This window comes from Adelges cooleyi, unplaced genomic scaffold, assembly GCF_023614345.1.
Source record: "Adelges cooleyi isolate 19-005CV unplaced genomic scaffold, UGA_ACOO_1.1 ACOO_flye_CR_arks_rails_tigmint_CR_PRNA_30, whole genome shotgun sequence".
Lineage (NCBI taxonomy): Eukaryota > Metazoa > Arthropoda > Insecta > Hemiptera > Adelgidae > Adelges > Adelges cooleyi.
In genome coordinates, this window is record NW_026095971.1 from 9,554,957 (window position 1) to 9,676,272 (window position 121,316).

At 32.3% G+C, this 121,316-nt stretch overlaps 2 protein-coding genes, 1 long non-coding RNA gene and 1 pseudogene across 6 annotated transcripts; 2 read left to right on the plus strand and 2 right to left on the minus strand.

Annotated features, from left to right (window-relative positions):
* The first annotated feature begins 49,061 nt into the window (after positions 1-49,061).
* LOC126837940 (NAD kinase-like) lies at positions 49,062-57,922 on the plus strand. Of its 4 annotated transcripts, none has more exons than XM_050571954.1 (10): positions 49,062-49,211; positions 50,428-50,483; positions 53,815-53,931; positions 54,380-54,403; positions 55,446-55,564; positions 55,627-55,809; positions 55,886-56,171; positions 56,412-56,569; positions 56,833-56,921; positions 57,651-57,922. In XM_050571954.1, the coding sequence occupies exons 3-10, from the start codon at positions 53,868-53,870 to the stop codon at positions 57,784-57,786; spliced, it is 1,059 nt and encodes a 352-aa protein (XP_050427911.1). In that variant the 5' UTR covers positions 49,062-49,211; positions 50,428-50,483; positions 53,815-53,867; the 3' UTR covers positions 57,787-57,922. The 4 variants fall into 4 exon arrangements, with proteins under 4 accessions (XP_050427911.1, XP_050427908.1, XP_050427910.1 ...); XM_050571951.1 differs by lacking the exon at positions 50,428-50,483 and adding an exon at positions 51,436-51,457; XM_050571953.1 differs by lacking the exon at positions 50,428-50,483.
* A 12,716-nt stretch (positions 57,923-70,638) lies between these two features.
* On the plus strand, positions 70,639-77,234 carry LOC126838671 (uncharacterized). Its single transcript, XM_050573284.1, has 6 exons — positions 70,639-70,934; positions 72,489-72,621; positions 74,722-74,861; positions 74,946-75,080; positions 76,461-76,526; positions 76,838-77,234. Exons 3-6 carry the CDS (start codon positions 74,745-74,747, stop codon positions 77,024-77,026), a joined length of 507 nt encoding a protein of 168 aa, XP_050429241.1. The 5' UTR covers positions 70,639-70,934; positions 72,489-72,621; positions 74,722-74,744; the 3' UTR covers positions 77,027-77,234.
* On the minus strand, positions 72,698-73,201 carry LOC126839353 (uncharacterized; annotated as a pseudogene).
* A 13,432-nt stretch (positions 77,235-90,666) lies between the features above and the next one.
* On the minus strand, positions 90,667-91,137 carry LOC126839261 (uncharacterized). Its single transcript, XR_007685811.1, has 3 exons — positions 91,105-91,137; positions 90,963-91,017; positions 90,667-90,698 (listed from the first exon to the last, which is right to left on the minus strand). It is a non-coding gene; the product is annotated as an uncharacterized LOC126839261 (long non-coding RNA).
* Positions 91,138-121,316: the final 30,179 nt, after the last annotated feature.

Genomic DNA, 121,316 nt, shown 5'->3' on the forward strand with positions numbered 1-121,316 from the left:
TCTCACTGAGTTCAATTAATAAATGAATTATTTTTTTTCCATATGGTTTTAATATAATATGATCTCAGTTTTCCACAAATGATTATGTTTCTACCCCCCTCCCGAACTATATTTTTTGATAGCTACTTTTGAAACTTAAATGGTAATGTGTATATTTTTTAATCGTTTTAAATTAAGAATATTCTACTAAATTTTTGACTGATCGATAACCAGTTTCGGATAACTATTTTTGAAATTATTGAAGGTTTAAGTTTAGGGCAGGAGGAAATGTGGAGTGTAGTTTTATTTTTATCTGCGTGCATTTCCCAACCGCACTTCCCCTCCAATCCTAACTTTAAACTCTTATGACTCTAAAAATAGTTGTCCAAAACAGGTTATCAACCAATCAACATTTTTAGTGAGTTATTCTCAATTTAAAAAGTTTAAAAAATATATACGTTACCATTTAAGTTCCAAAAGTTGCTATCAAAAAAACTAGTTTGGGAGGGGTAGAAACATAATAATTTGTGGAAAATTTAGATCACATTATATAAAAAAACTATGAAAAAAAAAATTAAATTACTTATAAAGCCAAGTGAGATATTGAGTGGCCCATGATAAAAAAAATCACTCTGTATACACCCTGTTCCTGTTTACATACAATTCACATTTTTCAACGTTTTGTTGTTCAAGTATTTTACTACCAATGCGCAGTAAGATGGCGCTCACTGACAATATACAAGCCGCAGTCCACCTACGCCTATCTATATAATATTTAATAAAATCCTCCAAGTTTTCAGTGTAATAATTATTGAATAGAAATGCCTTGGCGTTGGATTTAAAATAAAATATTACTAATGGAAAATATTTGTTGCGAGAGGTACTAAGTGTATTTTGACTTTAGTAGAATAAAATATACACGGTACATTAAAAAAATGGCTAAGCTGAGGTAATATGTACACGATTAAAATGTTAGCATAAGACAAGTTAGAATAGAGCTCATATGTCTCCCATTATACTATTACTTATCAATAATCCTTGTAGAGATTAATGAATTATTATCAAAACAATCGTTAAATATATATATATATATATTCGTATAAAAAACATTGGGGAATTTTTGTTTCTATATTTTGGGGAGCGTTGTTACTTGTTGTTAATAAAACGTTGGTTGGGAAAGTATCAATGCTCTTGGGTCGTGTAGGTATGATGTAGGTAAAATATAAAAATACTACAATACTACAGGTTACCCCGAAACGCATAAATGGTCAATAGAGAGATCCACAAATAAAACATCACGACGTTTCTGAGAATCGCCACCGATAAAACATTCATATTCGTATATATTCACATACTTAACGAAGCGACACCGGAAACATTCTAAGTACGGATACTAGCCAATAGAAAGTATTTCTCATAATATACATTTAATACGACCAAAAACAGGTGAACTGTTGACTATTTTTGATGGAATTCGTTTTTTCTGAACATTTGACATTATTACTCCATCTACGATACCACACACTACAAATAAACACATTTATATATATAATCTATAATTCCATTGTACAACAAAGAATATTTTAATAAGCAATTAATTTTTATTCGTAATAACATTAACACTAAACCGTTCAATAATTCGATTTACTAATTATGGAACATCTAACTAACGGAAGGGCTGTTCTTAATTTAAGGCTATAACCCGTGGCCATTTCCTTTAAATAAGGGCTATTTTACTAATTTAAAATGATTTATTCACAATTCAATTTTGTGTCTTCTGAATACCGATTTTAAGTAATTGGGCCAAATGTAAAATGTTTTTATAATATAACCAATAATTATATATATATATATTGTTTTGCAAAAGCTTTAAAAATTTCAGAAATAATTTTTTTAATAATAAGTTGCATAAATTGGAAAAATATTTGTGTAGGGTTTATTATTTAAACTTTTCAAAAATGCTGGTTTTACAGCATAGCACAGCAACATACTCCAAAGATGGAAAATGTAATGTTTCCGAAACGTTGGCAAAACCAATATATAAGTATAACTGAAAAAAAATAGCATTTACATTTGTTTAGAATTACGAATACCCCAGTTTCTATTTAGAAGGTCAGTGAAGTTACACTAAACACATACACCTTAAAACCTCAAATGTATTAATAAAAAATGTCTACGTAAAATGGCAGAATTATTATAATAATTGTTCTATGTGAAAATATGTTTTGGTTTAAAATGTATTTTTAAAAATTAACAATATAACAATAGATTCCAAGTGGCGTACCTACTTAATTTTGCGCATTGAGTGTGAAATAATAATTATTTGTAAATGACTCGAGGGCAAACTGCAAAGACGGTCGTTCATTGCGATTTGGACGTTTTTTCCCGGTTAACGTATGACTATAGAGCAAAAATAATAACGTGACATTAGAAAGAAATCCCACACTGTATAATAGTAGACGTTTTACGTTTAACACTTCTTTATCGTTTCCTTTGAGTAGTGAATAAAATAATAATAATAAATATGAAAATATGTATATTATTACTAATGCAGAACTGCAGCTATAAATTCCGTATACTAGCACATTAATTGTATAAACTAATTTTTAAAATGCACAGCAGTATTGATAATTATATTTTCTCCCACACAATTATAATAAATGCAAATACGAGGCTCTGTGTGTCCCGGTTTTGTGCTTGGCGATTTTGGTTTGATATTAGAAGCTAAAAACGTTGTTTATCTTAACTCTTAGAAGTCTAAGTTATAATAGTGATGAACACACATAAACGCATACACGGTTCTCAATGTGCATGAAATTAAACCAATAAAAAAATAGTTATTAGTATCATTATTGTGCTGCAATATTATGAAATATTAATTTTGCTAAATACAGGGTGATTTTTTTATCATATAATATCTCATAGGGTTTAATAAGATATGAAAATGTTTATTTTCATTTTTGTTTATATAATGTGATCTACATTTTTCACAATTTTTTTTTGTTTTTACCCTCCCCCCTCCCAACAAAGTTTTTTTAAAACGTAACGTATATATATATTATCAACTTTTTCAATAGAGAATAATGTACTAAAAAATTTGGACTGGTTGGTAACCAGTATCGGATAACTATTTTTGAAGTTATTGAAGTTTAGGGCAGGAGAAAAGTTGGAGTGTAGTATTATTTTTATCTGCGCGCATTTCCTAACCGCACTTCCTTCCCATCGAACGTTTCAACTCTTATAACTTTAAAAATAGAGGGAGAGGATAAAACAAAAAAAAGTCCACTTCTACTAGCTATTCTCTTCATTCCCCCCTGATTCGCTTACTGCGCACTGCAAATAGTAATCCTGATTTCTTACTCTCTTTGTAAATTATGTAAATACTCTTGTCATTTGAACATTTTTTTTCTATTCCATTGTTAATTATGTGTAGTTATTTTTATAATCATTATTTTGTGAAATATTTAATACATGCTATATATTTATATATAAATATTAATAATCTTTGAGTTTGTAATTAAACTGTTCAAGTATTGTGTTTTGGGCTAACGCCCGTTAGTAAAATAAAAATAATAACAATATTAAAAAATCATTTCAATTTCTTATAAAACCATATGAGATATTGGGTGGCCTATGATAAAAAAAAATCACCATGTATTTAGCATAATTAATATTTTATATATTTTGTATATTTTATATGTATCGACCACATTTCTTATCCGATCGTAGCAACATACTTAAGTAAAGAACGATCAATGTTAACACAATTAAATTTAAATAATTCCTATCAGTCTCCTGAATTAAATAACGTTTATAACGTTGTTGACACTAAAAAACCCTGTATCCCGATTATACGATTTTGTACTTAAATGTATATATAATTAATATACTGTTTACCCCATTTTTTTTAAAAAAGAGATTATAATATAAGGTAGTCTTGCAAATTTAGAACTCCGTAATTTTTTCTATTTGTTTCATAATAATTTGTTTTTGTACTACTTGAAAAATATATGGTTTTTGCGTATGAAATATTTTAAAACGAAATCTAATATTTTTTAAACATGAATATTGGCTTAAATATTCGAATAATTAAAAAATATCAATAGGCCACATGTTCTTTTCCGTTTTTTTGAAAATCCTAATGCCCATCTTTTAAATTTAGAATATAGTTTTGGACTAACTTATTTTAAACGTACAAAATATATAAAATAAAATGTTGAAAATTTTGCTTTATAAACAATTTTTTATAATATTTTTTAACATCCACGCAGTGCTGAGAAGGTATTTTTTTTATATTTTATCTTTTTTTGTGTCTGGACTGCTTCTAAACCGCTGAACTGATTCCTGCAAGTAGTAAGTATGTAGATAAGATAATGTACCTAAAAGTGCAAAAAATTAAAAATCACTCTTTCCACTTGAAAATAGAAAAAAACAAAAAGTGTACATGTACGATATTCTTAAAAATCTGTGGGCGAGACTTTTTTTTATTAAGTAAACCCTTCAAAAAAATAGAAAATTACCTAAATTTGACATTAATAAATTTATAATTTGCCTTGTATGAGTGAATCAACAGTTAACAGCTATATGACAAATATATTCAATATGATATCGATTTGCCTATCTGTAACAACTGAAATAAATGAATAGGAATAACAGAATGTCAACACTAATCGTACCCATCCTTAAACACATTTTTGCCTTTATATTTGTTCTTGTAGATATTTAATACTAAAACTATCTACAGATTTACACCGAAGTGTTTATTTTAGAGTGATTTTATCATTTTCAGTTATTATTAAATATTATTACCGAAATAATAATAAATAAATAATTCCTGAAAAACTGTGATTCTCCGATCCCAATAATCTCCATCTCCACTATGCCTAGACCCCACTATGCTGTCTTTTTTAACTTAGTCAGGTGTTTCAGCCAAAATTTAAATTTTTTTCTTTAGCCAGAAACATATTATTTATACCGTTAAAACATTATGTTCGACTGCGATTTTTTTGGTTCCGATGTTGGAATTTTAAGTTTACATAATTAAAGTGTAATAAATGTCCATAACTAGACATTATACAACCAAGTTAGTGGTGCATACTATCTCAGTGCTGTATTATATTAGATTACAAATTGTTTAAAAATGTAAAACATTTAAGTATCCTAAAAGTAATTTACTTTATTAAAGGAAACAAAATCAACTTAACAATTACATGCGTTCACAATAATCTAGTGTAGAATAGTAATAATTTGCACTTTGCATTATAATTCCTATGCACAAATATCAAAATCGTGACACAACGCGAATATTCAGTGGAGATTACGTTTCACTGAACCCGACCCTCCAAACTAATCTAGTAATGACTAACAACAGTGAGTTTTCAAGAAATTATGGGTTTTATTATTAGGAATTGAGTTGTTATCGTTTTAACAGTATTATTGTAATTTTTACACTTTATAAACACGATAAGAAATCATAATGTTGTAGGTAACTATTTAATTTTACTCGGGAAAGTGTGGTTGGAGTGTATTTATATTACAGACAATTTTCAATCTAAATCGAATAAAACAGTAAGAATAAACAATTTATTGTTTTTCAAACTTATTATTGACAACAAATATAGCGAGCTCATTGTCTATTGAAAATTTAGATATTCAGTTGATTAGGATGATTAAATTCTTCATTCACTTTCTTAGTCGCGGGTTTTATTTTTATTCAATTTTTTAGTTTGTGACAAAACCCTTTATTTTCCCAGAATAGAAAATTACTTAATTGTTTATAAGTTATAACATACAACACTACACTGATCAAGACTATCGATGGAACATTTCTCAAAATCGTCATAACCTAACCTTTCAGAGATTAGTCTGTTTACCACCCCGTACAAAGAAAACATTACATGGATTCGACAACACTAGTTTGAAAACTGCTTACTCTTAGTGATTTAAAAAGAAAAAAACTATAGTAATACAATTTAACCGTTAATATACGTTTGATACAATAGTAAGACCAGATTAAAATATCAAATTAGGTATTTTCGTTATGTTTTAAAATAAATTATAGAATTACAAATGAAAAACCTAAACGTTACCACTTAGTGGCTGTGAGTTACACTGAACATAAACTCGAACGAAATGAAAATAAAAAAAATAAAATGACCAAATCTTTGGCAGCAGTTAGTGATAATTTAATATACGGTAAGCCTACTACGCTCGTGCATGGGAAGTTGCCTTCGCCGGCGATCTTCGGCTGAAATAATTATAATTATTATTATTACTGCGTAAACGTCCCAACCAAACGCTAGCTAACGACCTGTCAGGCAAGTACAGAGTATGTCCTTTTTAGCTTAATACGATTTTCCGGTTTAATTTATTTTCCGGAGACGTCAATTGCACTGCACCGTTTTTCCTTCGTCAACTCGCTCTCAGGTGTGTGTAGAGTTGCCTAACCGTGGCTCCTGTATGCCGCAACATCGCGCGTTGGTCATAATTCGTGTTATTATTGTTATTACTCACATTTCAATTATCAGAACCTCTAGCGTAAGAGTTTAGGATTATTGGAACAAAGCAGAAGAATAAGGTTATCCATGATAATTTACCGAAAAAGATAATTAAAAAAATAACATTTACAGCCGACAAAGATTGATTATTAACAAAAAAAAAAAACCAAAATAATTTAATAGGTTGGTATATAATAACTACGATTGCCGTAAGCAACGTTTGTTTTGTTAATTAATTACGATGAAAAGAGCTCTGTATGAAAACTAGTTATGGTAATAAAATTAGATCTTCAACCTATATTTTTGGATTTACAAGAAGAATCTCCCCCTCTCCTACAAGGGCGTTCACGTTATAACATTACATTATATTATACTATTATTATGTGCTGTTAGAATAGATTCATACAAAATGTTTATGCCTATATATATATATATATAATATCGAGTAGCTGCGACCGTCGACTACAGTCTTAATACGCTTACGTTATGTGCAGACAGAATGTATAATAACATACATAAGTAGTATAGCGGGTACAAATAACTAAAGGAGTGTCTGTAAGGTATTGTGATAGGTGCTGCGAAACCTTGATCGGAAACTATGACGTGTATATAGTAAAAATCGTACAAGTTATAATGTATAATGTCCCTAATTTAAAAACGTTAAGGTTTGTTTGTGTGTTCATGTGTTTTGAAAAACACTATCACGGACAACAGGAGTCGGATAAGCATGTATTAATCGTTTATTTATAAAATTTGAATGCGTTAAAATTTGTTCTATCAAAGTGAATGATGTTTATTGATGGAATTGTTTTTGAAAGAAGTCATGGGACGAACTAATACCTTGAAGTAGAAACCCATTTAAGTTAAAACTGATAATACTGCTTTGTTTAGTAGTTTTACTTTGTAATTACTGGTACAGTGTGGCGCAGTGGACACCGCAGCTGCCGCAAGGCGCCTGAGTTAAGCTGCGTCTGGTACCGCTTGATCCCGGATGGGTGACCACCCGGGTTTTTAGCGGCAAACTACACCACGCGGCGACCGGAGGGACAAGTTAGCTATAGTGCCTCTGTCCCCCGGTCAATAATGCCATACTAGTAATAATAATGGTAATAATAATTTGTAATTTTCATTTTCAACTTCAAAGAATTACCTCTTTCTGTATATTATTGATGAAAGAACTCACTCAAACTGTTAAACTGTAAACTGATTTTACAAAATACTCCGTTGAGGTTATTAAATTCGGCATTGTACAATTTAAGCATATTAATACATTATAGAAACTTTCTACTTTTTTTTTTTGTCGTATATTTGTTGGCTGCAACAATATTTTGTAAAATCGAGTATACTACATTTTCAGATTAAAATAAAACTCTGATGTTAAAAAAAAATTGGAAACTATAAATGTCAATTTAAATACTCAATTAGACTGAATCACGGATGTTGATCCCATTAGAACCTTTAAAGCTGCATAACTATGTTTTTTGTAGATGGACTTACACTTGTTGGGACTGAATTATTCAATGATGGGTTAAATAATTGCGTTTCGGGGAATTTATTCGTGTCTCCCTACCATTTAAAAAAGGGGTTACCTCCCGATTAAAAAACGACCTCTGTTGTGTAAACCAATAATAAATGAGGTCCTTGACATGAATGTAGGTACACTCGTTTAGTCCGTACAGGACGATATTTTTTATGGGAGCTCCACAGTGTAATAAAAGTCAGATTTAAAATTTAATTTGCCCTAGTACTAAAAGGGTTACTGTTCCACATATCTAATTATAATCGTTGTACTTACATTATTTAATTTTTAACTGTCCACTATCAGCATTAACAATTAATTTTTTAGTCATGACTATTTTATGTGTTATAACGAATCAGATTGATGCCGTTGAAACAACAAGCAATTTCAGCACCAATTAAAATACTTAATGTTTTTCTAAAAATCGTATAAGTATTATATGAAAATAAATACAACACTATAACAAAACCAATTGTAATTAATTAAAAATTAGTGATTCTGATATCAAATGGATAATATATCTACACGGGTAACGTTCCAGAATGTTAAATGCTTAAGGTTTTTTAGCTTGAAAGAGGTGATAACTCTTTTTGGTTTTTTCTGGCGCAAATACCTCCCAAAGCGATTGAAGCAACCCTATCGCGAACATGGTCGTTATATCCAGCCAATGTTTCCACATTCCACACATAAAAAACTGTACTTATATACAACGTACATATTCATTTTCTCTATCCCAGGGGATCGGTCTTAGAGCTACTGTTTATGTATGTATATATATACTATGACCTTTGTGACATGTCAATGCGGCAGTTTTTCATCAGCTGAACACATAAATTACCTTAAAACGCTCCCAGGAACACACTGTGAGTTATAAGGGACACGGACATTATTCGGGTTATCGTAAATCTTTTACCGATTTCCCAAAAAAAATCTTTAAATAAAATTAACTATACACTTTACGTAAGAAATGTTCTGTATGCTAGTTAAATTAAGAATATATTTATTAAATAAATATCATAGGCTAAGTTTTAGTACGTTGTTAAACCTTAGGTTGATTTTTTTAAATGATATAAATTGACTCTGAGAACGGCTCAGCTTACATTTGACAAACGAATTTTGGTTAAACACAATTTTTACTATTTGAAAAGGAAGCCGATGCACAAAAAATGTTTGTGATTCTATTATGTTTTTTTATTTTATTAAAAGGTATATAAAAAAAATGAGATTTTCCGAGTTACAAATATCTTATTCATGTCTATATAAATGGAAGCTATAATAGAACGATGATTTCAAACCGGCAGATGCGGTAAATACCAGTTGTATAGTTGTATGATGGGTCATTTTTAACCGGTTTTATTTGTTATTCTCCAGAGATACTTATGAATTTTTTACTTTAAAAAAAAAAACATTTGTGGTGTGCAAAACCTATACTATCTAAAAAAAAAATTAAACATAAACAATAGAATCGTAGCAAAACAACAACAACCAATTTGTTAATAATCATAAAAAAATCTATGACGTTTACTGAGGTATTTCTTAAGTTTATTATTGGACTGTACAGTTTTATATTTCTAAGTAAAACCATTCACGGCGGTCGATGGGTCGATATGACCTCTAAGGTAGAACATATTTAAGGATGCACAAAAATAACGGGTGTACCTTACTTTTTGGGCTTTAATCTACCATGTCATAATTTCATGTACTTTTGTAGTTAATAATGATTTTGTTACGAACAGTGGCACTGGCTTGACGTAGGTTTTTAGGGGAGTATGAGGGGAGTTATGGTAATAGTCTTGTATAATCATTAGCTCTAACTTACTATTTATAAAAAAAAAAAATCACCGAGTAGCAAGCATTTTAGAGGTATGGTTTAACCCATCCCCTCCTCCAACGGCCAACCCCTTCCCACCCGTTTGTACGCTACTGTGCATGAGCAATCTAATATAATTATAAGAACGTTTTAAAACCCCAGTTCCAATGCTGCTCTATACCAAAAATAATTCCTATAATATTTTCCTATTATAGTTACGTTGCAATGTTTACGGTAGTGTGTATGCTACCAGAAATTCAGTATCTAATAAAAATATTAACTAGACGATAATCTTGGCAGATGCATCTTTGAACATCCGAACTTGTCAGACTCAACTGTTGGACGACTTTCTCCGATTCATAAACAAAGACTCGTGTGTTATTACGGCACATTTTAATTTTTTACCTTCTGTTTTGTTTTGTTATTCGATCGTAATCGGTATGAATAAAACGTTTTCTTTTTTCCTTGTTTTTGTGATGTATTAGCCAATTGGGGTCTTTACGGCTACGTCCAGATTTCTTTATTACCGCCACTGTGCCCGTAATAACTCACAGACCCCCGTTACGTTCTTATTATTATGATACAGATAGGCACCGTGTGTGTGTGTAGTTTTCCATAAAGAAAATGTCTTAAACAAAGCCGTTTGGTACGTTTGGTTCATACAACTGGCGAGGCGAGGCCGAAAACGAGTTAGGCCGACAAAAAGAACTACTGCCGATCACCTTGCTTTATACACGTGGACATCGAAAGACGCGTCCGCGTTCTCCTGCTATGCACACTCCAGCAACAATGGTCATAATAATAATAATCGTATTCGTAAAGACTACAGTAAAACGGCGGAATCTCTGGATACTAGCAGCTTGGCAATGGGTTTACTCTAGGATAATAATAATTGTAGTCGTCCAAGACTGGTTCTCTGTCCGCGGAAAGACAAAAACCCGACGGGCGGTCGTGCATAAAAAACTACGTGTAATTCAATCCTTCAGCAACAGCATTCGGGAAGCTCGTACGGGAAACCGCGACGAACTTTGATAATATTACTATATATATATATATATATATATATATGTATGGGTTTCTGCGAGTAAAGGTTTGTTCTTTGATCTCCGTCTCCGGATGTGTAATTCGTTTGCAATAACCGAGTGTCGGGGAGGGCGGGAGAGAGCGTTTCGGTTCTCAAAAGTACAATAAGGATATTTTAAAATCCGCGTACAATACACTTTGGCTTTGTGTGCGTTAGCGTGAGCAAGGTATAGTAGGAGGGTTTTTTTTCTCTTTATTTTTATCGGGCTTTCTTTGTCCCCGTGTCGCATTTATAATAATAAAAAATATATGCAACGTCTGTGTGCCGCTGTACAACATTGAACACGGGGTATTATCATATCCGGTTCGCGGGGTGCGATCAGAAACCCCTCGACCAATATTATATAGGCTATAACATGATTTAAATGTATTGAAAACACAAACGCAGTGAAACGCGTTTAAAAGCAAATACAAAGGTTAATATAATATTGTACGTTACGACTAACGCAGCAATGAGGATATGGTGATGAGTGACGACAGACGTTCATGCGTATCGTCAGTCTACAAGTAAAACGCAGTCGTTATTAGAGTTTTACTTAAATTCAGCACTCAAAATTAAAATATTCAAACTCAACATTCCAATTGTGTATTTACTATTACTGGCTGTGTGATTCAACTTTTAATTTGAACGTGATAAGTAAAACTCCTAAAAAACCATTTTTTGTGTAATAGTTTATTGAATTTATGGAATCGTAACATCAAATTTCAAAAAACGGCTAAATTGTATAAATGGTTGATCTGCATATTAGTAAAGAACCAATAGTAAATACTAGATACCAATGATCCATGTGGGAATGCAACTGAGGCGAGTGTTGGAAAGAAATACAAATGAAAAAAGTAATATTATATATCTATATTATGGGTGCATATTGTTGTTTAATATTATATTTATAATATTATGATATAAGTGTGACAAATGCGTAGCTATTAGCTAATGTAATTAAAATCAAACACATATACAATGATAATGTATGGTCTTATTTTCCTTTGAAAATTTACATTATCTCATCTGTCGAGTTATACCATTTTTCGAATTGAGATAAATGTTTCAAATTTGTATGAATAAGTAATAATTGGCCCACTGAAAAAAATTCCCGTTCCGTTTCTTAAACAAAATAAAATATTTTATGTGATTTTTCTATAAACAGACAATGGTATGTTCGAGTGTACAACCGCAATCGTTTTAATATCTACATTGTTTTATGAATATTATTGTCGTTGAGATTGCTCACTGCATTCGACCTCTGACCCTGTAACTTTTTCCCCGTTTTTGTTTCTACGGGTTTCTCTTACCGACCGTCGTCGGCGACGGCATCGTGAAGGCGACTTTTATACGACCCATATACATAAAGTATACGATTATTTTATTCCTCTCCAAAAAACAAAAAAAATAGTCATCAGGATCCCCCGATGACGTCCATTTCTTTTACGTTCTACATTATGCTTGTACGGCAGAGCTAAACGCGACCGACCGTGTTGTGGTGTTGGTTCGGCCGTCTAATGCCGAGATAGAGGGTGGGGGAGAAGTATTCCGTCCGTCTGTACACAGCCCAAAAAAGTACCCCCCCCCCCGGTAATTCGCCCAACTGCAAGTACAAGTATGGGCTCCTCGTGTAACGGATTTTTATTGCATGCAGATAATATAAAAAACGTCCGTGTATTTTTAGGAGTTCTTTTTGGTTTTTACTGTTTTTGTTTTTTATTTTCACACACAGTTCACAGGCGACGGGTGCCGTTTAGTCGGTTGTGAAAAATTCATATCTCCACCGCTGTCCGTGTACCGCGCACGCTCCCCCACAGGCGATAAAGGTCTTTTACGATCCGAACGGCTTTTTATGAGTCTATACCATCGCCTTCGGTTCCAGATATAATATTCAAAATGCCATTCCGGTCACACGGGCGTACCCCCTTTCCACTATAGGAAAAAAACAACATCAAGGGGACTTGACTCGGCCGCGTGTGCGTGTGAATTTTTTAAAAATCACCGAATACGTGCCCAAGAAAGCCTGGACTGTGTGCTGTTATCGCGGCAATTTTTAAGGAGTAGGTTTGGCTGGGGGTGTACCTAATGCTCTCTTTTACGGTATAACCGGTATCTATTCTGCGGTATAACTACTTGCTAGGAAAAACATAATATTGTGAAACACTCAACTAACCGGAATATTTATGTTCACCAATATTGTGTTTATCGTTTTTGGTAATTCCACAAGTTTTTTTAATCTAATGAATATTTTTAAAAATATAGATGCACGGAAAAAAATACATCTGTGGCTTGGAGCAAGAAGGGCAAATGTCAATTTTGTGCATAAACCGCTAATTGCAAAAATTGAATCATTCTTTATATACTGTGAAAAAAACACACTCTGAGGACAAAAAATGAATTACTCATGAAGAGTTTGATAAAAAAATTAACATAGAGCCTAATGGAAAATAAAAACTTCAAAGCTCATTTTCCGAAAGTGGCAAAAAGTGACATTGGCCTTTCTTGCTCCAAGCCACAGACATAGTTGGACCAACTATGTATTTTTTCCGTGTGGATACAAAACTTTTTTTAACCAATATCGTCTAAAAAATATTTGGAAAAAAAAATTGATTTTGAGTACTATGGCGGTTAGCTTGTACAAAAAAAGTCATTAATTTTACAATTAAGTTATGTTTTTTCTTATTTTTATATTCAAAAACAAAACTGTAATCGGATAATTGGACTAGAATTATTAATTAGAAATCATGAGTTAAGTATTAATAAATATACTGTAAACCTAACACGGTTATATTCCTATTAATAAAAGTTTGTCTAAAAAATATAACGTGATAACAAGAGTACCACATAGTAGTGTGCATCGTAGGAGGTTCTTATTTATTTTTGTTTTACACTATACATAGCTCTGTCTCTAAACAATATATAAAGTTTAAAACTAACAAAGAAGGAGATGGCCGTAAGCTGGTATATGGCAATTGGCCCTACTGGTGGTATCTTACAAGATGACTTAGACAGCATTGCGAGTGGAAAATTCCGTCGAACAAAAAAATTCTTTGGAATCCATCTAAGGAAGGACAACTCACACGTATTCAATACGGACATTTTAAATTTCAACACATTCTGGGTAATACACTCTTACCATTGTCTATGTACCACTGTACACTATACACAGAAAACTTAGTTAGTTGACTCGTAAAACCAATACTTAAAAAAAACAAGATCAATGCACATTCTCCTTGACAGAATCTTCCCTTCGCTTAAACCTATAGCTTACTCAAACTATTATATTTAAATGTCTATATTTTGTCATTTCTCAAATTCGGAACTGCAAAAACTGGAAATTCGGAATTCTGTTTACTATATTCTTTATACAATATTGTTGTAACCTCAAATAGCTAAAACTATTGTGTAATATAAATATTGTTTTATCAAAATTATACACATTCATGCATAGTAGGCCTACGCTGTGATATTTGTCGCAACCCACTATAACTAACTATAGTTATATAGTTATATTTTGTTACATCATACATTAAGCTTCATACATCAAATGGTAATGGTAGGTAACTAGAACAGTTATTGTCAAAATATCATGTGGCCAGCTAACCATGAAAAACCAATAAAATACCATAACATTGCTGTAAAATGTCCTCGCCAGACGCCAAATAAATAATTGATGTACACGGATATTTTGGATTAATTGAAACATTGAAATATAATTTTCAGTCTAACTAATATTTTGACACATTTTTTTCTACAATATTTTTAAATAATTTTATGGGGATTTCAATATTTTAGTTTCTCTCAATACAAAACTTTGTGAGTACACATACTGAAATTTTATATTTTATAGATACACATTAATCATGAATATTAATCAAATTTTCTGTATTACAAAATTGTTTGTATAATATTTATTTTATTCATCAAAACAGCGATGTCGACGATTTTTTTTTGCTTTTAAAATATAAAGTTTTATTTATTTTACGTTACACAATGGTTCTAAAAAGTAAAGGAATAAAAAAAAAGAAACGTATTATATTGCTCGATGAACGTCAGAGCTATTGGACCCCTCAAACGAGTTTTATTGTTATTTTTTACGTTATCTACACGTCGTTCGTACACGTCCTAGGAAAGACAATAGTATTTATTATACTTAAGTATTTAAATAAAACATTTCATATTTTATTACATAATAATAACAGTTATCTATTTTCACAAATTTGATTCTTATTTTAAAATGTTTTTTGTATTTTTCTATGTTAAATAATTTTAGAAATTTAGAAATTTCTTTGAAAATAAGTTATGAATAATTTTATAAAAACTAAATTAATTTATGCAAACTGATCACCGTGTCGGTAGTTAGCTCTAATACTTTTATTACATAATAACATTGTTTATAAATATTTATAATCAATGATAATAAGTATAACTATTAGGTATTCAATGTATATTATAAAAAAATATAGAATCATAATGTTAATTATCACCATCTGTATCATTCTATAAAAAAAGTTAATACATTTTAGTTAAAACACTCAAAAAGTATAAAAAAAAATTAAAAAGAAATCGATGAATCGATATTAAATGTGTTTGATTTAAATTGTAGGATCATTATAATATAGGATAACATTCAATGCAAAAACTTCATTAGTAATTCTTTCTATAATACAAACAACAAAGGAAAAGTAAACTAGTACTACGGAGACTAAACAATTCAAATATAATGTTAAACAACATTTGTTGATGACATGCAGTACTACCAGCGGTAAGAGAATGGACATTGCAGTAAAAAGGTTGTGATACAAATCAAATTTCTTTCAAGTACATATTTTGGCATCTGAGAATTATCGTGAAGATACATTTTACCTTACCTAAATAAACTTTATGGTTTTATGCGATTTATTAGACAGCTACCAAAAAGTATTAACCAATATACAACAATGAACTCGGTATACGCTGTAAGCCATGTTAGAGTCTGACGGGGAGTAGCCAAAAAAAAACTGGTTTTTAAAAATTGAACGACGCCGAGACCACGGTGTTTATGACTGACATTTTTACGTTGGTAAATGGGACTGTATTAAAAAACTGCAGCATCGGTGATTGTATTACTGCATGTGCGTGCAAATGCAGACATGTTGGCATTAAACAACACAATGGGGGTAAGTGCACTGCAAATGTGTTTTGTGACCGAAAACAATGCGATTCTTTATATGTAAAACGGTTGTTATTTTTTTCACGACAAAAGGTCACCACAAAGAAAACGAACAAAAAAAAGTACCTCTCAAGTCTTCAACTATCAGTATTTTGTTTTCTGACTTAATCGAATTCCCATCACGTTTCATTATGTGTTTCATCTTCTGTTAATGAGTCACTGATGATATTTTAGTCATTTGGTAGTATCTGTCATCCATTCAAACATACCAGGAAATTTTAAACGTGGTTAATAATATGTATTTATAAATTATAAAAAAATTAAGTGTATGCATTCTTAAAGGTATTGATATTTTTAAATGTTTTAATAAATATTATTATACATTTTTCATATTATCAAAAATAATATTTATGAAGTTAATATTTATTTCATAAAAAAAATGGTTACAGATGATGGGATTAAAATAATAATAAAAAAAAAAAATGAAAAATTTCCTTTTACAATGAAAATACTTTATGATTTTTTTTTGTTCTTCAACTTTATAGTATTATATAAATATAATAATAAATAACAATTATATAAAATTGTGTACGAAGGAGACTTATATAGATTTCATAATCAATGTTTATGAGCAATTCGTTTGGTAAAAAAACGGTCAACTATGTTATGGTAGACGCATACAAGATGTATAATATTGCGATGGGAAAACAATTGTGTACCTGTGACTATACAAATAGAAATCGTATACGCCAAGTGATGATTTTCCCGTCTAGTGAGTTTCCGCTAAGTACTGCTTTAAAAAACCTAACCCATCACTTTGCCCACAGTATTTCACCTATATATTTTGTACAGGTTTTTTTGTGTACTAAGATATATTATATCCGTATAATTTTCGGCTGAATCTTCCCACACACACACTACTTCGTTCTACTCTTCTGTCCATTTCAGTTGTCAACGGACCGTGTAACACTTTAAAAGTATTAATATGGCTGCCGATAGGTATCTACAAAATATATTTAAAAAATAAGCATATTACCAGATAACCCTATTTAAATATATGTACCGGGTGATTGGTTAACTATGACTCATACAATCTTAGAAGGCATTACACTTTTTAAGTTTTTTTTTTACTTTCATTGTAGTGAGTTTTATTATAATTCATAATAAGTATACAAGGTAGAGTCGACGGTAGACTGCATAGCGTGTGTGGGGTTTAACTATTGTCGTTTTTGTTGCTGTTGCGCCGCCGCGCTGCACCGTCGGGGTCGCCCAGAGAACCTCTCGAGGAGCCCCGAAAATATATTATACACTACCGTATAGTGCCCGCCCCCGCCCAAATTGTCCCTTGGTCATACCTGAATGTGAAACAACAATATGGTCGACTAAATAAGAATAATAACGAGGCGTGTACTTCATTTTTCGGGTGTACACGAAACAAACGAGAAGTTATTTTTTTTCAAAAACGAAATGGCGTTTGGCCCAATAAATCTTATTAATTTAACTTTAGACCGGTGGATACATTTGCGCCTTTTATACTATGTTTAACATATTATAAATTTTAATGTAATATAGCGAACACAGATGACCCACTGCATTTATGCATTCTTCTCGCAAGCTTAGAGGAATTTTGTTTTAAACTCCTTTAAATACGACGCGACGTTATATAATTTGTTTTAAATACTATTGGTCGTAGCTATTGTTCATGTTCGCTAAGTAATATACTAGTTATAGCTTATAAATAATAATAAGACTAAAGAATTAAGAAAACATGTAATTTGAATACATCCTAATGCTACTCGCCGTAGCGAAAAATAACGTTTTTATTGTTGTTTCTCAAAATTGTATACGATTTTCATTCGAATCATACGTTCGATAGCTTTATTTGTTATTTCAATATAATATTTTATAATAGCAATCATTTATATTGGCGTTAATACAATTTTTAGCACCACTGTGAAGCTGAGGAAGTGTTTAAAATCACCTCGTAGGGTTGCAATACATTGTTTTTGTCTATCTTAGTTTTTAATTGTGTGGGCCACATAGAATGTTATATTAAAATATTCAATATTATTATAATGGTTTATATAACTGCAAACACGTTAGATATAGTTATTGCCTCGTCAAATTTAGAAGATTACGGTTGAAACCCAACGATGCAATAATATTTGTTTGGCCTTGTCAATGTTATTTTAACGTTTGTAAACATAAACATACGTTTGAAAGCCTTTTGCTTCTTATAGGATCGTAGAAGTCGGCAGTGAGCTTCGAAAGGAGGGTAACGGATTGAGCGCAAAGGGGACGGCGCTGAAGACAAGACATTATGTGCTCACAGCAGTTGAAGTGTTTGTACGTTCGTGGACTTAAGGGGCGGCTTCTCGATTCGGATTAATTATTATTATTATTATTATTATTATCATAGAATCAGTCACCTGCGAAAGGATTTTGACGATATTATTATATTATACAGAAGGGATCGAGCGCAACAACAATATTATATATTTTCTACCGTATAGAGGGTGCGCTTCGCTTTATACGTGTAGTATTTACCTTTATTATTGCACGCTTCTGCCTTATTTTATTACAACCGGCTTCTACAAACTGTTCATCACCCTATGTCGTAAGACATTTTTCAATGAAACCCCGTAAAACGTGACACGTGCCTGAACCAATGTACTTTAGCACTTATTAAGTATTTTTGTAAATCTAAAAGCAAAAAAAACTGATCTATAAATAGATATTATACAAAAAATACATGTGTATATGTAAATTTATGACTTCGGTAATAAATAAAAGATTGATTGCGTGTTAAGTTTAGTTTTTTTTTAACAGGTTCCGTTAAATTATTTTATTGTACCAATTAATATTGTAGCGGAAATTGTATTATACGAAAATTCGCGTGACGGATATAAATAAAATGTTGTTTCATTTATTTTGGGGCAAGACATAACTGACTCGTAGAATACATGAAAAAGTGAATTTTGTTTTTTTCATATAGTGGGATTCAAAAAATAAATTGACGGGCGGTGCTCGTGCAAATTTACTTAATTGCCGCTATAATAACAGTAATTACTCAATGGTTTTATGGGCAAACTACGTTTTAGCCATCTGCAAAAGCGTTTAGATTTTTTTTAAATTATTTTTTTAATATTTAATTATTTTAAATATTGTATCTTTTTTTCCATTGTTTTGCATACATATGTAAACTACACTTTGTGTTCATTCAGCGTTATAATGTAATATCATATTTTGCTCCCTTTGCACGTAGGATTTCTCCTTATAATATTAAAGCCTATACAAATAATACTCAATTACCAGTTATACATTTTAATAAGTGCATTTTAGGGTAATGAAAATTATATATTTTCTGGGTACATTGTTAACGTAATTGTTTTTTTTAGGTACTTATTTACCTACTCCTTTTATAAATCGTTTACTATAAATTATAAATTACATGAGACGTACAAAGGAATTGTATCCGCATTAATTCGTTTATTCACTCTTTTTTAATTGCTATTTAAAAATGAATTAAACCTAAACCAAACATAATATTATGTACATAAGTAACATATCCATACGATCGTTTGGTTCTTTTATACTGTTTTCCGGTTTAAAATAATTGCGTTGATTAAATTAAACATATTTCTTTTTTTTATACCTTATTTTTTTTTTTTAATATAGAAATATACTCATGCGACCGCTTTAATTATTTATTAAAACGCATTTAAATTTGAGTTTTTTTATAATATAATCGATGAATTTTTTAAATAATTATGAAACTTTTTTTCCCTTTGTATAATTTTGGGGTTTGCCGGGTAAAATAAAGTAGTGTGCGTAATTAATTACAAGGTTTACTGGTTTATGTAATCATCCGTATAAATCGTGTAGTACTATACGTTTTTAAATTAATAATCTACATAGCTGTGCTAATACAAGATACATATATTATGTAGTTACCCGATCTAGGGAAAAAAACTAAGTAAAAATGCAAAAAAAATATGTATTCATATTAACTAGAAACGTAGAAGTAAGCGTATATTCAGTCAGTAGCTGTATTGTTTCTTTTTTAAAATATACTGCATATACCCAAAAATATAGTTCATATTAGTGTTTGATATATTGCTGGATTTTTGGTATCCCCGTGAAATTATGACGCCTATTCATATTATTGTTGTTGTACAGAAATATTTAATTTTGCAGTACGTTGACACTAATTGAACATGTTAATTTAATAAAGATATGGAAGTTTCCAACAACCGTCGCTACTTAAAAGCAGATGTGAGTAACGCAAACAACACAATAATTTTGTAAGTTTATCGAGTTCGAAACAATACCGATCCGAATACGTAGTAAGCGAGACGCGAATGAATCGGATTAGTTCATTTACATGTTGCGCAATATTATTGGACTACATAAATAATTACCGTAGACGGTTTAATAAGAAAAGGGTGGGGAAGCCGAACAGCGTAAAATATTATAAGCTAACGTTATCGCGTTGGCCAGCAGGTCGAACCCCGGGCTTAAATAAAGTAATTTTTGAATCGTTAAACAAATCCCGTTATCGAAAATTTCCCTTTGCGAACACAATGCCGCCGAAAATTGTATACTTCCTGCATTTGTGTAACAATAAATTATCATTGCGCCCGGTATTAATTTGAATAAACGTCTGTGTGACTCCAACCGTGCATATAGTAGCGGCTGTCATCACTAGAATACCACTATTATCTTCTATCCTTATCTCGTCGAATAGTTTAGCCGGACAAATACATACTTGGGATTTAATAATGCAAACTACATTCCGGTTTACATAATTTAATTTAATTTTGAGTTAATTCGTTTGATTTTGTAAGCTACCGATGCGTTTAAAAATAAAAAATACAAAAGATATAACGTAAAAAGTGTTTTTAAAACATTCGATTATTATTTAAATCAGTTACTTAATGCAGTTTAGTAGTAGAGTAATAGTATCTGCAATAGTCTTATCGAATGTCGTACTTACTTTTCATACAGTAGAATAGAGTTTTACAGGGCTTTTTTTGCTTTTAAAGCTCATTTTCCCCCACTTACTCGTCGTAAAACAATCGTTTGTCGCTCACATTTTATTTAGGACACCGTGGAATACTCAAAATTAGGCGACGGATCCGCCATAAAGTATCGAATCGGTAAAAAGTAATTGATCATTAAACTCGGTGCTTGTGGTAATAAAACATTTTTTAAGCGTAACAATATTAAATTTATTTTTATTTTACACGTTTGAATGAAATCCGTTATATATTAAGGCATATATCCCAACAAAGCCATTTTATAACAGTTTTTAGGAGTTAAAAAAAAACCAACGCTATCTTATTGCTACCACTGCACCGGCAGTAACAATACATGTTGCGCGGTTAAAGAACAAAGGAATGGGCTTACTCATACGCACAAACATCCTTAAGTTTAGATATAAAAACTAGCCAACTCTTCAACCGCCCAATTTTGTATACAGTAATCGTATTCGATCAGTTTTCGTAATTAATTGTAGAAATACAGTGTATGTCGTCGAGCTTAGGGATAGGTAAATATATCTTATTTTATATATTTTTAATTACACATTTTTTTTTGTTTTTAGTAACTTCAATAAAAATATTTTTATACTGTAAAAAAAAATCACCCGATGTCGTATAATACTTACTACTAGTTTTACTAAAATGTCTAAACTTATATATTATATTGAATCCTCCACATAAAATAGAATAGATATGACCATTGATAAAAAATTTAATTTTTGAATGTTTTTATAAATAGACACCGTGATAGTGCGATGAAGAAATAAACTACCAATGAAGACTCGTCATTACTGAACTTATTAAAGTACACGATTATTATTATTGTTTTACATTTTAAACTAAGTTTGAGCGAATAATTGCCCATGCCGGAACTCTAAATTAATAACAATCTTGGCGTCCTTTAACCGTCGCGTCGAGTTACTGTAATTTGTAACGTTCGCTGCTATAACGTTCAATTGTTGTAAGCACACAGGTCGTTTGCCAAACAAGTAAACGTTTACATAGGGCGTGTGTAGGTATCGCATTTGCCTGCAAATACAATATATTGTAATTTGTAATTGTGTATTTACTATTTCCTCAAGACGTTAACGGTGTTGACGGTTTTGGAAGTCAAATCTGTTCAGAATTTTTATAGGTCGAGTCGTATGGCAATATATTGTATACATGTGTATATTTCTGAGTACCAAGGACAAAATAAAACAATATAACGAAACCGGGCTACGCAAGGACACGCCGGGCAGTAGTAGCGGATTGTGATGATGATAATTATTATTTTGCTGCGACACTATATGTTATATTGGTAAATAAGAATAGAACGGGAAACATAAATTATTACAGTACAGGAGGCAGTGTGTGTGGAAATCGTTAAAAGTCGAAGGGGTCCTCCAGAGCATTTCGGATACATTATCGTTATTATTATATGTATAATATAGTGATGTGCACGCGCATGTTGTTTGCCATATAATATTATATATATATTCAGAGTGAGAAAGCGCGCGTAAATCACGTGACGGACGCTAGAATATCACAATAATAATAATAATAAATAATGTGGTGTGTAGTAATGGCCGAGGCAATTATTGGCATCGGTTCAACGTTAGTATCTCATTTGGAAAACGGGTTAGACAATCGGAAGCATCTTAATTAGATGAATAAGCGGTGATTTTTTCTTCATTTTTTTTCGGTCTTTTGATGTCCTCGTAAACACAAAAGGATGCCGCTCGGCAATAGTAAAATTAGTCTTGATACCATTATTTAAAACAAAAAAAGTATTAGTCATAGTAAAATGCTATCAGATTCGTTAATGTTTATTACAACCGTCAATAACTGTTATTATATTATAATAATCTTCTGTAGTGTAACACGTTTTTGTCGTTAGATTATTAGTTTTGTACATAAGCCATACTCAAAACAAAATGCTGATTTTAAAATACCAATAATAATATAAATAATATATATTAAACCATATTTATATATTATACCGAATGTACGTACGCAGTAGGACAAGCTATACTATAATATATTGTATGATTTAGATGTGATTTTGGGGCTATGTAGAAGCAGTTTACATCAAGCAAAGAGAATATTTCGCGTACCGCACCGTTTTTAAATAGCATAAACGATTTTCAACTTTACAATTATTATTACTTAAGCTCCAAGATTTATGACCGTATTATCGGTATAGTCACATAAACCGTGTATTTATGTAAATGCGGTATCAAAATGTTCACTAAAAACACATACACCAGAGAAGTATCTACATAACGATCGCGAATTAATGTAAAGTCGTGCTTTTAATTTTGTCAGATCTTAGCATGCAAACTCGTATATTATTAAAATTATTATCATGCTCAAGGTTATCTGCTATTCGAGGAGCCATTAAGAATTACAATGGATTCAACCGAAGTATAATATTACACTATCAGAGTAAGCTTATTATTTAAAAACTAAAATTGAAATATTCCTTAAGTAGTTCTACGATTTTTATTAATTTTGAATAAGTATTAACTGTCAATACTTGATAGAAACACGTATTAAGGTGTATATGGTGTATTATAGTATATATTAATATATTTTGTAAAAACTAATATAAATAAACATTACAACCTAAATATTTACCGTTGTCGACGACGTCAAGGTTCAAAGGTCACGATCATTATTTATATTATTACATGAAGTATTTGGGGTTTTTCGTACGATAGATACGATGGCATTTCTATAAACGTTTTTATTATTAAGCTGGTGTCTTTGAGTTTATTACACTAGCGCCCATAGCATGGGGTGTCTGGGAATGCTAAACGCTTTTGGGGACTTCACGCGCATTAAAGGTCGACCCTCGGTGAACGGTTTGCGCGTACAATCGGCAATTCATCTTAGGCTGGCCTACAACGGATATTACTTAACCTTATATTTCAGCGGTCCTTTGGTTTAAGTAGCAATTTAATTATGTCGAATGTACTTCCCCTTCGAACACTTCGAAGTCTTTACTTGATCGATGTCGTTTTGGATTTTGTATAAAAATTTGTCTCTATTGCCCGAAATCAGCCCCCTCTCTCTATAACTTCTGTACAAAAGAGGCCACGCGTAGCACTTTGAATTTACATAAAATATAACCTTACACGTTCCAATTGCATCAAGAAGACTTTCCATACTCTTAACAACTATTTCTACCGTAATCATTCAGCGACCTATTTCTACCTCGAAGGAATACTTTCTACAATCATCACATTAACAGTTTTTCCAAAGTTACTTCAAAGCCTTTTCGTCAGGGTTGTCTTATATATTATTGAAAATGATTTGTAAACTACCAGCTGTGTATACTATTCCCCTATAAATTCGTTAGATATTTTGGTACCTAGGGTCAGATTTAATTAAGGTTCTTAATAATTTTGGTGGTGAAACCAGCAGTTTGCCCTTACTCCGATGATCGGATTAGAACCCATAGTGCGTTCCTAATTGTAGAGAATAATGTATTTTGTAGCATCTATTCAATAATATCTATTAAGTACCTATATATAATATAGCTGTTACCGGATACTGACTACACAAAATTAGTCGTGTGCTCTTATAACCACACCGTATTAATCTGTAGATTATAATAAAAAACCTTCGCGTGTGGCGGCGGCGGCGTTTTCTTTGGTACATTCTATACCACAAAGTAATTTTTGGACGAGTAATTTTTTTTACAATTTTTTTTTGTGGTTTAGGTTTTGAATATAATAGGGCGTTTGAGTGCAACGACCCGAATGACGTATATAACATGAAGAAGAAGCCAACGTAAAGTTTTGCACACCCAACACTTGCCGTTGGGATGATATTTCACGTGAAAACTGTTCGTGTTTTGAACATACGGCAAAGGGGAGTGAGATCTGAACGCGTGTCTATTTTGTTTTAGGTCCTACGTACCACGTGGTGCGATCACTGCTGCATATTTTAGTGTTGTCGTTTTGGCAAAATTAATTTGAAAAAAAAAAAACATTTTCTTTTGTGTTGCTATAACTAGTTTGCCCAAACACTTCTTTAACACAAGCGTTCCGTCTGCAGTATACCAGTGGACACGGTTTAGCGATTCGATACGAAAACAACACGGAAACCTGGACTACTCACGCAAACATGTTACATGTATATATAATATAAGTGGACCCTCCCTCCGGCCTCCCCTGATTGTGCTAAATATAATAATGCATACTGCAAGGCAACGGGCGCGTTACAACACTGCAAACAAGCTGCCATCAGTCGAGCACACGTGCACACATACAAAAAAAAAAATACAAAAATAATAGGCCTATTGAATTTCGACCATAGCAACAGCTATGCCGGCATAGTATAATATTATTTTCGGGGGTGTGGACTCCAACTTCCGGATGGTTTCGTCCTATCGCGTTCGCTTTCCGGTGTTGTTTTTTTCCGCATTATGCGTCGCAGGTATTGTGTCGGCAGTTTTCCGATGTAATATTTTACATAGGTTATTGCATTATATTATTACACAGACATTATTTGAAGCGATTACCACTCAACATTTAACCTTAACTTCGGTATTTAAATAACTATTTTAATAACACACGCTATGAGTAAGTAGAGAAGTCAAACTGTTTAAGCTTATAACATTAACTATCAGGTCCAGTGTCCACTATCAAATTAACGAAAAAGGCCAAATAAGTAAAAAAAAAGACCAAAATAATAAAGTTACTCGCCAAACCAAATTCATTAATCATCTCATCTAGGGGGGCAAAGGTCGATTTTTAATTTTGGTTTTATAGTTATTCTAATGCATTTAATTAATCTTCGAATAATTAAATCAAAATTAGGTTTTTAGCGCCCGTAGAGAATATTATAAGCTTTCCATAAAAAAAAATTTGAAATCCCATCAATATACCAGAAAAGAAAATCTACAACAATATTTTTTTTATCTTTTTCACCACATATGTAAATCTTATGAAAGAAAAATGTTAAAATGTGTGATGCATAAAACTTAAAAATCATTACACTTTTATTAGTTTTCACTCTATTTGTAAATGTTTGTCTATCATTTACCCCTTAATACATAGATCTGAAACACATTTCATAATCATAGTAATAATAACTATAAATAGTGAGTCCTTACTAACGTCGCTTAAAATAGTTATGAAGACCGAAGTTTATAGTCTGCTTTAACAAACACTAAGATATCAATTAAATTATTATGCAAACATGAAACATACGAGTACATTATGGGCTACGGCGATTGGACATAAATCAAGTCGTCAAAGATATGTTTTGGATTCCCGAGTACGTTGTGTTGCGTATATTTAGTACATAATCGATATTATCCATCGTTTATAATTATAATTAAGTATTACAATAAAACAAAGAAGGACTTTTCTGGGAACACAAAGGATTTCTACCCGATTGTCAACGACGAACCGTTCAAATATTTGGTTTGTTTCGGCCTTGTCGATATTCCATTAGAATAATTTGAGTTCCTAACGAAAATTCAAATAATAATGTAAACTACGTCCATAAATATTTTGACGTCAGTCTAAATATTTGTACAGTCATAAGATGGGTAATTCATGGAAAATCATAATTTATGTACTTCAATCGTTAACCGTATGCTTGCGGTTTAGCTTCTCAGAATTTTATTAATATAATTTATTAAAATACATAACATTATTATTTTTTAATAAATTTAGACGGTTTTTATTTGTTATGTTGTTAAAAATTAAAAAAATGTTCTGCGTGTGTCAATAAAATAGGGATTTGAATATTTTTAAGAATACGACATGCTACACATTATAATAGTACAATATCACCGTTCAATTATAAATTAATTTAGACTTGAATCGAATAATTATGTAAATGTATAAATAAACAAGATGATATATAGGTGATACGATAATTAATTGTATAACTGTAGTTAGAATTATTATAAGTATGCTTGAAACGTCGCGTTAAAAAAAACACTGTACCTACTATTGGTTAAGCGCTCCTCTGGGGATTTGGTTAAAATTAGAAAGCCATATATTTCTCGTTATGTCAATTAGGTTAAAAAGGACGATTACAGCGTAATATTTTAAATCTGGGAAATATCAACAGATGACATTATGTTTTCATTTCTTTTATTAGTCCAATTAAAAAAATGAACTAAAATCAATGTGCATTGAGGTTTACAGTTAAGTGGAAAAAGAACAAGCAAAATAACATTGTGCCGTCGACTAATGTAATTATATTACATGTTTAGTAGACTATTTATATGATATTTGACTACGGTCTGGTATACTTCAGAATAATTACAATGAAATTGCTGTGATGTTGTCTCACACCACTTCATTATAATGTATTTCAAGCGAGTAACAGACAAAGCATACAAATATTTCTAACGCGAAAACTAGCCAATGTCAACATTTATTTCGCAATAATCAAGACTAATGTCAAGACAAAAAGTGATATTATTTACTGTTTGTAAAATTGATGAATAAATTCCGCCAAAGAATGACCTAAAAATAACGTTTTTTAATGTCTTTCAGCCGAATAACAATTCAATAGATTAAAAATGTGTAAAATGCGTAATAAAACATTCTAAATTATCGTGTCAAGCAAATCTGTTTTACAATCTACTATCTAACTAAAGTGTTATTAAACTACCTCAGTGTATATGGTAGACTGAATTGATTAGCGAATAAAATGATCTTGGTAAGAATGTGATTGATGGAAAAGGTATAGATAACGTATTTTAATGCGGAAACCCATTATAAATAGTTATGGTGTTTGTGTGGATAAAGGTTTGAATTCTTTTGTCACACTAGTTTTTAGCGTAAGGGTGTTTCCTCCCTTCAGTCCTAGTGTGAGTAGATTTTTCACATTTCAACCGTATCCGTCATCACATTGATGACCAATGGAAGGAAAATACGCAAAGAATGTACCAGACGGTAAAGAAAAAAGATCAAAATGCTTTATCGAAATGAGATGCGCGTCGTATTCTTATCGAGGGTACGCGGCAGAGGGTAAATAATATCGAGGGAAAAGATTGTGTCTCGCAAATCCATTATCATTAGGACTTTTCAACGGTCAGTCAGTTTTTGATTAAAAACTCAAACCGTATTACATACGTCTACCAAAAGAAGCTTTTGAGCAAGTCCATCTTTTGTATTTATATTAACATGCAAACTTGCTTACCCATACGTCGTTTTTTTCTCTTTTAAGTAAGAACAGAGATAAGCTTTTTGGGACATCGTCAATCATCGTTTATTGTGTATACATACATATATTTATAAAATGTATATATGTCCCTCCATGATCCATCGCATACATACACGCGCCATGCATACTATTCCCTTCCGTTCGTTGAAAAAACATTACTAAAAAGGGTATTACTGTTATCTTTTTAAAAGCCGTTTTTTTACTGTATATAGTACATATATTCTTAAGAGTTATTAGGTATTCTCCGGCCGTCTAAGTTTTTGCTGTCCGCCGTGGACTTAAACGCTATTTAATGCACATAAGTCGACTTATGCATAAAGCTTTTTCCCGAGACGTTAATACGCGCGGACGGCGTACAATAAGCCAAAGGAGTAAACTCTGTCTCGAACTTCCGCTTTTATTATTTTTATTATTTTTGTTGATATAATGTAATATAATATTATTCACTCGAAACTAAAACTAACTTGCTAACTCTTTGGCTTGCAATTTCAACTGACGTGCAGTTTTTAATCAGAATACAGCTGATGAATAATAAACGTGTAAGTTAAAAAAAAAATTTTTTAAGTCATCAAACCATGAACATTTTAACCATTTAATATCGACTCACTTTCGTTTTTAGTACTGTGTAGAATATATGAGTGCTTCTAGTTACAACAAGATAAATTGAATTTTACTAAATTTCTAATATTTTGTAGAAAACATTGTGCTTGATATTTACAATGTCATCAATGTACAAAAAGCACTAAATCATATATGATATTATAGCGAATACCGAGGGTCCGATCGCAGCAGCGTTATAATTTATCCAATCAATGGAATTCAACGTTCGGCCGGGATTAGCGGAAATTGCCAATTGCAGCACATCATAACATATCTAATCCCTTGGATTCACAACAAATGATGATCGTACATGTGATGCGCGGCGTAAACCGAGGAAAACTTATTCGCGTACGATATTACATATTATTATTATTATTATTATATAATCCTACAGGCCACGAGAGAACAGTCTGCAACTGTGGCGGCAGCCCGTCCGATGCCGTTGAAAGATAATCCTTTTTGTCGAGAGAGAAGAACCGTCGTTGGTCGGGCTTCAGCAGTGCTTTTTGTTCTTCATCCCTTCGCCCGTCACGCTTCGCAAAAGGGCTTGGATCCACGGCATAAGGCGAACTTATACTACGAGTGCGGATATCGGATTTGCCGCATAGGCGATTTATCAAGTAGTCAGCTCCAATACATATCTATACTCCGCAACGGATGTACGGTATAATTTGTTATTCGCTCTATGACGCTTTTGAACGGAAGCCAAGTCATGTGATCGATAATAATAATAAAAAAAGGAATAGAAAACTCTCCGGAGGAAAATCGTATAGGGTTATCCAGCATATATTTTTTTAAAACTATTTTTCAAAATACTGTATGTGAAAAGGACAACATTTGGAGACTACGACATGTCCTCTTATGAAATAAATCCTAGAAAAGATGTTAACACTATTTGAAGAGGTCGTTATACTTCTTATTTATTAAGGAGTTACATAGGTATAGACAATGTTTTGCGAAATTTTAATTTAAAGGTTAAACTGCGATGTGTAATTATGAGTTCGGTAATTAAAACTTTTTTTGATAGTTAACTTATTTTTCGGACTATCATAACATCCTTGCATGCGCTTTGACGTCGTGAAACATGCTTACTTGGATTGAAAATAAATCACTATAAAGTGATTTTAAGACAAAAAAAATACGTACCTATTATAAAATTGAAGTGAATAATATATTTTTCGATGGCATAAAAGGGATTCTTTCCATTATTCCAAACACAACGGACAATGCATTATTTACAAGTTAATAATATTTTTATGAATTTAATTTTTCGAAAAAATACCCGGCTGAGCTCTCGAAAGTAGAAGCTCTTGTTGCTTGATATTCTCTTTAATTTTTATAATAGATACTTTTGTTTTAAAACTAATTCGGAGCGACTTATTTGCAATCAAAGTGAGCACATTTTATCTATACTGATAAATAAATACAATTATTGCTTTAGCCTTTTACTAATTTCTTTTTATTTAAAAACAAATCTAATAAAAAATACTTCTTAAAAATAGAGTACATAGCGTCCTCATAATATGTAGAGAATCCTGGTGTAAATATGTTTCAGGGGTAATTGGTTCAAATCCTCATTTGATACTATTGCTTCAGTTTGTCTTTTTTCTTTATCTGGTCAATGCCGCTCAATACAATGTACCAGATTAAAACTTGAAGTCAAATGATAGGACTTACCTGCGTGACTGTTCAAGCAAAACGGAAGGGAAGCCATATATTTTTGATTAGTACTCTTCGTTAAGTTCAGGAAATCTCTTCAGGAAAGGCTCTTTTAACCATGGAAAAAAATGATAGTTGATAATTCAGAAGCTATTAAAAAAAAAACAATAAACAAAAAAATTAAAGTTAAAACGTTGATAATGTAACTTTATTTTATTATAATACGTAAATAATCAGGCTTGTATTTTACAAAGTATTGACTAATGAACATTAATAATTATAACCGAACGATATTTACATTTAATTCTATTGTTAATCATAATTTATTTAATCTCAACTATATTATATGGTATATTCTTATTTCGAAAAACGTGTACATAAAGCTATTCGCCGCTGAGTTGAACCGAATGCGTTGACACCGTCACCGAGTTATGAAGGGTCGTCGAAAGCGGGTGGGTTTCCGACAAGTGGATATGTGTGTGAATGGCTTTAATCCTTTTCGCTATTAGGAAACGATGGCAGAGGTGAGTTTTGCGTAACATTTTTTTTTTTTTAACTCTCCCACCCTTTGCTACCATTATTTTGTACATTATAATACGCCGGTCACAATGTACTACGCGCACACTACACGGTGTGTTGTAACACTTCTTCTTTCTGTCAAATCCCGCTGCGACCCTTCCCCTAGGTGTGCGTTCACAGAGATTTTACGGCCTTGGTAAAAAAAAAGATCCGATGCTTTTATGATGAATTTTTTCCACGCGTCGAGGGGCTCCTGGCTCTCTCATATTGCTCAACCAACGGCTACAGCGGCAGCGTACACGCACACAACAAAACGTAAAAACCGGTCTTGTACACTTGAAATGAAAAAAAAAAAGGAGAAGAAGAAAAGAAGTAATAATAATATGTAGAAAAAAAAGAAACCAAATAATAATAATCATAATAAAAGAACGGCAATGAAGAAACCATTGAAAGCGGTTAGTCCCGTTTTGGCGGCGGCGAGGTCCACAAAATACAATTTTGGGTTGTCGTTTTTGTAGTTTTTCGACTGTTTTCCTTCTGTTGGAGGTATTTAGAAAATGTGAGCGCAAATATTTTCCAACGGCCACGTGTTGGTCTAATATATTATTATGCGTCGCTGGAATTATATATATAGGATAGAATCGAATGCACTATTGCTTTTTTTTTCCGTCCACTGTCGCACGCACGCACACGTGGAATCTCCCCCAACCGATTGTATAATTCGAGAGAATACTCTATACATTATAAAATCTCTATATATACATATAAATAGATATATAGATAGAAAAAAGTTTGTACGCCCGAGAGAGAAAACAGCATGTGCCTTTGAACTTTTCTTAAACAATTCGGTTTCGTATTTTTCTGCGACAGATTTCTTTTTTTATTATTTCCGGGTCCATCCTTTTACCCGGCAGCGCCAATTGTAGTAATACGATGTATTTATGAGCATTTCTCCTTTTCTCCTCTTCTTCCAGTCCCGGCTTACTATGTTCTCATACAAGGCAAAACGATTTTTCTCCCTCGTTTATTTTAACCCGCAAAGGAGGAGTTATATTATGAGATATTTATTGCCACTTTTTTTCCCTTGTCCCACATACGCAGGCCGTTTTGTTTGTTTAAGTTAATACTATTTGTAAACAAACTGCAACAGCCGTGGCCGACAATGCAACCGTGTCCGGCACACGGCAAACAAACCGGCATGGTTGCAGTCGCGATAAATAATAATTCTTACTATTTCTAATGTGATAGCACACTTAGTTAGCACTGGTTATATATTTCACTAATTCCGTTTGGTTGGATTTTTTTATAACATTTAAAACAATTTCATACTAAATATTGTGATGAGCAGAAGTGCAAATTGTGTATTATTATTTTTACCCTTTTAAAACAGTTATAAATTCAACTTCCTCTTTAAGTTTTTTTATGAAAATAAATAATACAGTTCATAGAAGTATTAGAAAATATGAAAAAAAAACACTCGGTATTCAACTACTGATATGACACTTGTCTCCATGAAATAATAATAATTTGACTAAACCTTGAAAGACGATAAGATTAACTATGTTTCGTTGAAAAACAATTGTAGAATATATAACTAACAAAACGATTAATGAAAATTAAAAAAGAGCCCATTCCTAAATATTCATTAATGTAACCTACCATTTTTTTTTCAACAACACATATTATTAATTTATTGTGTAAAATTTGTAGTTTAGTATTGTTTAGAGCCGAAATTAACCATTTGTAGCCCGTAGGCACTTGAGAATTACGAGCCTCATTTTCCATAACATTTCTAATGTCTATAAAATATAAAGAATAGTCTAAAATGCGTTTAGTATCCAACACAGTTTTTTTTATTTCACCTTTGTTATATATTGCACTGTAATACATTAATTTAATAAAACATGACAGAATATGTATATTATTTTTTCTTTGGTCTAAGCCGTTGTCCATGTGCTAAGTTACATTCCGGAGCCATAGGCCCTGATTTTCTCTTCCTCCCAGAGTGCTGCGACTTTAATGGTGAATACAGTACTAGAGTTGTTAATAAATAAGTATACCTCACGGCTCTTACATTTTTTAGGCCACAGTCTGCACATTATGGGCTGATATTTAGAGATGTGATCACGTGCTTAGTTTTTGTATAAAACTATTTACAGAGTCCACTCTCTGGAAATACTTTGTCGTACTCTCACTGCTTTAAAGTTAAACTAAAGCTCAGCGAGAGCAAAACTCTTTAGCGAGGCAGTGCTTTATGGTTCTGAAGATGAACTTTACAAATAGTTCGAAACGTTCCGAAAAACTTATAGCTGGTGAATACATATATTCTATAAATACTGTAAGAAATTAAAATATCTAATAGTATGTTATAAGTTTTGGCATAGTGTATTGTGAACAATCTAGTTTCTTATCTACTATGTACCATTTTATATACATTTTAAAAATAAGTAAACGCAGCCAAAATACTTTTAACGTGTATGCATTTATTTAAACAATTATTTTACTAAGACTGAGTAGTACTGTATTATAATAATTAATGTAACGACTTTCTATGTGACCGTTACTATGGGGATATATATATGTAAGAAGTGTGCAGTAATCAGATACACGTCACCCCCCCACCCCCAAACACTGTACTTTGTACGATAAACGCGAATCGCATGTGCAATTATGGTGTGAACTATTCGCATAAAACAAAACCAGAAATGTTGGTACGCTTATTATGTTTTAACGTATTGGTGTTGTACGGTAATATTTTCGGCCGTGTCCGCTTTTGTGGAGGAGAGGAGACCGATGGGGGGGGGGAGGTTGCTGCCCTCTCCGTCTTGACGGTTTTTTTTTTATAGTCGCCGAATAATCTTTTTCTCGCTTTTACGACTTCCCCGCATGTATTAACTGACGTCTGGCGCGCACACACGCATACATACATACATACATACCGTTCATAATACAATAATATTAATATATATATATACATATATACTGTTGTATCCCGTAACCATAGAGGTATTATAATGATTACGGGCCCGAAATGCGTTTTTGGCAGTAAGGATAACGCTACAAAAAAGAAAACCAATCACAGTGAAGGAATAGCAGTAAAAATCCCCACTCCTTCTCCTCTCTTTCCATGTGTGTCGAAAATTCGACAGTTCTTCGCTGGTCGGCCGTGCAGGACGTGAGTCGTAAAAGTGACGACCGCAAAGCCCGAGTAAATGGTCCGTGGCTGAGAGCGTGTCCTTCTCGTCTTGCTGCCCCTACTCCGGCTGCTGTTGCACCGACGGTTGCCCGCCAAAATCCGCCTAAATTTTTATGACTCTGCCGAAAGTTTCCTATTGTTTTCATGCGATTTTTACGACTTGCCTGACCCGCGCTTGTGTCCAGGGGTCTAAACCGAATGCGTACCGTATTTATTAACGCACGAAAACGTGTGTTGCAACCAATAGAAATAAAATTTATGCGACTAAGCGGCGACAGGAAGAAAACAAATAATCATACTTTCAAGAGAACGCGCATACTATTATAATATTATTATAAGAGTCCGACTTTTGTGCCGATTTAATGAGTCGGAAATTGAGAAACATAAACGACTCACTCCAGCCGAACATATAATAAATGCTATAATAGGTATACAAATTCGTGTGATTTTTCCGCCGAATTATTCATGGGAATGTCACAATAAAATTACGTAAAATCAAATAATAATAATACAATTGGTTTTGATATCGCCGCCCCGGTAGAACAATGACCAACTGCAAAAATTGAAATTTTACAGGAGAACGAAAAATCCAAATTATTTTTACTAAAATGTTATGGGATGTAATTTTAATGGAATGGGAATGCTTGGGAAATTATTACAACTACAGTTATACATCGTTTTGCTACTTTATGCGTTCGATATATTTTAACACATTGAAGCATTTAGCCCGTTTTACTAAATTTTGCAGTTAGGTCATTGTTCTACCGGGGCGGCGATATTATATTATACATATACAGTTGACAGAACACAAATTAAACACGTTATACAATATAAAAAGATAGGCAGACTTAGGGATAAGATTATATTTATTTTGAATCTTATAGTATTGTTATATTAGCCAAAAATAATAATTACTCAAGTCTTATTCCCACTTCCACGAGTTGCATCTTGGTAACAGATCTTAATCGGGTTGGCCAACGGGGAAGACAACTAGAACCGGCCATTACAATGGATAGTTGGTATGTCCACCTGCTACTCGCTAGCCTTACTTCAACGGATCAGGGGAAGGAGGCTCCTCAGGGCTAAACAACCAGCCGAACAACACCATCTCAAGCTATTACAGTTAAAAGCGCTTCTCTGAACAACCCGAGGTAGACAATTTTCGAAACATAAATTTTGATTGACAAAATCGGTCCGTTATAATAAACTGATAAAAGTCTAACCTTTTTGAACTTAGCTGTGTAGAAATTTTGCAGATTTATTTTAGTTTTATAATATCAGTATTTTAGACGATCGATTTTGTTTTTTGTTATTTGTTATTTTTGTAAAAGTTATAAATCTAAATTAGTTTTTAATTGTGATTAGTAGATAGTTGGCAATGTTCCTAGTTTCTCGAATATATATTATAACTATTAGATTATTCTTCCTGTCACACGTGTCCTGTGCAATGGCCGGTTCGAAAAATAAAGATTTGGTCGATACACTTTGATGTGAATACTGTCAAGTTCATGTTAGGTTCGGAAATATACGACCAGTCAGAATTGAAATATTATAACTAATAGTGTTATACACGTTTGCATGTAAAACGGGATATTATTATCTTGAAATTGGCCCCTCTTCAATATCTCTCTCGTTTTTCTCTTCGGTCCATATCTACTGCACTATAAACACTTTAATTTAAAGTTCCCACGCCTTTTATTGCTATTATTTATCGATATCACTATACTCCTATGCATATTACATACGAAAACAATGGGTCGTACTGGCGCGCGTCCAGAACACCATCACTGAACCGTCCATTTCTCGGTCGGCATATTTTTATTACTCACCAAAAGACAACACTAAATCCCAAAGAAGTCTCTTCTCGGAAGTACTAAAATAATTATAATCATTAAACATTGGTGGACTCCTAGCAGTCCAAGGCAGTTATCTTCTATGCGATTGCCAAATGATAAAATAATTGCGTCCAATAATATACGCAAATCTTCCAAATAATTTTACAAAATAACTATAACGGTGCTATATAAAACTTCTATGATTACACTTAAATCGTTGAAAAAGCCATTCATACAAAAAATATCGAGAAATGGATAACGATTTTATTTAATTTTATTGCATGGTGGCTAGATACACTTGTTTCAACATCCTAGACGTCAGACTGACAGACACAAGCTATTCTGAACCATAGGAGAAATTATATTAAAATGTGTCTTTCCATAAATTGCATTAATTAAATTGATAAGTAAATATTAAATAAAAACAAAAATTAATTTATGTACTTGGTTTATCGTTAGCCCACGTAGGCTTAAGTGCAAACTTTTTAGAGTTACTAGCTATAATTGACGAACAAAATTAAAAATAAATTCTATAAAAAAAGTTAATTTTTAAAAGAAAAGTAATACTACATTTTGACTAAAAAAGAAAAAGAAAAGGAGCCCGAGTTCTTTGTGTGTAGAATTGACCATCTGTGGACATAACCGGTCGTAAATTTGAAATCCGCCCAACTGCTGTACGCGGAAGAAATAATATCGAGTGTATAATATAATGCGAATCTGTATGTCTGCATTGCAAGTTTGACGCCGCGAGGGAGAGTTGGAACGAAACTTCTATATTATGTGTGTGCGCGCTCGCTGTGTACTATTCTGTATAGGCCTTATTACAATATATTTGCAATATAAGGTTGGACCGGAAACCGTATAATGTTGTAATAACTTTGGCCCATTTTTCCTTCTTTACCCTTCGTTTGTGTACATATATGTATACGTACGAACGAGGGATCCGACACGTCCCCCGTTGCCACCACCCTTCAAAAACTCGGCCGATATAACGACCGCAAAAACTTTTGGCACGACGAATTACCGGATCGCGGCTAAACTTCTAATGGTCACATATAAATAGGAGAATAGTACAAATAGCCTTGTGTCCTTTTTGAACTGTGATTCCTTGTGGTTACTGCGGTCCCAGCGAGACATACGGTCGGTTTCAAAGAGACCGATACTGAAGACCCCAAATAATATAAGTATGCCAGAAAACATATCCCGTATCCGTCGTATTGTGTGGTAAAGGGGAAAGTTTTATGTACAATTAAAAATAAAATCGCCTAGAAACTCTGACTAATGACTGTATGTACATTTTCTAAATGTGTTCGGCCACGCGAATTCCCGTAAGAACCGCAAGTACACCATGTGCGCTGGACCGCGGATAAAGTATATTCAACAAGTTATTTATACGTTCAAATTAATCTAGCACTTATAATGGTAGAACATAAATTCAGTATAATAAAGATAGATAACTTGAAAGTTTATCAGTTGACAAACACTATATTGGTAGAATGTCCGTATTTTTTTTGGAGAATTGTGTTACTTATATAATTTCAGTCGAACTCAAAGTATAATTAATATAAAATAGACAGCAATAAGTTTTTAAGATAACCTCGAGTGTATTGAGCTTATGAAAATTCAGTAATTCGATAGTGACCTAATTATCGTTAGTAACTGGTTATTATCGACGACAAGATAACTATCGTCAATCCGGCAACTAACGCAAATACTGAAAAAATGACAGGGATTTTCAATTACTGTCAATTTGAATTTTATTTTTTGAAGATTCAAGATACTTATATTTTTGCGTTACCAGAGGGAAATCGAGAAAATGTCTCTACTCTATTGCGATGTCGTCGGCCTACGTTTATTGTAATCGGTTGTTTTCGACAAAAACATGTTTACTCAGCTGCAAAATACGTTAAAACTGTGAAAATCGTTACCACAAAAAAAATAAAAATGTGTTTGAACGAATTTGAGAAACGCAGGCATCAAAAGTAAAACCGGGGATTATTTCATTAAAGTGGAATGCCTACTAATTAAAATCTGTAATCCGCGTGGGTTATCAGAAATAATTTTGCGCTGCTCTCTATTTGGCGTTTGAAAAGCTGCAGACGATGAGCAATTATAAAACACATACAAAATGAAAGAAATACCTGCGTAACGAGACGTACGTGATTAATTCATTTTGTTCTCCAAAGCTGATTCGGCATTCCGTTTAATAATATGCAATGGGATTTAAGTACTCGCCGTAGCCAATCTCCCCGTCTCGTTCTTTATTCCGAGCGGCAGCACCCTTTTTGCAATCCTCTACCGCGCTGTCCTCTAGACGCCTAACGACCGCACACGGGTTTCTCGATTTCGGTTTAATTTGTTCGGATTTTCCGAAAGTCGTCCAACGCAGCAAATTTGCGACCCTTACAACAATACCAACAATCAGCTATGTTAATCGCAAAGGCGTCCAGCGTCATGAATACGTAGTTCTGTGGTCGGTTTTCACTGAAGTATAACCGACACTTATGGTTATGGCCTTATGTGTTTTGGGTTAATACTGATAATAATCGCCGCATTGTAGCACAATGTGTAGTGCTAATTATTTAATTTCGTATTCTATCTGCGGTGTTGAATAAATCGAATAAACTTTAACTTTTGACTGTTTGCTCAACATGGTAAATTATGTACATTTAGAAAATATGTAGGTCAGGTGGCTATAAGAGGGTTCGTTGGTTCCGTGGAGGGTAAAATCGCTTCCGTAGAAAGTTATGAAAAAATACAGAACTCTTCTTCACATTTAGCATCTGTGTTTCCCCCACCGGACGGCAAAGAGGGCTCAGCCGCGATTTTTTGTCGGGATGGCATTACTTTGAACTGTCAGCCAAACTAGTGCTGACCAAACAAGCTTGAGGCAAGAATGGGTGGCTATATTTTTATTCTCTAGACGGTCGAGACAAATAAAACGCCACTGACTGATGGTCTAAGGCTCTAAACGGTGCTTTACAAAATCATAAGTAAATTATAAAAATATATTCATTTCGTCGTTTGTCAGAGGTCGAAAAAAACGACCGTCTTAAATAAATGTAAACTGTAAAATATTATCAGTGGGTATAACTATCACTGATGTTCATTCACTGTCAAGTCAATTTGAATTTTTGTAAAAAGATAACTAAAACTGAGTCAGGATACTTTTACCAATTAAAGCGAATGAATTGACATAATATATTACATTAAAAACTGGCACAACACGCTTTTGGTGATTATTTTTTTAACAAATAGGTAGCTAAATTTCAAATAGGTCTTTTGTACGGTACCCGCAGCAGCATAAGCAAAGTACAATATTGGATTAGTAAATAATATACCGTTTGACCTCGCGAGCCCTTCGCTAGACGGTATATCGCACCCTATTTGCGATATACGGCTATTACCTAACGGACAAGCGAGGACTAAGGGTTTCCGAGTCGACGATGGGGTTAAGTGCGTTTTGGACCCTATCGCGGGATGTGGTCGGTTTTTGATTTTACGTGACACTCCCATTAGTCCAAATTATTATTCTGCCAAGTACCGACTCGCCTAACACACGGCTACCAAAGTCATATTATTATTGTGTATCTGTTGGTCCTCGAAGGTCCCGGGTAGGATTTTATAGGGACACGTTATTATAGTAATTGAATATAATTTTGAGTGCGTTTCAAAACTTTTTGCGCCGCACGGCGGTTTAAGCTTTTAGGCCGTATATAATGTATTATGTACGACCCGGGCATTACTCATCGACAAAGAGAGCGTATATTCTATGAACATGTGTGTGAGCATCAAAAACCGCCATGACAGCGTATGATTCTTATCGATTATTTTTCCCCATAACTTTTTTTTTGTATTAAGCCACACGCAAAAACCGCTTAAATATTTGTTCGCAACATTAATAGCGTGTATACGGTACACAGGACGACTGAATAACAAAATAAAAAAACCAGAATATATTACGGCGCCGGATTTATATGGCTTTAAAAACCCCGAAATGTGCACTATATAAAATATGCATTTATATGCGAAACCGTCGTTGTTATACGTGCACTTAAAATATGTTCTTTTAAATTTAAAATATTCATGGGATCAAGTGCGGTAGTGAAAAAAAATGATTACTTTTAAACGCGGGTGGGTGGTCGGGATAAGATGCGATGATGGGTATAAGTTGAATCGACGGTAAATAAATAAGTTGAGTAAAAAAAAAACTGAACGCAAAAACGGAAAGAGCAGAGCTTGCGGCCTAAAAAATAAATGTTTTTCGGTTGTTGTTTTTTTTTCCACAATATCTATAGAATGTAACAAATAATGTGCGTGACTATACAATACAAATGGTATAATTAATAATTTTATAAAAGGTAATAGGTATGTATATGTATATATGTCAGCTGATCGAAGCGCAAACACAGATCTATAAGCGGGGCTTTCGTGTTTTTTTGTTCATCTGCTTCTAAATAACCTGAATTAACTATTCATCACGAAAAAACAAATGCGTTGCAGCTGTCTCGAGATCTCACTATTATCACAGAAATCAGACTGAAAAAAAAAATAAAGTCGTGACTGCAGTAAAAAAAAACCCCCCTTAGAAATGTCAACCTTGTCAGTTTAATATTATCTTCTTAAACGTTAACGCGTTCCAGATTTGTTTTTATATTTAACTGCCCAATAAGGCAGTAAAAAACAAAGTATATAATATGTCAAATATATTTTTTATGCCGTATCAAAGTAATACTATAGGTTTCATTGTATATAAATTTATGTAGCCGAGTCACCCAAATTCGGCGCAACTACGTGTCCCCTTTCTCTGTTGTAATACATTTAGCACTTCCTAAATTTATGTCAACTGTGCTACCCCGTTCGTCTCATGTCTTTGAACGGTCCTGAGTATTAAGCCTACTCAATACTATACTACTAATTAGAATTTGTTTACAAATCTAAAAAAAAAAATGTACTGTTATTCAATTATTGTTGTGTGTAATAAGTTGACATCATTTTTAAAAACTATTTAAGTTAAGTTGATTTGTAACATTGTAAACTTCAATGCGGAAGGCAACGGGAACCACTGCATCATACCCACTTCCCCAGGATGGCACTCTTGTCTCTTGTAGAATAAGAGTTGTCCAAACCGAACTAGACAAGTCGTAGACTAAAAAAAATGGAATACTTCTAATTTACTGGATTGTTCAAAGGATCGGACTGTTCTACCCTGTGCGCTATATCATAGTGGTCCGTGCCCGGGAAATAGGCCACTTCTTCTCAATTCGTCAATGGTGAATTCTCAAGAAATGTTGGCAATTTTGGGACACATGGTTACCTAGAATTGTGGGATGGAACCCTCAACCCTCTCAGTCTGAATCTGTTTGTAAATATTATTGAATATTGTGTTGTTAGTTTGTACACACGTCGTATATACCTGTCATCCGAAGTGGGTAGGTAGAATCACTTGTACGTGTCCATTTCCTTTGTAATCGTTAGTCTCTGATTGATAGCACCCCGCAGAAGAGATTACTTGACTACGCCCACGAATGTCTCGTCTTTGTTATCACTGTCATAATGGCAGCTCTTAATACTATTACAAGAGTGTATACCAGATTTGTTTTCTTTTTTGATCGAATCGTTGTTATTGCTACAATATGTGCAAATTACAAAAGGAGAACACTCTATTTAACACGCAACTGCATTGTAAATTGTAATTTATGATTTTAAAATATAAACTACGTGTGTAAGTTGTAACTGTTAAAATGACTTAAAATTAGTAATAAAAATGTGTCGGCCAAATAATTATTTCATAGCTCTGGTCTTTGTGTCTTACACTATATTAGTATAACAGCCAAACATAAATTAGAAACAGCAATTATAGTCGCTGTTATATTTTTTAACTTCGGTATAAAAATCAATTTTCTTAGAATACGGAGTATTTGGTATTTACTAAGAAAGATAACATTAAATAAGAAGCTTTTTTTTTTTTACTTATGGAGTTGTGATTAATTGTTACTGCAAGTTTAAGTAACTAACTTATGATTAGTGTTTTGAATACAAAAGGACACCAAACGTTAATATATTATAATAGTTACCTGTTGCAACTAGAATTATATTATTCCAACTGTTGTTGGGAACTATTTGGTTGTTTGAATTCGGATATTCTGGATTCAAATGAGATAAGTAGGTAGGTACATTCGAAAATCGGGATCCGAATATTTAAAATTTAAAATTTCAAGTATGTATTTCATTATTTCGAATAATTTTTAATATAAGATTTTAAAATACTCGAATTTTCGATAATTGAATAACAATCATCATTAAAGTTATTTTAGTAAGGGACTATAGTTTTTACTATAACCATAGTATGTGCTTACTTAGTAAATTAATCATGTTATTTTATTACTGCTTTACTGATAACATCATAATATGGCAGGGATATAATATTTTAGTACACACATATTGTGCATGATGGTAATATAGTCAAACTTTTAAATTAAAATTCCATTTTCTTTTGAAAACTAGAGGAAGTTTTGTTAATACTATTGATTATAAATAACATATTAATATAGATAGCCCACTGACATGTATTTCTTGCTGTGCGTAAATTGTTGCCATTGTAGAGCGCTTTATACTGTTATTAGTTATGGCGGTAGATACCGTGAGCGCTGACGATCGACGCGCAGGCGCAATTCAGCCAGGAACGACGTAGTGCGCTTGCGCGACGATCGACAGCGCTCACAGTACCTACCGCCATAACTAAACCCAGTATAATACCGAATACGCTCTACAACGGCAACAATTCTCGCGTAGCAAAAATTACATGCCATGGGCTATCTATATTATTTATAATCAATGGTAATACATTATACTACTTACTTAAGAAAGTTTCCCCCCAATTTTTTTCTTAATAAGTATTTTGTTATGATTTCGTGATTTTGTATTATATTTGTTGTACTTTTCTCTTTCTCTAATATTAAATTTTGAAACGTGGGTTGAGGAACCGCGGCAATTTGCGTAAACGACTGCTGCAGTCAACAAATTTTACCGTATTTTATTCCCCGGTGTACTTGAGCGCTAAAAGTAATATAACAAGGACCCGGATCGTAAAAATCCGTAAGAATTCGGAGACAGGGTCTATGTGGGCAGAAAGACGTTAACGAGTGCGCTCAAACTCTAGAACCCGTCTACAGTGTAAGTAATATATATATGTAAGAGGGGTGGTAATAATTCGACATATAAAACCTGTCGGCTTGTACGAATGCGCATTCCCAAATTAATTCTAATAATAAAAGAGTGGTGTATAGTAAGTAGAATTCGTACAGGACAGAGGGCAAGTACGGTGGGATTATATACAAAGAAAGAGAGAGGAATGTTTTAAAAGTTTTGACGCCACTGCCTGCGGTGCCATTTACGACTCGGCAAAGCGGTTTTTATGTGGGCTCGGGCAAAGGCAAAAAAGCTTTCTTCCTCCTCCGCCGACACAATCAAATATCTGTGCCTGTTTTTATTATACCAACTTCCGGTGCGCGTACATTTCCGACTGTTGATAATAATTCCTGTAGTGTTCGTTAACACACCACGCGGCCACTGTCGAACGCTTAGCCTCGGCCGGCAGATCCCCGGGGAGAATCCGTCGCCAAAATTGGACCTAAAGATGGAAATATATTCAAAAGATAAATGTTCGTGCTAACTAACCGCAAAACACCTCTCTGTACAGCTAAAACGCGTTTGCATGCTAACATAATTTTTGGGTGTGCCAGTGCTTTACACTTCAAGCGCGATTTCGGTCGGGTGAGTTTCAAAATTTTAACTCTCCGATGTATTATTTTATAGTTTTAAACTGAAAGCGGCGAGTGGTGAACTACACCGTGATGGAACACAAAATAATGTGTACATAATATAATTCAGTTTTGATCAATGCGCAAAAAGCGTTTAATGACTCTTATGGGTGATCCTTGGTCGGTTTAATGTGAGTTTTGTTTGATTGCGGTAATGAACGTTTTGACTAAAAGATATTATAATTTATTCGTTAACAGTGTTTTGGATCGAAATTAACATATGACTCATATGACCCTCAGCCGTATATACAGAGCAAACCCCTAAGAGGTATACACATGGGTTGCATAAAGAGATTATCCACTGAACGAAAAACTAGAGGGTGGAATCGATGGAGCTGTATTGTCAACCGAACACCGCATGGTACTCAATATAGCTACCAATTTGTGATGTCCTCCAGAGAATAATTGTTTACGAGTCGCCAACACTTTTTAAAGTAATGAACACTTGGAAATGTACTCCGTACATTTAGTAATTGACTCCGGGTTTTTTCATAAGATAAAATATATTTCTTCTTGCTACTTACTACTAGGATGTTACTTAGGTGTTACATCATTATAATTAACAATGTTACTAAGAAAAATAAACGAAGAGTCGTCCGAAAAAATGTAATAGTATTTTCTTTAGAATCTATTTTAGGCCTTTGTAAAGATGAAATGTTATATTCGTGTAATATTTTGTATAACCTAGCTAAGATTTTTTTCTCTGGGGTTAAAATAAACAATACACCATTTGAGTACATTCTCCTGCCACTCAGAATTCTTTAAAGTTACATATATATGGTACTCCAAGATATAATAATTATTTGATCTGTGCCAATTACTGTAGTACCCTAGGGTATTACCAAACGAAATAATAGGTTTATAATTCGTATTACTGTCTACAAAAGAGTCCGTTAATCGGCTTCCCTGTGTAATTACTTATGGACGGGTTTACTGAAACCATACAATCATTGGTTTTGCAAGTAGCTGAAAGAACTTTTAGGTTGGTTTTATATGCTTGCCGAGGTCATAAAATATATTAATATGTTTCTAGCTACAAATGGACATTTTTGCTTTCCTTATGAATTAATTGTTTTGCTGTGAATCATCATTATACTCGTAATATTAATATGAAACAATAAAGACGACTAATCACTGATTATGAATGCTCTCCTAGACTCAAGTTGAAATATTTTTTTTGAGAATCTGTTAGGTTTATTGAATGGGCTTTATTGGGAAAATATGGGCAGTATAGTTAGCCAATATAGTTGATTTTATAATTTTTATTATTTTTCTTTTATTAAGAAATACCTGAAAAAACATAGAATGTAGGTACAGCAACATTACACAGAATATATTTTTACTAATTACTTGTACGGTGTACGTGTACAGCGCGTACCTTACGAAAAATAAGATGGAAGTTATTAGAAATTATGAATTAAACTGTTGTTTTATTAATACCTCATTTATTTAAATAATATCCGACTTTACTTTTCTCAAAACCGAATTGACTAACTTTAACTATTTTGGTGAATTTAGTTATTTTAGTGAATTGAATAATTTTTTACACAATAACATTGATATGCTACTGCCTAAATGGTCTATAAAATTTCTAAAAAAATTTTAGGGAATCAAAGCTTCCTCTATGAAAAATCAAAATGTATTATAATTTTCAATACGATAAACAACCCATGGAGAGGACAATCTAATATCCACATAAATCAGATAGTGCTACAGTTCACCATATTAATTATATTTAATAATATTATTAATTATATTTTAAACCGGCCAAATTTTAGAGAAATTGTGTACTTTTATTTTTATACTGCTAGAAAACTTTATTAGATAATTAATTGACCCGGAAGATAGAAAATATAATTTATGTCTAAGTTAATTGTGACCAAAAAAAAACTTAACTTTTTAATTTACAACCAACATACATATTCTCAGCCAATTTTTTTCAAGTTGTGCGTTACTTTTCTAATTATGTCTGAACTTATGAGATGGACTGGAATATTTACCATATTTTTTCGACTTTAATATTCGTTTTGAGGATTGTGTGGAAATTACTCCAATTGGTGTAGTTAATAGTTTAATATTTACAAGGTTAAGTTTTGAGGAGTTGGGATTGTAAAAGAACAAAGCATTTTCTTAAAAAATAAATGCTTTTTATTATCTATCTGTCTGTGAGATGGGAATGTGACGGTGGCAAACAATTACTATACGATTTGACGGTGGCTGCCGTTGACATTTCCGCAGTTAGATTTGGTTACTAAAAAGGAGAAGGCATAGAGGGGATATAGATTAACACGAAGAGTCGAAAGAAGTTTAGGAAGGATGTGTCTGGTTAAGATCACTAACGAATTTCTTGATTACTGACGACTTCAAATCAAATCATTTGCTTGACGGCGACGGTGGTTCGTTAATTTCGGATGTCGTCACCGCGGGCGATTGACGAATACGGCGAGGGAAAACTTACGACATAAAATATATAAGTGAAAAGTAATTACAGCCAAATCACTTAATGTGTATAATAATTATCGGATGTGTAGCGTCTTTTGAGTTTTGGATGTTAGTTAGTTGAATGTTTTAAGATAAATATGTACGTTTGACCTTCAGTTTTAAGTGTCAATTACACGAATGCCAAGTTCTTTATTAAAATATACGTGTTTTGAATGAATTGGTATGAATAGCTATGAATTATTAAAAAAAAAAAGGTTAACAACTAACACTGTAATTAGATAGAGAATGATAAATTATAACCCAACTGTATATAATGTGTAGTACTATTATTTTTAAGGTTCGAGTTTGTAGGTAATTCGACTATTTTTCGAAAGTTGAATGTACATTTGTCTTCTCAATTTTAAAGGTTTTTGGTTTAAAAAGTTATCCTAAGCTTAGACACAAAATTAAAATAATAAAAGCACATAACTACACGACATAGGTACTAGCCACTAGGTACGTATCAAAACACAAAGAAGAATTCTCTGTCGTTTTAATTTAAAAAGTTGAGCTTACTGAAATTACTATTACACTTTGTAAAGCTTATTTTTAAATAACGTAATTTCATATAATTTGAAATATGACTTATGTTTAAACAAAAAAAAACAAATTTGCGAAAAAACTAACTGATGCATTGAACCAAAAACCACAATATATTCAGTACATTTTTGTTTTGTTTAATAAAATGATCATCGAATTTATAATATAATTTTTAGTTTCGATGTGAAACTGATAACGTATTGTTTTTTTTTTATTTCCGGGATTAATACGTACGTGGAATTAAAGCCTTTTTTTTTAACGAACTATTGGATTATTAGATTAAATAATATAGACTGGTGTAGCACGTCTAGTTATTATTATTATTTTTGTTTTAAACTTGTATATAACGCTGACTAGTTTTTATTCAGCTTAAAACGTGTTGGATGTACTCATAGCCATAACGCGTTGTTAAGTTATATTAGTACATGTGCAGGCCGTAAAAATGCATATAATAGTTACACACTGTGTGGGAATAAAAATGATAAATATCCGTGTATTCCGACCTACAGCCGTGTTAACAAAATGGTTTGATTACACAAACAATGACTGTTTCTGTTTGTTTTTAAACGACAGTTTATTATTTAGTGCGATTTCACTAAAAAAATATGTTGTTGTGTCATATGATCAAACGAGTCTTACTATGAAATAATTTAAATATCTAATATTTATCTTAGATGTTTAATATATTTTTATGATAGTTTTTTCTAGCTTGATATAATTCGTTTTATTCGTTATTAAAAATTAATTTAAGTTCCAAAATCAAGTTACCCGGATAGTTGAAACGGATAAACCGGATTGTATTGTATTTGTTAAACTATCCGGATATATTCCATAATGTCTGTATCCATTTTCCCGGGTTTTTTAATATCCGATTATTCATATGGCCCTCTTAAAAACAAAAGTTTTTCCACAGTTTTTTACAAGGGTTTACAGAGTACATTCGTGTTAATGAGATTCACACTGTATACATAACAAGACGGTTTATGCGTTTGTTGCGTACAGGTATTCAATTTTGGGTTTTGATGGACGTACCCGGTTCCTATAGAGGTACTATCGTATGCACCGTACTTTCCACTATTGTTCTTTTCTTCCTGTGCAGTGCGTTACTATCATTATGTTAATACAACGGTACTGCAGAAGCGGTGGCGGTCGCATGCAACAGAGACAGCGCGGCATTAGGTCTTGGTGATCGTCGGCCCTTTTAACACAATACAAGGTTTACCACTCCTCTCTCTCCTACTTTTTTATGCTCCCTTTCTCTCGGTGGCAAACAATAAAAAGGATTTCGGACAAAACTTATTGCACGTCCTTCTATACAAACCCTCACCCCCCCCCCCCCGCTTTACCGTGTATCGTCGCTTCCGCGCTTGCCGGACTCTCAAAATTATATTATTGCTATTATAATCGTACCGTAGTAATCCATTATCGTTTGGTAGTTCGTTTTCCTACACTCAGCGTCGGTGCATGTACGTCGAGTGATAATAATTAAGTCTTTTATAATATTTTACAATAAAATAATAATATACGACGAGGTAGGTACGTCCGAGCGACCCTTCAACGGGCGGGCAGGCGTGTGTGTGTATATTAAATTCCGTTTTTGTTTTAATGGCTTTTGTAAGCGCTCCGGTTTCACATAATAACACGAGATTGTCCAAAGCACGGCGCACTCGAAAAGGACGACGGATTAATCGTCCGAAAATTAAATCCTTTCCAGTTTCCTTATAATAATACATACGCGCTATATGACTTTCTATTGTTGTCTAAACGCTGCACATAACGATATTATTATCGGCAACGATCAGACTTAATCGTAAATATTCGCTGCAGCGTTTTATGCAGGCAAAATAAAACGTTTAACTCTAGAGTATTTCATATTTAATAAATTAAATATTTAAAATGAATTTATTTCTAAAACAAAATGTCAATTTTTATTATTATTATTATTATTATTATTATTATTATTATTATTATTATTTACCATTTGGTTTTATTTATACAATATCGATTTGACGATGTCGAATCGTGTATTCGAAAAAAGTTTTCAACCGTAAGTGCACAGTAAACAAGTACACGTATAGTGCAAAAAAGTTTCACACGACGCGACGCTTAATGTATAAGGCTACGCAAGATGTAGGGGGGGGGCGCTCCTTTAAGTTTAAACTTCAAACCTCACTACAATATTTAAGTTTTTAGAACAGTGCGACTTTACACATAACAATAGTACGTAAAATAGTTATTTACATGTATGTCACGCTTGGTATACTGAATGCGTGTCCAGTGACATTACTGAATTGCTACTTCATTTAAAAGACAGGTAATCCAAAATGTATTTAAAAATCTAAGAATTGTTAAATTTTATTCATAGCACACTATATTAGCAAGCAAAATAACATTTATTAGGTATATATTTCGAGCGTCACTATATATTTTTGATTGAATGTAGTTGATAAAAATCGATAATCTATATAAAAGCAAAACTTTCCAAAATGAACGAGTGACCTTATTTATTTAACTTATTTTATGACAGAAAAATCTAATAAGCAACATAAAATTATATTTTATTCTTCATAAATAAAAAATATTACGTATATAATACTGGCAGCTTTGTCGTCGTCAGTGAAAAGATTTGGGAGGTAGTAAAATATCGACCCACGGGGTCGTAGGAGTAATAAAATATCAATTGTTACCGACAGTCGTGTAATGTCATTTAACGGGTTTCTGATTTTTTATTGGATGGAAAACTATTAATATTTTAACATGTTAAATTATTTTGTTACATAATACTCATTTTGTATAATCAAAATATTATTCATTTTTAGACATTAGATACGAATGTGTGTATAATAATTATTCTAATTGAGTTTCATTCCAAGAGTTTAATCCTAATACAGCTGAAGAAATCGAATTGAGCGATTTTGTGCTAAACAACGTGTTAAGGGCTATTATATTGCTCCTAAATTGTGTGGGCCGAGAAAAACTATTTCACGTGACGGACTATGTATTATAGGACAAAACATAATAATATAATATTATTTTATACCTCTAGCTATACTTAAAAACAAATTGTTATTAAATACTGCTATTTTTATTACATCATTCATTTTATTAGTTATGTGCGATTTATAAATTGAAAGTTTTTATAACAGTATACTGTTAACTGTAAGACTATACTTTAGTATACTATAAGAGTAGGGTTGATTTTTACAGTTTTGCAATATACTACAAAATCATATCTTATGGTTAAGTTGTATCAGTTCGCACTGCCTAAGAAGTGCTGAGCTACATTTATTACTATTTTGTTCTATTTTGATAAAAGTGTAAAAAAAATAAGTATATAGTAAAGAACAAAAATAATTAAGCATTTAAAAATACTCAAAACCATAAAAAATAATACACTTCCGTATATACGTATTTCGGCAGCAAGTTAATATCATTACAGCTCACAACAGGCTGAATCAGTATATTCAGTCCTAAGTATACATTTTGTTGTTGTTAAGGTTTTTTATTTAAATAGTTCATTATTTCTTTAGGATAAAATTTCGTTTCAATACTATAACCTACAAAATGTGTTAAATGTTTTTTTAAGGTAAGCAATGTGTACTATTGTTACACCTATATACACTCGACCAGTTTATATTTATTTAGTATACAAAAAATTCCGCTTACAACATTTTTACAGGTAATACAGGCACACGCAATGTAGTAGATATGTCTTAAAAAATTGTTATTGTTATACATCGATTCTTCTCTGGCGTCAGTTACATAGAAAAACAATGAACAAGGCAGGTGTTAAAAACACTTTGTTTTCAATCTAACATTGCCCGGGTTAAAATTAGGATAGTGAATGGGGGTGGAGGTCATAGAACAATTATTACAAATAATATAAAATTGAAACATACAGTAATATAAATGCCCAGGGGGGTCTATTCTTGAAAATGTTCTACTACCATTTCGTATACGAAATGTGACTTTCTACTGGTTTTTTAAAACTGTATTCTTGAAATTGCGTTTTCTATTACTCTTTCTATTCTACTAGGCATTCGTATACGAATTACGTTATATTACCTGAATTATTATATTATCTAGTCTAAAATCTTGTCAAATATTTAAATATACAATTGGTTTACTATTTAATAATTCTAAATATTTATGATTACTCTAAATAGTAAAATTAAATTTAGTTAAATGTATACTTTATAAAATATAGTCTATATATTTAGTAGGTGGTATTTAGTACAAAATGCACTTTATCAACATTCTATAGTACACTAATGTAATGTTTAAATTTTAATAAATCATTTATTTGGTTGGTTGGTTCTGATTTATGTTCATTATATTGTATTGAAAATATTTTTTAGTTGATAATTAATTACAATATATAATAATAATACAAAATTATAATTATCTAAGACTTTATTACTATTATGAAAATTATTGGTAGGAAGAACTAACTTAGAAAGTTGTACTTACTAAATATTAGTATTTATAGATTAGAAATTTTCGAATTAATTTGTATTTTTTTATTCTTCTCCAAACAGTCTTGCATGCTAATAATTATGGGTATGTAGTAATGACAGCAAATTGTTAAAATATATAATATAATATATTATATAGACATATTTTATTTTAGTAATATAATAACTATTTTAATAGTAACATAAAATATTAAATCTGTGTACTTACATTCAAAAGGATCAATAGGCTCATAAGTTCGCCTAGTTACTTCTCCGTCAAGTTCTCTTTGTTCCAACTCTTCGATAGCAAATAAATGCATTATTAAATCATTATCATCATCCATTTAAAAAAAAAAGTTATGCAGTAATGACAATACTTAGCTTTTTTAAAACCTATAGTTAGACAAGGCAGACCTTACTTATCTCGTGGGTTCTCGGTCTTTAGTAATAATCTTGCCGAAATGTTCAGACACCGGCAGTAATTACTAAACGATAAATGGATATCGACAAACGTAGTCAACAATAGAGGTGACACATTATTTAAAATAATTTACGGAAAATTCAGTAAAACACATTACACAGTCGACACTGTTGACTATACAATACAAATTGACAACTATTGGTAATTTCGACTTATAAGATTAAGTTAAAGTTTTTGATTATAGTACATTCTCATAAATTATGACACCGTAGTTATCAAATACAAACACTGCAAATAGTATTATATGTACAATAATATATCTTATGGATTAACTAGAGAGACTAGATAACTAATTTTTATGAAATCTTTCTATTGTAAACAATATCGCATAAAATACGAAAATTATGTGATCATTACGGCGGACAATATATGTGTCACATCGGTATAATAGAAAGTTATACAATACACATAGGTACAATAAAATCCAATGTAATACCATTAACCCCAACCATGCATTTGTTGCATTCAATTATTATTTTTTGGCGTACTACATATGCCCGCGGACTATATATTCTATTAAATATGTTTTGATACCATATTTAATAACTAATAAATATGTAACAAATATAAATATAATATTAGATATGTAAGTAATATAACGATGAATTGAGTTTTTATTGTCATAACGTGAAACTATTGTTTGATTTTTATAATTATTATCATTTTAAAGATAATAATTTGTCATTATCAAATATAAATATTTCACGTCATATTGATACTAAACGTTTATGTTAATCTATAATAATAATATAGCATAGTAAATTTCATTTATACTCTAAATATATATTTTATGTAGTACACATATTATTTACTATAAATAATGTAGATTAAATTATTATTATTGTTATTATGAATTAAAGTACTCGTATAAGTATAAGTATGAGTATAAGTAATCGTTATTCGTACGCGAATCATAGATTCTACTGCCTATACCCCAGTAGTTGCAACGTATACGAATTGGACCCGTAATAGAATGTTATTCGAGTGCTTTGAGTGACCGCAGTAGAAAATTATTCGTGTACGAATAGTCATATAACACTGCTTTAAATGGTATTCTTGACATTCGCATACGAACATTTCGTATACGACCGATTCGTATAATTACGAATAATTTTCGAATGGTTTCAAGAATAGACCCCCAGTACTCAAATATCAGTTTATTTTTTTAACCTTCATACATTTTCATTATTTCCAAACTTTTGTTTATAGGGTTTTCCAATGGCCAAGTGGGGTAATTGTAAACAAATGGGAAAAATGTATATGCATATCATTTTATAGAAAAAACTAATAATGTTTGTGTTTTGTTTGTTAATTGTGTATTTTATTAAAATTGTATACTAAAAACATTCGTTACATTGTCCATTTCAATATATTGCATTTATATTTGCCTCAAATGTTTACAAAATGTGTTTATTTAGCTATTCACACATGTTATAATTTATTTTTCATACTCATATTTTGTCTTTTGTTTTTGTGAATAAATGTACCTTGACGTTTTCAATCTGAATTCATCAAATATTAAAAATTGTTTAAAACATTATTAAAAGTTTAATTCATTTATGCCTAAAAAGTGAAAAATATTAACTTTTAAGAAAACAAATTAATTCGGATACTGAATAGTTATTACAAATAAGTATTGTTAAATACATTTTCAAAACGCTTTGAAACCAAAAAGGATTGTCATGTTGTTTTCTCAAGTTGAATAAAAACGTAATTGCATACTTAGCAATTGTTTAATATTTAAACCAAGTTATATTATTGAACATTTGATATTATACATAAAACCAACATTTAATTAAAAACGAATTATTTTTCTTCTACCTATAAGAGTGTAAAATCTCGTTTTATTTACCACATACTATCATAGTATTTAACTTGTTATTAACAATAGTCGAATTTCGAGTTTGTGAGTTTATTATAATAATAATATAGTTTTATGTGATTGTTTTGAATTTAATCAAACTTTATTTGTATTGTTTTAGTACAGTACACGTGTCATATTATACATAAGAGCACTAAAAAAAAAAAAAACAAGATGAAGAACAGTTTTACCTATTTTTTAATGGTGGCTACCATTCTCCTGGGTACTTTAATAATTGGTAAGATGAATTATAAGTATAAATATTTTAAACAATTTATTCACTTTTCTTTTAATTTATACTATAAGAAATAATTACCAGGAACAAATCTTTCGATGGCATCAAGCTTATTCACAGTGGTTGTGATAAGAGCGTAGCGTTCTTTAGATTTTTAAACTTTAAATGAGAACTCTCGTGTATAGGTTTTAAATTGTATTCTCATTTCCTTAGTCAGCAAATATAGAGGAAATCGCCATTTTCTTTATTAACAGTGATGTTTGCCACTCGTTATCGTCAATAGACTTCTACGGAATTATAACTAACAATTGATAAAATAACTTAATAAAATGAAAATTATGAAATATAGTTAAATAACATGTAAAGTATTTATTTATTATTCGATTAATTATGTTTGATAATTTGTAATAATTTTGTATTTTGCCAAATTAACATGCTTATATTTTTACAGGGAGCAACGAAACATCAACTAGATGTAAGTACTATTTTTTTATATTATTCAAATGGTTTATTCCTACTAGAAAATGAATTAGTATTTATTTGTAAAATACAAAACAAATTATCTTATGTAGAAACCAATTACTTTCTTCTAAACATTTGCCTAGAATTTAGTTATTCTCTATAAAGTATAACTAATTTTCTTGGAATAGTCTTAGAGTGTTGTCAGTTATAAATAACACTTCAGTTAGAGATGTATGAGGTCCTTTGTCACAAACATAATACAACACAATGATAACTATAATTATAGCAGTCTTAAATCTTAATATAACAATAAGTAACTAAGATATTTATATTATTTAAAGAAATCATTTTGATACTATTTTCTATTTAGTTATCAGCTAAGTGATCAGCAGTATTTACATAGTATAAATGACTATTATGTAATTTGGCAGTTATATAAAAATGTTTTGGAAGCTGAAACATCTGAGATTTTAGTTAAAAAACTGAAACTAAATGATAATATTGATTTAGTTTCAAGCACCCTTAGTAAGTTATATTAACATTCAAATTCGTCATGAATAATATAGTTCATGAGTCAAGTAATGTTTTTTTTCTAAACTAGTTTTTTTACACTAAACACCTTTTGGTGATCTATTCAGATTTTCCTGATCGCACTTTTGTGTTTGCAGTTCACATAAAACCTTGTATCATAATCGTTTTTAAAGATTGTTAAAATAATTTATTTGTTGCCTGGAACGTCCTAAAGCAGTCTATAGGAATCCGAATAGCCGATTTCGGGTCATATATCACATTCCTCACGTATTTTCATAAACACTTTTAGCTGTTGAAAAGTTCGTTTTAACAAATTTTGTATTTTAACTTAAAGTTTGATAAAAACAGAGCTATAATAGGTTTTCTATATCAATTTAATTCAAACTAATAATTGTTGCTGTATTAAAAAGACTGTCTTTTAATACAAAAAATACACCCGTTTTTGTGAGCAATTATTTTGTAATGTTATATATATATATATATATATATATATATATATTTATTTATTTATTTATTTGTTTTAGCTAAGAATGATAATCCATTAAAATGGCACAAAAAACAATTATCCGTCTTGGTGATAAAAATAATAAATGATACGACAGTCTTGCCTTCATTTATAGAAATAGTTAAATGGCTGATTCAAGTAAAAATGAATACTTTTATTCAAGTTCGGCACCCAATTACATTAAGTCGAATGAATTGCAGGAGAAGAGTACGAACGTATTTGTTGAAAAAACTGTGAAAGAAGAGTTTAACTCGCAATTCATAGATGTCCATAATGTTTTGAAGTCATTCCAGAAGGACAATAGCGATCATATAGATGAAATTGATTTTATTATTTGTTTAGGTGGACATGGTACATTATTCTACGCTACTAGTCTGTTCTCAGTATGTACTCATAATTTCCTTTTTTTATTTTATAATGATACACTAATTATTTTTATCTTTTAAAATTTGTTTTTAGAAAACAGTACCGCCTGTTATGTCGTTTCCCATGAGCCCCCCTGGTTTTTTAACACCATTTCAAATACAAGAATTTAAAGAAGAAATAACTAACGTTATTGAAGGACATGCAACGTATTTTATTCGAAGTAGACTGGAATGTAATCTTATTAAGGAAACTAATACTAACCAGTTTACCGAAAACATTTCGGTGCTCAATGACGTGATTATTGAGCACGGATCAAATCACCTTTTCAGCTTATCTTTGTACATTGATGGAACTCACATAACAAATGTGAAAGGAGATGGTAAACATTCATGGAATTAATTTTCAAAGACATTATAAATTGTAATAATTCTAAATTATTATAAACAATATTGATTGAATCATACTGTTATATTAAGTACTGATATTTTAACCAATTTGAAAAAACAATTCAATGATAAGCGGTATACTAAATTATGCTATGTATAAAAACCAATAAACTGAATTAAAAATTGAACATGTGTCTTCTATTCATATTTAAAATAAGTGTTTAAAATTCCAGGTCTAGTTATATCAACGCCGACTGGAAGTTCTGCATTTGCTGCATCGACGGGATCGTCTTTAATTCACCCAAGGATTTCAGCTATTTTGATTTCTGCTATATGCCCATTTGCATTATCATTCAGATCGGTTGTAGTGTCAGCTGATGTTGAAATAAAAGTAGGGTTTACACATTATTAAATATTAAATAATACTTAATGTCTTAGTTTGTAATAATTATTTTTGTTTGTTGAGTTGTAAACAATTTTTTAAACGATGTATAAAAAATGTCTACTTGTTTACAATATTTCAGTACGAATACTATCGTCTTAATCTCTGCCAATTTAAATATATGTCAAGACAAATGTATTTAATAATTGTAATTTAAATGTAATTTTTTAACGAAGGAAACAGTAAGAAGTAAGTCCAATTACTTGTTACAGATTATGTTGGCTCCTACTAACCCTCTTACAACCTTTGCTTTTGTTACGTTCGACGGTGCCAATAAACAACAGTTAAATGTTGGTGATAGGTAAGTCATCAAAACGTTTAAATAATATTTAATTATTCGGTAACAGTTATCAATGCTAGATTCAACCAAGGTACTTCATTTAATTTTCGCTTAAATTAACTGTAGGTATACTTCCTAAATGCTAAATAAATTAGGTATTAGGCTTTTTATATATATATATATATATATATATATATATATATATATATATATATAAATGGATTATCCCTGTGGACAGGGGAGAAAGAATTCTTCCAAGGGCCTTACACCTGTCGTAAAAGGCGACTAAAGTGACGTTGAGCCGAACGTTAAGAGGCCTTCTATGGGACCACTTCTCTTGAGACATACCTTCCCCGGCCTGCAGATAACGCCTAGCGCTACTAGTCGGTTCGTGGTCGTAGGGGCCCCCTTTGGGGAGAACCACAAAAGCCAAGGTACGCCCATATAAATGGATACTGGATTGGCATGTTATTTTAGCTTCGACGCGGAGCTAACTAGAAGATTTCTAGTAATAAAAATAATTTGTTTTTTCGATTAAGTAAATGAACTAACGATAATATTTTAACTAATTCCTTCATACAGCCTATAGATTAGATATCGTACACCTAAGTTACATAATAAGGCCAAAGTTAAAGAAGGTCGACTCTTTCCTATCCAAACGTGCTAGTGCTTTTTTTCAATAATTACCTTTTTTCTGAAAATACACCTAACTTGATTTCTATGTTAACCTAATATGATTTATATTTTCAGCATTCAAATAAAGTCGTCACTATATCCTGTACAAACAATAAATCCCCAAGATAAAACTATGGATTGGTTTAGTTTGCTTTCCAAAATTATGAGTTGGAATGTGCGCATAAATCAAAAAGCCATCGAAAATAATTGAATGCTTAGACTCTAATCTGAAAGATTATTATTATTTATGCTAATATAATACTATTATATAATATACCTAATAATAAAATACTACTATATAGTATTATTGTATATTACATTATCATCTTACATACGCAAATGTTTTTGTTATATTGATATAATATCTAAAATAAATCTTATATGTATAAACTTTAATACATTTGACTTTCTTTCTTTTATCAACATTGGTATTAGGTGGCCAATATGTTTTTCGTTGAAACATACGAGTAATATTAATCATCATTCATCAATGTCAATGATCTGAAATAGACGATTGCAATCGTCACGGCGTGTATTATATATTAACAATTTCTATCCCCGTCGACAGGTCACAAAGTTTTAGCCAAAGTACTATAGATTATGTTGTTGTAATATCTCGTTCGTACTCCGAGGAGGGGTACTTAAATATATTGTCAAAATGTCAGTAAAAAAAAAAATTAATTTACTTCCAAAAAAATAAACTGGCGTGGACGGCAAAAATAATTAAATAATTCATGAGGACATTTTTTATTTTGTCGGCGCCAGTGTCCGCCCTTATCCGATCCCCAAGTATACAACAGTGTATATGTGCCAGTGTAGTCTACACAAATGCATTTCTCCGTCACAATTTCAGTTTGACTATAGCAGCGTGCGCCCCTCTACGTTTTGAACAATTATGCGAACAAATATTTTGTTTTAATTAGACGTTATATTGTTTTTTTTTCCATAATAATAATTATTATTGGGCACAATAACTGTACGGAGACGATGGTGGCGAGTAGGGGCTACATTATCTTTGTATAAAAAACAAATCATATTATCCTATTCTATAAACATACATAAACACTGGTCGCGCATTGTATAATATTAAATATTGTAATATAATATTTAAAAAAAAATTGTTATTTTTACAATATTGGAAACTGGAGTTCTTTAAAAAAAAAGCTGTGATGTTTATCGCTTTGATTATATGCGACTTGGCGTCAATGTGGACACCTTAAAACGCGATAGCCGTCGAGTGGATATTATTATTATGAAGGGGAAGATTTTCTATTGTTCCGTTTCCGTTTTTATAGAATATTTTCGGCGTGAAATACTGCAGGAGAGATAAACAACACGAGCGTTTACGACGTCGTTAAACCTTATTATTTACCCTAAAGTAAACTATTGTCGTGTTCATATTTTCAGTGTAAATTCGTTAACCGACCCGATTTCGTAACGGGAAATCGACCATAGCAGTAATATAATATGCTGTGTAATAGGTGTTAATTTTGGTTTGTCTACTCGCAAAATTTAAATAAATGTAGTTCTTATTTATTCATGCAATAAATATAAATTATCAACTATTACGAAAATGAAAAAAATCCGGTTTTATTTCAGTTAGGCAAATGGAAAGTAAGAATTATATTATTATTATTATTTTCTTTTTTTTATTAACAAAAACAATCTATATACAATTAAATTTACAATGAGTTTTTTTCCTAAAATTATGAACATATCTTAAATATTGGTAACACCTTAAGAATTATATTATACAATTATAATATTGTATAAACTTTAAAAAATACCCTTCAGTCAAAAAAAGAATACACTTTTCAGTAGTGGCGTTAGCGTACAAACTAAAATCTGTTTTCACTTTTCAGTGATGGTAATGATAGAACCGAAGTAGTAAATACGCGTACACGCTTCTACTGAGAAGTGTATTCTTTTGTTCCGGTTTTTTTTCTAGGGAAATAAGAATTTTTGGTGAATTTCGATACAACGTTAACATATATATGGAAACAAAAGACAAATGTTTAAAATTTTAACCGATTTTAAAAACTGAACAGCTGTTTTATTTTTCTAAAAATATTTAATATTTTAATTTTTGTATATTAATATTATGGCTTGAGAGTGGAGTGAGTATCCCTTGTGTTTTCCCTTTGAAAATATACCCTTGGACCACGGGTCGAGTTTGGAACAGAAATGCGTTATGATTGTTTGCGTAGAAAAGGGTCAATCCTTATTGTTTGTGACGACGGTGGTAGAAGGGTTACACGACAGACTGTCAAAATTTCAATCACAATTTCCACTCCAACACGCTGCGAAATCCCATAGACAATACCAGTTTAATTGCGATTGAGAGCATACACATATATAGTAAGATTATTAGGTGTTATCGTTGACTCTCCGAGTATATTTTCATTTCTCCTTAATTGAGTCCTGTCCCATGCATAACTCTCTCTTCAACCCCTTCTCGGCATACAATAACTTCATCCGACACACCAACCCACATTTCCCCTTACGGTATATATATATATATATATATATATATATATATATATACCGTATATAAACTCCTTACGCTTTATTCCACACGTCCACTTTATTTTAGTAAGTTCTCCAGACTTCATTAGGTACTAAAATATTAGCTTATAATTAAAACGCATCGGCTTTATAGAATTTAGATTTTACCCATTTTCCTTTATTAATTGGGATAAAGTGTGTAAAGAGGTATGCTGGACATTTCTGGTAGATAATAATGGTAGGTTATTTTTGCCTACTGCAAGGAACTCGATCAGTCAAAGAACTATTTCAATCGCATAGGTTTAAGACCTACAATTATTTTATATAAATATGGGTACATTATAATTGTTATATATTATTATAAAATATTTAATACTATTTCTGTGAATAGCTTTCCGTAAAGCACAAGTAATAATAATAATATATTTGGCAGGTCCGCCCTTCTTTTAACGCTCTTGAAAGGTACCGAAAATGTTAAATTACTAACCTCCTACTTTGCTATCTGTGTTGGTTTGAAATTTCTTCTATAAATTGATGGATAAACATCTTAATACTTATAATATATAATATGTAGTATATATATATATATATGTATAATGTAGTGCCCGAGTAGGTAAGGCCATCCCCTTCTCCGCCGACGGACTGGCGACCCCTGATGGCAGCATTAGTACTTCAAGGCCTGTTAAGCTACACGTTGATAATGATATACATAGTTATAGGTGGACATGTACATATGAATGAGAGGAGGGTGCAATTATGTAAATTGTTACTCGTAACGCCGGCGGTAATCTAAACTGCTTTACGAGATTTTACCCTTATCAGTGTGTCAGTTAACGTCAATTTAACCTGTACCATAATATATATATATATATAAATGAGTAGAAGGCATGTATATAAATATATATATGTACATAAATGTATCATGTGCGGTGTGCGAGGGGAGCGTGACCGACGATCGTGTGCTTAACTACTTACTTATCTGGGAATACTAATATTGTGATCTAACACAAAACCGTAAAGCGTCTCAATTTTGTCCGCTAACGAATATAATCTGAATGTCATATCCATAATATTATATTAACATAAAATCCACTGACCAAGTACTGACCGTCCGTCAAGCTATCCGATTTTAATTGGTCTAACAAAAACGTGATGTTATCATAAGTCACTCGACCTTCTAGTAAGAAGTTACCAATTTAACCGTTACACCTTAATTATACTCTTTTGTTTATTGATTCATGTACATTGTACGTTAATATATATATATATATATATTCAATGCTAAAGCATATACCGTTTGACTTTTAAATTTTGGATTTTACCGTCAGTTTTTAGTTTTTACTCTTACTCCCTGTAAAAAGTATTCTTTAACTATTTAATTTTTTATCTCAAACCATTTAAAATGTACGAATTAAAAAAAAACATGGATAATTTTGATTGTGTACAGTGATTATAACCGTTACCAAGCCAAAATTTACATTATTTGCTATAACTACAACAATTATTAATAGTGTAATATTCTGATAACTTAATTGATTTTGAATATTGTAAATAAATAAATTTAAAGTTAATCATTAAATTAAATTTTAATTTATTCTTTTAAAAGCGCTATAAACGTTTCGTTTCAAAGCGCATAACATATTCGTCGTATTTATACCAAATACCTATTGTAAAGTTTTGCTTGGTAACTTTGACTATCGCTGCACTTATACATACATAATACATATATTTGCTTTAGTTTACAGTGTTATTATTTTTCGAATGAATGTTATATTTAGCCATGCAGCTCTTACTTATATTTTGACCCTTCCTAAGTCTTTTTCCCAAATCTGCAGCGTAATTTGGAACGTGAAGGGAATAGATTTGAAATATGCACGAGTAATTAGATAATGTTTTTTCGTCGGCGGCTAATGTGATAAAAAATACTACTTGCAAAAAGTTGGTTGCTTTATTGCACTTAATGTCTGTGGTGAAAGTGTTAAGCCGTCCGGTAGATTTATATGTATGTATATGCTCTACGCGTGTTATACACGCGAGGGTGTTTCTGAAAAACTCCTAAATAATGAATTTAAGTACTCTTTAAAAGTTTTAATACCCGTGTACAAAATACACTGTACTTTATAGCAAGACAGATATATATTTTAATGGAGCTCATAAAAATAAACTAAAGAGCTTAATGAAGGAATTGTATGGAATAAATCTTAAAGTTTCGTCCGCGACGAAAAATGAAAATGGTAAAACATGTACGTGCTTATATGTTGTGTACTTAATTTATTCTCGTTTAAATAAATGATGATCATTATTTCATGTAAAATGTTTATGTAGTTATGTATTTTGTACAAAACATAATAGCTGGTATATTATAGATTTAAGTTAATGATGTATGTTATCATCTATAAAACGAAAAATATTTTTGTAGGCTAACCGGTGAAATTAATTATTATTACACTTATGTAAAATGTATGTACTCACATAGTACATATAGAAGAACATATTTTATTTTTAAGTTCTAAACAATTTTTAATGTCTAGTTTAGTTAATTGAACTAGAAGAAGTCGAGTTTGGGCTAATGTATACTTTCGGTTGTGTCGGAGTTTCTGCGTTTTTAATTATTTTTGGAACAGAGTATAGTTGTATTGTTTTAGGGGAAGGAAAAGCGCCAAATTGTATACGAATTAAGAATAAAATGCGATGTCACTTTCTCAAGTGTCTACCGAACCGTTTTCAATTTTTTGTTAAAAAGTTTATTATCTTTTTGGCTAAATGTCCGATACTTTATTATTGTTTTTAAAACTGTATTATAGGGTTTTATATATTTTACTTTTTTATAGTTTTTTTAAAATAAATTCAACTAATTTTATAATAGCTAAATCAAAAATCGGACTTTTCGCCTTGACCCTTTCGTATCTGGGATTTTTTTTTCGAATTCAACAATTTTTACGTAAAAAATATATTTACGAAGTTTCAGAAATAAATTTAATATTCTAGCTTAGTTATACACTACACAATTTAAAACCCTTATACAAGTATGTCGGGAAGTAACGAAGTCAATATAAATATATCATAGAAATGATTACTTTCATTTCACCTGAAATTACATAAATTACAAAAAAAGTCTTTTACTGGTTATAAAAAAATATAAGACTAAATTAAAAAAATTTCGAAAACAAAGACGTTGTAAATTAGTGAAAATAAGGAAAACCTATGATTCTAAACAAACCATAATATCGGACTGATATTGATTATTATTATGGCTGTGTCGATTTTTTTATCATCAATCTATACAAGAACTTGTGTTTAAAAACAATTTTGATAATGATAGTAAGTTGTTAATATTTTATTCGATTTTTTAAAGTTAAATCCTCGTATGAGGATGTCAGGAACGAAAGGGTTAAAGAGTAAAAAGGTAAGCTTAACATAAAAAAATATAATAAAATCCGTCAACTTTCGCCATAACTAAAGAAAAATAACTTCAAACGTTTTATAACTAGAAAATCTTCATATTTTTTCTCTTTAAAAGGAATCGGCATACTTAAAATGCCTACAAGATTAATGTCAATTATTGCCTATCCTTTGCTCCTTAATAAATAGCCCTCTCCGTTCTTGTTTAAAAATTACTCTCATTTAGTAGCGTTCCTAGGATTTTTCCACGGGAGGGGGGGTATACAGATTTTAATAACAATACCTATTAAGTATAAGCATATATTCATATTATTATACACATGTTGCATGTAAACAAAAATTTGGATTCTTAACTATAAAACAAAGTCTAATTGAGTACTTCATCAGGTGTGACTGTTATATTTTTGTGTGCTGTTAGGGCCCCTGGGTGGGATATAACCCTTAACCCCCCCTCCCCCGTAAATACGCCACTGCTCTCATTTTAAGAGTTTATGCCTGTTTTTTATTAACGATATTAATTTTATAACTGTACAATATATAACATTATATTGGATGCAACATTTTGTACCTGAAGTTTATTAAGCACATATCCCTCGTACATAACATAATGTTAAATGTATGATTTTGTTTTATACATGTAACATTTTTCAGTAGCAATTGTTTCGGACGAAAGAAGCATATATTATAAGTATAAAAAAAACCTTTTCAATGGAATTCGGTCGTAAACGTGCTTATATACAATAATAATATACGACCATGCAAAAAAAACTATTTTATTACGAAAAGTATTATGTTCCTATGTTATATATAGTTACTGTTATCATTGCGATTGGGTTGTAACTTGTACAGTATATAGTATAATAAACATACACACACAGCTGTACTGCAGTTCGCATCGGAGGCCAAGGCAATGTGTAAGGACTAAGGAGTATAACTTGAAGGTAAAACAAAAACCCGAATTATTATATTTTTGGCGAAGTAAACGCTGTTGGTAAATTTTCACCAACAGCCCAGGGCACGCGACCCGTTGGCGCTGTGTAATTTTTTTTGTATTTTTTATAGTCATCAAGCTATACGGGAAGCCGCGGTGGCAGAGTAGAGGCGACGGCGTCATAAAAGACTACTGCAGTGTGGGGCTTAACAAAAGATTGCCGAAAAACCGTAAGTAATTTTTTTTTGCCTTCTTTAGCGACAGCATATCCACACGGCACACACACACACACGCAGTACGCTGATCGTAAAAACACAGTAGTCAGCTGCAGCACATGCCGTCGTTGTCATGTTATTGTTTTACCATGTGCCGCGGGCCTAAAGCACCTGCTTGTCCAAATTGTCGCTAAAAATTCTTGAAAAAAAAAACAACTACCGCCCGTACACACACCTACAATATTTGTTAATAACAAAAAAACGACTACTTCTCTTCCGTTGCTCACGCTTTATCTTATTCCTTATCTATATTTGTACTAGTTAATTACAAAACGTCGGAGCTGACTCTTAAAACAAATCGACAATTGTACAACTCTTTATACTTTAGCAAGTATCAATCATTATTAATATTATTATTGACTGTCACGCGTCAAATGGTGTTTTATATTGTGAGATGGGGGCGTTTATTTTTTTGTCGACCGCGGACCATTAGTGAGCGTTTATAACGTCGCGATTGTTTTTCGCAGCTCGACAGAAATCTCGTTAAGACCGAGAAAAGAAATCTGTTATTTTCAATTTTTTTTATCCATTTACCTCTGGTCGGTATACGCCTCTATACGTATATACAGTGATCTGAAGATAGGTTCGGCGCGCAGTTGGTGTCCTATAGATAAAGGGAATCGACGGGGCGGCGCGGCATCGCAGAGGAATTAGTCGTTTGGGAAATTCTTACCATTATTTTTAATAGAGCTTTAACAAGGTCGACGAGAGAAAGGTTGATTATGTGTTCTCTTTTCTTTCGCGTGTATATGTATTATTCTTTTTGCGCTTCTCCCCCGCATCCGAGACCTGCTCCGGAAATATTTCCCTGGAGGACTGCCATCGTTTCTATACCAAGAGAAAAAAAAAAAGGGAATCGGCCGATAATTAAACCAGCAGCCGTACGGATCCGATTAACTAGCGCTGAAGTTTTTACGGGGCCCGCGTGGATTACATCCTATATATAATGACACAAAAATATAATAATAATAAATATATATAAGTAAATAAATAATAAGACTTCCCGATCGTCATCATTGGCAGTCTCGTGATGTATATTACGCTTCATCATTTTCGAATTTTCAAAAGATTTTTGCGACATCATCAAATGATTATAAAGTAATCCACTTTTCGTCATGTAATAAAGGTTATATTCCATCTTCAAATATTTTCGATTAACCAAAAAGTGATTACGTTTTCTTCGCCAGATTATTCTTGAAAATCGTTCGCCGCGACTTTTAAATCTATTAAATCTCCACAGTATTTCCTGATATTTATAACGACTATACATTTTATGAAAGACGTTTAGTTTTGAGTTAAATAAAAAAAAATTGTAATTAAGTCCTAATGTACCGGAGTGTAATATATTTTATAGCGAATAAAATAATAAATGTTTTTCTTTTATTAGTAGTTTTAAAGTATTCTTTTAGACTAAGTTGAGTATTTGTTCAGTTGTATAACATATATCGCCGCCCCGGTAGAACAATGAACTATGAAAACATAAATTTAGGGATTTACCTAAGGGCTAAGTAGTATCTACATAGGTAAAATACCTTTTAACAATACATTTCAGATGACAGTTGGCACCGCTACATTTATACATGTATTTTAAAACATAATTTTAGTATTAATTGTACATTATTACACAGCCGAGTGTATTATGTTTGTATAGAGTTGGCCGTCATGGTAAATACGAATTATTCCACGCCGATGCCCTTAGTCCTTATCGTCGGACTAAACCCGTCGCATTAAGCACCAACAATACAATTATATCGCATTCAACGGAACGTTGGTGTTGATTGGTAGGTAGTACGCCACGGTTATCTTCGCAATACAAGGTGTTTAGTATTGAATTTCGAGGATTATTTCTATTTATTTAATATTTTAGTTGATCGTAGCATTGTTTTATTATTATTAACTGTGTCCTATAAGTTATGAAAAATTCGAATCTGGAATAATCAGTAATATATTCATTTAAGAAGCTCAACAAAATATCATGACAACAATGGTGTGACTAGTTTTTCAAATAACATTCACTGACGCGATTGAAATTGTGAGTTCAGCCCAAGCATTCTGGTACTCTGTTAGCGGGGACATTTTATCGAGTGCGCTTGACACTTCTACGGCTATGAAGCAGGACTACTTGTCAATTAGAAGTATTGTGCAATCGATTTCTATTTCTAAATGCTGTTTTGGCGATTCCATAGGTGATAGAAATGCGTACAAATAACGAGTATGTACTCGAGTGCCGCACACCCTATGAAATTGTTAATGATTTTCTATTCTACAATAATTCCGATTCCCCGTGGTGCAAAAAAAAAAACCTTAGCTGTACGGTTCGGACATTTTGTAATTCTCGAGTAACGTTTAGAAGTCAGTGGTGTGGTATTATTGGTCAACGGAAATGATTTTGCAACCATGTCGATGGTGTATTGTGCGGTCGTTCCGCGAAATTTGCACTTCTGTCGGAGTTTTCGATTCTATAATCCAGCCATTTTGAGGGTAGAAAACTCTAAAAACCTGTTTACGGTATTGGTACATCGGCGTTTACCTGCTATCGCTTATTTGTCCAACACCGGCGGGGAGGGGGGTATGGACTAAGAGATGGCAATATTTCCGGACTAAGCAATGGCAAACGAATAGCCGACGTCGTGGCTTCGCTTAGGTTATAATATTCGGTTTGAAAAGTGTTGTTGAAATCCCGCGTTAGACCTTCCTAATTGGGGTGGCGAATTGTCGGCCGATAAAAGCGCCTTAAAGCCGAATTCGAAGGATTAGCTTCGACGACAAAAAGGTCGTCATCGTCGTCGTCGCCGTTACATGTCTCTCGATTTAAGGGGACGACTGTTTGTGTGAGTGTGTGTGTGTGTGTGTATGAGCGAGCGACCGACCGGTATACAGGAGTGGTAATAGTAAAGGTTAGGTTAGTACCGCGGAGGTTGGCAATAAAATTTTCAGATGCGCGTAACGTAATCTTAATTACGTGACCCGAAAATGCGCAGAGTATCTTATTTCGACCGTCCGAACCAATTACCGGTAATAACGTTTTAAGCCGTTCCACCGTGTGTGTTAAGAGGATTTCGAATTCTACTCGTGCCCCCCTCGTTTGTGCCCCCGTCTACCACACCTCGAACCTCTGCCGCACGACCGCGACTTCTGTCCCTCCGGTCCAGTGCCCTTACCATACAACGGAGGAGCAGTGAGGGTTTTTTGTTTACTCCGCCTTCGTCACCGTGCCAAGCTCATTAGACGCGTGTTTCTTTAAAGGTGCGTGTACACCACCACCGCCGTGTTTGCTATTAAATATATAAGAGGAGCGCTGATGAATTCGTTAGAACCTTGTCGCCCTTCCCTATCTACAACGCCTCTTAAATCCGGTCTGGACGGCTATCCTTCGACTTAGCAACGTCTTCACGTGTTCATTATACCTCGGCGCGCCATAAACGTACGTTCACACTTGGATTGCTCTTTCTCCATCGCTTAGGGTAAATTTCAAAAAACTGCTTCGCTCGAATTTCTCGTGTTGATTTAACCAATTCAACTCGAAACGGCTAAAAGGACTGTTTCCGATTGTTTTGGCGGCTCCCAAACATATAGGCGAGCCGCGACCGAACCGTACACTTATGTTGGATTCATTCTAAATAACCGAAACGTATAGAATTAAAGTAGAAACGACGGCTTTCAAATACAGGTTTTTTTATTCCAAATTAACTGCAACTTATGTGGTGGTGTGCATGTCTCGATAACAGTTGAATCAGTGTTTGTTACATAATATTATGTATGATTTTAGTCAATAATCATAAGAAACATTTTTAATTTCCAGCATATTATAGTTTTTTTTGATAGTTCTAAGTATATATTATACTAGTGGACCACACATTGTTGTTTTAAGTTAGGTAAACAAATTATGAATTATAAAAAAAATCATAATAAATAATTATGATCATAACACAGAATAATATTTTTTATATTGTTTGATATATTTAACGTAAGACATTAAGTACAATAACTGAAAATGATATATATTTTTAACATTTTAATTATTAGTTTTTATTAGGTACTCTACATCATTATGGTATTTGTAATTAATTTTATTTATTAATTAGGACACTTAAAGCATATTACATAATAACAGTATTCAATAGGTAAAGAAAAAAAACAAACGTTTACAGACCTTAACATAGACTACTGTTAACATTGTATTATGTCGCGTCATCTTGACTATCAATTAATTAAACAATTTTAAATATTTGTTTTCCTTTATTTGAATTTTAGACAAAATTCAACGGTAACCTAGAAATGTATAGTTAAATACTGTTTCAGAACCACTTCTCAATTCTCGGCTCGGGTCATATATTCTTTTGGCGAAATATTTCGACCGGTATGTTAACTGAACACCGAGTGAGGCCGTTAAATATAATACGTTATATGGTAGAACACGGGGAGGAGTTCAATTTTCGGAGATCTCGTAAAATAAAAACGTACAGTCACCGCCGCATAGTAAAAAAACTAAACAACATAAATAATATAATGAGATGAAATATAATGAGTTCCGGCGACACTAAAAAACGTTGTGTGCGAGCGGCCATTATGATCAGGAACATCGTGTGTGTTGAGTAATAATATGATATACATTCACACGTTATAGATATTCTTGAACTACCGTATAATAATAATAGTAGTGAACGAAAAACATAATTTTATTTAATGTTAAATAAATCTTTATAATTTTTGTAACTTATTGTTATCGTTTCTATTTTACAGAATGCACGGGATGAAACATTAACCCATTGTCTCCAATGTTAACAACACGTTTTTATTTTTTTGGCTACATCGTGTAAATTTATAGTTACTAAACGTTTCAAGCGATAGTAAAAAAATCATAACAATAAATTCGGTTAGTATTAAAAATCCCGATGGTTTGTTATAATACCAATTTGATACGGTTACTTTATTGTAGTTGAATCGTTTTTGTCGAACAGTATCCACCTAGTGTTGTACCTGTTTGACACAATCACTTTGTTTATCTTAAGGCCCCTGGATACCCACCGTTTTTTTCCAGCCAAAACACATAATTTTTTGTCCATAGCACAGGTCAAACCAGTGATCCGCTAAGCAATCTAAAAACATATATGAATTCGTCATGAAGTTTACTTGAGATCGGTCACAGCACTTTTTTTAATTTTAAGTTGTAACCCTTTCGAAATTTGATTTTAAAATTTGAAATTTTATAAAATGTTAAAATGTGTTTTATGTGTAGTAGGAATAAGATATCAAAAGAGTACGCTAACCGATCTCAAGTAAACTTACAATGACAAATTCAAATCTGTTTTCAGATTACTTATCGGATCACTGGTTCAGCCTGTGCGATGGACAAAAAATGTACTATTATATTAACTAAAATGGCTTTTACTCATAGACAAAATTATTTAAATTAAAAATAACACCATGAAGCTTATACAAATTAACCGGTAAATTAATTGACATGGTCGGAATTAATTAAAACCACTTTTTTCTTAAATATTGCCTATACAAAACTCCTTAAAAATGGTCTGTATCCAGGGGCCTTAAGGTTAGTTACCATTTTGTCTTATTCTATATTAGTTTTAATCTTATAACCCGTTCACACAATTAAATCAAGGAAATAACATCTTTATGCAGTACAATATTCATACCATATTTGATTAAAAAAAATATAATTTATTTCTTAAACAGTTTTGTTCAAAATTATAACAGGATTTTTACCATTTGGAATGCGCAAAAATAATACAAGAGTGATTGAATTGGTAAGTAAAGATATCTACTGTGTATCACATGACATTGCATAGGAACGACTGAGCTCTTTTCTCTAGTTAACTTAAACCGTTAGTTATCACTTATCCAGGATGGTTTGAATGTGACTTATGAACACTAGAATTCTATTTTTGAAACGTTAAAAAACGCAAAAGCGAACTAGCTGTTGAAAATTATAATGCATCACGTTCACTTTTGTATTCATCGACACGGTATGTTAACGTGCTGTTTGTTTCTAACATGCAAATTGAACGACCAACATAAATTATTATACGTGGATCAACTACGGTTGTGCGATTGGATCTACATTTAAACGCTGTCAATAAAATCCGTATACCTACTATTGTGATGTTAAATGTGGTATATATTTTTTTATAAATTATAAATATTGTTTGGTTTTTGTAAAAATGAATCATTTGGCATTGGTTAATGGTGTTTTGTTTTGCCTTGTTATCCAACAATTAGAAGCTTACAGTAAGTTTATGAGAACATTAATTATACAATATAAAAACTATTTATAAATAAATAAATCATTTTATTTATTTATAAAAACCATTAACGTATTTAAAGTTAAATGTTAAAAGTACATATTATTACTCTCTATTATTTTTGATCAAACTTGAACTAACCAAAACGAACTACTAAAAGTGAAAAAACCATGACTCAAAATAAATATAATTAATAAATAAAATTAATTTGACAAAGCTTGAGCATCATTATTAAAATTATACAATTTATTGAATGCTTAACAAAAATTGATATGAATAATACTAAAAAAACATAATATATCTACCATATTATGTTTAATATATATTTACCACATATAGTATTTAGACAAATTTAAATAATTTGTTTGATATTTTAGATTAATAAAGCTTCATGAAAATTAATTTCAAATCATAAATTAACAGTTATATTAACTTAAAGAACACAACATACTAATATAGTTTTATTATGTATTATTAACTATTTAATTTTATATTGTATATCATAACTTTTTAAAGGAAATGTTAGACTTGACAAAATAATTTGTAACTACTACGGTGATGTCGATACAATGTGTAATACCAAAAGGATGGATGTTACATTAATACCCGATGAGTGCGAAGGGGTGGTCTATGAAACATTTATTATAAATAATAATAATGAAATTGTCTATCAACAAACTGGTAGGATGCACTGAAATATTTTTTTAATTTAAGATAAAAATGAAGTATTGTTTATAAGGAGTATTAGTTATGTTAGTTAATATTAGTATATTTATTTTTATAAAAGCGATTTGATTCATTGCTCAATTGTTTATTGTTGTAATAACTAAAAAACAAAATACTTGTTCAGAGTTTTTGATGAATTTGCTGGACACTAAAAAAAATGTTTATGTATACATGGCTTATGAATATTACGAAAAATGGTCTACGGCGTTAAATCGTTTTGATCTTAACTCTGGAGATGTGTTAAACATGTTCAAACTATTTTTTGAACAATACCCTGTGAAAGGAATCATTTTTACGCATTTGGATGCATGGGCAAGTATATATTTTTAGGTTTATAAAACCGTTTATAAATATTATTCATAATAATCCGTGGTGCAGTCACTACGGACTAGAATGGAGTATGGACTGAAAACGAGACATTTATTAGTGAAAAGTTTCCACTGGAAACAAATTAGCGTTTTACTAGGAAATTTACGATTTTTAACACTATCTATTGGTGACATTTGGTACTAGCGGTGTCGCAAAAACAATTTCTGTGCTTATGAAAGCTATAAATTTTGTTTAAGCTCTATTCAAAACCATTCTCAACATTGTCTCCGAAATTGTTGTTAATATTATTGCTTACACTACAAGTCATATAGCAATGATTTTATTCCGTATTTTGTAAAAAAAACTGTAATAAATCTAAAAATCGCATTTTATGATAATTGTGTTCTAATTCGCTAGTATAATTTTACTAGTATAAATGTTTTTTTCTACTTTATAAACTATAACTAATGAAAGTATTAGAATTTGATGTTAAGTTTTGTTTTAGAAAGTTGAACCTAAAGCTGGATTTAGCGCAAAGTTGCAAGGGTACGTGCAAACGTTGAAAGACAATTTTCCTAACATAATATTTGGAATTAATATAGACTGGGTGACCTATGAGCATTTTGGCGATATTGCTTGTAAGTGAAAATTGTAAATTGTTATTTGATTTATATTTATAGTATATTTGGTACCATTATTTATTTTTTTTTTGCTTTACACGCCTTGAAGGCGTTTTGCAGCTTCTACTAAGACTCTCCAACGATCCCTGTCATCGGCCTCCTCCATTATTACTGTTTGATCCATTCTTTTTAGAACATTCTTTACACGGTCCATCCACCGCTAGCGCGGTCTTCCTCGCGGTCTCTTCCCAGATGGATTATTGGTTAACACTTTATTGATCAGATTCTGCTTCGCCCTCCAAACATGCCCAACCCATTCTAATCTTTTGGATATTAGAAAACTTTGAATGTTTGGTTTGTTGAATAGTCTTTCTATATCTGTGTTATTACTTTGCTCATACTCCCCATTATCCGGGTTTCGTATAGGTCCATATATTCTTCTCAGAATCTTTCTCTCGAACCGTAACAGTTTTCCTTCGTTACCCTTTGTTGTTGACCATGTCTCACATCCATACATGATAACTGGACGGAGATAAGTAGTAAAAAGTTTTATCTTTGATTCTTTTGATAAAAGTCTCGATTTGAACATCTTATTCATGGCGAAATAACCTCGATTTGCTGCCGCTAATCTCAAATTTATTTCATTGTGCATATTATTGTTTGCATTTATATTGACTCCCAGGTATTTAAAGTTGTCCACCTGCTCAAAAGTGTATTGACCTATATTGAGATTTTGTTTATTGATTAAACGCCTAGTCATTATCATATACTTCGTTTTATCTTCATTAATTTTCAGTCCTATTTTTTGGCTAGCTTCTATTAGCTTAAATGTACTTGAGATTATCTGGTCTTGAGATTCTCCCAGGATAACAATATCATCGGCATATGCTAGTAGAGTCCTGTTCCCAAGTAGTTCCATGGACCTGTTATCCTTCATATCTCTTATTACTTGTTCTAGTGCCAAATTAAATAATACTGGAGACAGTGCGTCTCCTTGTCTTAACCCTGTTTTAACTTCAAAACTTTCGGACATTTACCGAACTGATAATTACCTATTATGTCTACCGTATAAATTTCAAGCCTATGCAAAATGGCAATATATAGTATTTTGTAGATGGAGTCTAAAAGGCTGATTCCTCTGTAGTTATCTACTCTTGATGGGTCACCTTTTTTGAAAATTGGACATATGATGGCCATTTTCCAATCATTCTCAATCCGTTCACTCCTCCACACTTCTGCAATGAGGCATTGTATAGTTTTTAGAATGTCTTTTCCTCCTATCTTTAAGAGTTCTGAATTAATGTTATCTTCGCCTGGTGTTTTATTATTTTTTAACGTATTCACAATTTGTTCTATTTCTTCCAGGTTTGGTTTTGGAATTTCAGGTTCTACGGTGTCTCTTATTACTTGTTCATAAGGCAGGTCGTTATTGTATTGATTATCATTATTGTTATTCAGTAGTCTCTCAAAGTAATTCCTGAATTTATTGACTATCTGCCCCGGATCCGATAATAAATTATTATCGTCATCCTTCATTATTGAAGCACGCGCCTTAAATCCTTCTTTAATTGATGTGAATTTTCGAAAAACATTCTTGGGTTCTTTCTGTATGTTTCCATCTCTTCTAGAGCTTTCTTTTCTGAGAGTCGTTTTTGTTGTCTGATTATTTTATTGGTCAATGTTCTTGCTCTTGTATAATTATCTATATTGGTTCTGGTGGGGTTTTGTAGCATTAGTTGTCTTGTTACTTGACGTTTGTCAACCGCTTCTTGGCATTCCTTGTTAAACCATACTTTTGTTTGTCCCATACTCTTCATTCTTAGGTTTTCTGCTGCTTTAGTCACAGATTTCTTTATTTTTGACCATGTAGATATTTTTTCTTTGTCTTGATTCTTGTCATAATTGTTAAGTGTCTGTGCTACTCTAGCTCTGGACGCCCTAACCCCATTCCCACCCCCAACCTCATCTTCATCCCCATTTTATTTTTCGTTATAATTTTTTCGGTTATGTGCCAGAGCTAAGACATGAAAATGTCAAAAAAAAACAATAAAATTCTATTTAAAAAATGTATTACTTGCACTACCTAAATAATTAATACATGTTTTTTTTAAATTGTAGATTATGATTTTCATTACCTAAATATGGTAGCAGACTTTTTTGTTCTTAGATTGGATCAAATGAACGAGTGCACCCATGACTTTCTTGATGGTATAAATCCGTTAGATAGTTCAGAACAAAACGAAGATGTAATAACTATAGTGAGTTTATGACATAATGTATTCGACATAAATATTATAATTTATGAGAGAAAATTATAAACCTTTCTGTTCTTAACTTCTAAGAAAAATATTTTAGAAGCAATTGAAGAAAGTTCAATAAATCGAGACAAACTGTACTTATACTTGGATTATTCTCCGTCAGTAATAGAATTGTATGATGATGGAAGCTATGCAACTCTATGCAAGGGTTATGAAGAGGTAAGTACGAAATAAATATAAGAGATTAGAGACAAACCACAAAAATACTACTTCTTGAGCAAGGGACATAAACGTGCGTAAGATTTGGAGTATTCCTCCACTCTAAAAGTATCTAAAAAAAATTAATATTTAACTATACATTCAAATGTTTTAATAAAATATATTACACATACTCTCTGAAGATAAATCGACAGTGCTTAAATCAACTTTGCTATTACTCATTATCAATATTATATTTTATTTGGAAAAACCAAAGAATTAACTGACTGACTAGAACGCTCTTAATCGTTGACTATAATATTAATTTTGTCAACACCCGTTAAAAAAAAAAATTACCAATTTAATGATATTTTTCCTACAACTATACTATAAAAAGGCATCTTTCTGCAAGTTCGTACATTTCTAACATCTATCAATAGAATACCAATTACCCATTTGATAATTTTTATAAGTATGCACGTATAAAATTAATTTTCCAAAGCTAGTTATCGACCAGTCAAAATGTTTTTAGTAAATTGTTTTTAATTACAATATAAATTAAATATAAATGTATAACATTACAAAATACTATTTAATTTTCAAAAATTGATAGAACCCTGGAAAATACTAAAAAAGGTAAATATTTAGTAGTTTTATAATATTTTTTTAAAAATAACACGAGTAAAAATGTTTTAAAATAGAAAAACTACACAATTACAGGTATTTTCCAAGAAAATGAGTGTCGTACGTTAAATTTATTACACTGTATTATTATGTAAATACAAATATTATTTTATGTATCGTTCGGGTGATGGGTCCCTGGGTGAAAGTATGGATTGCAAATGCTTTATTGAATTGATAACAGGTAATTCATTTCGTTTTCGACGCTATGGCAAGGAATAAAACATTACTTTTCGTAATGGGCCTTGATAAAATTAAAAAACTATTGTTAATTTTAAATTTTATTACATAAATATTGCTATAAAATTATCCTCAAACATGACTACATTGAAAACGGATCGGCTGCAGAAACGAATTAAGGCTAAGAGGCAAATAGGTAAATGCCCACTAAGGCGCTTTTGTTTTGTCACTTGTTTGTCTGTTCAATGATAAATACATAAAATATTAATGTTTAATTTTACGGGATGCCTTTCAGTTAGCCTAATGTACCGAGGGGCCAGTTCAGACCGTCCTGGGTGTACACTTTGTTGTTGGTCAGAATATATTATTATTGTTTACTCAAATATCGCTTGTTAGGGCCACATGCAAACATTGATCGCACACAAAAATATCACAGGTGTTCGCTTACCAATGTTTCCTAGTGTGGATCCGGCTATAAGATAAACCAACATATTATAAGGTACATATTTTATTTGTAAACTTATGAATTATGATTTATAGGTTTGTAAATCCCAAACACAAACATGCGACTGGTGTTCGGATTCTCTGGAATCCCTTAACAAAAAAGTAAGCTTTTTGGTATAAAAATGCTAAATAGACAACGTTGATTTAAAGTTAACATAATATGTATACCAGTGGCGCGGCTAGAATTTTGTTTTATTTGTTTTAAACTAGTCTTTTATTATATGGGAGTAGTTTAACTTCAGCCCTTATAACTTTGTTATGCCGTGGCTTTATCTTTAATTTTGCTCCCTTTAGATATTTTTAATTACACTAAACTGCGTGTGTACGCAGATTACTGGCTATGCCACTGATATAAACATATAAATCACTAAGCTTTGTGCTCAGTACTCAATCAATGTATATTTATCGTTTAGGGAACATACATGAGACAACATTCCAAAGGATTAGTTTTATCGTTCATCGATTTAGATGCTTATGATGATAAATGGTGTGATTGCAAGAAATCATTCCCTGGATTCTACGCAATTTTAGATGGTTGGAATGGTGTTCCTGTTGATAGCATGCAGCAATGTCCTTTATTTGATAAGAATGATATTTGTTAAACAAGGGGTTGCATTACACCTATTGTACTTAGTTTTATATTCGGTTCGTTTTATAATTCAATAAAAATGTATTATGTTAATTAAAATACTATTTACAGTGTAAGACATTTTAGAATTGACTAATTATTATTTACTCTAGTAATCTTAATTTTACTTCACTGATTTTTATAAAGTTTATGGCCAAATTAGCAACATAATATTAATAATTTATAACACGATAAAAATAATATAATATGTAAAAGTATTATTGATTATTTGTAACTTGCAAAGCTTCTAAATGTATACATTTGTTTTATAAAATATAAATAGACTTTATGGGCATTTAAATATATTCATCACAATCAATAATAACACTTCATTATCCTCTGAATCTTAAATTGAAACTTAATTTATATCAGTAGGACAGCATCTATATACATACAAATGTAGAACAATTTTGCACGCACAAGTTCATATAACTCGTGAGTCTTAATACAAGTTTATATTAGTAATTATCGTTTTGATTAATTTTTGTATGTTATCAATAAATCATATTTTTAGTAACATATTATTTTCTCTAAAAACAAGCGCAATGAGTCTTTACAATATGTGCCACGTTTTACTGAAATCCCTTAATATGTTTAAAGTGCATACTACAATATTATTTAATATTTATGATATCGTTTTGTACACCATTAAAAGATAAACGTCCATTAGTATAAAAGATAGTATTTATTCTTATAATGTCAGTTTCTAATGGTTTCCGTTTCCCAGCGTTATAAACAGAAAATGAGCAAATGATACTGTAATGTAACGCGCCCATTATTCTAAAATATGTAGTTACAATGTACAGCGGCGTCATGGCGTCTGGTTATTAAATGTTATAATATTATTACAGTACCAAAAAACGAGATTTAATCGATAGTAGTAATGGGAGGCGGGCATCTATATATTATATATATATAGATCTATATATATATATATATATATATATATATATATATATATATATATATATATATATAGATGTACCTATTTCATACTGAAATTTCATTATGAGTGCATAGCGAGTAGCGCGTGTACAGACTGCAACCGTTCCACTAGGAAAGGTCTTTGTCGTGGTCGCGTTATTATAATAAATCGTGCACGCGCCGCGATGGTCGGCAACCCAATTGACACCACGGCTTTTGTCGGCCGGCACACAGTCAACGCGGAGTAAAGGTCCCCCGCCAGAGGTCCGCACAAGCTATTATGTCTATATAATGTATATATTGCAGTTTACTCTGCGGCACGTACCCGGCAGGTCTCCTCGATGTGGCCTCTTCGTTTAATAGATAAACGGGATGGTTAGTGCTAGCGTTGCAGTCGTCGAACGGAGGGGCGGGTGGCGGCTTACGGGTAGGGGAACCCACGTGTACATGGCTATACCGCCTCGTCGATTCCGGGGTACACGTGGCCCGTTGAGCGCACGCTCTTTTTACCGCTCCTTGACGACGGGGGCGTGTATGCGAATCCCCCACCCACCCTATAGCTCCCGCGAACCGCCTTCCCCTCGTCACTCGTTTCACGCACAGCTTTCACTTCTCTAAACAGGGGTGGATTCGGGGAACTCGAGGCCACCAGAAACGAGAGGCCCCCGTAGGGATGGTCGGTAAAAGCGCAAACTGATCAATGCCGCCATATGCGTAGTGCATCCAACAAAGTATAATATTATCAAGTACTAAACAGAAATAATGATTTCGATTACGACAATGCAACCAAAGTCGGGTATACGTAAATTGTTACTGAGTAGACTGCAGCGAACGCTATCCGTGATGAGGACCACTTAAATACAGAATAGAGTTAAAAAATCGATTATAGCTAGCGAAATGTTGCGAATAGAACTAATAGGCTAAATGATCGAACTAAAAAAAATGGTCCACACATATTTTGGCTTTTTTTAAAGTCATAACAACATAGACAATATCAAAATCAAGGTAGACAACACTTATTAGTTTAGCTATCTGAAAACTCGTGTTGAGTTTTTTTTAACAGTATTTTTATAATAGAATAACTAAAAAATATGAAAATCCGGGGTTATAGCGCCTTACAAATTTGTATATATATATGTAAAAAAAAAAATTCTATTAAATAATATTGAACACTTACAGCTGTGAGAGTTCATCCCATTGAGAATTTGTTTACTAAAATATCGCAAGAGTTAATAGAAAATAGATTTATAAAACTAATAAATAATTAGTTATATTAATAAAATAATATTAGTTATGTACAATTTACCACCAAAAATCAGTAAATAAAAACTAATATAGGAAACTTATATCCATGTACCTTTTACCAAATGGACATAGCTAAAATCTGTCATGGAACGTTAACCCCCAAATTAATAGCCGTCTCCGTGCCCCTTAAACATTAGTAGAATATAAATCTGGCTTTCACAAAAATAATGATTTTATTTATTTCCATGTACGCCATTTTAAAGTTTGAAACTTAATTTATATTTTACAGCTATTTTTAGTATGTATAATTGCATTATGTAACTAGTTTAAATTAAAGTTTATTATTGACGTAAATTTAAATACTTGTGAATATTTAATAACAACTTTATCTCGATATTTATTTTTGATCTTAAGAAGTATTTAAATTATACTACAGGGTAGTTAATTAAGGATAGGACAATCGTTTTCTCCTAAAATAATTGCAATTTTATAGTTTTTATTTTTGAAAACATTAAGGATTCCTTTCTTAAAAAAATTGAACCCTTATCGACAAACTCGTCGTTTTGACCGTCAAATTTTTAAGGAATTAGCGATCGTCTACGGCGGGTTTATAGAGAAGAAATAATGCAAACAATGGACGAAATGGAATGTCCAGATGGTCATCACAGTGCTGTTTCACTACCCTGCGCCTTCGAAATGATTCAAGCAATTTTCTATGGTATTTATTGTTTTATTCGTATTTATTCTGCACCTAGCATACGTCATCGGCTCGTGATCCACCGTCGAAGTAATAGGAGATTTATTAGAAGACTACTGTCAATTGTGTTCTTCCGACTGCTGCAAAACCGGCAAGTATCGATCATAATTGCGATCCATATAAACATGACAATAAAATTGTATTTTAACAATAAAATAGATGGTAAATTAAATTATTCCCATTAAAACAAATATGATATAAATGTTCTTAAACCTTCCACCATCTGCACGAAAAAAAAATTTTTGGTTTAATCTATAAAAAGTTGGTTGCATAAAACGACAACAAAATATTTTATAGTTGACCTTGCTAAACATGAAGTCAGTGAACTAAATTAAAGTCGACTAAACTACATTTTCAGTACAAAAATAATATATTTAATTTCATCACGTTGGACTTTCGCAACTCCACTTTGTCTGGTAAATTTTTTTTTTACAAATCACATTATAAAGTTCCACCATTTTAGTCTAACTTGATCAGAGGATTCTTGAGGTTTATTAGCAATATATATTGTATGTGTATAGGTTATTCGAAAAATTCTACAACAGTTATTTAACAGTTAATTAATGTTTAATAGTTATTTGCTTGTTTTAATAACAAACTATTTGCAAAGGGTCCTGCTACAACAAATGATACAGGAATTTATTATTATTAATCAATTTTAAGTCAGCTGACCAATTAGTTTTTGCACGTCTAAATGGAACGAATCCTTTTGTTCATTTAAAGGTTTCGATTGTACGTGGTAAATCGCGGTATCAAATTAATATATAATAGTTCATATATAAATAAGTTTTTTACTCACAGACCACAGTATAGAAAAATATTTTGAGTTGCGCAACCACCTCGTGGAAAATTATTAGACGGACGACGCGGGTGGGAACTGTAAAAGGGGTAGAACCATTGCTGTGCCCCGGGCGTGTCGAATTAGGGATGTTTTTTTGTCCGATTAATTACAATGAAGTATTACCCCATAAACGGACAAAGCGAGGTTCGTAGGAATTATGTGAAAGAGGGGCAGGGGGGTGAATATTTCGCACGGACGTGAAGTTGCAGTAATAATATAATATATAAATTATAATATGTCGGTCCAATATACAGAATGTTAGAGGAGTACAAGGACCGGCTCTGCAGTGTATATGGCATAAGTAAAGTGTATAATTCGAACTAGTGTCGAAACAATTTACTTTGTATGTATATGAGTCGGTCTCTCGGAATTTCGACACTTGTCTCACACACACACACACATTCCCCTATTATCTCGTGTGTATTGCCTATTGCAGTAGGAAGGAACGCCGTACGATAGTAGCATATGTTACTAGATGTATTAAGTATATGCGTACAATGTACCGCACGGGCCCGTTTTGAATAATATCGTTTGCGAAGAGGGTGAATTATATAGATACCTACAATTATTATTATAAATAGAAGTTATTACACCCATAAATAGCAAAGGGACTTGGTGTAAAGCGGTGGCGTTTTTATTATTATTGGATTTACATGTAGAATAAAGTAATAGAATAATATAGAATATAATTTATGCGTTTTGGAAAAGCAGCGAAAACCCGTTTTGACGATCTTGCTATTGCTCACGGAAGAAAAAAAAGCAGAAAATAAAATATTTAATATTATCGCACTTAAATTTCAGAATCGCGTTTTTCGGTGATCTATGACGTGGGGACTCGAATGTCGAACACCGCGTTATTATACATACATATAATATTATAACAACCCGGGGGTGGTACTTGCACACCTAAATGAAATAACACATTGAACAATTCATAATAACGATTGACGAATCTCTAAGTGGGCGAATTATCCGTGCAAAATAGCAGATGATTTATCAGTCTTCGCCAACCTTTGCGAGCACTTATCACACTGATTAACATGCCATTCATGGGGTATTTCAAAGAAAAATAGAATCGATTGCCTTCTGTTTACAATGAACGTGATTAGATTATAAAAGTTAAAAATAGGTAAAAGATACCCGACAAGAGTTACTGATTAGTGACAAAGGCGGTCGTATTTAAAATAGAAGGGGTATAGCATATTTTCTTTTTTTCATTTCTTACATATTTTCAAAGAGATGGAGCTAGCTGATCATGATTCCTACAGTTGTCCAACAATCGGCATTGTTTAACGATACCATGAACACTATTAAACTTCTAATGATTTCAATGTGCCTGTAATTTAATATTATACAGTGTTTAACCAATGGCATAAATTATTAAATATACCTATCAAGAATTTACTAGAATAATAATGGTTTCATTCTCGTTTAAAGTGGTGACGAAAATACATACAACTCATCATAAATTAAACTGATGGTCGGCAGACCGGTACGTTTGACACATAATTTTGGTGTGTGGAATTGCGAAACTGAATAAATGTTTTTACTTAAGTATGGGTTAGAGTGTTATTAGTGTAATAATGCAATCGATGCACATTTTTTTGGACTAGCGAGTAAATTGTATTATTCCACAAAATTACAGGCCTTTTTGTTATTTTTCGCGTACCTACACGTATGGAGTTTGAGAAGGGACGCGAAGGTGTTGTAAAAAAATAAAATACCCGCTGGGAGACAACTGTAAAATGGGCTTTTTCTGTAACAATGCCGAACAAATGACTCGTAAAATTATCGGCAGGCGGCCGGTACAGTCCGACGAGGAATGACGTATGGACCTGTCCCCCCAGGCAAGCAGGCCGATAATTTGCAATTTGCCCGACACTGAGCACGTGGAAGTTTCGACGGGCATGGCCACCACCCATTCGTCCTGCCTCCCTCCCCACCGTACAAAAGCCACCAACCCTAAAAGAACCAGCTTACAAAATACCATACTGGACTAGCGCTGTTGGCTGCCCGACAATGTATAATATAGAGAGAATAAAGCTACCCCTTTTATACGGACTGTCGAGCTGCTGTAATCATAATTATGCAAAAGCACACCTTTTAGGTAAATGTCATTAGCTTACAAAGGGAATATTCCGGTTTACCGTCACTCCAAACCACGTCAGCTCAATAGATTTTCAATGGAATACGTTTATATATACAACAATATTATCGATTGAATGATTTATCAATAGCCACATAAAAGCAATATCACAATTAGGTTAGGTTTATTATTATCTAGAAATCAGACGATCTAAAATAGAGTTAACCGGGTTTCTCAATGAAAAATATTTATTTCACATCATCTAATATTCTTAACAAAATGTTTTTAGAAGTAAAACGATAAATAATATTCAACGATAACGGCTATTCATAACGCTGATTGCTAAAACCTAATTATCTACATTTTTAGCAATTTTTTTACTTTAAAGGACGCCACATCGGCCATTTTTAAGGAGTAAAGTTTAGGCAATTTTTCAAAAAATCTTAATTTAGAGTTTGAACTATAATGTATACTTATTAATACAGTAATGAGAATACTTTTTTGATTGCCATTTTTTTGTCAGACTATCACAGTCATTTCTATAGGATAAATTACAATTTTTTTCCCATCAAAACTGCTTTGCGCGGCTTAATTTTACAACTGACGCTATATCATTTTTAAAAAAGTGCTTTCTTAATTAATTAATTATTCATTAATTGCTTAAAATATTAAAAAAAGAGCCATGGTAAAGCACAGACAAAGTTGTTGTCTATATTATGTGAAAATGTGGTTTCTTAGTTTTTATTACAGCCTTTGTAAAATTACGCCGCGCAAGGCGGGTTTTTGAAGAAAATAACGGGTGTGTGACGCCCTTTTAATGGTAACATGATTCAATTGACACGCAACGAAAACAGGTGTAGTTCTTAAAGGAATTTTTTCTTAGTATCGTTTTTATTCTTGTAAAGCTTAATCATTTGCTTCGATTAAAACAAATCAATAGCTTAAATAAAAAATTAACAATTATTATAATTTGTAACAATTCTACGAGAAGAGAAGCTTCTATTTTAGCTGCCAGATTATTTGTAATGATTCAGACCAAACAAACACTATGCATAATTACTTAACGAACAAGTGTCCTTATAAAACTTAACAAATTCATTAGTGTGTTTCAATAAACTTGAAACAAATGTAAAAAAGAGGAATTATAATCTGACTAATTTGGTTAAAAGTTATTTCTAGTATTTACAGATTGTCGTTTTCAGAAGTGTTTGTTTGAAAACAAAACATGTTGTATGACTTACAAATGACAATATTTATTGACTTCTACATTTTAATCTGAAATAAGATAAAAAAATGTATTTTTAATTTTTGTTACTTCTAGGTTTAGAGTAATTAAACAATTTAAAGATTTGTTTAATTATATACTTTTTTATTTAACTATATAAAATATATATTTCATACATTTTAAGATCGATTTGTAGCTTTTACTTTTTAATGATCTACATTTTGCATACATCAACTATAATTTCCGTGAGTCATGTTTTTGCATGCAATTGGAATTCAATATAGTTAATAATTTAGTTTACTAATGGTGTTAATGTTCCTCTTTTGAAGAGTCCGAGTCTCTGCAAGAGTAAAATAGCTTTAGTATTGCCTTTATCTGTGGAAGTACTTTTCCCTTAACACACTAATTAAGGAACTTGTAAGAATTAAATTCTCGGGTATGCCGCAAGACCCCTCCCAATTAATCAACGCGAGCAGACGTGACGTTTGTAATAAATATTTTGCAATTCATTTTCCAAACCCTACAAAGACCAGTATCTTTACGTAATCATGTTGTAATAATGTAATGTATTATGTGTCTTAAATTATACCGCACGGTGTCTTTTGTGCGATTATTTGCCCATGTTTATACGCATAAATTTCCATGGCGTCATTTCGCGGACAAATAAACGCTGGAAGAACAGAAGGGCTACAAAAAAAGGGTTATTTTCGAGGTATTAAACTTATAGTCTGTGCGTTTTTATGTTGTAAAACACCACGGAAGTAGGTATAACGTGTCTGCCAACTTGTAAACTACGACCAATTAAAAAAACTTAACTCTCATCGCTACCGCCTCTGGCTTTTGTATATACACTTTTTTTATACCCCAAATATTCGATGAGCTGGTACGCGTTCGGGGTATTAGCTTAGTCTGAGCCCACATAAAAACCCCTCTGGATTAGTATGTAAATAAATTGATAAAGGCTTTTTCCCTTTATTTTTTTCCCTCGGTACACGTTTGACCTTCTTTTCTGTACACAAACCGGAATGATACAGAAAAAAGGCCCGTATTTTCAGATATATACGAGCGGATTAAAAAGGTACACCTCTTTTAATGAGAGAATATGCGTTACACATTGTACATTATACGTTAATTTTAATGAAACAAATTTTCATATTATACTATTGGTTAATTACTTGAATTATAATATTATTTCCTTAAATACGTTAATATATTTCGCGTAATACAATATGAAAGTGACCAATAAAAAAAAAAAATGTGTGAAATGTAAATTATAATGTTTTTTATTAACAGTTTATAAAAGAAAAAATAAATTATGTTTAATATAGACAAGCTCTGCCATCCCATCAATGGTTATTCCGTATAAATAAACATAATATCTAAGTAACATAAAAACCTAAGAGGGTTTTCTATTCCTTAGGGGGATATCGTATGTGACCACATCAACGAGTCATTCATTTTTAAACACCATGAAACATTTTCACGTGATGACTTATACGTGCAATAGTCATATGTATGCGTTCAGCTTACGTGTAATATAGAATTGTGGAAAAAGTACTCAATGGTAGTATATAAGTATCCCACGTGAAACCGAATTCTTTCGTTGAATTTATTATTAAACACAGATCATTCGTATTGAGTGCCATGTGAGTCCCATGTTGATTTAGGTTTACCGTGCGGGTACCGTAATTTATGTCATAATATATTTTTAAAAAAGATTGTAGGTAATACACTTTTGTGTAAATAATTCAAAAATCTTAAAAATAGAAAAATCCAATTAATATTTCTACGGTTTGTGTTAAAACATTGTTTAATATAAGAATAAAGTTCAAAAAATGTTTTCCAAAATGTGTATAAAATGTTATGAAAAACATGGCAACAATAAAAAGTATATTGAGTAGGTAGGCTAAGTGGTTTGGCTTACCCAAAGCCAACAGAATATTTTATTTTATAATATCTGCTGCAAGAAAGTTGGCAAAGATTAATTTCAACGTGGTTTTTGACATCTTAATTTTTCAGTCATACCAAATAAAAACAAAATTCTCTTGTACCCCGTTCACCAAATGAAAGAATAAATTTATGAAAGAAAAGTGCACCTACGGTGTACAATAGAATTTACCCATTAGCAAGCACGGAAAATGGTTCTGGACGGGTTTTAACCAAACCTCATTGGTATATGCATGTAGAAACCTATAATCATGCGATTCCTACCTTAACTATCGCAAGTGGACAAAAACAGTTTACGTTGATTTCAACACACATCGTTTGCATTACAAAAAGGGTCGAATCGCAATAGCATAGAAATAACATTATAAGCATCAGAAAACACTTCATTTACATTAACGTTATTTTTTTTTTACAGTTAGCGAACTACATTTCAATTTCGTTTTAATCAACGGGTTTATTACGAAGTAGATACATTACAGTAATTTTAAATACTATCCGATATGTAAAATGTTTACTGAAACACTAAAGTAACTTATATTAAAACTCTAAATACCTACATTAATAGATAAATAAAACTGCTTATTAGAAAACATTTGATAGTAAAATTAAATGTTAATCATTAAAAACTAAATTCATTTTTATCAACTTAAGTAATAAAAAGAAATCTAACTAAATGTTAGTATTATTAATTAAAAACAAATTAGCAATTCACTGCTTTAGTCAGTAGTTGACGTTTGCAGTTCATTACAAATTTTGAATACAATATTAAAAGAAGTAGAAATGATTACATTTGTTTTTAAAGTTGTTTTTCTTAAGATTATAGTGTTTTAATTAATTTCTGTGTACTTAGAATATTACTAAATCTTCTTAATAAAACAATGAGTAATAATTCAATTATGTTCAAGTTAAAAATAATTTTAAGTAATTTACACCATGCGTGCGAAAGTTTAAAATTTTCATTTTTAATGAAATTTGTTTTAAATATTTTCTTATCTTATTTTTATAAAATGATTTCGTTTAATAGTGAATCAACTGTTTTATAAAACTAAATTTAATAAAGTCTTTGGTAATTTCCCATAAAGGTCCGTAGGCCGTAGCGAGAAACAAATTCCATCTTTACTTGACTGTTTTATTCTGTAAGCCAATTCAATCCAAAGTCAAATTTACACCCCTTCGGAATGTGTGTATATAAATAAATACATTAAAAAGGGATACTAGCAGACCTTGAAAAGACAGTAGTAATTGAATGTCGACCGCATCATTCATCATAACCCTCTTTGACACGTTTTAGGCCAGACAGATTTTTTGCTGACCGATGTCACTACGTACTGCAGTTTTGGTTACACTATTATGTTAATAACGTTTTATTTTAAATGCGTTGACATTTGACCGGCGTCGACTTGTTATGTATAAAAGGTTACAGCGCGTACATTACATTTGTGTTGCTAGTACGTTCGAGTGTTATGCTCAACAGTCCATTTAAACGTCTGAAAACACAATAAAATATATACGGTTTGACGTGATCCTAAGAGATTCGCTTGCGCTTTTCCCGAGAGACGGTTCTGCTGCAGTCTGTGCGTAAATGAACATTTCTTTTTTGTATTACACGCTAGATAGGGGAGCCGAGTATTCTGGCGGTGCCGTTTTTTCGTTGTTGTTGATGATTCCAAGGTAGACGATCGCAAGAGACGCAAATGACTTCTAAACGAGTCGTTTCCCCTTGGGGGTGCCACTGCAAGATGAGCTGTTCCTTCAAGAAAAACCCTTCTATAAACTATTTTTGCAAAAAGTATTCACGCTTGTTTTTCCCAGGTTCGTTTGAGAAGAGAGAAAATGAAAAACAATTTTAAAGATCATGTCTAAAGTGTGTTGCACCGTGATGTTCGGGTGTAAAGCCTGCGCCAACGCGGTGAGTGATGGATGGATGCCATCAGTTCGACTAGCTCATCCGTGGTGCGGATCGTCAGTTCGACTTATACCGGCATTATCACATGTTAAACTTGCGGCCAAATAGGGTGCAAAATCACGTTTCCCGACAAAAAATTGCTTTATTTTAAGTAAAACTTTTGATTTAAAAACCGTATTATAGTCTAGCATCACGTCTCGCCTCCCTAAGGTACGCCGTCAACCGATAAAATCTGGATAGATTGACAGGAAGTAATAGAAAAAAATTACTATAAATTATCAAAAATAGACCACTATGATGCGCGACAGTTTTATATTATTGTTAAATTATATACTTCTATATACAAGTTTTTACACTGTATACATCAACGATGATTGTTTAGTTTTATGAAAACTTGAAATCTATAGATAGCCAAAGAACAAATATTATATACTTCTTATTAGACGTATAATGTACATATATTACAATATGTTATATACTATATAGTATATAAATGTTAGGTGGTTTTTTATACCCAAATGTCAGTGCAGTATTATTGTTGTAAGCAAAACAAAGCCGTTAAATTTACATTTTCATCCGAGTCTTATTAATGTTTCTTTTTTCAGAAAATCCAATATGTATAATACGAGTGCGTGTTATAGCGCTCTTTAGCTTCGAACCCTACGGGATGACTTTTCTTTATGGAAAAACTTTTTCATCGTACACGTATTACGACTTAACGTTGTCTTTTTATTTTTCCGGTCTATAATTCGCATGCATACCCGCCTTTTAAAATAGAACCAGCGCTTGTGCAAATAACGCAGACGAACGTATAATAATGTATATATGAACGATACACATATTATTAGTCGACATCCGCGCTATTTGGGATGTGCGTAGAAAACGCCGACGGAGGCCCTTTTTTGAAAATCGAATTTAAATTCAATTCTAAGAGCGGAGCAAACCTGGAATTTTATAGTTTACATTATATATATATATATATTTATACAACGCTATATTCTCCCCTCATCTACCGGCGCGACGCGGTAATTCTATTTGCAAAGTCAACCTTCCTGTTTCTCTCTCTACTATTCAATCGTTTGTAACGAAAATCGAGATCCTTGAATCCTTCCATTTCATTATGTCAAGTGCGTCTAATTTTTTTAGATTTGACAATATTGTAGTGGGCTCACATTTTCATTGCTGTCGTCGCTTGGTAATTTGATGGATATACCGAGTCGGTGTACATACAGATACATAGGAGTTGATCTTACGGTGTATTTTCACCCCAGAAACCCATCATTTCTATACTATTTGTTCTCCACGCCCACATACACACACACATCTAATCTAATCTAATATTATATATTAATTTTGGAAATATTATCGTTCGTACGTGTCTGGCGTACGCGATTCTTGTTAATTTCCACCGACTCTAAGCCTCGACCGTCACGTGATCAGTCCCACGGGGACCACAGCATTGTATGTCCATCGGGCATCGACAATCCAGGCACGCACTTACACTCATCAACACTGCAGCCTTCCTCGCGACAAATTGTCGTTAGCGGCCATTCGATTATGTCATTATAAAAGACCGTGTTTTTATTTCATTATCATCGCCTTGTTACGTATATATATATATAAATACAGTACAACTGGGCTACTATCTAATGTATGTGTTTTGAAAACACCGCTTCTTTATTTCATAAAAAGGTGTATAGGTTACCACGGTTACTACATAAGATGGACTTGTGTGTTAAAAAGTCTTTTTTTTTTTTACGTAGCAAATAAAATCCAATAAAGAATAAATGTTAGAAAATAAACTATAGGATCAAGGATAAGTAGTTTAAATCGAAATGATCGAAGTTTGATTAAGTCATTTACCAATAACATTTATTAACGATTGAACATTTCATAAGTAAATTTAAATTAGGTACATGTGTTTGTTAAATCACAAGTCAGAGCTAATTATGTAGTATATATGTCACCCGATAAATAAAGTTTTGGGTTTTTTTTTTATTGTTCTAGCAACCATAATAAATATGCAATGCCTGAATGTCGAATGAACCTAATCAAATACGGAGATAATATAAATTAATTTCTTGTCGTAATCAATAAACCTTCACCGCTCTGCATCGAAGCTAAAAATAAAAAGTTGAATATTATATAGCCAATTTCCGGGTGTTATACTAGTAATATATTTAAATATATAAATATTTTTTTAGTGGTTTAACCATATTTTGAGTACGAAAAAAAATGGTTGGTGATATTACATAATATCGGTGCGACCGTACTCAATTAACGTGGCTTCGTCATCTGACTGATCCATTAATGGGTTACTCAGATTGTCTTCGTGTATCGAAGATACGCCGTCGATGTAATCGGGAATTGGCGGCACGTAATCCCTCTGACCCACCCTTACCACGTTGACCCTTTCTAAGTCGTCCGAATCGTTTTCGTAGTCGAGTTCATCCATCGAGTCGGTCGTAGATAGTCTTTTAGGCGACGACTTAATAACCGACAAATGGGATTTCTTTTTTGAATTTAACAACCGCCGATGTTCTCTCCAACACCTCTGCAAGAAAACTTTACCGTCAAACGCTAAATCCTAACCAATCGAAATCCAGTTTACTTGAATAAGGGTCACCGCTCTGTTTGCCGCCTTGAGAGGCACTCCTAAATCTTCGAGTAGTTTCAACGTTTCCTCAGGGGTCATTTGTGACTTCCACGCTTTATCTGGGAAGAAAATAAATATATATTTTATACGCAAGCCACATTGAAACGAATCCTTCTATTCCCATTCTAACATATCCCTGGCTAAACGCGTTAAAGGCCGAAGGTAGTTATTTGGTGATGAAGACAAACCTATTTAATTGATTGACAGACTTAGGTATTCATAACCGACTTATCGTTTTAAACAAAAAATTGTCGTTGCTACAACCCGTGACCAGACCATATCGTTACCTACTTTTAAATATTACTCATTTTATGATAATTTACCTAATTCCTTAGCTTTTTTGTCGGCCAATCTAAATTTATGAGATTTCCATCCTCTCTGTAATAATATAGAATTTTAAAAACGAAACTAAATACTGATTTATTGAAATATTATAAATGCTTAATTGTTATTGAATGGTAAGACCTGAACGACAGCAGCAAGTTTGTTTAACTCATCCACGGTGTACATCGTCTTAAGCGTGTCCAAGTACTTTTCTTCATCGGTTTTGGCAAGACGCACCATCATTTCCATCAATCCGTCTAGTAAAATATATAATATCCATTCCAGTATAGTAGTAACTAATAATATAGTTGTGGTGTGCGTAAATATGACTTTAAGTTTACAGTTTTTAATTTATTGAAATAAAAATATTAAACCTTAACGACTAAGTATAACTTGAAGGGTATTATGTAAAACATTAACATCATTATGAATATAGTTATTAACATACGTGTATGTTGTTCTCAATATCGTTTTTATCATCAGTAAATAAAATGTTATAAATGAGATGACTCATTAAGTCCTCGATAGTCAACGACTATTAAAGTACCCAAAGTCATTATTTTTAAATAAAATTTCATGTAAAATGTCAAATAAATTGGCGATTTGTAAACCTTTGCCGTTCTCCTCTTTCAACAAACACTCCAAGTAATCAGCTATGTAAGAGTACACTTGGTCTTCGGCGGGCGTGTCGCGCAATACCTAAACGTAAATTCATTAAAATATGCTTTATCGAGTCATAAGTTCATAGCGGCGTGAGGACGAGTGCTATCAAATCGCATTTACTTCTCTGGTGACGTTCATCATTAACACCGGCAATCCCGTGGGCACTTTGACGGTTACCATGTCGCCAATTAGCGGCGGATACATTTTGTCATCCATTTGCCTATGTACAGTTTATAATAACTGTTTTACAAAACACGTTCGTCCGTTTACGAATAATTGCTGTAGACGCACCCGCGGCGTAACCCTGGAAATTTGACTGTGTCGAAGAATAATTATTATACTAAACAGGTGAACGTTATAGCAACAATAAATAAAATATGCAAAACGAGCAGCACCGCTAATAACGCGTTCGAATACAAATAATTATAGAACCCGCGCGTACAGTACACCATTAGCGGTGTTACGCAAATTCTACATTGAAATGACAATGTTATTAGAGAGAGAGAGAGAGAGAGAGAGAGAGAAGGAGAAGAGAGATTGAGTGATCGGTGTATGCGAGGAAGAGAGTGGTTGGCAAAGACGAAAACGAGCGCTAATTGCGTCGATTATCAAAACTGTCGTTGAAAACGTAATTTAACATTTCGAATGCAAATGACGTTGCGCTTGTCATTCGAGGAGGGTGGGTAAACAAACAAGCTTATATTTATATTTTAGAGAAAATATATATATTTATATATATATATGTATGTTTGTGTGTATTTGTGTATATAAACTAAACGCAGTCACGCCGAGCACATTAACCGCAAAAGCACGTCTCCGGGTGCCTCGTCATCGCGTCACATTTGATTTAGTGCGGTTGTTGCTACTCAAAGGAAATCTATTTCAAAGGGCTATAAAGACATTGCACTGTCGCGTCGTCGTCCTATGACAAAACGGTATACGGATATGCTTATATTATGGTCTAAGATCGTGTACTTTTAAATTTCGGATGATAAACGCGAAAATAATAAACATCGTGCTCGGGAAAATTATGAAAGTAAAATAAAAAATACTGTTTTTCTCTTTTTTGTAGCTTAAATTTGCCACTTCTTGTTGAAAAACTGTAACACGACGATCGTATTATTATAGTATTGTATGCTTAATAAGAATTCCGTTGAATCAAAGATTGCGAAAAAACTCTATAAATATTCATCGTCCGTCGTATTATTATTCTCTTTTTGTGATTTGCTTCTTTTTTGTCTTTATACAGTTTTTATTTCGTCGCTGACGTTGCGGTACTTAGACGGACCATTGCGACTCGTTCCCCGAGGAATGGCACTGCGTAAAGTAAAAAAATCTTTGGTAGAATAAAAATAAAAAAAGGAGCAAAATGTAATAATAAAAAAAAATATAGAGACCGTAATTGGGACGGAATTGTGTGCGGAGCCAATCTTTGTCGACGGACGAACCGTGACAAGTTCGTGGCAAAGCGTATAAGTGCCGCTGGTTAAGGCAGAGTTGTATACATGTATACACCTCGATGGCATCATGCGCCCCGTTTAAATAATAAAAGCTTTTTAATCCGTAAAAAATAAATATACGGGTGGCGGTAGCCCATTAAGATCAAAAAAAGAATCTGGGATTATAAAATATGCAGGTTGACAGCCCACAAAACGCACTCGCCCCTTGTTCCAAAGTCTTATTTTTTTCCGCCACAGGACTTAACACGAACTCCTACAAACTTTAACGCGATGCGGGAGTACACTAAAATATATAATTCTTATCGGATTTCCTTTCTCCTGAAAAAAAAATCAGATATCGTTAATTAGCCGTATTAATTATTATGAGGTTAGTATTTTATTTTATTTTAAAGTTAAAATAACAAAAAGCGTACCGTCTCGACGTTTTTTTGCGCTCTATTGTTTCTTGCTTATCTCGGTTGACACATCACTCGCCCCACCATTAAATAGTCCATTTCATTTAAATTTATACTTTTTAAAGTACAAAAGTTTGGAGGAAAATTACATTTCGATCTGATTAAGAAATAATAATAAATTTTTCTATAAACAGCAACCATATTACAACTTTGTATAGCCATAAAAAAATTATTTTATGGTACATATATATATACGTACCTTATATACATATATTACGAATAAAATACTAAGCTAAGTAGATAATTTAATAGTTTATTTAAAAAGACATCTGTCCACTTATGTAAACAAGTCTAACTACACAAGGAAACCCATTTAACGTAAGACACATTTTCTCTCTACTTTATCTTGTACTGTAAAACAAGTTTTTTTTTCTTAACTTTATTTTTTAAAACAAACAATCTGTATACCGCGCCTTAATTTGAAAGTCAAATGTGAAGATTTCTAATGATTCATTTTTATTTTCCATATATTGCATCAGGATGACATGAGGTCTAAGTGATTTTGTAGGTTATAACTAGCAGATATTGGGTTTTCGTGTGAGGAATAGATTATTTAGTCGTCAGCGAAATCCGCAATAGAAGTGTGACGGGTCGTCGGTTGATCTGCCGAGTATAGATTAAACAGAATAGGAGAGGAAATGGCACTTTGGGGGACTCCTGCTGCTATTGGGGCTAAAGTCAAGATTTCGGGCCCTACTTTTATTATAAAGTAACGGTCTTCGAAGTACGATTTAAAGAATAAGTAGTTAGGAGGGGGTATGATTTTCTTCAGTTTTTATAGGAGGCCAGGATGCCAAACTTTGTCGAACGCTTGGGCTACGTTAAGAAGAACGGCTGAGCAATATTCTTTTTCTTCCAGTTATTTAACTATTGAGTCCGTTAGCCGGTGTATTTGGTGAATAGTTGAGTGGCCCTTACGAAAACCAAACTGGATTTGTGGGATGATTGGTACATCGTTTATGAAGGGGAAGATACGTTTTAAGACCAATTTTTCTCAACGTTTCGCGAAGAGAGGCAGAAGACTTATTGGACGATAGGAAGAGGGGATGCGGGTTGTTTCCCTAGTTTTAAGATTAAGATTATAACTGAGGTTTTCTATTATAGGGGAAAATAAGAAAGTCTTAATATAGAATTTAATATATGGGTAAGGTGAATAATTGCCCTTTTTTGATAGCTGTCGAGCTTCTTCTGCCGTGATTAGGTCCAGCCCAGGAGATTTTTTGAGAGGAAATAGTTTTAAATAATATTGAAGTTCATCAGGCGTAAATGGTTTAGGGGCTAGGTAGAGTGGGAGAGGGGATATTAGAGAGTTTTCAACATACTCTTCATAATTATTGTTGTTGTCATGATGCGGTTGGAAAACTTTGATCAAGTGGGCACGAAAAAGTTCCGACTTTCTTCCTCAGTTTTGCAGGAAGTACTATCATCTTTTTTAATTGTTAAATTCATTGGCTTTTGTTTTAGGCAATTTCGAGTTGCCCTCCATAGAGAACCATTTTTGACGTAAGTGAGGAAACCCAAGAATTAAAAGTACAACAAGTTAACACAATTACATTCAATTTTTTTTTTATTGTCAACATTTTTTAAAAATAAATACTAACAAATAATACCGTTAACAATTTTAATGGTAAAACAAATGTTGTAATTTCTAAGACTTAACTATAGGTTCTCATACAATGGTACATCTGTCAAAAATAACTGACATTACTGAGTCGATGGATTCGTGAGTGATCTTATGTGTAACCAATTACCAAATAGTATAAAATATGTATCTTATTCTAAAAGCTTAATTCAAAGATAAACAAGACTTGCCTACTCTCGGCTGACACTTTGAAATTGACGGATTAGGGAAGTTGTGCACACAGTATCGCTAAAATGCCGTAGAGTGACTCTATCATTATTATCCTGTCCTTTATTGCGTTATCATGACACGGGGAGATAAAAAATTCAAAGCACATTTGACATCTGATGCTCGCATAACATTTGATGGAGTGGCGACTTCGGTTATTAGTAAACTGTAAATGTAATGAATAATAACAATACAATAGTTTGCAAATCAGTTCAACGGGATCCAGCCTTTGTAACGGAACGGATACAGTTAATTGTATACGGTTAATTGAACGGTGGCCAAAATAAACATTAAATGAAAAACCAAGCATCTGCGAGCCCGCACAACCCACAACGCGTTGTAGGCGGTCGGTCTGTGATATTTTTAAGTTCACTGAAAAATATATAATGTAATATTTATCGTCGAAATTTGCACGCAATAATCTGTCTTCCGTTTTTCGGCTGCTCCAGACGCTTATGATGTTATAACAGTAAGACGACAATGCGATACGTCTAGACACACAACTTGGTTGGCCGAAATGTAGCTGGAAATAAACAGCCTTCCAGCGGATATGAATTACTGTCATTTGACAATCGACTTAGTCATAAACGAAATCGTATGTACCCACCCTATGTTAAACATTTTCATGTGCATGTGCTAAATTTAGACCCGCCCATGTTTTATAGATGCAATACTAATAAATATTAAATAAACTTGAGCAGTAACGTGGAAACGCATTTTTTAAATTACCGTTAGACTGGTATTTATAGACGTATAATATATGTATAATAAAAGGTAAAAATTAAACTGAAAGTGATTAAATGACTTCTAGGCAAACACTTCGATACGTGTGCACTGTCACGTGGTTAATGGTTGGGATTTTAAAACAAACCTAACCTTTTTTTTTCATTCGTTTTTTTTTATTAATCAACTGTCTAAAATGTATATTATTTATATTAATTTTTATTAAATTTTGGCCTATACTCCTAATTATCAAAAATACTAATTTGCAGGCATTTACTCAACGCGCGACAACAAAAACTAAAAGTGAATACTAATATTGAGGACTATTTTCGTAGTCTTCAAGTCGTACAATGACCTAGTAAGACACGTCTACGAAGAACCCGAGCATACTGACCCAGAGCTTTTTAGTCTACCCCGGTAGTCGATTGTAGATTACGGTTAGAGACTAAACTAAGGAACTGGCGTCCTTAGGACGCCATCCTATACAAACTTCAGTATCGTAAGGTGTATCATAAACGAAGTCTCGATCGCCAACTGCGCCACTATGACTATGTAGGTTGTATTGTGCGCAAATTAGTTTTATCAATGGGGTCCAGGTACTTGTATATCAACACTAGTTTAGTTGACGGTAGTTTACATGTTGCTATAAAGAGTTTTCCTATATAGAGTTAAAATGTCAGATTGTTATTCTCGATATATTTAAAGCATTCGATTCACACATGCGCCTGGCTTTCGATTCTTTACCTGAACTTCGATCATTAATAACGTCTTTGTTTATTTCAAACTCAATTACAAATCAAGTGAACACAAAATATACCAACCCAATTAATATGAATCGTGGGATGCCCCGTGGCCCACCACTGTCTCCAACACTATTTAACATTCCAGAAATTCATATTAAAACAAATTACTGATCCAGATTAGGCGGCTGTTTAGAAACACTCTATTGTCTTAATAGTAAATTTTACTCAATATTTGTATGATCATTTGATCTTAGTATTTAAAATAATTCAATATAAAAACTGAGAACCTATCATTGAACGATGATTAAACTTTTACTTTTAGTTTATTTTTTTTTTAAACAAACTTTTTGAACTTGGGTCAAAAAAAAAAGTTGAATTAATGTCTACATATCATTATTGTAATTGTAATACCATTATGTAAAATAATATATTTTACAATTTTTTCCAAAAATCTCTGTAACAAGTAACTTATTTTTATTATGGCAAAACTCAAAAACTTATTAACCAGGGTAAATAAACGCAAAATTTCTTAAGTATCAAACAAATTGTTTTTTCAGTGATGTTATGACTATTTCCCGAAAGACCTGTGACCATTCCAACCCTTCTATAGTTCGTAAAAAGCTCGGCTTAGAAACAGATAATTTTCAATACATAAGTCATTAAACAGTTTTACCTTATTAAATGCGATTTCCAAATTGCAACGTTATTTTAAACTTAACGTGTGTATATATGTCACAAAACCAATAAAGTTAGAATTACACCAAACGAAACGTAGAAGGGGACCTACGCAGTAAAAATAATAGCGTTATAAATCTGGATTTGCAGTAACTAATAACTATGTAGGAGTAGCTTTTAAATTGACTGCTATAATTTAAATTACTACCACTGCAATACTCCCCATAAGCCAAGTTAGATAACACTGTACTGTTGATGTGAATAAATTTTCGTTACCGCTTTTTTTTATCAGAACCAATACTAAAAATACTCTCAAGTCATATCGAAATTATTTTCTTATTATAGATAATTTGAATCATATATTATATATGTATATGTATTATAAATATATGGTTAAGAATAACAAACTAGTTCATAGTGAATGGTAATAACTAATAATAGTAAATTATTGAAAAACTTAATTTTAATACGGGGAATCGTTTTGCTATAGGTTAAATATATTTTTACTGTAAAATGCTGGGTCAAACTTGTTTTTATATATTCGAATAATAAAACTATAAATGATATAATAAAACATTTGATATTGTGCAAGTGGTTTGAAACCACATATTTTTATTTCGTTAAAAAATGTAAAACATAATTTTTTTATGGTTTGATGGTAAATTTTGTAGTTGATTTAAATGAGTAAACAGTATTTTCGACTTTAATTTAGTTAAGCTAACTTCAACTTCATATTTGGTATAAAATGTATAATACTACGTATATTTTCCGCAAATTTTTTTATTAAAAAACCAAAAATGTATGGGTTTTTAATGAATGGGACAAAAAAATAAAAATACATAATTAAAGGATAAAATAAAATCGAACTGATAATATTAAAATACTGTTCAACATGGCGTATTGCACTTAACAGGCCTTTACCTGCTCGGAATAGATGAAGGTAGTAGCGACGATGCACCGCAATTGATGACCGGGCGAGGAGTCGCCAGGTAGGTGCAGTCTATGGTGCGTTTAGTGTACACATTATATTGCTCAATGTTACGCAACATTTTGCGCGTTGTACCGGGTGGAGTGCTCCTCCTACTCCCTTTCCCCTCGTATCACCCCTCAGTCCTTTATGTTGCACAAAGTCGCTAGCAAACCACCCAGATCAATACGAAACCCTCCTCGTCCCTTGCACGATTGCAACCCCTGACCACTCCAACCGCACCCTCCCCTTAGAATGCCCTCCCTTTTTGGCCTCTCGTCTGCGTTGGGCATTGCACACACATACACACAATGTATGCGACAACATCTAACAGCTCGTTGCGCAGCACATTTAGTCCCCACTAGTGGCACACGCGCATCCACTTCAATGCTTTGAAGCGCATATACATACATCACAAAGCCACTGGATTACGCTTGCATACAATTTTACGGTTTTGATTTTTTCAATCAGGTAATACACACGTGTCGACTTTGATGATACGTTTATTAATTTTTGTATAAAAAACAAAACTCGTATTGAATTCAATTTTATTTGTTCGCTAACAATTTTTAAGTACGTTTGGGGTTATAAAACAGCACTTGGTTATGGTCGATTAAAAACTTTTTTCGCAGCTACAATATAAGTGGAAACGTTAATTTTTTTGTTTAAATATTCTCCAATGAATGGATTACTTTATGAATTCAAATTTAAATCGTTGTAATAGTTTTTATGTAATATTTATATCCCCGTAAATTCTATATTACTTGGAAATAATATTGTTTGTAGTGCGAAATAATAGAAAGTAGTATAGCTACGGTATTGACCATTATTTCATCAACGCAGTTTTAATTTATAATGCAAAGTTTTGTGTTTTACCAACAGATCAGCATTTATATAAAAAAAAAAAAAATACTATTATAAGATTTGTCGAATGAACACGAGTTGGGTCAAAGTTTTTTATGCGTCGTCCATTGCTTGCCAACGCCAGCGTGCGTTTCCTATCGCGTATTCTGTTCCTTTTTACAAATGCAAAATTCTGTCCGGGCAAAATACGAAAAATTTTTCGGAGCGTTTTATGAAAATACGAGTATATGTAATGAGTATGAGTAGTGACCGTATATTAAAATACATTTTATCTGCTTTACATAATAAATATTTAATATATACTACACGTTTTTAATAAATAGGCGGTAGTCAGGGACGAATTGGGGTAAAATATCGGCCAGGGCGTTGGTATAATTTGGTCTAATTATTACTTAAAAATTATTACTTTTACATTCTATACGTTCTTTGTCGGATTTACTTGTTTGTCATACAACATTTTGTATTATTATAGTATAAAAAATTATTATTTTTTTGGGAGGAAATATTTGGTGTAGTAGTTTGAAAAGTCTCATGTGTGAATATTTGATACGACATTAGAGTTAAGAGATAAGAGATGAGACTTCGGAAATTAAAGATACGGGATAAAATATTAGAGATAATAGATAATTGTTTTGGAAAGCATTATTAAACAATATTGCTATACTTGTTTTATCTATGGAATCCTTGTCGGCTCAAGACAAACTGTGAATATTATGTAGAGACGTAGAGTGCTGGAAAATGAATTTACGTTCAGACTTCAGTCCTATAAAATATAGATTTGGCACGCTCTGTCAATTGTCAAACTTTAGTGCTCTAGAAACCCACGTCTGTTTCCTATATATCCGTTTAAAACAATAATGAGACAAATTCGTGTGCGCCATACACATACCGAATGAACTTACTTGCCGTACAGAACTTGTTGTTATTTAAAATAGACGGGGTGCATATTATAATAACGTCGGATCTGTGTATAATAGCGCACGTTACACGTATCAAGGCGGCTAAAGTAATATGTCGTCCCTTCGACATATATCAAGAGAAAGTTAGTGAAGTCATTCTTTAGTGTATTTGATATGTGTGTGTGTGTGTCGACATCCATTCGAATGACGAATTGCTTATCTAAACACGTGAATAATTCCGTAGGACTGATGTCGGAAAATAATGGAACCCTTCCGGTTTTGTGGCCACGAATATGTTATTAGAGGGGAAAATCAGAGAGTTTGGCAGTGGTAAAGAATAAGAGTTCATGAATATTTCACAAAGAGTATAATATATAATATGTATTATAATAGATTACCCGCCTCGTTCGCCAAACTGCTTATTTGACGTAGTATTCGATTGAAAACTTTTTATTGTTTTTTACCGAGTGCTCGAACTCTCTCGCGTAATGTCATTTAAACTATGTAGAGTAGTGTCAGATTGCAGCGCAGTGTTCTGCATGGTAAAAAGATACGTTAGTAATGACAAGTGGGCGAATAAAATTACCTGATTTAGATATCTATTCGTTCGAATTTATTTATCAAGAAGTCGAGTAAATTATTGTATTGAGTGTTATTAATACGATTAATGATAACGTTAGTAAAAATCGTTATAATATTTTAAGTTATAAATATTTTATTTTGTACAGTATTATAAATAGGTTTAGGTTATTAGGAACACTAGCACATGAACTTTTTCAATTATTAAGATACTTTCTAAACCATATTAAACAGTCAATTTGATTGATAATCATTACTATCAATGTCCAATAATCAATGATACCGCACTGGGGAAATCATTAATACCCTATAGTCGAATGATGTAGATACTTAGAAAAGCAAGTAATCACCTCAACTCTTAAGTAATGAAATATAACGTTATAAATTCTCGTAACAACGATTATGAACTATAATATTTGAGTACATCCACCATGAATTCTATTAATACAGGCTGATTAAGTTAACATAATGCAAACGTTGCATCGCCCACTTACTAGTTATATTATTTACCAAGCCATTTCCAGGTATTGAGTATATTGCAATCATACTTAAAAAGTCACCTTGTGTTGAAATTTTTCAAGTTCAAGACGGATTTCTTAAAAATGTTTATAACTATTGCGTATAATCCGAATTAATTAATTTGCACGGACAAAGCAAGCTGAACGTCGCCTTTAATTAAAACGACGAACTCGTTCCGAGGGTGAAGAACAGCACTCGCGCTTGAATCTGTCTACTCGGTAATGAATTCGACTGGAAAGTTTGTTTACTTCACGAAGCTTTTAAGCACTTTTAAGCTCAAACGTTTTGCGAACGTCGGCATTCTGTCCGTAATCAAGGTTGCAAACCGTCCGCTTCTTCCACCCATAGTGTATATTTATATAATATAGTACAATATGACCAATGCGGTCCGCAGTATAAATAACGACTTCCTGCTTAAGTTCTCCGTCGAGTTGATCTAATATTATTATTTATGATTACAATAATGAACAGTTGTGCACTTGGCCGAATTTAAAACCTTTTTATTTTTAATCTATTAGATAATCTTATAGATTGACGTCTGCCCCTATATACTTGTATTGTTCGTCTAAAAGACAAATTAGACGAACCGCAGTACTGAATAAATTACTTTTAAAGAGGAAGACGTTATTGTTATATTTATAATGGTATTCTGTTGAACGTTGTCTATATAAAGGTACTTCTGTTTTATAAACCGTTTCACCAATGTCCAATTGTCGTAATACGGACTTCAAATCAAACAAATAATAAAGCAACCAGAACAAAATATATAATACGTCAGTGGCTGTACGAGGATTGAATTTATTAATGATTAAGATATTGTGTTGGGGTTTGCGTTCACCTGCAATTTTTTTTTTTTAAATACTAGTTTACAGCTAACTTACGTTTGGACACGATTCACGAATATTTAATATGAACATCAATGTAAATCCATCAACAATCACAAATAATTTGCGACCATAATACCTTATAACAAATCTGGTACGCCACAACCACTATTTTTAAAAGTTGGAAATGATATGCGAGCTGTCAGTTTAGTAGACTTAATAGTAGGTATATTCAATTTGGTTTACGAATAGAATGAAGGAAATTCGATATAGATTAAAGTTTCGAAGGCCCCACTTTCAATGAAATCGAACATTCCGAAGGCACGTTAAGAATAAGATGAATTCACGCTTAGGAGAGTGACAATAAAAGGTAATTCGACTCTTTTCACCGATTACCCTCGTATCTCGATATGATTGCAGTGTAACGCCGCCGGAATGATGAACATATCCACACACCGCATATGTATGTATTTTATACTACAGTCGTTCAATTACCGACCCTTATATTTATTTTACTGTGTGCTGAAATCGGTGAATGATCGATAATGTCACCACCTCTTCCAACATATCTGAACTATACAATATATTTTGCTACGTCGCACAATAGTGTACAATATTATCTCACATACAAAAGATGATGTTATACCTATGTGTGTGTGTGTGTGCAAGAGTAAATCTCACGGATTGTTAGACGTACACGAGCGGCACGCGACTCGAATAAAACGTTATTTCTTATTTATACCGTTCGAAAATGATGTATTATGGCAAATTAACAATTAATCGATGTTTCTATTATGCGGAAAATCATTTTTTGGTCAATATGGTAAATGGTTGAAGTTTTTTTATCGGTCAATGTGTTTTACCTATAATTAATTTAATAAAACTACATGTAAATTATAAAGAAATACATCGAAAGCGAACAGGTTGTACATTTTTTCCACAATTTTTACAAATTCAATTAAATTTAGCTACTGAATATTTTTTCGACATTGTAAAGTTTTGACACGAATAATATTTAATAAATAATAATAAACGTGAAATGGTAGCAAAACAATTTTTGTATTAAAAGTTTATTTAGACATGTTTTGTTTTTTAAATTATAACATAACGTTATTTAACTATAACTTAAGTGCATTACTAAAAAACAAAAATCTTCTACACATTTTCCTGCTAAGTGAAAAAGTTGTAATATAAATAATACAATGATGTAATATACTTATGTATGAAACGCATTGAAACCAAATGCTATTCCTTTTGGAGTACAACTTTTAGTGAATATACCTTCATAATAACAAAATAGTTCAAATATATTTATTTTAATGATTCACTTTTTTATTTTGTTTGACCTCGTGGTCATAGTGTATCATTACTATTATAATTATTATTGTTATTTTTGTTATTATTTAAATTTATATCAAACAATTACTGTTTATTTATTCTTTTTCGTTTTTAATTGTAATAATAATTTTGATTTTGATTAATTCCCTTTTTATATTGTTCTAGCTCATTGTTGTGCTAAATATTAACATTGCGTGGAACCCGAAAATTGATTTGGAGAAATAGCCCAGATAAATCCTCACGCTAGCGGATGGCTTTGGGAAGAGCTAAACATTTTAAATATTTCCGAAATGCATACTTATGCTTAACACAAACCACAACCCCACTGTAAACGGCACAGTGATAGTTTAAATGAATTACCAGCACCAACAATTTAAAGAAAAATAATTGTTTGTCGCTAAATTATAAATTCAATGTGTTTCATATATTGGTATTTAACGATTTTATTTTAGGCTGATTAAATCCTGGAAAATTAAAATATTTAGGTTGGTCAAATACATTTATAAGTGTCCTGAATTCAAATCTTCGACAGAGCCATAAGCAATAACACGGATTTGATTATGATGCTTGCAACATTTAATTATTTTGTTGTGCAGCTCATAAAAGGAAAAAGTGATGTTTCTGTTATGGCCTAGCTGTTATCGTATAGTTTTTATGTTAATCGCACCATTGTACTAATTATGCATAGTATTAGCAGTACAATAGCTCCAATGATATCCGAGAATTGACAACGCCAGTTTAGCAACTCCAGAAATCTGTACCCAAGCATATTTAGGTTCAAGTATTAACATTATTTAAATTTTGGAAAAGCACCAATTTTTCACAGTAATTAGGAGAAACAATTTTTTATGCCTAAGCGTTTTTAAATTTTCGATTACTCAATCGGCTAAATTTTAATAATTTTTTGAAAAATACTAAAAAACTTAAAGTTTAAAGTTTAAACTTTCACGGGAAAAACAATTCAATTTATCAAAAAATTGACACGCTTAAGCACAGATAATATTCTCCTTTTTTTTTCTATGAAAATTCAGTAATTCTAGTACTATCATAGCCTCTAAAGTATTGATATTACAAATTACGGGTAGGTAGCGTTTTCTTAAGTCAGTGTTTGAGAAATAATTCTTATCATACGTAATAATTTATCACACTTCAAAAAAAAAAATTAATTTTCATACATCATATTAATTGTTGTAGATTTTTTAGAATTGTTTATTGTTTCCCCCAAATAAAATAATTATTTCTATTATAACATAATCAGCTTAACTTACAATTTATTATTGTTTTAATTTCTGGTCTTGGATTTTGGTAAGTACAACGTGAGAGGACCGTTCGTTAAAGTTACCACCACAGATGATAGACATTTTATTAAAGTTGTCGAGCTATTTACAGAGATCCAAAAGGATTTATTGGTTGTTACGAAGTCTTAAATCAGAGGCGAACTACTGCAAAGACGACATGAAGGGTCATAAAGCATCTGGTGGCTGTCCCGGGTCCGCCGCGAACTGTGTGAACATAAGACGTGTGTTTGTGCGCTAGTGCCTAGTCGTATTTTTGTGTACACAAAGAAAACAAAACTCAAAATTTATGACTAGTTAATTCGGAGACATTAGTAGACATGTTTTGCTTATACGCCATGCCCGCCATGGCCATATAGTTTTGTTTTCGGCGTTCATATAACACAAAGAAAATAGTTATCTGGGTCAATCGCCACTGTTTTGTTTGTCACTTAAAATGCGTCACGTGTATAATGTATATCCAACGTGCATTCTTAAGTTTGTAAATCCTTTCTTTCTATTTCGGACACGTGTCGGCTGTCTAAATTTAGTCTCGAGGGCTAGGCGATAATTGACATTAATCGGTGATGTACCCGGATGATGTTTTGCATTGATTACTTATCATATGTAATAAATTAACCGTTATATTAAAATTGTTTTAAATCAAATAATTATCCCCAAGATCACATATATTAAGGTAGAGAACATATGTTTTGATACTATCTTTATAATTTTTAATGTACTTTCTTATATATATTTTTTTTCATTCACGTGATAGTCAATGACTTTGATATCGAAAATTTAATCAAAAATTAACTTATATTTAACAAAAAGTTACAGTTTATATAAAGCCTAATGGCTAAAATTATAAAACATGGATCATGCTTTAGCCCGCTGGCTCCTAAACAGTGATTATTTTTCTTTTCTTAATCTCCTTGCGAATTATGATGATAGTATAGTCTTAATTATATGTTCTGGCCAAATGTTTGCATGACGTCGACAACGACTCGTTACTATTTCGATGACATATTATATGTTATTATGCGTTTAAAGTAGGCACGCTATTTTAGTATCGTAATTTAGTGTCGTTTTCGAGCTGGGAGGCCTAGGCTAAAGCATGTTCCATGCTAGTTTGTATTTTAATTTTTAATAATAAAAAAAAAACGAATCAAGCTTTTGTTTGGTAATTAACGAATTTTGTTTCATTAGTTAACTACTTTTCAGCTGTTGCACCAAAGCAATAAACTTAACTATATATAACCATTTAAGATTTGCAGTATAAAAGTACTGTGCATTATATGTATGAGTGCGGGCTATTTTCATTGAGCTTCTCAACGCTATTATTTAGGGTGACGTTGTGGTGTAATAAAATAAATCGAAGCTCAATTACCCTTGGCGAATCTCACGATGACTTATTGTAAGAAGACAGGGGATGCGGTGTGTAATAGTAGCCAAGTATATAATATACTACCTTATGTATTACCCATACATACATAGATACATGTATAGTTATAATAATGTAATAACGGTACTGTCGTGTTACACTCGAATAGATCTGGCGCAGATTCTTTCAACGTGAAATATCGAGTGATCTTCTTCCAAATGGGTTATTACTTTTATGGCCTACCCGGTTAGGTTAAAATTATATGGTTTAGTATATATTTAGTGCTTTCTCTTGGTTTTGACGATGGTTGCTGTGTTTGATTGAAACCGTGTGACATATTTTCCCAAAGGCGACGGCGGCAGCTCGCGTTCCGGTTCATCGGTTTGGGCGAAACTACACCCACACATAAACACATATATATAGGAGACTGCAAGAGAATGAGGGTCATTGGCAATATATATTTTTTTACGACTCAATAACATAACGGTCGCACCATATATATATATATATATTTTTTTTTTGGCAAAACACTATGTATAATAGCGTGTATTACGGGATTTTATTTCCTACCCAGTCGCAAGACATTATCTTCCTCCTTAAATCATTTCCTTAGACCACACCCCAGCGATTTGCCACGGTCACATACCTGTTGCTCATCGCTAGTATAATATAATACAATATTTTTAACTCCTGAGTCTTGCCGAATCACGTGTGATCTAGCTGGCTTTGTATGTATACTGAGTGATTAAAATAACTATGTTTATTATAACATTATAGTTTGTATTACATGCTGGTCGTATGTAAATTAGCTCACACTGTAAACTGTTCTTATAAGTAGCCCGGAGACTGCGAACGCAGATGAGGAAATTATCACAGCAAACCGATTATAATTAACAACATTTTAATTAGTCCGAACGGCGTGTAATTATTGTAGTATGTAGTAGAATATAGCCATAAGAAAATAAATTAAGTATAAAAATTGTTTAATTTTTTTTTATGTTGACCTGTAAAACAATAACGCCAATTTAGCAAAATGTATACGTGACCCAAATTATTTTAATGTAGTATAAGCAAAATGATATTGACTGTTTTGTGCTATTTAAGGCAAATGAAACAGAATATTAAAGTGGACTCTCCCAGTCGTTACTGGAAGGGGATAATTATATTTGCTTTAACTAGCGATCACTCTTCCGTATACCCTCGCTAGATACTTGGATAATTATTATGCGGTATTTTACTTATTATGATCATTGAGTTTGTCAAACTAATTTTCGGGGTTTTTATTATAATTATTTTTGTTTATTTCAAAAGTGTCACATTTTCACTTGAATATTAATTGGTTCCATCCAGAATATCGCCACGGGGCAATACTTAGTTCTCATTGTATGGATATAGTACCTAATTTCCAAAGTTCTAGGTACACACAGTTATAGTCACTAATCCAGCTCTAAATATGAATATAAATATGATTACAATCGTGTTACGCGTTACTGGTTAATTATAGTTCTAGTATGGGCTACGTTCACTGCCTGTGGTGTAGTCTCTTAAAACTAGGAGTCACTTTCCACAAGAAAACATTGCTTAACTTGTGTGTGTCCTACGTTCGCTAATCGCTGGTCAGGGTGGAATGATATTATACGAGTGTTTTTGTGTTGTGATTTGTGTACAAACAGCATACACGACATTATTATGAATAAAGTATAATAATTAACATTGCCGACAAAGAATTACGATGAAAAAGCGCAAAACAAAAATTACATAATATATTAAGAGGACTTCACACACCCGTTATTTTTTACAAGAAACCCACCTTGCGCGGATTAATTTTACAAAGGCTATAATCAAAACTAAGAAACCAAATTTTTACATAATGTAGACAACAACATTGTCTGTGTTCTATCATTGCTCTTTTTTTAATATTTCAACTAGTTAATGAATAATTAATTAATTAAGAAAGAACTTTTTTGACTTTTTTAAAAATGATATAGCGTCAGTCATATTAGGTACATCGAAAAAATACGGATTCTGGAGCACAATAATTTTGTCATGTATAATATGTATGAATTTCTTTCCTTAACTATTTATGGAGCCTGAGAAAAATTAAGCCGCGCAAAGCAGTTTTGATGGAAAAAAAATTGTAATTTATCCTATAAAAATGCCTGTGATAGTCTGACAAAAAAAATGGCAATCAAAAAAGTATCCTCATTACTGTATTAATAAGTATACATTATAGTTCAAACTCTAAATTAAGATTTTTTCGAAAAATTGCCAATACTTTACTCCTTAGAAATGGCCGGTGAGACGTCCGCTTAAAAGCATCGGTCGGACAACGATTCAGATAGGAGTATTATGTTTAGCCCGTAGATTCTTGATTCGCCTGGTGGTTTTTAATTAAAAGTAACGCCGAGGAGAAATCCAATTAAAGAATGTTCAAGAAAAAATGTATATAATAATCCGTCCGAAAGATTTTTGGTCAACGAGTTTGCTTTTCGAATCTGATCAACTATAATAAAAAAAAAACTCTCCCCCCATTAATCTGCTGAGGGTTTCCTATTTATCCGATAATAACGAAATATGGCTACGGTGAACGCACTTCGTTTTGATAATAACGAGCAACATTCTTGTCGGCCACTCGAATGGGACGTTTGTCGTGCGAAATAATGGAACAAAACGTCTGCAGTGGTCTGATAACAAACATGGTGTTTTATTATATTTTTTATTTAAAAAAAAAACGTTTAATCAAAAATCCACCATTAAACGAAAACTGTTTACATTAAATGTGAACATATAATTTTATTTTGATTAAACTTAAATTATATTTAAATCGAACGGATTTCATTTTTTGTATGTAGCTTAAAATTATATTTTCCTAAACTATTATTCTCCAATTTTCCTGTTTCTATTTTTGTGAAATAAAAACTAGTATGATAGACTCCTAAGAATAAACTGTAATCAAAAATAATTACAAGTAGTTATAGTTGTGTACTTACAATAGTTGCAAGTCTGAATATTATAATTATAATATTATAATAATTTAATTAATTATTAAATTGTTATCACAGTTAATACATTTAAATTGAATTAACATGTTACATCTATGGCATAGTATTAAAATGTCGAAAGTACTTTCTTATAGTTTACAGGTTTAAAAATGAATAATGCTTTATCATTTTGTGTATTAAATGAGCTTGGCATTGCCTCTAGCAGCAACAAATGAATACAAAAATCGTTGGATTCCAATATTTGTGCACAATGTATAGAAGTATACTGTATATGTTGTATAATAATTAATAATTATACCTACTCCTAATAAGCATAACATGTACCTACAATTTTATTGTTATATTTATGAATTTTGTGATTTATTACTTGTAAGTTGTATACCTATTTTTATTTAATATTACTATTTGCAAGTATGTTTACCTAGGGTTAGAGAGTGGCATACCTGTCTGACTTCGTGGTTCTTTTTTATTTGATAAATTAAATACAAATAATTCGAATTAGTTCTGTTTACTTATTGGTTGGGGTATGCTGGTGTTATCGGAGATGAACTCTTCCGGGCAACAGTTTTCTGAATTACATTTTAGGGTGTTCTGAAAACCGCGAAAACCCGTGTCTAATTCGTTTTTCCACTCTACTACCGAAGAATCGCTTAACGGCAGCCGTTCTCGGTTTTTCTTGGAAATTTTAATAACCTTCTTACCCCTTTTTCTTCTCTTCGGCGCATATGGTCGTTATTATTATTACCATCGCGTTATGTTTATTGTATATTATTATTCCTCGCCGCACACCGACGCTGAAGTCCTCTTTTGTGCGCTTTTCCAATAACGTCCAATTAGACCGAAAACTCAGACCGGCATAATCTCGTGCGAAGTTTTTTGTCCGAAGTGGACCGAGGTTAAATTATTACTACTGTTCGGTTGGCCGGGAGGGATAGCGGCGTTTTCGAATAAGGGAAACTTACAAGTGATACTTGAAACACTCGCGTGCACCGCCCCCCCCCTCTCACCCGTAAAAAAAAACCTTGGCATCTCAAGGTCTCATACAACGTATAATATATTATATAAATGCGTATGCTCGTGTACCGATAAAAGCTACTGCGCCGTTCCCAACGAATGCTGACGAAGCGATTGTTGTAGGGTGGATTTATAAATAATATTATATAGCGCTGTTGTAAAACCCTTTTATTCAAGTATATGTTCGGATTCCAATACTCGCGAGTTACTTGCTCTTAAGAAATTCTTATTTTATTGTGTACATGTGTATATGTAAAATATACATATATATATATATAAATTTATTATTAATGTAAATTCATATGAGTTATTCAGCCATAAATAATATTTTTCTTGAGATCTTAACAATATGTTTTTCTTATTTATTTAACTATTCCATATAGAATATAATGTAAAACCACTTCAATTAGGTACACGCGTGTATTATTGAAAAATTCTATTCATAATAATACAAGAAAATGGTTTAGCGAATCGGGATAGAATCGTTTTGGATTTATATAAAATTTTCAATATAAATAAATTCAGACTAGTATAATAACATAATTTTGTATTATTAGGTTATAAATAATATCTAGTAACATCAAGTATATTTATTTTACTATATAATGTACTAATAATGCTATGAGCAATTTTGTATTACTTAAAAAACGAATTTTTATTTTTTATTTATTCAATCATTCTTTAACGAATTTTCAGCTACAAAAGTCGCAGGGAACTTATATAATAGTTTTAACATATTATTGTGACAGAAGGAGTAAATTAAAAATATAATCCAACGTTATACACGATGAAGTATTTAAAAAAATATTTTTCGAATTCTTCTGTTTTATTTTTTTTTAAATTAATTGAACACTTTTTTTAGAGATTCTCGAGATAATTAAAAAAAGGTATAAGTATTATATTTTAAGGTAGACATTCCTCGAATAGTCGTTTTCAAAAATGTATAATTAAGCAATATAAAAAAAAAGACTCGTTATTACAATATAAAAAGCTTACCTACCCACTTTTTCAACTTTGGAATGTCAAAAGTATGTACTTCGTAGAAAATAAATACTTTTCATAAACATCTTGGGGCACATAACTAACTTTATTTTTGCAAGCATTCATAATGTAGTACAACTTGTACACGGATAAGCGTATAATATACAATTTTGCTCGGATTTTCCTGCCAATGTGTATGTTGAACTCTATTGCATGCGTACTAAATATATTTTAGCAGATATCTCTCGGACGCGCTCTGTAAGAGGGGAAAATCCGATTGTTTATTTTTTATATTGTACATTTTTTTAGTGTATGTGGGTACTAGACGTCATATGGTTGTTTTTTTTCCAAATCAGATTTACGTTGAAAATCGAATTTTAAAAAGGAATAATAACAATAATAATCGTGCTCGGGAAACGCAATACACAGACCCCAAAAGCATAATATAAAATGCGCACATGGTGGTATATGCGATAAAAAGAATTATATACTTGTACATGACGTATCGAGCGCGTATATCATATACACTACGGTGGCCATTGGAAATCCGTTTACTGGAAAAATAAGCTTTTAGCTTTACAAAAGGACGAGATGACTCAATTATATACGAGCAAATATGTCACCCGCGGACAAGAGGGAGTAAGGCCGTATCTCTTATATAAGATTTAACGGCGAGGGTGAACGGACGGGAATTTTGTGCTCCGAAAAGAAGCATGTGAACTATGCAAAAGGTTTTTATACAATATATATATATATATATATATATATATAATAAAAATACATATATTGAGCCATTGAGGGCGAAGATCACATTCATTTCCGTCCGCCACCCAAGAATCCGAACCATCCGTCAACTTTTGCTAATGCTACTGGGATAATACAGCCCAGTCAATTATTGTACATTGAGATATTTTCGGTTTTCCTATATAATAGTATGAGTATAACACCGACCCTTCAATACAGAAATGGATGTTCATATCAATTCTTCAACACACGGGTCTTACCTTTCCGTAATTTATATAGTAATATTGTGTAATCGAAATCGCAATAAAGTTAAATTGACTAGAAAATGATGTGTTATCATATACTAAAAGGGCACAGTATAGCAAAATAGTGTCAAAAATAATAAGTAATTAATTATTTAAATAAAATTGATTAATATGTATTTTAAAAGTACATGGTATTATAGACTATTATTTATGATATACCGACAACGTAATATTATTATTTCGAATGAGGTAAACAAACAAGTTTTTTTTTTGAGAAAAATACAAACTAAACATCTCATATATAAATAACGGGAGATGCTATATAGTTATGGCACTATGGTTTTGACTGGCGCAAGTCAACGGGGTTTTTTTTACTATGTAAGATTGGTTTGAACAACCCAAAAGGTTATTTCAAATTTGAATTGGAAAATTAATTTTTTAATACATACTTCGTATTCGAATAGTTGTTATTGCACATATAGTGAGCTGTGAATTGTACACATTGTACTATAATAATAATAATAATATATAGTAAGTATATAACAGAATAAAGAGGTGCTCGCAAAAGTACGACAGCGGATTTATACGTGGGATTTTCGTAATGCGCATTTTTCGAAAAATACATTTCACGCGTCAAAACATTTTTCATGGTTTTTTGTATTTGACGGGAGATTTGGAAAGTTTTGATGGAAATCGGTACCTCCGACCGTGGCATATTTCTAACGGGAATGGTTCGTGCAAGGGACCTTCTAACCCTATCGTCAACACAAATGAAATGGAAATAACAATAACATTCTATTCGAATTTTATGTTAAAGCTATTTTATAAGAAAAATGATCAAAATAGTTGGAGTAAAAAACGTTGACATGTATACATATATTTATATTATGCATATATATATATATATATATTATATTTATATTATATATATATATATATATATAATAATAATAAAAAGAAGAAGAAAAAGTTTTCATCTTTAATTTTTATATTTTTAGCGAATAAATTACCTTGATGTACGATTTTTGACCTACTGGCTTGTTACAGCGGCTCAAAAGATATTATCGTGAGTCCAAACGGCAGACACAAAAAAAAAATAAAAACATCATTGTACAATTACCTTCTCATTATCAGCCCCACATCGAAGCTGTAAAAAAATAAATAAATAAATAATAATTCATATTATAACTAATGCAGTTGTTCGGTAATAATAATGTACTTGGCGCAAAACTAAAGTAATTAAAATAATTTTAATTAGAATTTTCAATCTATTGATTTGATGGTAATATTTTTAAGCTGCTTTGATAAACATAATGAATTACATGAATTAAAAATGTGTAATTTGTGTAACATTTTTTAATTTGTATTGTTAAGAAATTGTAAGTAAAGAATAATTTGTTTGTTTATTAATATTTAACGTATTCAAATTAAATTAAGTACATTTTGTTAAGCTTAAAACTTACGTAAAAACTAATTACGTCGCGCCGTTCAATAGTTTTTAAATGAATTAAAAATACATAAAAGAATAAGCCCACACCTTAAAGTTATATTTTCCCTCACTTATTATAACTATTCAAGCGTCGTATGTATTATTACCACACAATCAATAGGAGTTCGTTGGACGTAACTGTTATAATTATTACTATGTTTGCCTAATGACATATCTTGGATATAGTCTAGTCTATTGTTTCGCGCCTTGTCGATCGGCCGTCAAAAGCTTGAATCGTCCTTTCTCGGTATTGGCGTCACAATGAAACAGCTACTGATGATCTTATTTTTGGCCTACGACATCATGGCCATGATTCGATGGGCCTATCCGTTGTCCGCAGAAGACCACGGAGAGGGTCTTTTGGCCGACTGTGCCGCGCGACTGTTGAACGCGGCGACGAACTCCTCACGGCCGGCCGGAGGGACGTTCATTACCGCCGGGCCTGCTGTCCAAGACGATTTTCTGTCCACAATATTACAGTCCGCTTACCGTCATCATAGGCCCGCGGTTCTCTTGCACCATTTCCACACGCAGTTCTTCGATTTGCACCGGCCGGCCCGACCTAACGCCTATTTGATTGCCGCACGGGACGCGTCGGATTTGAACGAGCACTTGGCTACTGTGAATGTCACCAACGATACGTGGCAACCCTCCGACGCCGTATTCGTGGCATTGTTAAAGGTAAGGCCGGAAAATTTATCATACCGTGAGCTAAAGCCCGTGTTCAACCGAATGTGGCACGCCTACATGCTCAAGTCGGTGTTGCTCGTTCCGAGTGCAGAGGCCAGCGACAAGCGGGTGGACGTAGTGGCTTGGTTCCCGTTTGAAAAAGGATGCGGTAAATATCATAAGCCTAAACTGGTAAACGAATGTCGGCGAGTACCGAGTGGTAATACTGGTGTTGACCACGTGGAATTATTGTACAAAGGAGACGCGACCAAGACGTTTGAAAACCGCGTACCGGACACGTTCTTTAAGAAAAACTGCATTATCAAGTTGGCGGGGTTTCACTGGCCACCCCGGGTCGTGTTGTCACCAGAGAGCGGCGATCTACCCAAAAGTATGAGGTCTGGTCTGGACGTGAAGCTGATGTACTTGATGAGTCGCATTGGGGGTGTAAATTTGAAGTTAATAGTAATCAACATGTCCCAACGGTGGGGCATAAAATCGGCGGACGGTGAGTGGAACGGCGGTTTGGGCGTTATCAGCAATGGCGAGGCTGACATTTTATTATGCAGCTCTATCATGACCATCGAGCGATCGTCGATGTTCTTGTCGGTGCCCACATTTCAGTTACTGAGGTTTCGGGTTTACGCTCCGCTGCCTCAAAAGTTGCCGTTTTGGCAGAACATGTTGAACGTTTTCTCACCGAGTTTCTGGATAGCCCTGATGATTATCTACTGTATTATTTCCATGCTGTTCTGGCTGTCCGGCGAGTATCTACCGTCAGAGAGATCTGTGTTCGCCGACCCCGGGCACTGTTTCATCATCACCTGGTCAATTCTATGCAGTGTCCCCGTCGGCGGACGACATCCGCTTTCCAGGTCGTCCAATACAATATTTCTCGCTTGGGTCGTGTACGTGATGCATATAAGTGCTGTGTATACGTCCTTGCAGCTCATTCTACTGTACAAGCCCATCTACGATCAACCTATGCAAACCATCAGTGATGTAAGTCGCTCCGGATTGACCGTGAGTTACGTGCCCACGTTCTTGCCCATCGGGCAATCCATGATGAAGCAGAACTTCAACCTTACCGGTTACATCACGTACGCGGACATGAACACGGGCGTGCAAAGAATGCTGCAGAAAAGGGACATCGTTATCGTAGATCCAGAGCAACACTTCGAACAGTTGAAGGCCGGCTACTGGCTGAAAAAAGTCCACACTGTAGAAGAACCGCTGATCGTGTACAACTTGGGTATTTACATGCAAAAGGGTAGTCCGTACGAACGAATAACGCAGAAAGCGGTGATGATCGCTTACGAGTCGGGATTGTTCAACAAATGGATGAACGACGAAAAATCACTAACGCAAAGGACTACGGAAAAAACACAAATCACGAATAAAAAGCTCACCATCAACGAACTTCAAGGAGCGTTCATGATACACTTGTTCGGTAACTGTCTCAGTATGATCGCGTTTGTTTTTGAACGGCTACTAAAGCTTACAAGAGGGTCAAATATAGATTAAAATATTAAAACGTATACATTTTTTAAAAATCTAGCACTCATTCAATATAGTCGATTAAACTGTGTCTATTTTAGTCAAATAAAAAATTCCAGATGCAATTGATTAACGTGGAAAATTAGAATTTTTTATTAAAAATTAAAATTTCCTATGTAAATCAAATGCAAAAAAAAAACACGAGGAAGTACTTAGGATGAACAAGAGATTTGAAATTTTAGGAATTTCTGTTTAAATTGGCTATTAAAATGGTAAGCCATAGGAAAATGAAAAAAAAACAGTAATAGTTTTATTCATTTAAATATTTAACTAAATATTAAAACGTATATAGTTTTAAGTACGTACTACGTTATTATTATATTTCTTCTAAATTATCCATTATATTAACACTTAATTTTATAAAATATTATTTATTGTAGATTCCGTGGTTTAAAAACCATATTAATAGTTATTTAATTGTTTAGAATTCAAATATTTAATTTAAATAACATCTGTAAAACAATTTTTTAAAAATCCTGTGAATAGTTCACATACTTTCTTTTATTGATTTTATACAACATACCTAATAATAATAAAATTCTTACATACCTATTAGTTCTTTAGTTGCATGTGTTTGACGATTTATATGTTTATATTTTTTTTGTACACAATTTATTGTTAATTCATCCGTATCTACTATGCGAATTTTCTGGATCACAAAACTCGACGAATTCCTGGATTAAACCTTTTGTCCGATCAGTATGTCAATATCTCATCTAAAAATGTTACAGACGACTTTATGACTATTTGCGAACCCCGGCATATCAACCGGAGAGACTTTATAGAAAATCAGTCAACCGTAATCGTTCGTCATTGGTCAGCATGACTTCAAGTTTATTAACAATATAGTCATCAAAACTATTGTCAACGATAGGATATTTTCTATTTTTCTCGGATATTTTTTATTTAATATAAAAAATTTTAAATTTTAATTTGTACGTGAAATTATTAATAAATACCCAAAATTTGTATTAGTTATACCTAACTATTGAAAACAGATGCCATATTAACATACAAAATAATATATATATATATAACGCAATAAATATATTTAAAAATACCTCTTTTGTACAATATTACTAAAAAATTATATTTTTATAAAAATCGTTTGTTTTTTTTAGTCTAGAAAAAATATTTTATAGCGATAAGCCTTCAGTGTTTCAAAAGAAAATTGGAAGCAAGCGTGGAACGCTGTTTGAAATTATCGTCTACTGAAGAAATATTAGCTTTGTCCCTTATTAACCGGCCGCAGTTGTAGGTACATATATAATAAGGTGACGTTAAAGATACTACCGGCTGTAACAATAATATAATTTTATTGTTATCAGCTGAAAAGCAGAAAATGTATAAATCAGCCGACGAATTTTAATCGAGAAACTGACATATCTAGTTGCCCGCGCTAAACACAACCCTTTCGGAGAGCCCCCTCCCCCACACATGTGCGTGTGTGCTTGCTTGCTTGCGAGTAAGCAGATTGTACCGCGAAGATTCCGAATAATAAGAGAGAGGAAAATGACATCCACAGTACAGCTATTGTACTGTGTTCTGTGCTAAAACAACCGCAGCAACAGCCGACAACGGTAATATATGGCCGTCGGCGTGCGCGTGTGAACGGGTGTACTTCACATATAATATCCCTTGGGTATAATAATATTATCGTGTATAGTGTTGTAGTAATAGTGTGTATACTGTATAGTGTTGGCCGTGATATTGTTTATAATACGGTCACACACACATACGTCAACAGAGCCGCCTTACATACCACGTTTGTATTATTGTTTTTTCGGCAAAGCTTTATTGCTTCCTGTGAACGTAGTATATGCGGTGTACGTGACTGCACAAGGTGCGCGGTATAATGGCCATTACGCGGCATATGTGTGTGCGAAAACCAAAAATTTACTGAAGAAAAAAAATCACTAGTTCCGTTGCGAAAACCCTTGATAATAATAATAGTATGCGCCTCTTCGGGTGTCGCCATACCGGTGGCGTTATTAAAATTATTCTAACAGCAACTTCCCTCGGCAAAAGAACAATAGGGCGTTCATTTAAAGAAATAACAAGGGACGACACGCAGAATTTTTCTAATACAAATGCATTTTTTATTTATATTATATAATTCTCTGTCTGGCGACGGACTGACGACTTTTCCTAGATAGCGAATCCCGCTAGTAACCATCTCACGATGGCAGCGTTGGGACTTCAAGGCCTGTTAAACTTACACGATGATAAATATACAAACATATATTGTTTACTTTAAAAACTAATTAAACGTAACACGAAATAAATTATATAATTATTAAAAATGTAACAGTATAAATTCGATTTTCATCTTTATCAAAACACAATTGCTGTTAACAAAAAAAATTCCCAAAAATAAAAAAGTACATTTTTTTGTTGAGATTATTGCTTAGTGGGACAACTCACAACAGCTTTAGTTTATTATCACAACTATAGCACAAACCATGTTTTATGTATTATGCATAAGTAATGCAGTTTGTAGAATCTAAACGGCTGTACAGAGTACTTAATAACCTATTTTAATATTAATCTTGTGTAATTATCTATTTTGATTGTAATATGTAAGAATGTATAATTTTTCGTAATATGTAATATAGCCAGTTCTTCTTTTCCACACTTTGCCACCGGAGACTATTTTTTAATTTATAGAATACTCTTGGCATAAATAATTTCCAACGTTCAAACAACATGCGCCTTTAAAGTAAAACTGTTTCGCAAACCTATTTCGAGATTAAGGGGATTAACTGTAGATATATATATATATATATATACCGCTTTATATTAAATTCAAACCCGACAATATAAAGTTATTTACAACTAATACAACCCTACAGCTGTAGAACTTAATTTGCTATATTATGCAAATGTCGATAAGACAATATTCCATACAGCGGTTTAAGTGTAATAAAACTTAACTCCCCGTAATGGTTACTACGCGTGAAGTATAATCCATTCGTTGGGAAATTCTATTCTAATCATGACAAATATAACATTCAAAATAACGTTAGCAGTATACGAGAGAGATAGGTAACAATACTTGAAGTGTTTTGGATCGAAAATCCAAGATTTAAGTTTATAAATATTATATCTTAAATTAATTAAATACCTATAAAACTAGTCGACTTAGTTCTTAGGAATCTTCTTAGGAATATAAAATACGTTTTATTTGTATTGGTTAGTTTATATTATGTATTTATTTTTTAAGGCATTGTCATATTCATCGAGTAAATACATATGTACAGAGATGGGCAGGATTATTAATCCCGGATTACTGGATTATTCTTTAATTAATCCTAGTAATCCAGGATTACTTGGATAAAAAATAATCGGTTATTCCAATATGATGGATTACAAATAATCCATAGTCTGTCAATCCAGAAAAACGGAAAATCTTTTGTCTGTTGTTGTCCCTGCCTATACTGGCTTACATGCTAGTAAATATAAAATGCTAATAATACATAATTGAAGGCAATTAATTTTGCCGAAAATTTGGGATTACTGAAAGTAATGTAATCCAATGTTTATTATCCTAGAGGCTAGATTAATAATGTAATCTGTAATCCGTAAACTAGGGATTACTGGATTAAATATAATTTTTAATCCAAATATTTAGAATTATTGAAATAAATGTAGTCCAATATTAATTGTGGATTATGAGTAATCCGTAATCCCTCTGTAATCGATTACCGACTGTAATCTATGTATATCGCTACATGCTCAGAAAAATAAATTATTTACTTTTTTTTTGTCTAACATTAGCTACAACCAAATCAATTTCGCCCATCAATTGCATTAATATTAAGTATAATATAATTTCGTTGTTTATTTTAAGTTTAAACGATATCAATTTTCGTAGTATTTCAATTTTTATATATTCTGTAATGCGGTCGGTTGTCTGTAGGAGATAAAAAATAGTGACAATTTTGTTGTTACTACAAATTTCAACTAAAATAAAGAACCTTTAAGGAGACACAAATTGGCTAGCTCAACCTATTTTTTTAAAATAAGGCGATAAGAAGAGTGAGACAATGTTTAATATCTCTCCAAATTATCTCTTCCCAATTGACCTATATTTACGTAAAAAATATGGTATTCACACTATTCACAACAGGATTTCTGCTGTTGGTCCCATTTTTGACGTTATTAATAAAACCTCAGTCGTATTTCAGCTTTGGATTTTGGTCCCAAAAAATAACAACAAAAGTAATAACTTCTGTTCTACAAGCAAAATATACACGGGGATAGTAATCTATAGTTAGATTAACTGTTGGTTAACGCGTATTAAACTCAGCAAGTCAAATCTCTTAGTTATTACCTCTTAGCCACGAGCACAGCGAAATCGAAATTAAAGTCTATGTCTGAGGATTTAATGTAAAGTAAATATTAATTAAAATAAGAAATGTCAAAAAAATAAAATAGATTTCTTACTTTTTGTTATGGATAAAACAGCTAGATTATAGAACAACGAGATTCGTTCTGTCATCAATGGAGTCATGGAGAAAAGAGGAGCAATGATTATTATTTACTCTTTGCGCGTTTCCATTAAGAAATCAACGGCGGTCGAGTGAATTAAAGAGCAGGACGTTCCGAGGGGGGAAACTAAAACTGAGAATGAAAATTAAAAGAAAATACCGTTGTCGACGAACAAAAACGTCATTTGCCAATGTTTTGTGTTGGCCGAAAAAATTAAATAGAGTAAACCTTCTTCTTAACCCTTCCGTTAAATAATTATTCATCGTATACTGTGAACGGTTTTTACGTTGTTTTTCAAGCTTAAGAAGACGATCGGTCCGCTGACAATATAAGAATAAAATTCGAATGTCTCCGGCAGTATCACTGAATACGTCCCTATCGTGATTAGTGCCCACGATTTTAATTAATTAAAAACTCCCCGCCCGAAACACATACAAAGCGATGTTTTTACTTATACCCGATGGGCCGGTCCCTTCTGTAAACATTTTCGCCCTACGAAACGACAGCACACGAAAAACTTTCTTAAAAAACTCGTCAATTCTCCTCCGCCGCAGACTATTCAACGGTTTTGGCTTTCACAAACACTGCGCGTTTAATTAAATATCAGATATCTTTATATTGTTGTATTTATTTTTGTTTTCACTTAACAGCGTGACAAGCGAGTATAATAATAATTAAAAACACTGGATTATAACACAAATGTTTCTTTGACAGTAATTTGGTAGTTGTTTGATTATAAGAATAGTTGTCGACTGAAATGAAACCACTATGTCAATTACAATTGATATCCAATGGAAGGGGTAAAAAGGAATAGGGTCCAAACCGAAAGGGGTTATACGGTCGTTAACTTAGAGAACATTTCATAAGAGATCCAAAACCCCATTGCGTAATTTTTGGATAAAGTCAATTATTATTATTATTTTTTTTTTATTAGTTTTTCTTCCG

Coding starts and splice junctions, on each gene's coding strand:
- LOC126837940 (XM_050571951.1), top strand. Junction 55,565..55,626: donor TAGTTAAATGGCTGATTCAA/GTAAAAATGAAT, acceptor AATGAATTGCAG/GAGAAGAGTACGAACGTATT. Junction 56,922..57,650: donor CAGTTAAATGTTGGTGATAG/GTAAGTCATCAA, acceptor TTATATTTTCAG/CATTCAAATAAAGTCGTCAC.
- LOC126838671 (XM_050573284.1), top strand. CDS start 74,745: ATGGTAGCAGACTTTTTTGTTCTTAGATTGGATCAAATGAACGAGTGC. Junction 75,081..76,460: donor TATGCAAGGGTTATGAAGAG/GTAAGTACGAAA, acceptor TATGATTTATAG/GTTTGTAAATCCCAAACACA. Junction 76,527..76,837: donor TGGAATCCCTTAACAAAAAA/GTAAGCTTTTTG, acceptor TTTATCGTTTAG/GGAACATACATGAGACAACA.